At 37.9% G+C, this 144,179-nt stretch overlaps 3 long non-coding RNA genes across 3 annotated transcripts in view; 1 reads left to right on the top strand and 2 right to left on the bottom strand.

Annotated features, from left to right (window-relative positions):
• LOC125180001 (uncharacterized) overlaps positions 1 to 4,409 on the bottom strand; it is a 4,647-nt gene extending 238 nt beyond the window's left edge. Inside the window, exons 1-3 of the long non-coding RNA XR_007158200.2 lie at positions 2,255 to 4,409; positions 1,665 to 1,809; positions 1 to 723 (exon numbers count right to left, since the gene is read on the bottom strand). The exon at positions 1 to 723 is cut by the window's left edge and continues 238 nt beyond it. This is a non-coding gene — a long non-coding RNA (uncharacterized lncRNA). The remainder of the gene's footprint in view (positions 724 to 1,664; positions 1,810 to 2,254) is intronic.
• A 16,111-nt stretch (positions 4,410 to 20,520) lies between these two features.
• Positions 20,521 to 96,782, bottom strand: LOC125180002 (uncharacterized). The gene is made up of 3 exons (XR_007158202.2): positions 93,417 to 96,782; positions 23,224 to 23,272; positions 20,521 to 21,199 (listed from the first exon to the last, which is right to left on the bottom strand). It is a non-coding gene; the product is annotated as an uncharacterized lncRNA (long non-coding RNA).
• Positions 96,783 to 102,410: 5,628 nt separating this feature from the next.
• On the top strand, positions 102,411 to 117,869 carry LOC125180005 (uncharacterized). Its single transcript, XR_007158210.2, has 3 exons — positions 102,411 to 102,522; positions 114,914 to 115,008; positions 116,235 to 117,869. It is a non-coding gene; the product is annotated as an uncharacterized lncRNA (long non-coding RNA).
• Positions 117,870 to 144,179: the final 26,310 nt, after the last annotated feature.

Genomic DNA, 144,179 nt, shown 5'->3' on the forward strand with positions numbered 1-144,179 from the left:
GGCTTCATTGCATGCTGCAGTATTTTGGCTGCAGTATTTTGATCTCTCATGCTCAACTTGCATGCTCCTAAACATCTCTCAATATAATAGACTGTAGTAGTGTCTCTTCCTTATGATACATTTCTGGGACGGCAGTATGTCCTGTTAAACATATAACATCTTTACATGAAAGGTAAACCACTTGGACCTCTTAACTCCCCATGTATTTGCTGAAACACTGATGTGCTCATTCTTACTCTCAAGCATCTAAATCATTGGGCACTATGACTTATTCTACAGACCCAGAAACAATATACAGATAAGACAGTTTACAGGGTTTACAAGAAAGTCTGTCATTCTGTTATATAGCCTAAGAAATACACTTATCCCACCACAACAGTCAGACACTTTATGTCTTCCCTGCATCAATGTTCTCTCCAATCTTGAGTATTTCCTCTTCCTCCCTCCATCGGTCTTCTCCTCTGGAACACAAAACTTCCTATTCTCTTTCACATGTTTGATAAGAGTTTTAATCCTAGTCAGTTTTCAGATTGCATTCTTAGCTAATAGTCTTGATCAACTTCAGCAGATTACCAAAATCACAGAAATGTAGTTCAATGTCTGGATGGGCTCTTTTGCTTGATTTGAACACATTTTTTTGCCTAAGGTATTTCTTTTCTAACAGAAGATCATCAAATTCAACCAGGCTGTTTTATGGGTTGCATCTGTTGTCCAGAACTACACCTGAAGTTGAAAGTTAAAAAAAGTTGAAAAAGTAATCAAGTCTCACGTACTTAAGGAAATGTATAATCTCACACATATTTATAAAATCCTCAGTATCAAACAGAATAGCTAGAATAGCTCATACATAGATTCTGTATGTCAACATAGAATATAACTGAAACAAGTTAGGGAAAAACTTCCTTTAAAGCAAGAGATGGGTAACAGACAAAGGGAGATAAATGCCTGGACTGTGAGATTGTTCTCTCTCATTAAAATGAATGAGAACTGGCAGCACATGATCCATCACAGGAGCAGATATGATGACAAGATAGCCCAAGAGGCACCAGTGTAGCATAGAAATAGTTGTACTTTCATTTGCCCTGTGCAAATTGGAGACAGGCTTCCAGTACAGGATTAGCTTGGATATACATGATGAAAAGTAATGCAATGTTATTTGTATCAGTTGACTCTCACCATTACAGATGATGACAAGTGAGAAAATGAAGTTCTTGTTTCTTCATAACAGGAATGATTTGGATAATGCCCTTTCCAGAACTATCAGGACAGGATGTTAATTGCACAAAACATCCATATATCACAAAAGAGCTGTTTTCAATCTCAGCAGCACACCCTTCATTAATCACTAGGGAGCAGGGGAGAAACTCATTTCCCTGCAAGCGCATGATTCAGTAACAGGATTTTTAGTAGTCTCATGGCATGGCTCTGATAACACTAAGCAGACTACCGTCAGGCATGGCTAGCAGAGAATGCAGAATCTTACTAGAGTTCGTGACCCATACTGAGCCTGTACTTCTGTTAGAAAGATATGAATCGTTGGAGTGAAAAACACCATATCTTACATAAACTATAACATTTCCATTATGTATTATTATTTTTTTCTTTTTTAATGCCAAAACCAAGCTGTTTCTTCCTTTCTGTGGTATTATACTGCCCATAATTACCTTGGCAGGTGAACACAAGTTAATTTTGACCACCATTGCTTTGTGCTCCAAGCTGACTTGACATCATACTGGTTCATTTTAGGGTCATCTCTGCTACCCACAGATATACAGCTTCCATTCATCTTTGGAGACAGACTGAGAGAGTCTGCAAGAGACCAAGGAGACAGTTCCTGAGTGGTTTACAGTCTTAATTTCCTAGTAATTGAGCCATATTAACGAAATTTATTTTGGATGCAGAACGTGCAGACTCTACTCTTTGTTCGAACAAAAAGCAGCAGCATGGGGACAGGGAAAGCTGTGTTGTGGGGCATATTTCTGTGCCCCTGCAACAGCATCATAGGCCTGCAAAGTCCCTCGACTGTTTCTGTGTCTGCACTGTTTCTTCACTCATTTTGGTCTCTCATTCTTCCCTCTTTTCTATCTTTGTCACACTTGCAGACTACCCTGTGCTGCAATGCATACACTCCTCACTTCGAGCATCTTCAAGTTGCAGTAAAGGAAAGGTGACTCTCCACAACCCACCTGGTACAGAGTTCAAAACCTAGAAAACAAACAAACAAACAAAAAACAACAACAACAACAAAACACACCTTTTCTTTGTAACTAAATGCTTCATCTTCCAGCATAACTTTCCATGGCAGACTTTGTGCAAAGACAAATAGAATGTGCCAAACCTCCCCTCTTATAGGAGGACCTGGACAGTCACCATCCTCTGCAGGATAAAAAGAAATCTGTAACAATCTGGACCTGCAAAAGAACCAAGAAATCTCAGTACTGAATACCAGTAATTCCAGGTAGCCCCAGAAAACCACAAAGTGGAGTCTCAAACTCAGATTTTTTTCTGAAACGTGGAAATTACTCTTGCCAGCAGTTTCTAACCAGGACCAAGTTTCATTAGATAGCTTTTGCTACTGTTTCTGGCAGCCTAACTGAATCAACATGTGCAGCATTTAATTTTATGCACACAGGTTTATTGGAATAGTGTCTCCTGTATGAACAAGAGTTAATCTATGCTCCAGGACTTGATGAGTCCAAGATAGTTTTATCACTGCAGACACCATCTTTTTTGCTCTTTAATTACACTACTCTCCATAATATATTTTTTTCATTCCAAACAGTTGGAAGAACATTTACTTTTACAGGTCCCCCCAATATATTCAAGTATTTGGCACCCCTATCCTTTGTGAATGTATTTTCATAAAGTTATTTGATTGCAACAAAGCATTATTTGACTGATTATGGAGTAAAGGGGAAAACAGATGAGCATTTTGTTGTCAGTCAAATAGCAAGACAATTTAGACAGATTTTTATGTACTTTGGCATAGTTTTTGAGCTTTTGATTCTTTTTTTTTTTGATCATATAAAACCTGAAAAATTTCCATGTACCATTCAGAGCAGAAACCCTTCACCCTTCATTTAAGTATGTTTCTCTATTTATCACATCAAGCAAAGAAATAACTACCATAAGAGAACTTTGAAGTTCCATTGTTAACCATTCAAAAACCTTTGACACACTGAAAGACTTTTGTACACAAAACATTTATTCTACCTTTTGTATCCATTTGATTATGGTACCCTGCTTGGCTTTTCATTTCTTGCAACCCAATACTATGTTTTTTTAGAATCTGTGAGCTTTTCAAGTACTTAAATAAATAAATAAATGAATAAACAAACTGCAACTAGTTTTTAGGAGTCTATTAAATCAGTTTTGTTAAAATTCCTGCACATTCATGTGTTTCTGTATGCTCTGTTTCATATGGTCAAATAGCTGGAAAATTTGTTGTTGTTGTTGTTGTTGTTTGTTTGTTTGTCTGTTTGTTTTTGTTGTTTTTTGTTTTGTTGTTTTTTGTTGTTGTTGTTGTTGTTTTTTGCCAAAATGCTCTAAAAATAAAATTAAAGAAAGAATGATGAAAATATTTCCAAAGTGACACAAATTGGCTTAATACCTTTTTTTTTCATTTTTCAGTATCTCACAACAGATCAATTCATATAAGATAAATTCAAATGTTCTCGATAGTCATACTGTTCATTCTTTAAAATAAGGCCACACCTTTCTGAAAATAAGTCTATAGTAATTGTTTACTAAAATATCTTCTGTATTTTTTGAAAATGTTCCCATGTTTTGACTAGATCTAGTTCCCAATTTGGCCACAGGTTGACTGGGTCTGTCTCAGCCTCCCCCTCCTATTTACCCTGTCAGGCAACACCCTTTCTACCACCTCCCAGAAACAGTAGGGCTATGTTTAATGAAGGCTAAAAAGTAAATGGTGCATTCTCACTTCCCACTTAAATTGAGTAATTGTCTGTCACTGCTTATTTTGCAGAGTTCTGAGTGAAACGTCAGGCTCAAAAAAGTTAAATGAGCTTGAACAAAAGACAAGCTTTACTTGTCATTGGCTGGCAAGTAACCTACATGATATTAACCTTCTGAAATTATTCACTCAGAATAGAATCTGAGATGACGCATAATTATAAACAGAATTGTAGATCTACAGCACTGCTTAAAAAAAGAAAATCTTCATAAGAAACTGAAATATTTACTGTAATAGGAAATGTTGTCTCTTCATTCAAAATTCCTTAAATAACAGAAGGTGGCATAAACTTTTTGCATTTTTCCAGTAAGTAGAGCTGCGATGGAATTCCACTGAAGCCATTTTCAAGAGGAAATGTGAGAACATTGGACTGGAAGCTGGCAAATGTTGTGCCAATTTTCAAGAAGGGTAAGAAAGAAGACCTTAGCAATTACAGGCCTGTCAGTCTCACATCAGTGCCTGGTAAAATTATGAAGAAGATTATCCTTGAAGTTATTGAAGCACACCTGGGGGACAATGCAGTCATTGGTCCCAGCCAACATGGGTTCATGAGGGGTAGGTCCTGCCTAACAAATTTGATTTCCTTTTATGATAAGATCACCCATCTAGTTGATCAAGGGAAACCAGCTGATGTGATCTTTTTGGACTTCAGCAAAGCTTTTGACACAGTTTCCCACAGGATCCTACTGGACAAAATATCCAGTATACAACTTAACAAAAACATCATACGATGGGTAAGCAATTGGCTGATGGGCAGGGCTCAAAGGGTTGTGGTAAATGGGGCCACATCTGGCTGGTGGATGGTCACTAGTGGTGTCCCTCAAGGCTCCATTTTAGGGCCAGTCCTCTTCAGTGTTTTTATAAATGATTTGGATGTAGGACTAAAAGTTGTTTTGAGCAAATTTGCCGACAACACCAAACTTGGAGGAGTTGTGGACTCTGATAAGGGTGGAAAGGCCTTGCAGAGAGATCTGGACAGATTGGAGAGCTGGGCGATCACCAACCTCATGAAGTTTAACAAAGGCAAGTGCCAGGTCCTGCACCTGGGAAGGGGCAACCCTGGCTATACATACAGACTGGGCAACGAGATGCTGGAGAGCAGCCCCGCAGAGAGGGATCTGGGGGTTGTGGTTGACAGGAAGTTGAATATGAGCCAGCAGTGTGCCCTGGCAGCCAGGAGGGCCAACCGTCTCCTGGGATGCATCAAGCACGGCATTGGTAGTCGGTCAAGGGAGGTGGTTGTCCCGCTCTACTCTGCGCTGGTGCAGCCTCACCTCGAGTACTGTGTGCAATTCTGGGCACCACAGTACAAGAAGGACATTAAATTATTGGAGAGTGTCCAGAGGAGGGTGATGAAGATGAAGGGCCTAGAGTGGAAGACGTATGAGGAGCAGCTGAGGGCACTCGGCCTGTTCAGCCTGGAGAAGAGGAGGCTGAGGGGGGACCTCATCGCAGTCTACAACTTCCTCACGAGGGGGAGTGGAGAGGCAGGTGACCTATTCTCCATTATCACCAGTGACAGGACCCACAGGAACGGTGTGAAGCTGAGGCAGGGGAAGTTTAGGCTAGACATCAGGAAGAGGTTCTTCACCGAGAGGGTGGTTGCACACTGGAACAGGCTCCCCGGGGACATAGTCACTGCACCAAGCCTGTCTGAATTTAAGAAGAGATTGGACTGTGCACTTAGTCACATGGTCTAAACTTTTGAGCAGCCCTGTGCGGTGCCAGGAGTTGGACTTGATGATCCTTATGGGTCCCTTCCAACTCGAGATATTCTATGATTCTATGAACTAATATTTCATATTTTATCTATAAAAACAAAACCAAAGCCAAACAAAACATAAAAAACAAACCAGAAACTAAACTAGTATTTCCAGTGATATTTATGGTATTAATAGACAAATAATTAATATACGGTTTTCTTAAATCTTATGTAGATAGAGTTTAGAATGATAATCCTGAATATTTCCACATATATATTTAAGCATTTAGCTCCTTAAATGAAATTTACAGTGCTCTTAGATGCTGAGATGCCTATGATACATGTGTAAAAGAAGTGAAGGAAAAGTCCTGAGATTCATATCCATCACCCCACTGAGCAGTAGGACATCTTCTAAACCAGACCACCAAAAAAAAAAAAAAAAAGATGGATGCATCTGAAGTTTGTTTGTTGTTTTTTTCCTAGCCTCCCGACTTTTTAGCTGCAGTCAAGTAGCTGGTTTTATACAGTTCAAAGTGTGATCATACACTGATCTGGAGAAATGGCTTTAGCTCCAATAATTCACAGAGAAAAGGAGCTGTTCCTAAAAAGGGTTGGGGTAGCTCCTTTTTTCTCTCTCAGGCACCATATCCTGAACGGTTGAGGTACTGCTGTTAGCATCCCTCCTGGGCTAGCAGAGTGAGTTCATTATTTCCAGAATTAACACCAGGGAGTAGTTCAAGAAATGGTCCTGAGACTACAGTTTAGATGCAGACACACCAAATTTTATTCTTTTCCCAATGCCTGTCACTATAATAGTGATTTTTTACTTCCTTTTGGAGATAGGAAGGAAAAGAAGTTGAAAATACACAACCAAAGAAATTTTAATCCTTGTTAGACTGAAATGTGATAATGGAGGCCACTTATAAAGGTGCTGCATAGATGCTATCTTATTAAGTACAGGAAAACATGGAAAATATAGACTTCCTCTTCCTATTTTCTGACTTCATCATGATATGGATCCAAGTAATATTTTCCAAAGAGAAAGGAATAATTTTATGCAGTGGCATGAACATATATGAACATATTTTTTTTTTTTGTCATTTTGTTATTCCCTCCCTCTGCAAACACTTAAAAACTCTGTAAAATTAATATCTGAGACTACTTCGCATCTTTGATCAAATTCCAGTTTTCTTACCTATTACAGATTTGAGGTCTAATCTTCAGCTATAATCCTTCTAATAAAGTATGTATTTCTACATATACCTTTCCCAGAAACTACCACGCTACAGTTCTTTCATCTTGAATTCGCTGTGTTGCTTCCATCAGAAACAGTGAAATTTACACTATATGAAGTATTTATATGGGAAGTAAAGAACTCAGACATTTTTAATCACAGAATCACAGAATTGTCTAGGTTGGAAGAAACCTTCAAGATCATCTAATCCAACCTCTGTCCTAACACTAACAAGACCTCCACTAAACCATATCACTAAGGGCTACATCTAAACGTCTTTTAAAGACCTCCAGGGATGGTGACTCAACCACCTCCCTGGGCAGTCCATTCCAATGCCTAACAACCCTTTCAGTAAAGAAGTTCTTCCTAACATCCAACCTAAACCTCCCCTGGCGCAACTTTAGCCCATTCCCCCTCATCCTGTCACCAGGCACATGGGAAAATAGACCAACCCCCACCTCTCTACAGCCTCCTTTAAGGTACCTATAGAGAGCGATGAGGTCTCCCCTGAGCCTCCTCTTCTCCAGGCTAGACAACCCCAGCTCCCTCTGCCACTCCTCGTAAGACTTGTTCTCCAGACCCCTCACCAGCTTCGTTGCCCTTCTCTGGACTCTCTCGAGCACCTCCATGTCCTTCTTGTAGCAAGGGGCCCAAAACTGAACACAGTACTCGAGGTGCGGCCTCACCAGAGCCGAGTAGAGGGGGACAATCACCTCCCTAGACCTGCTGGCCACTGCTTCTTATACAGGCCAGGATGCAGTTGGCCTTCTTGGCCACCTGAGCATACTGCTGGCTCATATTCAGCTGCCTATCAACCGGTACTCCCAGGTCCTTCTCCACCAGGCAGCTTTCCAACCACTCATCTCCCAGCCTGTAGCGCTGCTTGGGGTTGTTATGCCCCAAGTGCAGGACCCGGCACTTGGCCTTGTTGAACTTCATACAGTTGACCTCAGCCCATCGGTCCAGCCTATCCAGATCCTCCTGCAGAGCCTTCCTTCCCTCAAGCAGATCGACACACGCACCTAACTTGGTGTCATCTGCAAACTTACTGAGGGTGCACTCGATCCCCTCATCCAGGTCATCGATAAAGATATTAAAGAGGACCGGCCCCAGCACTGAGCCCTGGGGGACACCACTAGTAACCGGCCTCCAACTGGATTTGGCTCCATTCACCACAACTCTCTTGGCCCGGCCATCCAGCCAGTTTTTAACCCAACAAAGCGTACGCCAGTCCAAGCCACGAGCAGCCAGTTTCTTGAGGAGAATGCTGTGGGAAACGGTGTCAAAAGCCTTACTGAAGTCAAGGTAGATCACATCCACAGCCTTCCCCTCATCCACCAAGCGCGTCACTTGGTCATAGAAGGAGATCAGGTTCGTCAAGCAGGACCTGCCTTTCATAAACCCATGCTGACTGGGCCTGATTGCCTGGTTGCCCTGCAAGTGCCGCGTGATGACACTCAAGATAATCTGCTCCATGAGCTTCCCTCGCACTGAGGTCAAACTAACAGGCCGATAGTTCCCCGGGTCTACCCTCCGGCCCCTTCTTGTAGATGGGCGTCACGTTTGCCAGCCGTCAGTCAACTGGGACCTCCCCTGATAGCCAGGACTGCTGATAAATAATGGAAAGCAGCTTGGCCAGCTCTTCCGCCAGTTCGCTCAGTACCCTCGGGTGGATCCCATCCAGCCCCATCGACTTGTGTACATCCAAGTGCTGTAGTAGGTTGCCAACCATTTCCTTGTGGATTATGAGGGACAAATCCTGTTCCCCATCCCCTTCCACCAGCTCAGGGTACCAGGTATCCAGAGAACAACTGGTCTTGCCGCTAAAGACTGAGGCAAAGAAGGCATTGAGCATCTCAGCCTTTTCCTCATCTTTTGTAACTAAGTTTCCTCCCACATCCAGTAAAGGATGGAGATTGTCCTTAGTCCTCCTTTTGGTGTTGATGTATTTGTAAAAATGTTTTTTGTTATCTTTAATGGCAGTAGCCAGATTGAGCTCCAGATGAGCTTTGGCCTTTCTAATTTTGTCCCTGCACAGCCTCGCAACATCCTTGTAGTCCTCCGCAGTGGCCTGCCCTTTTTTCCAAAGATCACAAACCCTCCTTTTTCTCCTAAGCTCAAGCCACAACTCTCTGTTCAGCCAGGCCAGTCTAGTTCCGTGCCGGCTCGTCTTTGGGCACGTGGGTACAGACCGCTCCTGAGCCATTAAGATTTCCTTCTTGAGGAGTGCCCAGCCTTCCTGGACTCCTTTGCCCTTCAGAACCTCCTCCCAAGGGACTCTGCCAACCAGTTTCCTGAACAGCTCAAAGTCAGCCCTCTGGAAGTCCAAGACAGCGGTTTTACTCGTCCCCTTCCTGACTTCGCCAAGAATAGAGAGATTTTTTTTATTAAGATTATTTTAAGATTAAATTGGTCATGTAACAACACCTTAAAGGTCAGTAAACTAACAAGGCTATTGACCTCCTGAAATGCTTAAGAAAGGTAAAGTGAAATGAGTTTCCCAGGTGTTCAAGAATAATGATCTATATATTATGGGAATTTAAAAAATAGAGTATTTTTGACTTACTGTTTTTATTGTTATTATCTTTGGAGTGACCATTATTCTAAAATATGTCTACAACTGTACTTCGGTATAATTATCTTATAAAATTCTTTTCTTTAAGAATGAAAATTGAGTAAAATCGAGATCCTCGCATAATCAAAAATTCAAGATAAGAGGCTTTTGCAATGAATTCTTGCAGTACTTTATAGCAATTGACAGCCCTGTCGTGTCATTCATTTAGTTAGTTCAGTATTTTGCAATATTATGTGTTCTTTGGATTTACAATTTTACTTGTAATAAGGCAATCAATCCCTTCAGTTGCAACAGATGAACATAGTATTAGCCATATTGGGCCAGAAAACTAAGCCAATCTAGCCTGGTGTCATGTCTCTACAGTGCCAGATAGATGATGTCTAAAAACATGTATAAGCTCAGGCATGACAATTATATAAGTAATTGTGCCAAACTAATAATGGAAATGAATAATCTTCTAGCCTCTGGAGGTAAGAGCCACTAGTGAATTTCTGCTCTGATAACTTCTTCAGTCACTAACAGAACATGTCTAAGTTTTTAGCAATCACAACTTCTCTCATGGCTTCAGTATGTATTATGCAAAGAAATAAACTTTTTTTATTTACTTTCAACCAGACACTAATTTTATTTGACGCTTCGCATATTAGGAAACTCCTTTCTCCATTTTTACCTTTCCTATTATATTCATAGTTTTATACTCTGCCGCACTCTACACATTCAGTTTGCTTTTGCCAAAGTAAAAAGTTCTTAGTGTGTCATACTATAAAGACATGTCCTAGATTTGATCATCCTAGTTTTTCTACCCCATACCTTTTACAGTTCCAATAAATCTTTCTTAGGATAGGCATACTTCCCATTAATATATATATATATTTTTTTAACTGTTATCAAGTTTTCATTAAATTATATACTATAACACTAAGACCTCATTCGTGTGTTCTAATGGTTAGCTCAGGGCACAGAGCACATCGTTACATGTATTAATGTTGGACTATTCGTTTTCAAGTGAATGACATTACTTTTATCAAAGTTGTTAGCAGAACTGCCACTCTGGAGGGCAGACTTCAGCCTGTTAAGGAGAGTGGTTGGCAGAGTCCCTTGGGAGGCAGTCCTGAAGGGCAAAGGAGTACAGGAAGGTTGGACAGTATTCAAGAAATAAATTCTAAAGGACTTACATGATTCAGACATACTTAAATGCTTTGTTGGATTAGGGTCTAAAATTTGAACATTTCCGTATCTTTGATATCATTATGATAACATTATTTTTAGGTAAATTTTCCAAACTCACTCACATGCACAAACCCAAGCCATTATGCTTTCAGCTGTTTACTCACTCTATTTATGCCTAAACCTGCCCATTTTCTCATAAAAGCCTATTAACAAAGTATTCCAATGTCAGCAATATTGAACCTGTTTCTATTATAATGAGTATTACTCTGATATGTTATTAAAGCAGAGAGAGTTAATTCTTATGGACATAATAGAGAAGCAAAATCCTAATTTGGTTTTCATTAGTATAGAATGATGGTGTGGAGCTTTCTGAACTGGGAAAATTTTGTACATATTTCTTGCTTGGAACACTTTTGCGAATCCATGTAGTTTTGTTTCAACTGCTGGTCCTTCTGAGTAGTTATCATAGTTGCAAGATAGTCGAATAGGTTGTCACAATAGCAGCTGGCTTAAAAAAAAAAAAAAAAAAAAAAAGGAAAGAAAGAAAAAGATAAGAAGACATTTGTGAAACAGCTTCTGAAAACACTTTTTTTAAGAACGAAAAAAATTTTCAAGTTAGAAACGTGAGTATGCAGAGGAATATTTATTGTGAGTGATATATAAAGTATATAAAGTAAATCAGTTCAGACGATGTCTGTCTAATTTGAGTGAGATCATTTGCAGCATTCAAAGCCAACACTTCAAGTGCTCAATATAATTCACTGAAACAGTTTTATAAAGAATAAGTCTGTTCAATTAGGAAAACAAATTAGTCTCAATTGTAATCAGCTAAGGATCAAGCAGAGTAATGATCAAAGAGCATCAACTACCTTACATATATTTGTATGGTAAAATTCAAGAAAATCATTAGGTTTCTTTCTGTGTCTCTTCTAATAAGGTCTAGCAAAATTAGAAAGTGTCAATTAATTAACAATGTAGTGTTCACATTCTTTCACTGGTGAAATAAAAGCAGCACTCCAAGAAATGATTGGCATGTGTACAACTGCTGTAACTGCAAATATCTCACTCAAGATTGTCACGGATTTTTTGGATCCTGTTTAAATCATTAATGGTATACAAGGTTGTGATAGACCCCTCCCTGAGTTTCCCAGGGCCTTGAAGCAGAACAAATACTTTCTCCTTTTTGCTGAAATTCTCCAAAGGACATTGACAACTTATAGTCTCTAAAGTTAACTCCTATTAGTACACACACACACACACACACAAGCACACACAAAAGAAGCACTGTAACTCTTAATAAAAGAATCCAGAATTCCCAAATGAAATAGCTGAAAAGTAAAACTTGAAAGTAAATCTCACCTTTGATCACCAATTTCTCCTCTCCTCTCAAATTCTCCTTTCCAGACCAGGCAACTTCAGAGGTTTCTGTGGTTGGAACAACTTCAGCACAGACATCCTAGCCCTGCTCCTGTATCGGATTTGGCTTCTAATCAGCTCAGTCCTGCAGGCAGGTCTCTGCCCTCTCAGGCGTTTTCCAGGTTGTTGAACTGCAAAGTATTGATTAACTCCTATGCACAGGTATTTCTCCTAACACTATCCTACTCCTGAGAAGACCTGATTTACATCTTAGGAACTGCAGGAAGAACAGCCAGTCACAAGTGGAAAAAGGATATCCCATACTACAGCCATTCCCTTATCCCGTTATTGGTATCCCAGAATATAACAGCACTTCAAGTTTCTTCAGTTTGTTCTTTGCCCTTCATGTTCCAATCCGCCCTTCAAAAATATTTTCAAGGTTAAAATATTTCAAGGTTCCTCACCAAAGGCTCTTAAAAACACAGGATACAAGGAAGGGTCAAACTAGGAAAACTGGGTGCAAGATAAGAAATAGGCAGGGCTGTCCTAGCAAAAGGGGATTGTGGCCTAGAACTCTGTTGTGGTCTGTCCTCTTTAAGTTATTTGTAAGTGATACTGTAAGGAAATTGAGTAAGACAACGAAGTTTCCTGACTCCATCTTATTCAAGATGGTAAAGACAACTGCTATATAAAGAATTGCAATAAGAATTTTCAATGTCCTTAAAAGAAAATGACATATTAAATTCATAGAATCATAGAGTCATAGAATCATGAAGGTTTGAAAAGACCTCTAAGATCATCCGGTCCAACCTTCAGAATATGCTAAAATTATGGTCTTGAAAATCATTGCACTAAGTGGTCTGTGTACATCCTTCTAAGCAAGAGGTAGAGACTCATGGTGTTCTCAGTATCCTCATGAAAAATAGTGGCACTTACCATTTGCAAAAGTGTCTTTGCTAACGTACCTTGCAGTGATATTCAGCTATTATTAAAATCAAGCTCAAAATGCCTTCCCAGCTATATTGTAACTTTCTTTCTTATGAAATCAATTCTGAATATGCTTATACCTATATATATATATATATATGAAGCTCTATATGACTAGAAAAGAAATAAATCAAAACAACTGGTAGGACATATTTTACAGGCCCCAAAACAGCGATATTGAACACATGAGCCCCTAAAGGTTGCCTAAAATCCATACACTAGATGGATTTTTTCTCAGAGAGATGTATCTCTAGATACCATGGCTATCAGCATTCAATCTGTGGCTTATGTATCACGAAAAAACTGCTCTCTTACAGAAGCCAGAGAGAGCAGTAACATCAGTAATGAGCTCCTGTGTTCTGGACCGCACAATGGTTTTCACAGTTCTTTTGTTTTCCTCTGCTTCAGAGAATACAATAACTGTTATGATCCCAGGGACAAGGGAGGAAGAGTTCTGTGGAAAGAAATGTATGTAATTTGGAGAACAATATAGCAAAATGAGCACAGAATTTTCCTCCTTTCCTTTCTTTCTCTTTCCCCAGAGTTCTCTCCTAATTTTTATCCCTGGATGAGCTTCATTTTGTAACTGTTACACAGGACCCTGGGCTATGTTTTTTTCAATCTCAATAGGTGGCATCGTTGAGAGAAGTACCTGTCTCAACTGAGATACAAATGATCTCACACAATAATTCCAGTGTAGTATTGTGATTTAGAAAAATTAATCTTGATTCTGTTTTGGACTTAACTGCAAAATGAGAGAGAAGCCAATGTCTTGAATAACCCTTTCTTAACTAGGGAAAAAGAAAAAAAAAAAAAAAGAGAGAGAGGAAAAAAAAAGTGTGATCTTTCCGATAAAAATTTCTGACAGATTCTGATCAAAGTTCAGATTGGCAAATCCTTTTCTACAGTGATCACAACATTCTCTACATTTAAATTTAAAAACAAACAAACACACAAGCAGACAGACAGACAAAACAGCTAGACAAGACATACAGATGTATATACAAATCATAAAAACAAACCTGATATTTTAAATTTTGTTAGTAAGAAGAGTTAATATTGACATACCACCTCTCATTCAAGAAAAAAAAAATCCCACAGAAAGAAGTATAAGAGACAAAGAAGAAAAACAGGGCAGGGAAAAAAAAAAAAAAGTCTTTAAAATAGCAGAAGAAAAAAGAAATATTTAAATGGAAATATAAAATTGATTATTTTATTTATTGTGGAGATATTTACGATGTAAATTATACCTTTCCTTTTTGTTATTAATTCTCTGGAAATTATTATTCTTCCAATACACTGGGCAAGTTGAAGAACTCAAAGGCTCCTGATTCCTGAGGTGGCTGCTGGCTATGCTGAAGCACCTACTTAATCTAGTAGAGGCTCCAGAGGCTCTAGAGGCTCCAGAAATCACCCATTTGACAGTTTCATGAAAGAGCTTGCCAAAATCCCAGACTTATCTTATATTTCTGTTCATTGAAGACATGTGAATGATCTGATGTGCACCACAAGATGACAGAATCACAGAATCACAGAATTGTAGGTGTTGGAAGGGACCTCAAGAGATCGTCGGGTCCAACCCCCCTGCCAAAGCAAGTTCCCTAGAGCCGGCTGCCCAGGTAGGTGTCCAGACAAGCCTTGAATATCTCCAGAGAAGGAGACTCCACAACCTCCCTGGGCAGCCTGTTCCAGTGCTCTGTCACCCTCACTGTGAAGAAGTTCCTTCGCATGTTGGTGTGGAACTTCCTGTGCTCCGTTTTGTGGCCATTACCCCTTGTCCTGTCCCCACAAACCACTGAAAAGAGGTTGGCCAAATCCCACTGTCTCCCACATTTAAGGTATTTATAAACATTGATAAGATCCCCTCTCAGTCTTCTCCAGGCTGAACAGACCCAGGTCTCTCAGCCTTTCTTCATAGGGAAGATGCTCCAGGCCCCATATCATCTTTGTGGCCCTCTGCTGGACTCTTTCCAGGAGATCCCTGTCTTTTTTGTACCGGGGAGCCCAGAACTGGACACAGTACTCCAGGTGAGGCCTGACCATGGCAGAGCAGAGGGGAAGGATCGCCTCCCTTGACCTGCTGGCCACGTTCCTTTTAGTGCACGCCAGGATCCCATTGGCCCTCTTGGCCACGAGGGCACACTGCTGGCTCACGGTCAACCTGTCGTCCACCAGGACCCCCAGGTCCTTCTCCTCAGAGCTCCTCTCCAGCAGGTCACCCCCCAACCTGTACTGATATGTTCAGTTGTTCCTTCCCAAGTGCAGGACTCTATACTTGCTCTTATTAAACCTCATTTGGTTTCTTCCTGCCCATCTCTCCAGCCGGTCCAGGTCTCGCTGAATGGCAGCACAGCCTTCTGGCGTGTCAGCCGCTCCTCCCAGCTTTGTGTCGTCAGTGTACTTGCTGAGGGTGGACACTATTTCCTCATCAAGGTCGTCGATGAAGATGTTGAACAAGACCGGACCCAGCACTGACCCCTGGGGAACACTGCTAGTCACAGGTCTCCAGCTGGACTCTGCACCACCGATCACCACCTGCTGAGCTCGGCCAGTCAGCCAGTTCTCAACACACCTTACTGTCCACTCGTCTACCCCACACTTTCTCAGCTTTGCTAGCAGGGTGTCATGGGAGACAGTATCAAAAGCCTTGCTAAAGTCAAGGTAGATGACATCCACTGATCTGTCCCCATCTACCCTGCTGGTGATGCCATCATAGAAGGTAACGAGGTTGGTCGAGCACGACTTCCCCTTGGTGAATCCATGCTGACTACTCCTCATAACATTCTTCTCTTCCAATTGCTTGGAGATGGCATCCAGAACAAGCTGTTCCAGCACCTTTCCAGGGACAGAGGTGAGACTGGCTTGTAGTTTCCCGGATCCTCCTTCTTGCCCTTCTTGAAGACTGGAATGACATTGGCTATCCTCCAGTCTTCAGGCACCTCTCCTGTTCTTCAGGACCTTTCAAAGATGATAGAGAGTGGTTCGGTGTTCACCTCTGCTAACTCCCTTAGCACACGTGGATGCATCCCATCGGGGCCCATGGATTTGTGTGCATTGAGCCCACTCAGACGCTCCCGAACCACTCTCTCATCAACCAGGGGGGAGCCCTCCATTTCCCAGACCCTTTTTTCTCCCTCCAGGGTCCAGGAGTCCTGGGGGGGAGTCCTTGAAGCAAAAACTGAAGCAAAGAAAGCATTCAGTATCTCCACCTTTATGAATAGACATAAAGCAGCAAAGTTTAATACTCACTCCCAACTGTGTAAAAATGAAAATATAGTCTCTATATCACTGTGGGTACATAAAAGGAAAGAGGCAAACACTGAGTCATTTTAAGTAGATGACCTTACAAAATTTTGATCACATCAGGAAAGAAAATTCCCATTCATTACACACATCACTTCCTGCTTCAACAGTTAAACTTGAATCAGACATGAACAGTTAAACTTGAATCACACATGAATGTTTGCATAATCATAGAATCATAGAATATCCCGAGTTGGAAGGGACCCACAAGGATCATGGAGTCCAACTCCTGGCACCACACAGGTCTACCCCAAAATTCTGACCATATGACTAAGAGCACAGTCCAAATGCTTCTTAAACTCTGACAGGCTTGGTGCCATGACTACATCCCTGGGGAGCTTGTTCCAGTGCACAAAAACCCTCTCGGTAAAGAACCTTAAGTCTGAAGAGGAGCAGAAAGGCAAAAAAAGACAGGAGGCAGGAACTGAGATTACGCATGCAGCTTCATTTAAGAGGCATCTACCCAACTTTAGGCCAGACGCATCTCATTCATAGGATTATGGAGGCCTTTATTGGAGAAACAATCTGAAACAGGTACAGTAGAACTTGAAAGAATGAGGTTAATTTTCATAACTATGACTTCAGGTTGGAACAAGCTGAATCTGAAATGGTGCTCACAGAATCTGGTTATTCTTCCAGAGTTTAGTCAGAATTTACAGTGTATGAACATTGGTCATTGCCATTTGCTGCATGTTACTTTTCCTGAGTTACTGTGAAATTCCAGAACAACTGCAGGAGTCCTTTATATAACTTTTAGTTTTATTCCAATAAACAATGTCTTTACAAGTACATAGAGAACATATTTCTTTGTAGTCCACCATGGATCTCTCCATTTGAAATGTTATTGTACTTTCAATATTATAATTATTAAAGAAATGGAAAATACTTGAGCTTCTGAGCTTCATCACTCTTTAATGGAAGATGAGGTCAAATCCAGCATCACAGGTAAAACTTCCAAGTTTAAGTATTAAATTTAATTCCACATATTTCTGTCTCTTTTTTATGCATTAGATTCTCTAGGAAAACACAATGAACACAAGGTGGAGCCAAAGACTCTTGAAATAAGTTATTTGTTAATTTATTTATTTATTTATTAACTGAGAGCTCTTGAGAGAGGCAAATGAGAATAAACTAAAATCCAGCATTTGAAGCAAGTGGTTCAGGTAACTAGAAGTGGAATCTAACTGTTACTGTCTATAATTAAATCATAATAAATCTAAAGTTCATGCATTTTAACCATGAAAAAATAATTATATTTTTAGTCCATATCTTTTAAGGGCACATCCAAATTTAATAAGATTCTGTATCTTTAAAACTCTTAGACAAATCCAAATGTAAATTACCAATGATTTTTTTTTTCCTAAAAAAAACAGCAACACACAACAACAAAAAAACCATAAAATTTTGATGTCCAAAATGATTTTCATATTGTATGAGATAACTTCTCCTTTATTTTTATTTCACTACATTTTTTGCCTAATTTAATATCTCCCTGTTTGCATTTTTTGGTTTAAGTCAACTTTAATTGCGATATGTGGAAGAAAAGTGAGATATAGTCTATACTGCATATATAATTTGTCTTTGTAGACACTATGGCATTTTTGAACTCCAAGAGTAAAGTGAGAATGAAATTAAAGCTCTTGCCATTTTAATGTGGGATGATTAATCTTTAAAATTCTGGATTGGGTTGTTAAGGATTGTTATTAATGCATGGGGAAAACATATTTTTACATCAATCCTTCTATGGTTTCAATGTCATGGGTCGCATCAAACTGTATTTCATGTACCCTGCTACTTGAGAATATGTATTTTCTCTTCTTTTCCTGACTGTACACTTGACGGATCAGATGACTGATAATATTTCACAGCTGTCATCACCATCTAGTTCCACTTACATAGACACAACTTCATAAAACAAATGAAAGACTTTGGAAATTAGGGTCATACCCCTACTCATGTTAATATTTCCAGAATTTAGTTGGGGAAAAAAAAAAAAAAAAAAAAAAGGAACAGGCCTTCAAAATTAGCTGTGCTGGAACTGAAACTGATGGCTTACATATCTGATTTGTCTTTGTTTTCCTTTTAGTTTTGCAACAAAAACATTCACATGTTTCAGAGGGACCTTGACAGTCGAGAGGTGGGCCCATACAAATGTCACAAAGTTCAACAAGGCCAAGTGCAAGGTGCTGCACCTGGGCCAGGGCAATTCCAAATACAAAACAGGGTTCTGTCTATGCACAACTATGGGCTGGACAATGAGTGGATAGACAGCAGCCCTGCAGAGAAGGATTTGGGGGGTACTGGTGCACCAAAAAGTACTGAACACGAGCCATCAATATATACTTGCAGCCAAGAAAGTCAGTCATATCCTGGGCTGCGTTGCCAGCAGGTAGAGGGAGTTTATTTTCCCCATCTCCTCTGTTCTCATGATACCCCACCTGGAGTACTGTCTTAATTTTTTTTCTCCTGAAAATGGAACTCACTGACTGATACAGCTTATATTTAGAGCTGGGTAGTATTTGTAAGCGTAAAAGAGAATATGCTGAAATACAACCAGCTTAAATACCCTGAACTGAAACACTGAATTTCAGGACTGTAAACTGCCAGTTATTTTCAAAGGCATTCTTTTTGTGGGGAGAAAAACATGAAAGCTGAGTAGTTGGAGGAAGAAAAACACATGCAAAATGCTGTGGCAGATTGTTGCAGTGAAAATAAGTATGACTTCTCATCCACGTTCAAAGTCAAACTGCCACAAAATTCTGAAAGGAATCATACAAGCCAAGAGCTGTAGCAAGCAGAGGAGCATAAAGTAGTTCAAGTATTATAGTCGAATGAAATCATTACATCCAGTCTCTACTCCAGCCCTGTAAGCAAAGGAAAGGACAATATATTCTACAAATTAACTTATTCAGGCTGTACTGTACAAAATAAAAAGAAAATCAACACAAATAATTAATCTTTTACTGTCACCTTAATTGACAGAATTACTTAACACAGAATAAGTATCTGAAAACCATCTCTGACCAAGTTTGCATGAAACTATGAAAGCTAGAAATTTATAGATGAAATCCAGAAATTCAGATTGCTTTTTTCCATACACTAAGCCAACTGTTTTCTTATATGTGTATATTAAATCTCGTGATGACTTTACTTTTGATCATGCATGATAATGAATGTGTTCCTAAAACTGAGTCTATCAAAAGTAGCTTTAGAATTGCTAAAGATACATTATCTTATGGTTTTGTTTGATCTCTCAAGTGTTTTGGATGCTTACCATGCTCCTGTGTTCTCTATACCCATCATTCAGTCTCCTGATTTTTGAACCATTTACAGTAAGCAGTAGGAAAGCCCTCATTTTTTTCAAGGCAGTTTTTACTCATCTACAGTTCTCAGTAAACCAATGGTCCTCAGGATGTTGTTTAACTAAGTGGATTTTTAATTTAATTTAACTCTAGTTCCTAAGTACTGGGGGAAAAGTAGTTAGGGTTCATATTGAGAGTAACTTATTTTATACTAGAATGCACTTGAGAGTCAAAAAAATATACTTTCCTATTAATCTTTGGTTTTATTATTTTTCTAAGTAGCTTATGAAATATTTAAATCAAAATATCTAATTGCAAAAACATCAAAATTAACATTTTTAAAATGAATAATGGAAATCAAATATTTCAAAATGAAAATTAAAGTAACAGTGATATATTTCAGCTAAAAATAGAAAGCATTAATCTGGGGAATGATAAAAAAGATTTTTATTTTGAAATATTTTCTTAAATATTTCAGTTACCAAGTTATTGTATTTTCATAAATATTTAATGAGATGCTTTGTCACAAACTTGTCCAGTTCTAGTTTGTAAGCTCTCCCTTCCCTTCCCTTCCCTTCCCTTCCCTTCCCTTCCCTTCCCTTCCCTTCCCTTCCCTTCCCTTCCCTTCCCTTCCCTTCCCTTCCCTTCCCTTCCCTTCCCTTCCCTTCCCTTCCCTTCCCTTCCCTTCCCTTCCCTTCCCTTCCCTTCCCTTCCCTTCCCTTCCCTTCCCTTCCCTTCCCTTCCCTTCCCTTCCCTTCCCTTCCCTTCCCTTCCCTTCCCTTCCCTTCCCTTCCCTTCCCTTCCCTTCCCTTCCCTTCCCTTCCCTTCCCTTCCCTCCCTCCCTTCCCTTCCCTTCCCTTCCCTTCCCTTCCCTTCCCTTCCCTTCCCTTCCCTTCCCTTCCCCTTCCTCTTCTCCTTCTCCTTCTCCTTCTCCTTCTCCTTCTCCTTCTCCTTCTCCTTCTCCTTCTCCTTCTCCTTCTCCTTCTCCTTCTCCTTCTTCTTCTCCTTTTTTTTCCTGGCTTCTCTAAAATATAAATAAGAACTTTTCCTGTAAATAAATATGGATTTTATTTGCCTCCCTCATTTTTTTTTTCTTGGATAAGACCAAAAAAAATAGGTAAGAATGCAAAATTCTCTTCATCGACTTCAATGGAAGTCATATTTTCTTTTCAGCCATCAAGATACTACATATGACCCTCTTAAAACAGCGCTTACAAAATAAAGGTGTCAGGTTTATGTGTCTATAAGCAAAATCACAGATGAATATGGATATAAAGTTTAATTCCATAGAGATCAGAAATGTTTGAAACACCTCATGCAGTAAAGGAAAGAGTTTGGACTTGAGAATGTTGTCTTGGTGTGATAGAGGTAATCTTGACAGCTACAGAGCTAGGAAAGTGATAATGAAAATTCTTGCGTTGAAGACAAATCAGTTGCAGTTTCTCAGAATAGTGCTTTAATGTTTAGGTTTTATAACTAATGATTCTAAAGATGCTCGCTCTAAGACCTCATCAGTGCTGCTGCTCCTTCTTGCCCCTGGAGGTATTCAGCTGTGTTATGCCTTGCTGAATTGTCCAGTTCTTTTTTTCTGATACTGAACAAGAGATTAAAAAAAAAAAAAAAAAAAAAAAAAGGGAGAGACAGGTTGACATAAGGACAAATAAAAGAAATGTATTTCTGTCCTAGGAACTCTAAAATTCTTCTTGTCTTGCAAAACATTTCCCACTGCATAAGACAAATTACAGTGAATAATCTTCGCCTCCTATTATACAAAATGTTCCCTGTCTCCAAAAAATGATAGAAAATGAAAACTCTGCAAACTGTATGCACAAATGCATCTATATATATATATCTGTAAAAATACAGGTAGAAACCTCACTAACTTGAATCTTGACCAAATAGCCTTTGGATTTAAACTTAGAAACATAGTCCTTTGAAACAACACTCATATCAGTAGAACCTGTGGCCTGCAAGGAATCAATCATTTTAATTATTTATCTTAAACAAAAATATATCAAACAGTCTTTCTTAGTTAAATCACAAAAAATAACGTACATGCTTGCTGTCTGCCTGATCCCATTTTAGCTGAGTGAAAGAAGTTTCAATTAATATTCTAGGTTCTTGAAACCCTTACGTCTTTTGGCAAGGAATTACAAAGGCTGTTAATTTATTACTATGAACACATCTTTCCTTTACATGCATTCTAAAAATTGTTATTTTTTTCAATTAAAATTCTGTTTTTGTTTTTCAAGATAACAAGTATGTATATTTGTTACATCTGTCCAATCACTCAATATTAATTTCTTTGCTAAAAAATAAAATAAAATTAAATTAAATTAAAAAACTTTTTAAAGGCTTCTCACACAAGCTTTTTCATTTGACCAGAAGTAAAAGATTTCAAGACCAAATTGCTACTATTTCTAAATCACACAGAATACTGTTAAGAATTGGTTTTTCAAATCACCCGGTTTTGGAAATAAGTTGTGGGATTCACCTGTCCTTACTGTAGATGTTTGAAGGTTATAACTTTTTATCCCTTTCCATTAATGGATATAAACCCCCTCTAGAGCACAGTTCATTGCTTCCTAAGGTGGTCACATAAGACAAGTTAAATGTTAATTCTTGTTTTGAGATGTCTGCACCTTGCCATTTGAGAATGGAGGGACGCATAAGCCATGGTGACCATCTCACGCTGGTTTCATACATGTGCATGCAAAATTAGGAAATCCCATACAGTATTGCACACTAAATATTCAATATATATTCAGTATATTCAAGAAAGTACTGAAAGACCAGCAGACTTTGATAATAAAATTAAAATGTCTTCCAGAACATATGGATGACTTAGTGTTACTATGTAAAAAGATTTTTCTTTTGTGTGAAATGTCATGTCAAACACTTGTTTGAGTTATTCGGTAGTAACAATGTTCATATTTCGAGTAAGTGCTGAACACTTATTTATGTGATGGATACTGTGCACTCACTACTATCATTGATAACTATCAGCTCAGTGAGGCAGGAATTCACAATCCCGTCAGATAAAAGCAGTCTTTACAACATTCAGCTGTAAAATGTTCTTTTGCATCATACAGCCTACACAACCTGATTTTAAGGATCCTTATAACAGCGGCTGCAGAGCAAATGTGAAAGAGAAACTTACAATATAAACAGCAAATTCTATGAATCTGCTGTCATTTAACTGCACAGAATCCAGCTGAAAAAGAATAGCTGACTAGAACCACAGAATCACAAAATGGTTTAGGTTGGGAGGGACCTCTGGAGGTTATCTTGTCCAACCCCGTGTGGAGAATAGTCAGACTAGTTAGTGTCACTGAAAACTGATAAGCACCAGCCTTGGGAAAGGGGAGTTGAGCAGCTTGCTCCTGCTTATCTCTTACACAAAGTTTGTGGATGGAAGTCCACAAGTTTGGTACAAACGGTTGCTGAAGGAGGGACTCTTGAGGTGGCTGGCTGGCCCTGTTTTTGTGCCACAACAGAATCTTGAAGGCCATGGTGCCCATAGTCAAACATTTTGCTTCAAAATGTTTAAAACTAATATTGAATATGATAATGAGCTTAATGAAGTACATGGTAAACGTAAATTACTACAGTACTCACCTCTTCACCCAAATCATGCTAAACATCACTCCAGGAGGGTGGGGGTGGACTGTGGGGGAACAAATATGGTTAGAATATAAAGGAAAAGAGGAAAGCGTAGAAAGTTAGTGTTAGGAGTTACTGTTATGAGGATGTGTTATACTTAGGAAAAAAAAAGAAGAGCAGGGGTTGCAAAGATAGAACTGGAGACCTAGAAGAGACAGTCGACAGTCTGTGCCCCTTCTCCTCCACCAAGACAGGGATGCCTTCTTGGTAAATTCTGTGCCTTCACCTTTTGGTTAGGAATACCTTATCCAAAACTGTCTCAGTAAAAGCCTTTATCAGGACTCTGAAACAGGCAAATGTTTGATGTTAAAAAGTCCCCTTTAACATGACACCCCATGCTGAAGCAGGGACACCTAGGCTTGCACAGGACTGTGTTGAGGTGTTGAGTCAGGCTTTAAATGTTTCCAAGGAGACTACACAACCTGTCAGGGCAACCTCTTCCAGAGTTTTTGAGATTTATGATTAAGCCCATCCCCCAATCCTTGGAACATTCTGTCTTGTCAGGCTGCTCACAAATTATAACAAACAAGAAACACTGTCTGCAAAAGCTGTTCTCATGCAGTAAGTCATAAATAGTAAAAAAGCATATTCTCATCTCAGATATTCCATCCCGTGTCAATGTAAAAATAACTTCCAACTCTCTGTGTTTTCAATTGACTCATATTCATTATGTTTTACCTTTCAGAAGTAATACATGAGTTTTCATTTAAAGTAATGACATTTAACACAATATAGGAAAAAAAATATTAACTGTTGCCTTTAGAAACTAACTTTCATTTGATGAATTTCTTATAGAAAAGATTTTGGAGTTCTGTGGACCAGTGAATTGCAGACAACTTTTTATTGCTTAAATATATTCAGAATAACTTTTCTGTGGGATAAAAACAAAATAATGATAAAATTGTCCTACAGCTTTACACAGAGAGACATCACAATTATTTTATATTTTGCAAACAAAATAATACTAGATGTGATTTTATTCAAAGGAGTCTAAGGCAGTTAGACATCAAATTACCACTAAAATTTCATAATATATTCCCATTTGCTTGCTTGAAAGTAGCTGTTAGTGTGTGCTTGTATCCCTCTGTGTGAAAATATATGTATTTAAATATAGATACATGTGGGTGTGTGTACCTTTCAATGCCTATGTGTTTGTAATACAAGAGGAAATTAGATGAATAATACAAAATGTGTTATCAGGTATTTCATCTTCATTCTCAGTTGGTGAGGAACATCTTCAGTGGAATACTCTAACACTGTCCTATAAAATCAATTTTTTTCTGTTTCTCCTTATGACTGATAAGAGGATGGATACTTCCTTCTGTTGTACTCATTATCATCCTGCTGCATTTATCAATTACTGTATTCTTTTAACCTCTTCTACTTACACTGTTTTCTTCCATATATGATTATTTCTTTCCTTGATCTGTGACATGCCTTTCTCCCACTGTTGGAAAGGACTTCATGTTGTTTTGTTGTCATAAAGGGCAACAGAAAATAATTAAATTGATTATTTCATATATATATGTAAGCAAACCAAATGATTATTTGACTTGCGGTTGGATGCTGTTGATGGAGTTTTGGAAGCTCTCAAGGAACCAAAGAACTGCATTAACTGCCTGAAATAATTACAGATCCCATAACTCTCATCATCTGTACTGTACTGTCTTTGAACATTCATGGAGTTAATTTGCTCCACTCTTACTCTATAGTTTATCTTAGAATGTGAACATAAATCTCTGTAAATATTCAATGGAACAATCTCCCAGGAAGAAACACTGTAGTTCATGTAGGAACATGAAGGTAGTACAATGAGAAATTAAGCCAAAGAATTAGTTTCCCATAAGGGACACATGCACAGTGACTGAATGATAAGTCAATGATCCAACATAAATTATTTTCCTGGAATATTTCTTACATCTTGACACACCATTATCCTTTATACTTGGCTGTGAATGCTGCCAGGGTACAGTCCAATACGCATAGGCAGGAAAAACAGACCATAACTGTTTCTGATTTAGGGCTATTAAAATTAACCAAGGCTGAATAAGTTGAAAGTGGCACTGCTGATATCACCAAGCAGTATATTAAAAAATATTCCAAAATTATTTACTGAACTAAAGCTTTCATAATCAAAATGTGAAGAAATCTTCAGAAGATAAATCTAGACAGATCCTGTTAGCCCTTTGTAGTGGGTTTACATGGCAAGGTTTTGGTAGCAGGAGGCCATAGGGGTGGCTTCTGTGAGAAGGATCTAGAAGCTGTCCCATGTTTGGTAAGGGTCCCACTGCTGACCAGAGCTGAGCCAATAAGTGATGTTGTTTTGCGCCTCTGTGAGAGCATATTTAAGACAGGGAAAAAAAAAAAAAAAAAAAAAAAAAAAAAAAAAAAACCACACTGCAACACACAGCAGCTGGGAGAGTGAGAGGAGTGAGGAACAGCCTTGCAGGCGCCAAGGTCAGTGAAGAAGGAGGGGGAGAGGTGCTCCAGGTGCCGGGGAAGAAGTCCCCTGCGGCCTGTGGTGAGGACCATGGTGAAGCAGGTTGTCCCCCTGCCGCCCATGGAGTACCACGGTGGAGCAGGATTCCACGCTGCAGCCCGTGGAGGAGACCACGGTAGAGCAGGTGGACCTGCACCAACAGAGACTGCGGCCTGTGGAAGACCCCTGCCGGAGCAGATTCCAGGCCGGACCTGTAGCCCATGGAGAGGAGACCACGCAGGAGCAGGTGACCTGACAGGAGCTGCTGCCTGTGGGGGACCCAGGTTGGAGCAGTTTGCTCCTGAGGGATGGACCCCGTGGTATGGACCCATATCTGGAGCAGTTCTTGAAGAGCTGCTGCCTATGGGCAGCCCACTCAGGATCAGTTCAGCAAGGACTGCATCCCATGGGAGGGACCCCACAGCACAGGGGACGAGAGTGATTGAGAAGGAGCGGCGGCGGCGAAGAAGCACTATAGACTGACCATAACCCCCATTCCCCCGTTCCCCTGAACCGCTCGGGGGGAGGAGGTGGAAGAGGGTGGATGGGGGGGAAGGTGCTTTTGGTTTCTTTCCTTTGTTTCTCGCTTCTCTAGCTTGTTAGTAATAGGCAATAAATCTTACTATCTCCCTATGCTGAGTCTGTTTTACCCATCATAATAATTACTGCGTGATCTCCTCGTCCTTATCTCAACCCTTGAGCCCTTTTCATCATATTTTCTCCCCCTTCCTCTTTGAGGAGGGGGAATGAGAGAGCGGTTGTGGTGGAGCTTGGCCGCCCACCTGAGTAAAACCACTGCACCCTTACACTAAGATAGTTTCCTACTGGAGTATTTTGTCTTGAGAAAAGGTTGCAGACATGCCTATTTAAAGGCCAGTGTGAACAAGAACTGTGTGAGAGTTCACAAAAAGAAATTCCACGCCCCTGAACTGCCTTCATGTGCCAAGTATTGCATCAATATTTACACTCCTTTCTGAGTTGTTGTTTATACTCCTAATTTCCGCAGTTCACTTTTTTCAAAAAGCGCCATGGCCAAAGGCCAAAAGGATAAAAGTTCTGCTTACAAAAGTCATACAACCTAGAGTTAGAAGGCTCTTCAAATCCACCCTCTGTATTTTACAACCAAGTAAGCGACAGGCAGGATCAAACACTGCCAGCACTGGCAGCCTTCTGTTCTCCCTTATTCAAATAATAATATGAAATAATGTCATTATGTTCAGTATGTTTTCTCCATATTTATACCAGTGTCACCACCAGGAGAAAGGAGCCAAAATTCAGTTACTGAAAGTGTGCATTTTGCTGTTTTTAAGGTCTTTTTTATTAAAATGTCTCTTGATAGGTCTGTTCTATCCTAGATTCTTATTCTAGTGAACCTTGTTATATTCACCCATTTCTAAGAGTGCATCATTTTAAACAATACCTCAAAAGAGATTATTCTTACATCAGAACAGAGCTATGCATGCACCAAAAGAGCTTAGCATTCCAGAATTGGTATCTCACAGGGATGAACAAACATTTGACTGATATTGAGAGTCCTAGGATGCATTTATGTTAATGAAGTTTCTAATGCAAAAGTTACAATAATGCAATTCACCTTCAATGTAACCCTCCTGCTCAGTGTGTGTCAGATCAATTAGTTTGTCCAGGACTATGTCCATTCAGGGTTTGAACACATCCACAGAGAAGGACTCCACAGCCTTTTTGAGTAGCCAGTTCCAGTGTTCAGTCACTTTCACAGTAATTTTTTTTCTTATGTTTAGACAGAATTTTCTGCATTTCAGATTGTGCTCATTGCCTCATGTCCTTTCATTAAGCACTGCTGAGAAGAATGCCTATCTATTTCCTACAGTTGACTTCTGCACATTGATAAGATCCCCCTGAGCCTTCACTACTCCAGGCTGAACAATCCCACCTCTCTCTGCCTTTTCATGTATGAGAGATGTTCTGGTCCTTTAATCTTTTGGGCTCTTCACTGGACTCGCTCCATTAACTTATTAATGGAAAGGTTACTCCATTAACCTTTCTTAGAGTGGCGAGCCCAGAACAGGACACAGTACTCTAGATGTGGCCTCACCAGTGCTGAGTAGAGAGGAAGAACCATGTCCCTTGACCTGCTGACAGTTCTCTAGGGAAGAAGCTCCAGGATGCATTTGTTGTTGTTTTTTTTTTTTTTACTGCAAAGGTACATTTTTTTCTCATGGTCAGCCAGGCCTGTCAGGAACACAAAGTCATTCTTGGAAAAGCTACATTCCATCTGATTGGCCCCCAGCCTATACTGGGTTGTGGGGTTAATTTTTGCTAGGTGCAGAACTGTTTCACTTTGTTGAACTCCATGAGACTTCTGTTGGCCCATTTTTCCCCCTTGTCAAAATTCTTATGAATGACAGTGTATCAGCCACTCTTCCCAGATTTGTATCACCAGCAAACCTGAAGAGCTTAAACAGTAAGGGACCCACTATCAACCCTTGGATTACTTTACTAGTACCTAGACTCCTTATGGACTTTGTGCCATTAATCACAGCTATCTGAGCACAACAAGATATCTTGTGGTTCAGGTCACTGTCCACTTACCTAACCCAGAGTTTAACAGTTGAAGTTAAGGATGAGGATGTTATATAGTGTCAAAAGCCTTACTACAGTCAAAATACACAACATTCACTGTTCTCAATGCTTCCACCACCAGGGATGTTTTATGATTACTTGATATGTTGCTTCACCACCCACCCCAGGATTAAAGTGAGGCTGACCAGTCTGTAGTACTGCAGATTGTGGGGAACAATGAAAAAGGGTTTTTTAAGTATGCTATCAGGAAAGAGGACCAGAGTAAACATTGGTCTGATATTTGATGAGGTTGGTCACCTAACAAACAGAGACATAGATAGACAAAGCAGAGATATTTAATGCATTTTTTGACTCTGTCTTCAGCACCGATGATGGGCTCTGGAATCCCAGCTGTCCTGAGTTGGAGGACTGTAACTGCAGGAATGATAAACTCCCAGCCAACCCTGCACTTGTGAGGGATTTGCTGCTCTGGTTGGATGCGTATAAGTCCATGGGGCCTGATTCATCCCAGGGTACTCAGAAAGCTGGCTGATGTCCTTGTGGGACCTCTCTCAATTATTTTTCAATGGTCTTGGGAATCTAGAGAGGTCTCAGTTGACTGGAAGCTGGCAAATGTGGTCTCAGTTTTCAAGAAGGGCAAGAAGGAAGATCCTGGCAATTAAAGGCCTGTCAGTCTCACTTCAGTGCCTGGTAAAATTGTGGAGATTATTCTGAGAGTTCTTGAAACACACCTGAAGGACAACGCACGCGTTGGTAACAGCCAACATGAGTTCATAAGGGGAAGGTGATGTTTAACAAACATAATTTCCTTTTATGACAAGGTGACCCATCTAGTTGACCAAGAGAAGCCAGTTGATATAATCTTTCTGGATTTCAGTAAAGCTTCTGATACTGTCTCTCACAGTATATTTCTGGGAAAAAATAAATATATAAATAAAAATGAATAGAATGCAGCTAGATAAAAGCATAATGAGACGGATGAACAATTGGTTTATGGGTCGGGCTCAAAGGGCTCTTGTAAATGGGGTTACATTGGGATAGTGAACTGTCACAAGCGGGGTCCCCCAGGGCTCCATTTTAGGACCAGTCCTCTTCAATGTTTTCATAAATGATTTGGATGTTGGACTTGAAGGTTTTTTGAGCAAGTTCATGGATGATACTAAATTGGGTAGAGCTGTTGACTCCATCGAGGGTTGTGAGGCTTTGCATAGAGATCTAGACAAATTAGAGAGCTGGACAATCACCAACAATATGAAGTTTAACAAGAGCAAGTGACGGATTCTGCAGCTGGGAAGGGGCAAACCTGGTTTTATATACAGACTGGGGGATGAGATGCTGGAGATCAGACCCACAGAAATGGGTCTCGGGCTTTTGGTCGACAGCAAGCTGAACATGAGCCAGAAGTGTGGCTTGGTAGCCAGGAGGGCCAACCATACTCTGGGGTGCATCAATAATGGCATTGCTAGCTGGTCAAGGGAAGTGATGGCCCTGCTCTACTCTGCACTGGTGTGGCCTCACCTTGAGTACCGTGTGCAGTTTTGGGTGCCACAATATAAGAAAGATATTAAAGTGTTAGAGAGTGTCCTGAGGAGGGCTACCAAGATGGTGAAGGGTCTGGAGGTAAAGACCTATGAGGAGCAGCTGAAGTCACTTGGATTATTCAGCCTGGAGGAGAGAAGACTGAGGGAAGACCTCATTGCAGTCTACAACTTCCTCACAAGGGGGAGTGGAGGGGCAAGCACTGGTCTCTTCTCTCTTGTGACCAGTGATAGGACCCAAGGAAATGGCTTGAAGCTGTGACAGGGGCAGTTCAGGCTGGATATCAGGTAAAGTTTTTTCACCGAGAGGGTGGTCAGGCACTGGAACCGGCTCCCCAGGGAAGCAGTCACAGCACTGAGTCTGCTGGAGTTCAAGAAATGTTTGTGCTCTCAGAAACATGGTCTGATTTTTTGGGTGGTCCTTTGGTGACCCAGGAGTTGGACTTGATGATCATAGAATCATAGAATGGCCTGGGTTAAAAAGGACCTTAAAGGTCATCTAGTTTCAACCCCCCTACTCTGGCAGGGTTGCCAACCACTAGAGTAGTCTGCCCAGAGCCACATCCAGCCTGGCCTTGAATGCCTCCAGGGATAGGGCATCCACAACCTCTCTGGGCAACCTGTTCCAGTGCCCCACCACCCTCTGAGTGAAATCCTTGTGGGTCCCTTCCAACTCAGGATATTCTATTATTCTATGACCTTGCCTTTTTTAAAGATAGGAGTGACATTTATATTCTTCTGGTCCTCAGGAACCTGCCTCAATCACCATGCTCTTTCAAGGATAACCCTGTCCACAAACTCTTTACCTGGTTGTTGATTATTCTGTACGTGTTTCATAGTTTAAAGTTCTTCTTACAAGGTTGGTAGGTTAATAGCAGAATTACCCACTTAGGTGACTCCTTTCACTTCCAGGCAGTCATCAGTTCTCAAAGAAGGTCCCATGGTCATAGAAAACAATACCCTGTTGCTGATACCAGCCACACAGCCACAGGATTTGTCCACTCCTCCTCAACCCCTTTCCCCTCACTGACAGACTTGAGGAAAAGACAGCTTAGTACATTATGGCTTCAATCATCACGTCCAGAGCCATATAGCGAAGCCTGATAATATGCAGTTCTCCACTGGTATTATCATTGGTGCGCATAAGAAACAGCAGCAGGGGACAATCATACAAGGTCAGACAAACCTTGACAGCATCTGTACAACTTCATAAAATGATCCCTGGGTAAGCAGCAAACCTCATTTATTTGTCCATGAGGAAGAGAAAAAATAAAAGTCATTTTTCACTAGAGAAAAAATAAAAGTAATCTGCTCTGTATTTTATCCAAGTTCCCATGTTTGCTGTTAGCCTACATAACTCACACTGGGTAAGTCCTGCCAAAACACTCTTAAGAATATGTATTGGATTTATGTGGCAAGGTTTTGGTAGTGGTGAGGGCTGCAGGGCAACGTCTTTGAAGAAAAGACGAGGCTGTCCTGTGCCAGACACAGACGGTTCCAGCCAGCTCCAAGGGCCCCACTGCTGGGCAGGGCTGGGCCCAGCAGCAACACTGGTGGTGCCTTTGGGAAACGTATTTATGAAAGGGCAAAAATTGCTGTGCAGCATCTGTGATAGAGAAGTAAGAAAAAAAATGTGTGAGAAACAACCCTATAGACACCAAGGGAAATAAAGAAGGAGGGGGATGAAATGATCCAGAGCAGAACTTCCCCTGCAGCCCTTGGAGAAGACCATGGTGGAGCAGGCTGTCCCCCAGCAGCCCAGTAAGGACAATGCCAGAGCAGATATGCACACTACATCCATGAAGGACCCCACACTGGACATGCAGGTGGGCATGACATCAAGGAAGCTGCAGCCCAAGAAAAGTCTATGCAGGAACAGGCTCCTGGCAGGGACTGTGACCAGTTCATGAACAACTATGTCTTCTGGGAGAGACCCCATAATGGATCAGGGGAAAATCATGAGGAGGAAGGAGCATCAGAGATGAAGTGTTGCAGACTGACTGCAAGGCCAATTCCCAATCTTCCCTGTGCATCTTGGGGTGGGGGGCAGAGGAGGTAGAGGTGTTAGGAGTGAAAGCGTGAAGTTGAGCATAGGAAGAAGGAGGATGGAGGGGGAAGTGGGGAGGATGTTTTTAGTTATACATTTTTTTCTCACTACAGAACTTTATTTGGCAATAAATAAAATTAAACTTTCCCCAGTCAAGTGTCCTTTCTGGTGGCCAGTGATAAGACCCAAGGAAATGGCTTGAAGCAGCGACTAGGGTAGTTCAAGCTGGATATCAGGAAAAATTCTTCACCGAGAGCATGGTCAGGCACTGGAACAGGCTCCCCAGGGAAGTGGTCACAGCACTGAGCCTGCTGGAGTTCAAGAAGCATTTGGACAGTGCTCTCGGACACATGGTCTGATTTTTGGGTGGTCCTTTGGTGACCCAGGAGTTGGACTTGATGATTCTTGTGGGTTCGTGTAGTGGGTTTATGTGGCAAAGGAGTATTTTCTTCGAGAAGAATCCAGAAGCTGCCCCAAGTTAGATAAGGGCCCTGCCACTGGCCAAAGCCAAGCCAATAAGCGATGTTGTTTGCACCTCTGTGACAGCAGATTTAAGAAAGGGGAAGAAAAAAAAACTGCTGGGGAACAGCAGCTGGGAGAGAGAGAGGAGTGAGAAACAGCCCTGCAGACTTCAAGGTCTCTAAAGAAGGAGGGGGAGAAGTGCTTCAGGCGCTGGAGCAGAAGTCCCCTGAGACCTGTGGTGAGGTCCCTGGTGGAGTAGGCTGTCCCCCTGCAACCCATGGGTCCCACAGTGGAGCAGATCTCCATGCTGCAGCCTGTGGAGGATACCACGGTGAAGCAGGTGGATGTGGCCTGTTGAGGACCCCTGCAGGAGCATGCCCTGGGCCGGACCTGTAGCCCATGGAAAGGAGCCCATGCAGGAGCAGGGGGTCTGGGGGGAGCTGCCACCCATTGTGTACCCGTGCTGGAGCAATTTGCTCCTGACAGATGGACCCTGTGGTACGGACCCATGTTGGAGCAGTTCTTGAAGAGCTGCTGCCTATGGGAAGCCCATGTAGGATCACTTTGGGAAGGATGGCATCCCGTGGGAGGGACCCCATGTGGAACAGGGGCAGAGAGTGACTGAGAAGGTGCGGCGGAGACAAAGTGCTATAGACTGACTGCAACTCCCATTTTCCCATTCCCCTGTGCCACTTGGCAGGGGCAGGGAGGTAGAAGAGGGCGGATGTAGGGGAAGGCAGTTTTGGTCTCTTTCCTTTGTTTCTCACTTCTCTAACTTGTTAGTAATAGGCAATAAATCTTACCATCTTCCTACATTGAGTCTGTTTTGCCCGTCATGATAACTGTTGAGCGATCTCCCCGTCCTTATCTCAACCCTTGAGCCTTTTGCATTGTATTTTCTCCTCCTTCTTTTTGAGGAGGGGGAGTGAGAGAGCAGTTGTGGTGGAGCTCAGATGTCCACCTGAGTAAATCCACCACAGTTCCTTCCAACTTGGGATATTCTATGATTCTATTAGTCTGTTTTTCCCATAACAGGAACAGCTGGTGTATGATCTCTCCATCCTTATCTCAAGCCACAAGCTATTTCATCTTAATTTATCCCCTTGTCTTGCTGAGGAGAGGGAGTGGGAGAGCAATTTAGTGGTCACCTGGCAGCCAGCCAAGGTTAACCCACCATAGGACAACATAAATGCAATTTATATATGCCTAATTTATATTAAACACTCAAAATAATGAAATATCACTAAGTACTATAGTACTCAATATCTTTACTAGAGAATGCAACATTATGGAGGAGCTTGAAGTTATGAAGATTACTGACACAGATAAGTTCACAAATCTTTAAAGAAAATAAATTGTGTGTAACAAGTTGTCATGCATATAGATTTACTAGTATGTTTTGCTAATTGACTGTGCTTAGGAAAATAAGTGGCCAAAAAAATACCAAAAGCAATGTTATTGTTCTTAGCTGGCAGTACTATTAGCAGGTTAACGTTTGATTTAATTCATCTGAGTAACTAAACTTCATATTGCATAAATCCGTTTAAACTTATTGCTTTTATTTATATTAATTCCATTAGTCCCTAGTACATATAATTGCAATCATAAAACAGAATTGCCAAAGTGATGATAAAAGATTTGTTGACTCTTCTGTGGAACAAGCAGGCTCTGGCTGGTATGAACAATCACTGCAGTCTGATTAGTGTGTAGTGTTCCAGCCCCAGTATTGCTTGCTGCTAGATAATATTTTACTATAAGGATGAATTATATTTGCAAAGTACAGTGATAATATTCAGAGGGCCATGTCTACTGATACTCATTTAGCAACAAGCATTTGCTGATGCTTATATCCTTGCCAGTTTATCCATTACAGGAAAGAATATACAAGCAGGACATTATAAAAATCTTGGAGGCTTTTCCAAGACTGTCAGAAAACATTGTTCATAAACAATAAATGTGAACTGCAAAATGCCTCATTTGCAGAACAACCATAGTGTTTTGCTCAGTTTAGCACAGTGCAGTACTACACTGACAATTTAGCAGTGGTTTTGTGCTGAATTCTAATTGGCTGCTTTGGCTCACTAAGTTGCACCCTTTATTAATCCAGAATTATGGGAGAATGCAGTCAGCTGAGCTAAACTGACACTTCTTGCAATTGCAGGCATTTCTGAATTTGTTCTGAGAGTACAGTAGATTGTCTCTACATCACTGCTTTGTTCCCTTCCAGTGTCCATGGCAATTTCCAATAGAAATAAATAGCCATGTCAGCCATAGGTCAGCAGGCGGATAATTAGAAAAATGAAGGTTGTATTTCATACAGTTCTAAACACTGTGATTTAGAGGCATCAGTTCTGGATATATTACATTTTCCTGCAATGAAATAAATACTTCAAAATTTACATTTTGTTTATGCTATAATATGTGTTTGTGCTTCTGACTCAAGTTTTAATTTAGTATTTGATTGCCTATATTCCTTAAGTCCCAAAAAGTTGGGGAAAGCAGCTGAGGGTTACAGAAAAGAAAGAAAAAGCAGAAGCTATAAGAATTCTGAGTTAAAAGAAAATCTATTTAGGACTTTACAACCTAAATTTATATGAGTAATAGAAGATTTTCCTTTGGTCTATGAGAGCTGTGAATGAAATTTTCTTCTAGTCTTGTTACCCAAGGAATGACCAAGTATGCCTGCACTTGATTATTAAGTATAGGTATTTTTAAAGACCTTCCATTTACAGCAGAAAGAGTACAAAGTCAGATTCTTAGGTGGCACATAAATCAACACTTACTGCCTTCATCTACCTAGTGGGTAGTTGTTGAGAAGAGTCAGACATTGCTCAGAGGTGCACAGTAAAAAGACAAGAGGCAAACAGACTGATTTGCAGACAAATCTCAACTAAATATAAAACAGAAATTTTCACAATAAGAGTGATCCAATATCGAAACAAGTTGCCCAGGGAGTCTGAGCATCTCTGTCCTTAGAGATATTCAAAATTTGACTAGACAAGGATCTGAGAAATCTAGCGGAATAACCTAATGTAAGTGGAAACCAGTAACAAGTGGTATTACTCAAGGATGTGTACAGGGACCAGTATTATTCAATATCTTCTTTAATCACATAGAGAGTGGGATTAAGCGCATTCTCAGCAAGTTTGCAGATGACACCAAGCTAACTTGTGCAGCTGATATGTTGTAGGGAAGGGATACAATCAAGAGGAACCTGGTCAGGCTTTAGAGGTGGGCCCATGCAAACCTAATGAAGTTCAACAGGGCCAAGTGCAAGGTCATGAACCTGGGTCAGGGTAATCCCCAATATTGGTACAGAGTGAGTGCTGAATGGATTGAGTGCAACCCTGAAGAGAAGGATTTGGGTGTATTGGTGGATGAAAAATTGGATATAAGCCAAAACTTGGACATGTACTTGCAACCCAGAAAGCCAACCATATCAAAAGAAGCATGGCTAGCAGATCAAGGGAGGGGATTCTCCCCTTCTGCTCCACTCTTGTGAGACACTACTTGGAGTACTGTATCCAGTTCTGGAGTCTGCTGTACAACAAAGACACAGATCTGTTAGACCAGATCCAGAGGAAGGCCACAAAATGATCAGAGGGCTGGAACAGCTCTCTTATGAAGAAAGGTTGAGCAAATTGGGGTTGTTCAGCCTGGAGAAGACAAGACTCTGGGGAGACCTTATAGTGGCATTCCAGTACTTAATGGGGGCTTTTAAGAGAGATGGAGGGAGACTTCTTACCAGGTCCTGTAGTGTAGGTACAAGGGGTAATGGTTTTAAACTGAAAGAGGGTAGATTTAAATTAGACATTAGGACTTTTTTTATAAGTGTGCTGAGACACTGGAACAAGTTGCCCAGAAAAATTTTTGTTGTCCCATCATTGGAAGTTTTCAATTTTTTCAATCAGTTGAAAGTTTGAGCAACCTGATCTTGTGAAAGATGTCCATGCCTATGGCAGGAGGGCTTGACTAGGTGATCTTTAAGGGTCCTTTCCAACCCAAACCATTATATGATTCTATGAGTTTCAAAGTTTGTTCTGATTTGATATGGGTGTTGAATCAGAATACCTCCAGAAATTGTTTCCCATTTAAATTAGTCTAGGACTCTAACATCATTCTATTGTCTTAACTATTTCAAATCACCTCAACAGATGGCTTAACTTACATAGAAACATAAATACTGCAGCACAATAAATGAAGAATTACCATTCTAGAGGCACTTTTACCAATAATTACTGTAAATCATACTACAGGAATTATTTTTTTTTCTTTTATGTAAGGATATTGCTACATAACTAACTTAATTTTCAGTATCAGGGACACAGGGAAAAGGCACTAAACTGCTATATTACCTATACAAGAAAGGACTAGGTAGGGGGAGTACAGTTTGAAGGCCACCAGATTCTGTCCACCTAAATTTTAAAGTGTTGTTCAGACAAGCTTGCACTTCTGCAGGCATATACTCTGCTTTGGACTTTAATTTGCCCAGAGAATTTAAGATCCTTTAAAAAGAACTTCTTTAATTTTTTAAAATTAATTGTCTAATGTACTGTGCTTCCCGCCCCCCCCCCCCCCCCCCATACTGATTTCATAATGCCATGTATGATGAGGAAATATCTTGTAATGATAGCTTTCAATTTTCTCCATAACAATGACTTCAGCGTAGTTATTAATAAGTTCTAACACACACACACACCCCGACTTAGATCTCTTAGATCTCTTCTGACCTGGTGGAATTTGGGCAGCTGAGTGAAATTTCTCTGGTCAGTCTTTCTTTTTAGTAACTTTAGAAAGATGATCTGACGAATACAATGACACTTCCAATTCTTAGCCTAAATACGTTGATGATAAGGTCAGAAGCATTTTTTTTCTTTTTACATAAGTGTACACAGTTATTCAACATCATAACATAACAACAGTGGATTTTTGTGAGATGACTTAATGACTGAGTGTTTTAACAAACTCTCATGTTAACGTGCCAAGATTTACTTTCCACTTAGGCAGAAGGCATTATACAGCAATAAGCTAACTGCACTGGAAAGCTACAAGGAAATACATTTAACAATGGTTAAAAAAAAAAAAAAAAAAAAAGAGAGAGAGAGAACAATAACAACAACAACAAAAAAGAGAGAGAGAACAACAAAAACAACTAAAGAATAGGGAAAAAAATAAAGAGAGAGAGAGAGAGAAAACAGGCTGAGGATTCAACAGACTCACTGTTGCCTTTATTTGTACTGGATCAATGCCCCAGAAGCTCAGGCTTATAGAAACAAATTCAAAAAGTGGCTTCATTAAGGAATACTAGAAACTGGTAGTATCAGACTGCTTTCTGCAGTACCATTCTGAACAAATTTTCCCTCCTTCTGACATTGACTTTCAACGTTTCCATGATCGTTTTCATAATCTCTACTTCAGCTGCTTAGAAATGTTACCGTGCTTACCTCCTTATTTTGTCTCCTTTCTTCCCCCCTCAAAAGTACTGCCATCACATAGTAATTCCCAAAAAATGAGTTAATATTTTTTTTGTTCTTCGGTGCTACCATGACTCAAATTGCTAGTCTTGTCTAACGCAAAGAGTTCATAAGTGCTGCCTTCAGGCCTGAGAGAAGCACTGGTATTATCATAGTCCATGCAATACTGGAAAGAGCAAGAGCATAAAAATAGAATAGAATTCTTCAATCATTACATTTCATGAAGTGTATGTTCAAAATGCAAACATGGCTGTTTAAAAAAAAAAGTGAGAGAATGCTTCAAATAAGATTATCCTTTCCTCTTACATAGAGCTTACATAGAGATGTTTCATTCAAATTCTGGAAAAGAGCAGCAGAAGTCATCAGATAAAGCAGGAGGTTAAAAAAAATATGGCCCGAGGAAAATATGGACATATTTTTTTTGATGGTGGTGGTTTAGGTTGGGTTTTGGTTGGTCTGTGGTGTTTTTGTTGTTGTAGATGATGATTCTTTTTATTGACTAGGATTTTCATGACGGAAATGTCACACATGCACACACATACAAACACAAAAATAAGCTTATTTTAAAAACTGTCTGCCTTAGGAACTGAGGTATTTTACAAACTAGCATTGATGTTCATCTCTAAAATACCTAGAATAGTATCAACATCATAAAGTTATTCATGCCTCAGTGTAAGTTAAATTTTTACTAATCAATTTCTAGCTCTAGGACTTGGATAAAGGAAATAAATAGAAATAAATAGTAATAATTAGAACAAAACACAACCAAATAATAAGTGTATTAAAATTGCAATTGGTAGATTCATCAGTGTATGCAGAGAAAGACAGGACAAATCTTTATAGTGAGTGTTCCAAGTGGAGTGGGATGTTCACAATTTCACTTATCTATGCTTTCCAAAATAATCATAACAACAATTCTTTAGGCAAATGCCTGAAAAATTGAATGCTTGCAAGAACTCAGTAAGATTCACTATCAGGTACAAAGAGATGCTATTAATTGATACTAACAGCTATCACAGAATGACTGAATAATTGATGATGGGAGGAACATATGGACATTATCTAGTCCAACCCTACTGCTCAAAGCAGGGTTTGCTAGATCAGGTTGCTCAGGGCCATGTCTTGTCACACCCTGAATATCTCAAAGGACAAGAACTTCACAACTTCTCTGGGTAACCTCTTCCAACATTCAATCACCCTCACAGTCAAAACATGTTTTCTTATGTTCAGATGGGATTTCCTGTGTTTCAGCCTGCACCCTTGCCTTTAGTGCTGTTACTGTTTGTTACTGGGCAGCAACATTGCTTGGGAGTCATTGTCTTTTACAGAATAATACCATGCACATTCAGTCGGGAGCTATTCTTTAGCACTCACTAAATCTTAACTTTTTAGGAGACAGCAGTTCTTGATTTTCAGTTTCCCTAGCAAGAGCTTACTGGCTCATAGTTGCAGTTGAGTTTTCCTAGGCAGAATTTTTTGTTTCCCCTTCTTCAGGGACCAAGCTGGCGTCTTGATTCTGCAAGAGAGAGACTTCCAGTCTATGCTGAATTCAGAACCTTAGTGTCCAATTTCATAAATGCACAACATAATTCTTTCTCTTCTTGTAACATCAAAGTAGGGCTACCGTAAGAACTCATTTGGATTCTTAAGCAAATATAGTGCATTTTTTAACCTGAACTAGCTTGACTAGAGCAAGTTTGTAAAACTCTGCAGAGCAATGAAGATGAAGTGGAATGGATGTCAGAATAGGCTTCATAGCAAGTGAATACCTACAGTCCAAGGTACAACATTATGGCCTGCTCCGAAGGTAGCACAGCCCCATCTCCACTCCCTTGCTACCCTAGCTGGTTGCATTATTTCAGATATGCACATCATATACTACAATCACTCTTCCCGAATGCAGTCTAGATGCCTTTGATGCATCTACTAAATGGTGTGATTCTAAAATAGACTATCAAGCAGTGTTTCCATTTTTTTTAACTCTTTCCATGTTAGAAAATCAGTAAAGCACTTTTGAAAGCAAAACTAAAAAATAAAAGTTCAGCTGAAATTTCAAACTCATAGACTTCAGAAACATGACATGCACTGTTTATGATAAGTTAATGAATAAAAATATATGAATATGCACATTCTGGATAAAACAGCCTACTGAGGTGGAAGAAGGTGCCACTTCGGCAAAACTGAATTTCTGCCTAGAGTGGCACATGTATTACTTTTTTTAGCAATGGTAGCTAGGAAATATTTTATATATATGTATATAATCTTTTCAGCATTTTAGGACAACACTGAGGTTACAGTGAGGTGAGTTACAACATTTTCAGTGACATCAGTAATATCTGTAAAATCTATGAGCAGCTTTACTTCCTTCCTAGGTATTAGAACCTACCTCATGAACACACAGAAGAGTTTGTTAAGTACCAGGGAAAAAAATGAATGGTCTCTTATCTCAATGATCCTTGGCATTTGGCTTTGTTGTTTCTGACTACAGGGTCTTTAAGGAATGAGGACTGTCAGAGGAGATACAGAAGCAATCTGATAAAGTGAGCAAAGGACACCTTTGCAAATTTAGGGAGGATGGCTTTAAACAAGGATAGTGGGAAATACTGATAATATACCTGAAGAGAAGTGGAAGCCTGAGGAGATATGAAGAGCCATCCAGAAGACAGAATGATGAGGCAGGTATTCTTATTACCCCTATGAAAACAGCAGAACTGGGGACTTATCTCAAGTGTCTGCACACAGCAATTGGAAACAGGAGAAATTAGAAACTGTTTTTGAACAGTTCCAGAGCTGTGGTCTCATTAGAATCATAGGTATGCAATGGCTATGACTCATGACTGGTGTGACATGTGACTTTCCTCGTGGCAACAGATGGATACAGGGTTTTTAGTAAGGATGAGATAGGAAGACGAGGAGGGGTTGAACTCTATGGAATGAAGCAGTTAAAATGCATGGAACTTTACCCTGGAATAGAGAGAAAGCTGGTGAAGAACAGAACAATATGAGTGATGCCAAGATGTATGTCTACTACAGAGCACTTGAACAACAAGCCTTTAAAAACTTCATGAAGTCTTCTTTAAAAAAGTAAAACAAGCTTCACTACTGCAAGTCCTGTTACTCATGGAGGTCACAAACTACTGCATTTTCTGGAACAGCTTTATGAATAAGTGCACACAACCCTGACTTTTGGAATGAGTTAATAACTTTTTTTTTTTTTTTTTTTTTTTTTAACCTAGGTAATTGACCAGCTGACTAGGTTAAATTCTCTTCTGGACATATCACTTCAAGTTAAGGAAGAGCTCATCAAGAATAAAAAGGTCTATGGAAGCTCGGACAGCAGCGGTGGCCACAAGATACTAGACTTGAAGAACGTGAGAGAAGTGAATAGCAGAACTTCAGCTCCAGACTTCAAGATCAGATTTTGGCTTGTTCAGGAGTCTGATTGGTGAGGACTCAATGGCAGATCCACGTAACTGCAGACCAGTTAGCCTAATCCTGATCCTCAAGAAGACTATAGGACAAATATATTTTAAAAAATAAAAAATAAAATAAAATAAAATAAAATAAAATAAAATAAAATAAAATAAAATAAAATAAAATAAAATAAAATAAAATAAAATAAAATAAAATAAAATAAAATAAAATAAAATAAAATAAAATAAAATAAAATAAAATAAAATAAAATAAAATAAAATAAAATAAAATAAAATAAAATAAAATAAAATAAAACGTGACTCAGTAAAGGGAAGGTCACAGTATCATGTATCACATGCAATTTTACAAGGACATGTAGTGATAGGACAACAAGTAATTGTTTTAAACTGAAAGAGGGTAGATTTAGATTAGATATTAGGAATAAAATCTTTATTATGAGGGTGGTGAGGTGGTAGAATAGGTTGCCCACAGGAGCTGTGGATGCCCTATCCCTGGTGTTTAAAGGTGTTTAAAGCCAGTTTGGATGGGGCTTTGAGCAACCTGGTCTGGTGGAAGGTTCATAGCATATGGCAGGGGTGTTGGAACTAGATGTTCGTTAAGGTCCCTTCCAACTCAAACTATTCTATGATTCTGTGACTCTACAATTCTATGAAATGAAATTGAGGACTTTATATAAAATCTTATCTAAAACTTGTTAAACTCAGCAAAGCAAGGAGTCTGGAAAACTAATCTCAAGATCTGTAAAAGACCTGCTGTTACATCCACTCTGTTTAGAAGAATGAAACTCAAACAAAACCCAGTCCCTCCCTTTGCCTCAGATCTGAGTATCCCCACCTGTAAACCTGATGGTTTGTTCAGCATCAGACTACAGTATGAATCAACACATGAACAATGAAAAGATTTGAACTCAAGTGGGGATTCAAATCCAAGCTGACATTACAGCTCATAATACTCATAATTTAAAAGATTTCCCTGCTTTTCACTGACAGAATCACAGAATCATCTAGGTAGGAACAGACCTCCAAGATCACCGAGTGCAACCTCTGACCTAACACTAACAAGTCCTTCACTAAATCACTAAACCATGTCACTAAGCTCTACACCTAAACGTCTTTTAAAGACCTCCAGGGATGGTGACTCAACCACCTCCCTGGGCAGCCTATTCCAATGCCTAACAACCCTTTCAGTAAAGAAGTTCTTCCTAATATCCAACCTATAACTCCCCTGGCACAATTTTAGCCCATTCCCCCTCGTCCTGTCACCAGGCACGTGGGAGAATGGACCAACCCCCACCTCTCTACAACCTCCTTTAAGGTACCTATAGAGTGTGATAAGGTCACCCCTGAGCATCCTCTTCTCAAGGCTGAACAACCCCAGCTCCCTCTGCCGCTCCTCGTAAGACTTGTTCTACAGACCCCTCACCAGCTTCAATGCCCTTCTCTGGGCTCACTCGAGCACCTCCATGTCCTTCCTGTAGCAAGGGGCCCAAAACTGAACACAGTACTTGAGGTGCAGCCTCACCAGAGCCGAGTACAGGGGGACAATCACTTCCCTAGTCCTGCTGGCCACACTGCTTCTTATACAAGCCAGGATGTTGTTGGCCTTCTTGGCCACCTGAGCACACTGCTGGCTCATATTCAGCCGACTATCAACCAATACTCCCAGGTCTGTCTATGCCAGAGACAAGAAAAAGAGAAAAGAAAAAAGAAAAAGAAAAAAAGAAAAAGAAAAAGAAAAAGAAAAAGAAAAAGAAAAAGAAAAAGAAAAAGAAAAAGAAAAAGAAAAAGAAAAAGAAAAAGAAAAAGAAAAAGAAAAAGAAAAAGAAAAAGAAAAAGAAAAAGAAAAAGAAAAAGAAAAAGAAAAAGAAAAAGAAAAAGAAAAAGAAAAAGAAAAAGAAAAAGAAAAAGAAAAAGAAAAAGAAAAAGAAAAGAAAAGAAAAAGAAAAAGAGAAAGAAAAGAAAAGAAAAAGAAAGAAAAAGAAAAAGAAAAAGAAAAAGAAAAAGAAAAAGAAAAAGAAAAAGAAAAAGAAAAAGAAAAAGAAAAAGAAAAAGAAAAAGAAAAAGAAAAAGAAAAAGAAAAAGAAAAAGAAAAAGAAAAAGAAAAAGAAAAAGAAAAAGAAAAAGAAAAAGAAAAAGAAAAAGAAAAAGAAAAAGAAAAAAAAAGAAAAAGAAAAAGAAAAAGAAAGAAAAAGAAAAAGAAAAAGAAAAAAAAGAAAAAGAAAAAGAAAAAGAAAAAGAAAAAGAAAAAGAAAAAGAAAAAGAAAAAGAAAAAGAAAAAGAAAAAGAAAAAGAAAAAGAAAAAGAAAAAGAAAAAGAAAAAGAAAAAGAAAAAGAAAAAGAAAAAGAAAAAGAAAAAGAAAAAGAAAAAGAAAAAGAAAAAGAAAAAGAAAAAGAAAAAGAAAAAGGAAAGTTTGTCATTGGGTATAGTTTCCTAAAGCATCAGCATAATTTTTGTCCTTGTGATCACATGGTCTGAGAAAATATTTGGACTCCTCTTAGGTTTAAGCACAGTACAACAACAGATCCCCCAGATTCTTCTTGAGATCTGAACCTGTTTATGTAGATCTATGCTCAAACAAGCTTGTTATATTTAGTTACTGAAATACAGTGGAGACATCCTTTTTAAAAAATAAAGAATTGTCTATCAAAAGCCTTAGAAGTTCACTTCTGTTTTCTGTAGGGAATAGTACTATTCCTTGTCTCAACTTCAGAACCAAGAGTAACAGCATTACAATGAGTTCTTTTTTTCATCTCTTATGTTACAATATCATGAAAGTGATAGCATATAGGTAATGTACTGATGTATTGATGTATAGGTAATGTATTGATTGTAATGTATTGATTAACATAAAACAGGAATGAAATTTCAGTGATCTCTCTGTCCACTGATGAAATTGTCAAGAAATAAAGGATACAGGAACATTGCTTAGTTAGATCATATGATTATTTCCTAAAGCCACTCTACCATGAAAGCAGTCAGCTTTCTGGCGTTTGTGGATAGCAGGCTTGATTTCTTATTCAGTAATTCAGCCAGGCTGCAGGCCTGCCAATTCAGAGCTACATTACACAATCAAGCTCAGATTAGCCTGTACAAGGTGAAGAAAACATTAACAATATGTGACAAATAAACAAGTGGAACTTGGATTTTAAATACTGCCCTTTTTTTCCTTTCTCTCCTTAAGGAAGAGAAAATGATTTTACAAGATTTAGGCAACAATAATCTATTGCAATGAGAGCTAGCAAGTGCTTTTCAGTTCAGGAACAAGGCATTTTCAAGTACGTATTACACAAAAAAAAAAAAAAAATTGCTGCATGACACTGGCTTTATGCAGAGAAATTCTACAAGTTCGGTTCTCTTAGTCAAGACATTCATTCAGAATTCTTTGTTTCTTTCTCATCCATTTCATTGATTTAGGACTATAGTGGGAGTACCCCAACTGTTTAAAACAGTAGTAACATTGCATTATCAGCTGCAGGGAGTGGATCCAGAAAACTTTGAATCTGAGAGCTGGAAAATAATTTAATATACATATGTGTATATATATATATATATACATACATATATATATACATATATATAACTTTTTTATTTTGTGGCTATATTTTTTGTCAGTTATAAAAATCTTGACAAGGTGATCAGCTCCAGTGCAGGTGTGTTCTGCAGTGCAGCAGGGGATTGTGGTGTGCAGGGGATTCCTGAACATATGCAACCCCAAGGAGAGGAGGGATCTGCCAGCACCAGGCAGCCCTCGCAACAGTGGCTGACAGGGCTTGGGCATGGCCAGGAGTAGTTGCAGACACCCCAAAAAGCTTCCCGTAGGGAGTATAAGAGACCAGGAGAGTGGGGAACAGGGAGTGGTGGGCAGCTGGGGCAGGGTGTGACAATTTGTGTGGGAAGACCTGCAGGGAGGACAGCTGTTCTCTTCTGGTAGCAACAAGAAGCAGCCCCCTACTGAAACAAAAATGGTGGCCACCCACTGCAACTGTCGGGCTGAGGCTTAAACCCAGATGGAGGGGACTACAACACCCCCAGGCAGAAGCCTACACCCACACAGATCTCCCAACGACCTCCCAAGGACCAAAATTTTCTTACATTGGTAAGAAAATAAAGTCCAAGGAGGGTGTACACCTTCTGAAAAACGGGAAGGGAGAACTGGTAACAACAGGCATGGAAAAGGCTGAGGTACTCAACAACTTCTTTGCCTCGCTCTTCACTGGCAGTTAGACTACCCACGTCTCTAGAGTCCCTCAACCTCTAGGTGTGGCTTGGGGGATCAAAGTCCCTCTCACTGTAAGCAAAGAGCAGGTTTGAGACCATCTGATTAAACTGAACAGGTCTATGGGGCCTAACGACATGGATCCCAGTGTCCTGAGGGAATTGGCTGATGGAGTTACCAAGCCTCCATCATATCTGAAAAGTCCTGGCAGTCAGGTGAAGTCCCTGGTGACTGGAAAAAAGGGAAACTTCACTCCCATTTTTAAAAATGGGTCAAAAGGAGGACCCAGGGTACTACACACCTGTGAGCCTCACCTCTGTGCCTCAAAAGGTCATGGAACAGATCCTTCTGGAAGCAATGTCAAGGCACATGCAGGACAAGGAGGGGATCCGAAACAGCTAGCACAGCTTCACCAATGGCAAATCATGCCTGAACAATCTGGTGGCCTTCTATGATGCAGTGACTGCACCAGACAACAAAGGTAAACCAACCAATGTCATCCACCAGGACTTAGGTAAGGCCTTTGATATGGTCCCACATGACATCCTGATCTCCAAATTGGTGAGATACAGATTTGAAGGGTGGACAAGGAATTGGCTCGATGGCCACACCCAGAGCGTTGTGCTCAACATCTCTATGTCCAGGTGGAGGCTGGTGACGGGTTGTGTCCCTCAGAAGCCTCTTTTGGGACTGATACTGTTTATAGGTGACATAGACAATGGGATCAAGTGTGCCTTCAGTAAGTTTGCACAAAGCACTCAGCTGAGTGGTATAGTCGATACAACAGAAAGAAGGGGTGCCATCCAAAGGGACATGGGCAAGCTAGATAAGTGGGCCTTGTGAACCTAATGAGGTTCAAAAAGTTTAAGTTCAAGGTGCTACACCTGTGTTGGGGCAATCCCAGACATAGCAGAACTCATTGAGAGTTCTTTATAATTGAGAGTTCTTTCTAATATACTATTATTTATCATTCTGTCCTACTTGATGCTTCTCTAATGAGGAGATAACTATTTTCCTGCTGATCCCCTTGAACAAGGTAAAATGAGAGCTGAGTGTCAAAAAATCTTACTCAAATCACTGTAAATATCAGTGCTTACTGGAACAGAAAGAAGCCTTTGTCAGCATCAACTTCAGAGTCCCTAGAAGGGCTACCATATGAAAAAAAAAAAAAAAGGAAGAAAAAAACTTTTTTTTCTTCTGACAGAAGAGAAGAATAATTACTATCCATTTGTACTACGTTCTAAAAGTTCAGAGAAGCAGCAGCATCTTTGATCTCAAAGTGACATGAATGCCTGACTTTTAATGACTTAATAACAATTATTAATTTGACAGAGTGGAATTTTAGTGTTGACTGTACTTTTAAACAACCTAACAACTGTCATAAGAACTATTAGATTTAAAACACTGCATTTTAAAAGGAAATTTAATATATTTTCTCCAAAGTAGGAATCAAATTGCAAATTGTCAGCTAGCTTGTCTTGTCTAAGATAGGATTTTTAACCATATAACATAGACCTTGGCAAATAGCAGTACAATGACATGCAGAGATGTAGTTTATAGTGAATATAGGGGAAAAAAAAAAAAAAAAGTTAAAATTTAACTCCAACAATGTACCAAGCAAAATAATATATTTACTGGTTCTTCAGGCTATCTAAGTTTAGCTATCAAACTTATTAAATTAGAATATCTAACAATATATTACAGTAAGATATTATATATATATATAAACTAATTCTAAACAAGGTCTATTGTTGGATTATAGCAGATACATAAGCAGATATATTAAGCGTAATTCTCATAAATTAATATCATCTAAGAAAATTTCAGTGCACTTATTTGTATTAGATGCCTAGGAACTAAATAGAATATATCAAGTGGAATTTTTCACTGCAATCATATCACACAACTAGCTTGATTTAATTTGTGAAGATCTGTAATTTGAAACCTTATTTCTCTGTAAGGCAAACCATAATAATCCATACCTCTGGATCATGATGCAGGCACTACAGGAAAACTCAAAATTTCTACTGTGTCCCCAAAACAGAATTTAAAGTGTTCAGAAAAAAATACTTTAAAATCAATGAAAGGAAGAAAGTAAATAAAAATAAGATAATAATCTGAAAAAATATATATGCAGAACTCATTTAATATAGCCTACCTTTAAAGCATTTTATTTATATACACCCATATATCTAGTAAACCAGCTAACTGAGATTTTTGTCACCACCTAATTCATAGAAGCATAGAATATCCTGAGTTGGAAGGGACCCACAAGGATAATCAAGTCCAATTCCTGTCCCCATACAGGACCACACAAAAATTAAACTATGCCTGAGAGCTTTGTCCAAACACTTCTTGAAGTCTGTTAGGCTCAGTGCCATGACCACTTCCCTGGGGAGCCTGTTCCACTGCCCGACCACCCCCTCAGTGAAGAATCATTTCCTCCCCTGTCACATCTTCATGCCATTACTTTGGGTCCTGTCGCTGTCAGTAGAGATTAGCACCTGCCCCTCCATTCCCCCACATGAGGAAGCTGTAGGCCGCCTCAGAGTCAACCCTCAGTCTCCTCTTCTCTAGACTGAACAAACCAAGTGAACTCAATCATTCTTCATACGTCTTCCCCTGCAGACACTTCTCCATCTTTGTAGACACTTGGGACACTCTCTAATACCTTTATGTCCTTCTTATATTGTGGCACCTAAAACTGCACACAGTACTCAAGATGAGACCACACCAGCACAGAGTAGAGAAGGGCAATTTGATTGTGTTTGAAGAACTCCTTGTCAGAATTATATTTTCGTTGTGGAGATAATTGTCATCGTCAACAAGCTACTGTTTACACTTTCAACAGCTTTATGTTTTTAAAACATAGACTGTATACCCAAGGCTGAAAAATGTGAATAGGAACTGAATTGCTTTTGAGAAGGAATTACCGGATGCATCTGAGCCAGAGACACCCCCAGCCAGGTGGTGTATTGTGGTTTTCACCCACCCTTCCTAGGGATGCTGCCTTCTACCGCAGTAGGTTTTCCATGTAACGTGCTTTTCCCTGGTCTCCTCTGACATCATATGACCTCCCTGAGGCTCTAAGACAGGGCTAGAGGACACAAGGGATCTTAACTGGACCATTTCAACCCTTCTTCATCGTGAGAAAAGTTCCGGGATAAGGTTATTCAAGAGCCTGCAGGTGACAGCTTTTTTTTTTTTTTTTTTTTTTTTTTTTACTCCAGAAAAAGTCCTTGTAGTTTCTTGTTTCTGTTTCAAAACAATCTATGCACACTTTTGACACAGGATATGTATGGACATATTTTTTTAAACAAATACAGATAATTTCACTGAACAAAAACTATACACAATCTAAATATTAGTATTTTGCCACAAGCACTGATAGGATTTGTCTATGTTTAAGCCATTTTTTCCTACTATGTCATTCAGTAACAGCTACAATTATCAAGTGCATCCATGCAGGAAAGCTCTTATACTTGTAGTCGAGCCTTTAGAATATCTACAGTAAAGAATAAATACATTTTCTTGGCCAAACTCTACATTTCTTTTATCAGAAGGCATTACTGTGAATCCATTGTATTATACAGACACAAAAGTGGTGGAAAAGAATCAATCTATAAACTTGTGACAAAAACAGAACATTACAAACCACTTTCTTTAAAAGCATTCTCTACGTTTACAGCCATTAAACAAAACAAAAAGTGACTCGGTCAAGATGACCTTTTTTTCCCTCCATGAAATATTTATTGCCTCATTTTACTTGCAGAATATGAACATACTTAGCTGTTCTTTTTCAGCTTCAGAAAATAAAATAACATTTTCTGCCTGTTTGGAAAGTAAATTTATTTTGCATTACTACAGTCTGGATCGCCAGCAAAATATCCAAGAGTGATGAAAGAAATTTAATAGCTTTAAAACCAACTTTCATAAAGCAGAATCACAACATGAAGCACCTTGAATCAGATTCAGGAAAAATGTACCTGAAGAATTTGCATAGTAATCCAGAAATGAATATAGTTGCACAATGTGTTAATGAAAGACAGACAGATCCTGAAATTGCACTCAGATGAGATCCAGATATGCGCTATCCTTCCTACTTGTAGTACCCATTCCAGAGCAGCTTGAGTCTCTATCCAAGACAGGATAGTATTTTAAGTTCTACTGATGCTACCCAATTTCACCCAGTAAATAGAGATGAGGGTTTTATGCTTCATTGGACATAATCAGTTCTGTTCTCTGTCTTCTATTTCACACCAAAATGTCCCATTAGAGATTAAAGCAGAGAGAGGGAGCAAATATTTTCCTTACCACTCTTATAACCACTCTATTGTGTAGCCAAGAACAGAGAGTTCACAAGAATAGGAAAGCAAAGCAGTGTATATGGGTCTCTCTAATCCAGAGTAAGGTATTCCTGTGATTGAGGGAAGACTCCTGTTTACAAAATAGATATAAGTCAAATGCTATTAGGAAAACAAGGCATTGAGAGAAGAACCATGACCCAGAAGTGAAGACTGAAATCACTGGGCTATAAAAATCATCCTTCACTGCTACACATACCAGCATTAACTTAAAAGATTCAGCTAAGGGCCTGAGAATAACTTTTCATGAAAGTGATTCATTTTATCCATGACAACGAAAAGGAGAAAGGAGATTTGTGGATTGTCTGAAGGGAGGAATAAATTACAGTTTCTTCTTTGAAGCTTAGTTTGGAATCCTTAGAGTATTTTTGTTACTTTAAAAAAAAATCAATTAAAAAATATAAATGTTGGAATGCCAGCTGATAAAAGGAGGCTTTAAAAGGAGATTGAAATGAAAGTTGCTTAGGTGGCCAAAAGTAAAGAGGAAACTATGCCAACTGTCATGTGATACCTGGGTAAAGATATTGAGTAGCAACTTGGAGAAGATATTCTGAAATTAAAAACACTGGGATATATTTGTCAGAACATGTAACGTTTACCTCTCTGTGCAACAGTAGACAATGCATTTCTTTTAATGAATCTTTAAGTCCTAAATAGATTGTGAATCAAAGTGTGCAACAAACACCTTGTCAAATGTTGCTGTGTAAAGATAAATACACAGGATAAGGGTATATAGATAAATACATAGATAGATACATAGAATAAGGAAATAAGAATACATGTGTTCAGTCTGTTTTCCAAGAACTGGGAGTGGGGAGTGGGTGAATTTGGTTTTTGTTTGTTTGTTTGTTTGTTTGTTTTTCATTAATAACTATTCCTACTGCAAATACATGAAAATATACAAAATCAGTGAGGAGGGAATTTTAGTACAACGTTAGTACATTTCCACCTACATTTCCATTATTAAAGGTGTCTTTAGTACAGGAATTCTGAGATATGTAATTATTGAAATATATTTCAATTAATTAGGCAAGACCCTATATAGCAGTATTATATATCACAGTGCTAGGGCTATGGTGGAAGACTTATGCATAAAACAGAAGCTGAACAGATCTCACAGTGCTGTGTTCTTTCTTGCAGTAGCAGAGGGTCTCAAGATTCAAAAGCAAATCGTGCCATATTGATTTCCCTTTGATAGTGCTGATCTCATTTGGAAAATTCCACTGGTGCCACAGTGAGGATCTTCTAGTGATTTGAATAATAGTGCAGCATCTGTAGACCTTTACTAGAGGAGATATTTAGTGATAGAAGAAGAAAGAGACAATCCAAGAGATGGGGTTGGAACTAGATGATCTTGAAGGTCCTTTCCAACCCAAGCTGTTCTGTGTTTCTATGATTCTATGATTATTTGCACCCCTCCTCCTCTATAAAAGAACATTTTCTCTGCCTGCAGTCAGGCATATTGATTTATTTCTCCGTTCTTTTACTTTATAGGTTAAAGAGCAAGTACAGACTTCTATGGGTAAGTGGGACTCACTTAACTTTAGATATTTAAAAATTAGGCACACAAATTTTACTTTAATAGTAGAAAGAGGAAGAAACATATCAAAATGGAGATTCATCTAAATTTCTTTGGGCACATATTTCAACATAAAATGATCCTCTAGAAATTTTCTTTCTAATGAGTAATGATAAATTGAAACTCAAGTTCTTAAATGTTACAGACAAATTTTAACAACTATGATAGGAAAAACAAACAAACAAACAAACAAACTCCTTCAATAACTTCTATACTAACTTACACTGACTTTCTGCCTCCTAATACATAGCTGATAAAACCTTCAGATCATTTCCCAATGGAGATACTATCTTTAGAGCTATCCTTTCAGTAGAAAGGAAGAAGATGTGAGAATGAGAGCAATCTGTAAGCTGCACAGAGTTTGAACCACCAAACTGATAGAAGACCAGGAGTAGTGAAATCAGCATGATTAGGTAGTCACTTCAGAAGGAAAGCTGGTTATCTGTATTATTAATAGACTTCATATGCTCTTTGTGGGAATGTAGGTAATGAAAATATGACAATAAATAAATTATACTTCCTTATAAAGAATAGGTTATGATCTTTTTTTTTGTTGTTGTTGTTGATATTAAAATTAAGTCTTGCTGTCTGTTGTAAATGCAGTCAAAAAGATCTCAATATATACAGTACAACTGATTTCGTAATCAGGAAGGTGAACTTAGCAGGAGAAGAAATTAGGAAAGTACATTCATATACTTATTTTTCAGCTTCAGAGAAGTTTTGGCCATCCTTCCCTTGTATTCTCAAGAAAGACAATTAAAAATCAAAACTACAAATCTACCACAGTCAAACTGCATCTTAAATTGACTAGTAAGGAGAAACAAAAACTGAAGGTCCTTGGAAATATGCTGAAGGTTATACATTCTGATAACTATCAATATAACCAAAACAGGAGTGACAAAGAGAAGTTTCCTCTTTGTAAAACAGCACAATCTAGACAAGATGCAACTAAGTAGATTCTGAAATTGGGCTATCATACACAACATTGACAAGTAGCAAAAATTTAGTTTTAAATCTCAAAACTTTGAGATTGCATTTTACTATTTTAGCACATTAAGACTGTGTTTTATGAGTTCTTCCGTAACCTTATTTCCAATGTTATAATCAATAAGTCAACTTTGTATTTTACTGTACAGCTGTTTGTTTGTTTCATTTTAAACTAGTCTGTTTTTTGAAGTGAACCTGGAAATGACTAATAACTCTGGCATCCTTTTTACATCCACAGAGGTGAGCAATGTAGACTTTTTTTCTTTCTTTTTTTTTTTTTCCTGGGTACCTGAAAACCAAGTAAGGTGAGGTATATTTCCTACAAAGCCTCATTTTGCTTCAGATAGTTCATAATACTTGCTCTAGGTATAGAAGAGAAGTTTTCTATAGTGCATATATTGACAAGCCATGCAGATACAGCCTGTGATGTCCTGAAATATCCATAGGCTTTTAAGGAAGGTAAAAAACAGATTGAGAGCTAGCTAAGAGATTAAAAGTGTCTAGAAGGACAGAATTCTGGATTGCATGTATGAAATTGAAGAAATATTATAAAAAGAAGATCAAAGCCAAGGTTAAAAAAAACAAACAAAAAAAAACTTGAAAAAACAAAAAGAAAAAAGCATAAATTTTATAAAGTTAAAACATATGGAACAAGCAGCTTGACAATAAACATAAAACAACCACATAGGTATCGAGAATAACTGTAGAATCTGATTATTAGAAGATACTATAAAAAGAAGATTCATTGCAAGTAGCTTAGCACAAATGGCTTCCTTTGGAAAACAAAACAAACAAAAAAAACAAACAAACAAAAATCCACAAAGCTTAGGAGGTGTTTTGTTTTTCATTCTTATCAACTTTTCCTAAACAGTTAAGAAAGAGATTGAAGCATTAAATGGTTATTTCATGACACTGATTTTTAGATTTAGTAAAAACAAGTACCCATTCTTCGTGAAATCAAAAATGTTATATTTTTAAAACTGAATTATGGTACTAGCCAGGATTAACATGTAAGGAATCTTAACATATATATATATATATATATAAATAAATAAAAAATCAGGCAGAAAGAGGCTTTTGTACAGATTTTCCAGGTGGCAGTTCTAGCCAGAACTGATATCTCTACTGTAAGTGGTAAGTTAGTTTTCACCAGAAATGACATCACTCTTAGAATCATAAGATCATAGATTAATTTAGATTCGAGAAAAATCTTTGGAGGCTGTCTAGCCCACTTCCTGCTCAAAATACATCTAATTAGATCAAGTTACTCCAGCCCATGCAAATTGAGTCTTGAACACATTCAAGGACATAGATGTTATGATCTCTCTGAATAACCTACTCCAGTATTTGGGTATTTGATAAATATCAAATATAATTTGATATTTATCATTTGCTCTTTTTTTTTTTTTTAACATCTAATTGGAATTTCCATTTTTCAACTTGTGTTCATTTTTTTTTCTCATCCTACCACTGGATGATTACAATAGGAGGAGTACCAAAAGTTGACTCCATCCCAGCATATTTTTAATCATTGCAATATAGCAACACATAAGAGTGACAGAAGTAGGGGATTCTTTTTAGATAAGAAATAAGCTTTTACTACTTCCAAGGAAAGGTTTAATGTTGAGAAAACGATATTTTCTAGGGAAATATATATATATATATTGAAAGATTAATGAATGAATCTAATCAGCATTCAGTGTATCTCTCTTTGGTTAGCATATGAACAAGAAGTTTTCTGGCTGAGCACAATTAATGATTTGACATTTTAAATATCCAACAATTTTTATATTGCTGATTTTTTTTTAGTTGATTTTTGTGCCACAAATATCTGTAGAGGGAGAATGAAACTGCTAGCAACTCACTCAGTTTGGACTATTAGCAGAAGGATTTTAGTGACAGAAGTTGGATTTTCTATACTGATTTTTCACCAGTATACTGGCAATTCTTATCATATATCTCTTTCAGTCATATATATTAATTTTTTGAAGAAAGTTTCTCCTTAACACCTCTTTTGGTAAGCATAAATTAGAAGAATCATACATTAAAAAAATGTCAAATCAAAGAACAATAAAGGGAAAAATATTATACAATAACAACTACCAAATGCAAATATTTGCATATCTGAGTATTTCATAATGAAAACAATATTTATTTTTATTTTATTTTTATTTTAAAATGTGAGCTACACTTGAAAGGTGTTTTGTAATATTTCATGAATATTAAGAGATTTTTATTTGATTAGTGTGAGAAGAAGCTAAAATTAGCTCACATTCTCAGCCTTTTAGCATTTGTTTGGGGATTTTCTAGATTAAAGCACTTTAGGATCTCTAACAGCAATGACAGTAGTTTGATGGTGTTGGCGATACTTTTGAACAACCTGCTGTACAGATTTTAGATTCACTAGAATATTGCATTTTAGGTGTGTTTAGACCAAAGGATCAGAGGTTTTTGTTTTCATGTGGAGATTGGCAGAAACTTTCAACACACTACTTTACAAAAAACAATTTGCTGTATTGTCTGAAGGCATACCTGCATTCCTGATACAGTAGTTCAGTATTAATTTTGAACACTAATACATATTATTGTCACTGAATTACAAAGACAAAAAGTTAACTTGAGAAAAGTTTACTTCATCCCTAATCAGTTGTCTGGAAGCAGTAAGGGCCAGCTGCTCCCTAAGAGCATCCTCAGTCTAGAGCTGAACGTGATCCACAAGGGGTTTGGAAGAGCGGTTACTTGTCAGCCAGAGCCATCCCTATAGTACATAGCAAGGACACAAGGTAGACCTTTAAATAATAGCCAAGTCCAGACAGGAGTATGGTCATGAATACATTAAACAGTGGTGTGACAGGGTCAAAGTCAAGCCAAGAAACCAGTCCATAGGTCAGGGTTGGGCTTGAACCCAACCTGCACTTGACACCCAGCACTAGTCAGCAAGGCCTAACATAGCACCAGACCAAGATCAGACCAGGAAGTCTGTCTATGGGTTGGAATCCACGTCAAAGTGCTACATAGCTAGTCAGGGCATGTGGCGGAGCTAGAGACGAATATTTCTCCTAAGCAGCTTAGCGAGGGATTGACACCTCTGGTTGGAGCTGAAATGGAGCCATAGGTGTGGCTGGAGGCCTAAGGTGAGGCTGGCTAGGACCCTGAAGTCTGATTAATGCACTCAGGGCCATGATATCAGCTTGGAAATGCTAATGCATTGTGGTGATAACTTTGAAACTATAAATCAGGTTCCACTCAAAGTATGAGATACTCTGAAGTCTGGAGACCTCTGAATTACCCAAGAAAGTCAAATGCATCATTACTGTTCGCTAGCCAAGCATAAAGCCATTATAAGTCCCCTTATTATAAAGAAGGTTAAAAATACATCTTATCAAATACTTACTGTATGCTTATTAAATTTGATAACACATATAGAAATAGATTTTATGTAAGTAGACAACTATAATAGTATTCCATGAACTCCCTGCAATAAAGTATCAAGAAAATTCTGAATAAAATATAGGGTAGATACTCGACTTAATTTCTCTTCCCTCTGCCTGTTTGTAATAGTAATCTCCAAGGTTCAGGATAAGCACAGTTTATTTTATATAGGGAAATATATCTTTGAAAAAATCTTTGAAAATTCAGAGAGGATTAAGGTAATTGATCTGTTTTAACTGGGAGACTCTTTAAATGGGAGAATCATTAAATGGGAGTAAAAAGTTCAGGCTTTTTTGAACCATGTGTGTACTTTACTTTCTCTTTGTCCATAATTCTCATCATTGTGACTAGAATCTCAACGTTATGTTCATAAGCCTTCACAAAAATATCATTGAATAGAATAAATGTTTCTGCAGTAGAGAATTTAGATAGAAGCTAGCTCATATATTCTACAATATTTATACAAAGTAGAATCAAGTGGCTCCAGTAGGGGGAGGAAAAAAAAAAAAAAGTTTTTTCTCATTATAAAAGCACTTTAATTTGATGCAGCAAATATAGCCATTTTCTTTTCTTTATGTCATGCAACTAATGTAAATAACTTATATCAGTGCCCTATAAAAATCCAAATGACTCAATGCATTCAATGCAAATTAGATCATCCATGAAAGTACCCAAAACATGCCTACTTTGCAGCCTTCTGCTATGAACTGCTTCAGCAAGCATTCATTTTCTCAGAAGAGTATGCAACAAAATGGCCTCGTAAATTATTTTGTAGATTAATTTTCCTAGATGCCATAGTTTGGGGAAAAGCTAGTTAGACTAGGGGGCGGATTCCTTTTTTTGTTTTGTTTTGTTTTCACAGAAAATGTGTCTATGTGATTCAGGCTACTTTTAATGACAGTATCACAGATAGGATGTGGGGGAGGAAAATAACTGATGAGAATAATTGAACTGGCTTTAAACAGTTTTGTATGCTGTCAAAATTGGAATGTGTTCAGAAGAAAAAGGATAAAAGAAAGAATGGCATGAAATATGGAATATTTCCATGAAGGAAGACAAACTGATATCTGGCAGGATGTGGGTTAATAGCGACAGCTTGTCAGACTTACCAAAAATGATGTGGAAGCTGTTTGAACCCAAAGGTGCTCTAAGAAGAGGACAATAATAAAATACATAATTTTGCTGAATTCAGGAAAGAGAGAAATGCAGAGGCAGACCTTTTAACTGTTATCCTTTGGGTTCATTCTCTCCCCTAGCACTGTGGCATGTAATAGCTTCTTAAACTTTTCTGTGTTAAAATATCAAACGTTTATATTTTAAAATATTTAGGAAAGCTGTACAATTCAAAAGCTACCATGAATCACTAGTAGTAATAGTGATAATTACATGGCAACTACCATGGTAAAAATGGAATCCTAAGGAGCTTTACAATTTCCATCAGGAGCTTCTGAAGTAAATGGTACTTTTTTGGACCTTAAAGAAAAGGGAATTGAGTCATGGAGAAAGTAAAACTGGGATTCATTTCAATCAGTGCTTAGCTTTGTTAATGATAAAAGGAGAAATGCAAGCACCTCCAGATGGTAATATTGTCGTTGCTATCTTAGATATCTGAAGAAGAAAGAAATTAGCTCTGGAACTATCTATACCTTGCAACTGACTAAGCAACTACCAAGGATAAGGTACTTAACATTAAATGAAATAAATTTGATCATAGAATTATAGAATATCCCTAGTTGGTAGGGACCCATAAGGATCATCGAGTCCAACTCCTGGCAACACACAGGTCTACTCAAAAACTCAGACCATATGACTACGTGCACAGTCTAAACCCTTCTTAAACTCTGACAGGCTTGATGTTGTGACTACGTCCCTAGGGAGCCTGTTCCAGTGCACGACAACCCTCTCAGTGAAGAACCTTTTCCTGATATCTGGCCTGAACCTCCCCTGTGGCAGCTTGACACCATTCCCATGGGTCCTATCACTGGTCACTAAAGAGAATAGATCGGCACCTGCCCCTCCACTCCCCCTCGTGAGGAAGCTGTAGACCACGATGAGGTCTCCCCTCAGCCTCCTCTTCTCCAGGCTGAACACGCCAGGTGACCTCAGCCGCTCTTCATACGTATGCCCCTCTAGGTCTTTCATCACCTTTGTAGATCTTCTCTGTACACTCTCCAAGAGTTTCACATCCTTTTTGTACTGTGGTGCCCAGAACTGCACACAGTGCTTGAGGTGAGGCTGCACCAGCGCAGAGTAGAGCGGGAAAATCACTTCTCTTGACCAGCTAGCAATGCTGTGCTTGATGCACCCCAGGGTACGGCTGGCCCTCCTGGGCTGCCAGGGCACACTTCTGGCTCATATTCAGCTTGTTATTAACCACAACCCCCAGATCCCTCTCTGCAGAGCTGCTCTCCAGCGTCTCGTTGCCCAGTCTGTACGTATAGCCAGGGTTGGCCCTTCCTAGGTGCAGGACCTGGCACTTGCTCTTGTTAAATTTCACGCTGTTGGTGATTGCCCAGCTCTCCAATCTGTCCAGACCTCTCTGAAAGGCCTTTCCACCCTCAACAGAGTCAACAACTCCTCCCAGCTTAGTATCGTCAGCAAATTTGCTCAGAACACCTTCTAGTCCTACATCTAAATTGTTCATAAAAATACTGAAGAGAACTGGCCCTAAAATGGAGCCCTGGGGGACCCCACTAGTGACCATCTGCCAGCCTGATGTAGCACCATTTAACATAACCTTCTGAGCCCTACACATCAGCCAATTATTCACCCATCGTATGATGTTCTTGTCTAGCTGTATGTTGGACATTTTGTCCAGTACTATCCTATGGGAAACTGTGTCAAAAGCTTTACTGAAATCCAAAAAGATTACATCAATTGGTTTCCCTTGATTGACTAGGTGGGTGATCTTATCATAAAAGGAAATAAAATTTGTTAAACAGGACCTACCCCTCATGAACCCATGTTGGCTGGGACCAATGACTGCATTGTCCCCTAGGTGTGCTTCAATAACTTCAAGGATAATCTTCATAATTTTACCAGGCACTGACATGAGACTGACAGGCCTGTAGTTTCTGGGGTCTTCTTTCTTGCCCTTCTTGAAAACTGGTACATTTGCCAGCTTCCAGTCAGCTAGGACCTCTCCAGATTCCCAAGACTGTTGGGAATGTTGGGATCTGTTGGGATCTGTTGGGATCCCTCATTCTGTAAGATCAGTTCAGAAGACAGATGATATGAGGATGATTATTTCTGAATCCTAGATCGATATATTGTGATACACAAATTAAAATTATAATTAATTAATTATAATAATTAATTTTAATATCTTGCAATTTCATTCTCAATTCTGTTTCTCATTAAGAGATTCCTTGTGACAAATTTTCATACAAAAAATACCTAAACATTGATAATTGGGTGCAGTTACATTTGGTTGCTTTTTTCGTTAAAGGCAATGTTCAACCTAATTCATTATATGTTTAAGAAACATAAAACCTCAAAATAAATTACAAGCCTGAAATCATTGTGATAATCCCTGTCTTTTGGCCATAAATCTGTATTAAACACTTCCACTTCTTACTCCATAAGCTGGATCACATATCTTGAGAACTACTTTATTTAAATTTATGCTTAGTTTTAAAATTATATTAAAATAATATTTATTTTTCAGTGTTTCAATTATTTAAATCGATCTTAAATTTTCTAAATGTATATGAAACACAAAATATGTTTGACAGCAATTTTCATTGTGATTTGAAAATAGCTACTATAAACTTTGATCAGTTTTTTAGGAAAGCAGTCAACCTGTAGGAATATACTATAGAATATTAGTAATCATTATTCCAGACTTTTGCAGTGAAATGCTGTGTGCTGGCATAGTGAGGCCAAAAAGTTTATGGCTTGATTCCCATCCTTATCTTTAAATGCATTATTGAAATTTCTAGGTTGCTCTTGGCTTCTTAAATAGTTAACGTAAAGGGACAGGTACTCTGAAAGATGGTGAAGCACAGATAAGAGCTAAATCTTTTTCCAAATGGACTTAATCTATTGGTAGCTTATGGCCAGATACTCAGTTCCAATGATACAGCTATTTGATGTCTTGTTATAAACTGGATGATTTTAGATAACAATAATATCAAAAGATAATGATTAGTTAGTAATATAAGCGTCTGTTTGAATGTTATTTGAATTAGATGAGGAATTAATTACTCTTCTGGGAAGTCTCAGGTGGCAAAGTAAACTCAGAAAGATACAAACAAACAAAAACAAACAAAAAACCCACACACTTTTCCTAGGGTAATTAAGAAGAAACAATCTCTATTCAATGACAAAGAAACTTCACAGTAATTTTGTAGAAGGCAGACAGGATAATAGTGAAATTTAAGAAGCCCTAGAATGCCTGTGCTGTATTTCATCTGATACTGCAAAAGAACACACATCTCTCTTAGTCCTTTACTATGTTTGCTAAGCTAGTGGGGTTGATAGCTTGGACAATTAACAGCAAATGGTATGAGTTACCTGTGCGTGGGTGAGTGACCCAAGCTGCCCTGGGGCAAGAACCTAATGTGGAAGAAATGACCATCTTTGGTGTAGATATCTGGTTTTGGCCTGTCTGCAACGACTTTAAAAATATTCACACAAAAAAAAAAAAAAATCTTCACACACCTTCACACAGGTGTCTAAATTAAGGTATCACAGTTAACCACATCTATGGTTATCCACCTGTCACATGTTCCCGAATTCAAGCACCTAAGTTGTTCATACACTTCCATTTGAGTCAACTGGAGGTTCATATACTTCCATTGAGTCAAATTAAAACATTTGTTATCCTGAAAAGAATATAAGAAGGCAAAACAGCTTCAAATGTAGACAAGGAAGACTCAGCAGCAGGCACATTCAGGAGTGTCTTTATCCTCCCTGATCACCATAGATAAGAAAATAGTAAGCTGAATACACAGAAAAGATATCCATCTTGTACTGACACTTGCTGTCAGACTGCCCTCCTTCATTTCCTTGTAGCTCTGATCATCTCCTCATTTGCCCTTTTGCTGCTCTCACTACATCTGCCACATGAGGCAGCCCTTCTCCTGAAACTGTCTATTCCAGCTTGAGACACTAGCATGATACATCAGCTCTATGTATTGCTTCACCATGCTGAATGTATCTGGTGGCATATATTCTGTTATGTCAGAGGTCAGAAATGAGTAGCACAGTTGAAGATATAGGCCAATGCACACCATAGCATTTTTTTGTGTCCAGGGAACTGGAAAAAAAAAATATATATATATATATATGATTAGCTAAACTGTCTCAGTGGGTATACTAACATGGTTCTATTTATTCAGGTGGTTTCCTGCCAGTGGACTGCACCCTGCCCCATGAGAAGTGGACAATGGTAAAGTCCTGGCTAAAGAGTCAGAGGTATGGGGAATGTGAACGATGAGATGATAGTTATCCTGAAGGTAACCTGAAAAAGGGTAAGAATCACTGCTCTAAAAATCTGCAAATAACTTATTGTGTGGTACTAACTCACATGGCACTGAACTGACATTGAGAGACCATTATTGAATTTAGCCTTTCATTTCTTGTTTCTCTGGACTATGAATTTTTAATAATATTGGGAAAAAAATTATTGATGTTTGACATTTAATGCATCTGATTCTTTTCCACAGCAACAATTGTTCAAAGAACCTAAAAATATTCCATATTCTCAAGTGAACTTTGTGAGGATAAATTTATTAATATCTATGAGACACTCAGAATCTACTGAGATGGGAACCATAAAAATAACTTGTAGGAGAAACAGTATTTGTTTTACTTCTCTGCTTTGATAGTGTGGTTGTAAAGATTATGGCTCTGATTCTGATCTCACTTATATGCTTGTAAATCAGGCCTATCTTCACAGCCATGCAGTTACTGGTATAAATGAAGATGAGAATTAAGTGTTACCAGATAAATATTCATCTATTAGTTGTGGATCAATTCCACACCTCAGACTTAAATGAGACATAACAGTTAATACCAAATCAAAATCTGCCTTTATTCACCTTTCCACCTAAGTTGCAGACAGTGAAAACTTCTGTTGATGTCCTTTCTTTTCCTATACTTACCATCAATTTTACTACTATAAAACTTACAGCCTGTGTCATATAGTGGGAAGAAGCTGTACCACCACACATTTTTTTCCTTTTTGTATTATCCCTCTGGTTACCTACACAGGTAAAAAACATATATATATATGCATATATATTCACTGTGAACACAAGATTGTCTGAGGTGTCAGTTAAGGTGACAAATCTTGATCCAAAGTTATTTGAAGTCAGTGAGAGTATTGCATTGATTTTAGATGAATTTTACATCATACCATAATGTGACAAATCTAAGAGCTCACTCTGATTGCACAGTCTGAATAGCCAATAAAGGGTAGAATAATATTTATCCTGAAGAGAGAGAGTTTATTATGTATGTGGCGACAGCAAGGAGCGACAGCAGCTTTGATAGGATCTTGGAATTGGTATCAACAAAATATGAAATGAAAATGATTGCTTTCTGCAATTGCCCCTTAGAATTGTACCTCTGTATTGATTAGTTTCTTGTTGCTTAATAACAAACTCAACACTTGAGACATGAAAAGTATACTCAATTGATTTTAGAAAAGTATAACATCATTCTATCTTGAATTTTCCTATTCTACAACATGATAAGAAGTCAATTGTAAAAGTTATAATTTGCATTGACTGTGATCCTCATAGATAATACTTTCCGTGGCACCTTTCCCCCCCCCGCCCCCCCCCCCCCCAGTTAGACCGTTACACCTTGTTGTCTGTAAAGAGCACTTTGGTGGCACTTCAGAAAACAAAAAATTAAATAAATCAGTGAACTAACACCAACATGCTAGTGGGAAGGAATGCTAATACACTCAGAATGGTAGCAATATTGCTGCACAATTAGACTAAGTATTTCATACTCCCAACTCTATCTCTAAGTGTATTATTATTTTTTATTCACATTGTTTTGCTTTAGTTCTTTGACAGTTCATATTGACGTATTAGAATGCCTTAAACATAAGAAACTTTGAGTTAGGAATACCAAAGAAGCCTAAGTTCATTATATTCACAATATTGTTTAACTATTATTTTCCTTTAAATGGGTGTTTGATCAGAGTGAAATATGTAGAGAATGAGCTTCAAGATTGCCTTGCCTGTAAAATTTTCTTTAAGTATCTTTCTGTCCTGAGTATGGAAAAAGTAGATTACGCCTCCCTTTTCTCAATCTCATTCCTTTACTTTTTTCTCAACAGCATGCACATATGTACACATCTCTCATAATAGACTAGAGCCCAACATTTCACATACTACTAGAAACTGGTTTCTTTCAAGCAAAGGAGGATATTGAATCCGCACTTGTGCAAAAGTAGAAGAGAGAAGAGAGGGCTGTATTCACAAGAAAACTTTACTAAAAATAAAGCTCGTGCTTCATCTGAGTTTTGAAAGTGAGTTTTTTCAGATCTCTAAAACTGCCAGTAGTTCACATTTATACCTGACATGCATACGTCCCTATGAATTAACACAAGCAATGGGCAGGTAAAAATAAAATCACTGTTTTGTCCTTCCTGTTGAAAGAATCATCTTTCACAGGGCAGTTTTTCAGTGAATACCAAGATGATAAACAGGTTAAAAAAAAAAAAAAAAAAAGCTTTTAGAAAGTGGGAAAGGTCAAAAATATAGGCTTAAGATTGTATACATCTGAAAATGGTAATGTTTGTGTTGGGATCCTTTGTATACAAATTGTCAGTTTCTGTTATTTGATTATATTTTTGAAAGGTAGATCATGAGAACAGACATATTCAACTAAGTTAATAGTACTATACAGTCAACACTTTGGTGCTTCTTAATCTTTACTTGTCCCCTCTGTCAGAAGAAAAACAAAAAGGTGAAAATCATAGTAGAAAATCCTCTGGCTCTCTTGGAAAATGTCTCAGCTCAGAAGTTTTAAACTGAATTACAAAATGTAGAGCTGAGACATGTATGTGAATTACAAAATGCAGAGCTGCTCAAACAACAAGAAAAGCAGTGATTGTTTAGTGATCTTTTAAATTCACAGAGGGTAAAATGTCTTTTCAAGTGTTTTTTAAGAACAAGATAGAATGAAACCATTTGGGAAAGACAGAGACACATAAGCTATGTGTGGCTGTTCCCTGTCTGTTTTTCACTGTTGGTTCCATTCACAAAAGAAGTGAGCCTTGAGGCATCTGAATGCTTTGCAGTAATTATCCCCAAATGTTCAGTATTTATGAAAAATGCAATTTACTGTAGGGGTTACTTCACTAACTTCACTACAAAGGCATTTCACAACAGTACATTCTAACATTGCTATAATTATCAGCCTATCACTGAATGCTTTCTTGTAGTCAAGTCTTTTCTTATAAAAACTTGCTCAAGGCTGAAATTTAGCATCAGGACCAAAATGGGAAATTTCCTCCACATCTAAGAAAGTCAATGCCATTTGGAAGTCCAAGGATCAGATAAAAATTGCCTTTTTGAATAGATACAGCCCATGCTGTTTTAGAATGACATCACTTTAATATACCAATTCTGAAACAATGCCTAACAGTAAGAGTCAAAGTGCTGGTGTAGCTGCTTCAGAAAATGACACCGAAAAATGGGTTTCATCATTAATACAAGTCTAGACAGTAGGCAGCCTTCTTTTGGAAAGAGTCCTGAAGCCTGCTCAAGAATTGCATAAGCTATAGCTGCTGCCACAAATATGTGAAAGGAAGCAAACAGATCCATGGCTGCATGCTACAAGTATGACAACTTTGGTGTGGTCCTGTGTGCCTTTGTGTATGCTCCAAACTCCACTGAGGAGCTCCATGGACATAAAAAAGTATCACACACTTCTGTGGGGAGACCTCAGTTTAAAGCTACACATAAATGCCAGGTTTACAAATATTTTGCTTGAGAGGTTTTTTCACAAATACAATTTTGTCTAAAGACTAAACTAGCCCTGTTTATAAACAAAAAGGCCTTTTAATTCAATTTTATTTTATTTTATTTTATTTTATTTTATTTTATTTTATTTTATTTTATTTTATTTATTTTATTTTTATTTTTTATGTTTTTTTTTTACCTGGCTGAGAATAAAGAAAGTTGTTAAAGTTTTTTTCTCGCATAATATTGTGAACATTGGCCACATGAGGATTTCTATTTGTGGGGGGGAGAGAGGTGTCATTTAACATATCAATTATTTTACATAGAAGTTTATTTCAACATCTGGAAATAATCTAGTCTCATGGGCCAGAACTGAAAGTCTTAAGAATAGAGAGAAAATACTATTTAGTAGGAACATTTTGTTAATTCCTGGGAATTTAGAGGTGGGAGATGGAATCTAATCCTCCTGCTGATTTTGTGTGGTTTGCCCCTTTGAAATTCATGCCCTGGAACATTAAAGGTCAAACATTCACACCTATTGATCTAGCTGATATGCTTTGCTAAAGGAATCATCTTTTGAAGCCTCCTCATTAGACAGAGATAAACACCACATGACGATCATTCAGATTATAGGTGATGGTCTAAAGATAGATGAAGAATCTGGACTTCACTGTATTTCCTACTCACTCAGTGGCACATATACTAAGAGAATACGTACCCTAAAAGAATATAATTTAGTATTGTGAGTTACTTTTTTTTGATAACTGAAGATTAAATGTTTATAGGGCACTGAAAGACCTAATTTGGACCACAAAATCAGGTAATGTAGGTAAGTCTGAAAAAAACGTGAGCCTAAAAGTGACTCCCATTCCTGAATTCTTCTCAGTAAGCACAGGACTGAAGAGAACTAATTTTTTTTTCCTGTATCTGTCACTAGCACACTAGGTGGTAGTGATTGACTGACATAGGTTTTATACTAAGAAACCAGGTGTGGGAATAAAAATGTTGTTTTTGCAGAGTTACATTGTTTAAAGGTAAGGAATGGGGTATTGAGATATGCTTGCAGTGATAAGAAAATTTAGCAGGCGACCTTGTAAAATTCAGACAACCAGACTCCTTAGAACAATTAGGTGAAAATCACGGTATTAAGTCAAGTCAGATATGTGAAGAAGCATTACCCCTTCAAACAGTAAAAAAGTCAAAAGAAATTTGAAATTTAACAGGCCAGCAACTGAAGGCCATGCATTGTCTGTGAAGCATCAGATAGATTGTGAACCTGGGTTACCCACTCACTGGGGAAACAGGGGAGGGTCCTGTCATCAAAAAGTATATAAACTGTGTTTTGGAACCAGTAGGTGCGCTCCTGCTTGTGGGATGCCCGCCATTGCAATTGTGAATAAATTACTACTTCACTGAGATCCTCGCCTGGGCCTAAGTTATTGGCTACAGAGTGTTTCTCACAATTTGGGGGCTCGTCCGGGAGGCAGTCACCTACCGGGGAACCCCACTGCCACAGCAGCAGGAAGGCATGCCCCGCTGATTTCAGCGGTCCTGTGCACCAATGGTGGCGGTTCTGCGGAGAGCTGACAGAGGGCCCGAGACTGATTAAAGAGGCAGGATCCATGAAGTAGTGAGGAAGGGAAGAAGGTAGGCACTCCGGGTTTAAGAATTGATCCGGTAACTGTGCACAGACCAAGGTAAGAAATATTAAATATTGCCTTGGGGGTCTGGTGAGTCTCTGTGACGTGTGATTGAGACGTACTTTTGTACGAAGCGAGTGTGGTGTCCTGATCTGTGGTTCCGTAGCTCCGCGAGGGGCGCGGCCAGAGACGGACGAAGCGTGAGATAAGAGAGAGAAAGGAAGTGTCTCGGGAAATTTGGTGTGCGGTAGCCCTTGCACGGGGAAGTGCTTGGCAGTACACCCCCATTTTCCAGAATTGGAACATTAGTGTGTGGTACCCTGCAGGAGGGAAATTTCTGTAGCAGCACACTGACAAAAAAATGGGAAATATGAGTTCCAGGGGACAGGGAGATATCCCTGGGGGCGTGCCTACCGACAGTTCTTCCAGAAGAATGATAAGAAATTGGAAAAATAATCTCAAAATTAGAGGAGATGATAAAAGAAAAAAAAATGGTTAAATATTGTGTATCAGTCTGGACAAAAGAACCAATTAAGGAAACAGCAGTATTTTGGCCAAAATACGGGCCTGATGAAAATTCAGGCTTTAAATTTATGTGTAAACAATAAGATTCCTTTTTTTTTCGGAGGAGGAGCCAAGTTATGCTCCCTATAATCCTAATATTGCACTGGTGGCAGCAGCAGTCGCTCCAGGAAGGGAGACAGGGATCACAATTAACACTGTCCCTAGAGAAGAGTGTACTCTAGGCTCTGGCAAGAATTAGAACAAGGTAGAAGAGGTACTGAGAATTTTGCCTTCCCTGATACTAACAGTACTAACACTAACCGTGTATCCTTTTAGGTGAACTTCCCCCCCTCCTTACCAGCAGAGAGGTTAGGAGTTTTAAGGAGATGAAGTCTTTAATTGAGGACCCCAACAGGCTAACTGAACTATTAGACCAGTTCCTAGGACCTAACTTATGCTCTTGGGGTGGGGGGGTGGGGGGGGGGGTGGGGAATTATGTATATAATATGTTGTTTACAGGGAAAGAAATGGGAATAATCGGGAGGAGAGCTGCTATACAAAAATGGGAAAGAGCTCATCCTCCAGGACCAGGGGTAATACCGGCAGGGCAGAAATAACCACTTGCCGATCCTGGCTGGAATAATAATAGTGTGCAACACAGATATCGTATGAGAGACTTGGAGTCAGAATGAGAAAGTACTTGGGGATGAATCCTGAGGACCCGGTATCCCAAGGGCTCTTGAAAGTTCATTTTGTGATTAAAGCCTGGCAAGATGCACAGAAAATGCTCCAGAAGGTGGGGGGATGTAGTGAACAGTCACTGAGGGGCCCTCCTGCAGGAGGCCCTGAAGGTGTGTATCAGGAGGGGAGATGAGAAGGAAAAGCTGAGAGTGAAACTAATGGCATTGACAGTGTAGCAGGTAGTCAGGCAGAGAGTTAGAGAAAGAGGAAGAAAATCTTCAGGGGTAGTCAGGACCAGGATGGAAAGGAGAGGAAGAGAGATGTAGGAATGGCGGGCAAGGAAAGCTACCCGTGTTGTGGCCTGAATCTTAGCAGGGACAGGTTTTGATGGGATGTTTTAAGTGTGGCCAGGCTGGCCACTTCAGGTAGGAATATCTGTAGTGGAAGAAGGAGGAGAGAAGGAAAACGGAATGAAATGTTATACTGATATGTTGTTTCAGCATCCTGGAGGGAGAAAGGTATGGAATTAAGATGGCCAATGACTGAGACTTTGGTGAAAGTACAGACTGGAGGAAGATAGAAAGTGTTAAAAAGGGTTATTGAAGGTGTTAAAGGTGTGGTATGTAGTGTTTAACAGAGCTGTTTGAAGTTGAATGAGCAGGGAAAGAGGATGTAGGCATTATCTAAGTAACAGTCTAGAAGTTTTGGAATATTTGCTGTGGTGTTTGGTCAGTTTCCCAAGTATCGGGGAGGGACGGGTGGGGGCGTGGGGGGGGACAGCCTGATCCACCAGGGGCCACTCCACAGGCTGCAGGGGGGCTTCGGCTCCGGCGCCTGGAGCACCTCCTCCCCATCCTTCTGCACTGACTTTGGTGTCTGCGGGGAGGTTTCTCGCTCCTCGGAAGCTGCTGTTGAGCAGCAGGTTTTTGTTCGTTTGTTTGTTTTCGTTTTCTTGGATGTGCTCTCACAGAGGCATGGACTTTGTTGCTTATGGCTGGGCTCTGGGCAGCGGTGGGCCCCTTTGGGGCTGGCTGAAATTGTCCCTTATCTGCCACGGGGAGGCTTCTGGATTTTTCTCGCAGGGGCTGCCACTGCAGCACCCCCACCCCCCACCCCCCCACGCCCCCAAACTTTGCCATCGAACCCAATACACTGGGGCAGCTAGGTCATTACTGGCCTGTAAAGTATCAGGGATTAAATTAACTAATGAAACCCTAGAAGTGATGGGGGTAGAAGGGGCTGGGATAACAGTGCCACTTTGGGGGGATACCAAGCTAAGAATAGGGGATAAAATGATCACTGGGCAATTACTGTATATACCCAAGGCAGGGACTAACTTGTTGGGAAGGGATTTGATGATTAAATTGGGCATTCAAATAGTAAATTGTTAGACTGGAATAACAATGTTATTAATGGAGTGCTCTCAGGCCCTGGGAGTAAAGATATATTCACCTCTGACTGGAAAGACTCTGAAATGTGGTGGAAGCAACAATACAGATGGACAGTTTTACCTCAGGGGCTTACAGGGCCACCGATTTATTTGGGCAAGTTCTAGAACAGATTTTGGGCAATTCCAGCCTCCCGAGGAGGTATTACTGTTACAAATATGTGGATGATCTTTTATTGTCAGGACAGGAGAAAACAGTTGTGAAGGAAGCTACTAACAAGCTACTCAACTTTCTGGGAAAGCAGGGCTTGGGAGTATTGAAAAATAAATTACAATATGTAGAAAAAGAAGTCAGTTATATAAGGCATCTAATATCTGAGGGAAAACAAAGAATAAATCCAAAGAGGATTCAGGGAATTGTTGAAAACTAAGAAAGAACTAAAAAGTTTTAAGAGAAATGGTTTTTGTTTTTTTTAAGGAATCAGGAGCCACGAAGTCTGAAGGAAAATGGATACTCCCTGATGGGAGAGAAATGCTGAATAAAGCACCTATGAGGCAAATATTAATCGTTTTACATTAAGAGAGTCATTGGGAGGTGCAAGCAATGTGTGATGTGCTAAGAAAGTATGTCTGTGTAGGAATATACACTTTAGTGAAGCAAATATGCAGAGGATGTACCATATGTCAAAGGGTAAATAAAAAGGTCATCCATAACCCACCTAGAGTGGGATGGGAGCCAGGGATTTGACCTTTCCAAAGTATATAGGTAGACTTTACTGAGTTAGCTAAAGCAGGGAGACTTAAGTACTTGTTTGTCCTAAATGACCACGTGACTGGATGGGTGTAAGGTTTCCCCTCAGTATCTGCCACTGCGAACATGGTGGCTAAGGTATCACTGGAGCAAATAGTCCCTAGATATGGGATAGTTGAAAACAGTGATTCAGATCAAGGAAGTCATTTCACTTCACAAGTACTGCAAGGGTTAATGCAGGCCTTAGAGACTGAGTGGGATTTTTACACCCCCTGGCACCCCTCCTCTTCTGGGAAGATAAAGCAAATGAACCAGACATTAAAGAAGCAATTAACTAAATTAGTGTTAGAAACCCAACTTCCTTGGGTAAAATGCTTACCTTTAGCACTCCTGCAGGTTCAAACAGCACCAAGAAACGATATTAGAATTTCACCGTATGAGATGCTGTTCGGATTACCCTATCTGGGCAGAAGGGACGAGATACTACAATTCGAAACAAGTGAGTTTTCTTAACAACTGTATTCTGGGGTTGTCCTCTTCTTTGTCATCTGTCAGGACCTGTGGGAAATTGGGTCCTGATTCGGACCGGGAAAGGATCAACTCCAGCCTGAATGGGAAGGACACTTCTAAGTACTACTAGCCACTGAAACAGCCATAGGAACTGCGGAAAAAGGTTGGACTCACTATACTCGAGTGAAGGCATCCGTTGACCCTAGTACCTGGGAAGCTGTTCCTACAGAAGACTTGTTGGAAGTTGAAATCGAAGAGAAAAATCTCACAGTGGACTCTGAGGGGGATAAATGCTTACAATTGTAAACTAACCTTTTATTTTCACAGGTAACTAATGAGTGTGACTTGTGGTTGAGAGGATGGACAGACCTATAGTGAATTGAAGTGCTCCCAAGGGGGGTTTGTTATAGTAGTAGTGTACATCTTATTCTTTGTGTTGATGATTATTTTGAAACCTAAGGGTTAAAAATAATGACAGGGAAAAATCAATTATTGATTTTGTTTTTAGTGATTGTAGGCCTCAGAGAAAGCCTTGGTCAATTGGCAACTTGGAAAAGGCATGACCAGATAACAGTAAGACAGGATACCCCATAAAAATATGGGTGAATGTGACAGAGGGTTCTGTACCACAATCTGTCATGTTTGATGCTTGTGAGGTGTTAGCTTGTGGAGATTTAAATGCCCAACGACAATGAGCAGAGAGAACAAATAACTGGGAGAGACCCAACAGCCAGACTGAGAATAGCTGTATGGAAACTATCCTCTATTGCCATCAGAGAAAGGGAGAAACTCAAGGAGAAAACAGGAGAGAAAACAGGAGGCCCTCTTTGAAATGCAGCAGTTCAAACATTTAAGATTGAAACAGGGTATGGGGATGTGAATGTCTGGATAGAATGGGTCAAAATATACTGTCCAGAGTCTCAACCATAGCAATTGCTATGCTTGTGCCTCAGGATGACCGATTGCCCAGATAGTGCCCTGCCCATTGGGGTGGACCGAGGATTCCCAGGGGATGCGATGTATGATTGCATTGTACCAAGAAAAGACTGCCTGGGGAAATGAGGCCTGTAAGTCTCTCTCTTTGCTGTTCCCTTCCTTGCGTGATAGCAATATCAGGGTTCCCCCTGCGTTCTCTACAGCTATAGGTAACCATACAGCTTGCCTCTCACGGTAGGGTGTGAGTGCTACCCGGCATCTGGGAGAATTTGCCTTGTGCAAGAGGACCTTGAATGCTACCAAGGACTTGATGGGAAACTGCTCAAGACTTGAGATCCCCAGGGCAGATCTCTGGTGGTACTGTGGAGGGAAGATCTTACGGTCCATCCTGCCATCTAACTGGGGAGGCACCTGTGCACTTGTTCAATTAGCTATACCCTTCACCCTGGTATTTGAAAGAGAAACATCACAAATACCCAGAAGAAGTAAAAGAAGCTTAGGAGTATCATTTGATGATAGAGTGTACACAGATTCTATTGGTGTACCTAGAGGAGTTCCTGATGAACATAAAGCCAGGAATCAAATTACTGCAGGGTTTGAGTCACTGTTCTGGTGGGTAACAATCAATAAGAATGTGGATTGGATTAATTATATTTATTATAATCAGCAGAGATTCATAAATTATACAAGGGATGTGATAATAGGAATCGCTGAACAACTAGATGCCACCAGCAAAATGGCTTGGGAAAAAAGACTAGCATTAGATATGATGCTCGCAGAGAAAGGAGGTGTGTGTGTGTGATACTGAGCAACCATTGTTGCATTTTTATACCCAACATTACTGCCCCGGATGGCATAGTAATTAGAGCATTGCAAGGGTTTATCACCCTTGCCAGTGAATTGGTAGAAAAATTAGGCATAATTACATCCTTGATTGTAGTAGCAGGAGTTTTGACAGCCATTGGTTGTTGCATTATCCCCTCTGTAAAAGGACTAGTACAGGGATTAACTGAAACTGCACTATTGAAACAAATGACCATGAGGCCACCACCTTACTCAGATAACGTGATGATATTAGAGGAGATGGAAAGCAAAGAAGGTGAAGAAGAGGAAGATATCTACCAAATTACACCTTACAAAAAAGTTTTGCAAAAATCAACAATTTATGAAAAAAGAAAAGGGGGGAATTGTGGGAATAAAAATGTTGTTTTTGCAGAGTTACATTGTTTAAAGGTAAGGAATGGGGTATTGAGATATGCTTGCAGTGATAAGAAAATTTAGCAGGCGACCTTGTAAAATTCAGACAACCAGACTCCTTAGAACAATTAGGTGAAAATCACGGTGTTAAGTCAAGTCAGATATGTGAAGAAGCATTACCCCTTCAAACAGTAAAAAAGTCAAAAGAAATTTGAAGTTTAACAGGCCAGCAACTGAAGGCCATGCACTGTCTGTGAAGCATCAGATAGATTGTGAACCTGGGTTACCCACTCACTGGGGAAACAGGGGAGGGTCCTGTCATCAAAAAGTATATAAACTGTGTTTTGGAACCAGTAGGTGCGCTCCTGCTTGTGGGATGCCCGCCATTGCAATTGTGAATAAATTACTACTTCACTGAGATCCTCGCCTGGGCCTAAGTTATTGGCTACAGAGTGTTTCTCACATAGGTGATGCCCACACTGCATTGTGCTTGGATATGTCCATCTCAGTACACACATCAGAACAGAAGCAGTAAAAATGTAATAAAATAAAGTTCAACCCTCCAAATCAATTTAAATTGAGCATGATGTGTAGGGAATAAATCTGGCCAACAGTTAGATACCTAATTTTAGTAATAGTGAAAGTTCTTTGGGGTTTTCAGACCATTTCTAAAACAACTATAAATACTTCACTCATATATATATTTTAAAGCTCATTATTTTAATAGCTGAAAAGGTCTTTTGTCCTTAAATGAAAAGTATTACAGAAGTAAGGTTTTTATAGACTTCCAAAACAGAGATGTGAAAGAAGTTTATGTCATCTTTGCTTTTATCCTACCTGCTAGAACTGGACTCCTTCCTCCTGACCACTGTTACAGACAAAATAGACTGTTTTGCAGTGTCAGATGGGTGAATTAAGGACAGACCATGAACTTAGTCTTTCAGCTGTAATTCTTTCTTTAGACTTCATTCAAGACCCTTGGGGGCTATTTGTTAGGCAGCCATGCACAGAATTTTAGACCGCCAGTGCACACTAGTTTTAATAGACATTGTCTCTTTTTACACATGGCTTTTAAATCTCTTGTTTGCAGTCACCTATTATAATAACAAAAGTAAAACAGTTTTATGATTTTTGTCAAACACTAAAAAAAAAATAATATGAAAATCATGCAAAACTCCTTTTGTATGGATGTAAAAAATGTATATGGTTTAAATAGAGATACTCACATAAAAAACCTGCTAAAGTAGAAGTAGCCCTAATTTTTGTTTGTTTGGTTTTGGTTTTGTTTTTAAATATGTTATTATTTGACAGAGGTTCCCTCGGTTACTGTACTGGGTCTGGCTGGGATGGAGTTAATTTTCTTCATAGCAGCCAATATGGTGCTGTGTTTTGGATTTGTGACTAAAACATTGTTTATAGCACACCAGTGTTTTGGCACACTAATTCACAGTGCTTGCACAGTGTCATGGTTTTCTTTTTCCCACTCTGTCCCTGCAGCAAGTAGGCTGGGGAAGGGCAAGACACAGGGAGGGGACACAGCCAGTACAGCTGACCCCAACTGACCAAAGGAATATTGCATACCATGTGACATCATGCTCAGCAATAAAGGTTCACGTAGAGGAGGATGAACAGGGGACATTTGTCATTATAGCACCGGTCTTCCCAAATAACCATTAACCCATACTGAGGCTCTGTTTTTCAGGTGGTAGTTAAAGATTTGCCTGCCAATGGCAAGTAGTGGGTAAATTTCTTATTCTGCTTCTCCTTTGGTGTGCAGCTTTGTTTCACTTTTTAATCTGTCTTTACCTCAACCCATGAGTTCTCTGACTTTCTTTCTTCATACTCTCTCACCCATCCTGTTGCTGGGGAGTGAGAGAGTGACTGAGCAGGTACTTAGCTGCCGGCTGAGGTCAACCCAGAACAGTCAGCCTATAAATCTTCGTAATTATTATTAATCACAGAAAGTTAATGTTGAAGAACACTGTTTCAGTAAGTTACTGATGCCTGAAAACAAGCCAGGTGATCAGAATGTATAGTATTTTCATTGTGTTTAACCTATCCAGACAGTTTCCTAATTTTGATCTGGTGTTTATTTCAAAAATATATTGACATTGCATTGCATCAGTTCAGCAAGTTTTAAAAATAAGCAGAAATATAACCAAAAAAATAATAATAATTCCTATGGTTCAATATGATTTATTATGTAATTTAGTAGTTTACTAATTTACAGTTGTGTTATTTAAGCATTCATTTGATATTTTCTCAAACCTCTTCCATTGCTGTCTCATCAGTAAGAGAAATATATTTGTTCATATATTCTTTAGGGGTCTGAAAATTCCCAAATACTTCATCTGTAAATTCAGTGTTTAAATGAGCATTTTTCTCAGACTGTCTTTGGTGAAAATAATGTGTAATATTTACAACAGTAGCGGATGTGGACAGGAAATGTTTTTCTACTCTTAAAATAATTTTCTCATACTAAATTAGAAGTTTGAAGCTGTCAGAACAATACAATTCAACAGCCTGACATTTTTGAGTGATATTTTTATAATTCAAAATACAATATGAGTTGAAATTAGCCCTTTCTCTTCCCCCTTTTCTCTTCTTGTCCCTTCTCTCTCTCTCAAAAAAAAATATTTTCAGAATAACAGATTTGTATCAAAGATGTTTGAAACACTGTATGCAGCATTCCTCTTGCCCTGCTCTTCAAGTTCAGGTATAAAAAATAAAAAATAATCAGTTTTGCTTTGATGTTATGAAATTAATTATAGGTAGGGTCATCATCCTGAAGCCACTGTTCCATTAAATATCAGAAGCAAAGAAAGCCATCTCCTTGCTTATTCCCAACTCAATGGCAAAAACATCTCAAAGGATCAGATATGAGCTCTATTCAGCTTCCTTGAACTCCAAGCATGCAAAACATGGTCCACCTTTGTCAATTTATAAGTAAACATTTTCTTAGTGGGAGATGAACTTTTTGTTCTTTCTATTCAACATAAATAAATAAACAAACAAACAAATAAATAAAAAAAAGTTCTTTAAAAAAGTTTGCTAACGCATTTTAAACTAGTAGGACATAAAAAGCTGTGGTAGCTGCCAGGGGTGATTCCATCTGTTTCTACACATCAGTCATATATGTCCACATCCAAGATGGACATTCCAGGCTCTTCTTTATTGATTGTGGAGAATAAAGCATATTGAGGAGCAATTCTGATTAGGATTATAAATAAATAATTACAAGGCAAAAACTGTTATTTTTCTCCTCTGATCAAACAGGGAGTTTAGTTGACTGGCTCATATGTAAACATTATTAACATCTACAGGTGGTCTTAAATTTAGTAACCATTGCATTTGCTGGGAAGTTGCTATCCACACTTCAGATAAACTATGCCAGAGGGGCAAAAGGATCTGCCTTATTCCAGGCAGACCAGTTCAGACAATGCACAGGTTACTGGACCGAGTGTAGAGCCTCAGGAGAGCAATGACATCCCTTTTTTGTCCAGTTTTATTACTGCTTCCTTGCTGTGTTGAGGCCTTGCTGGTGATCTCAGGTTGCCTCAGCTGTCTTTGCGCTGTGCAGTACCGCATATCTATAAAGTTTATAGGTTTAGATGCTGTACAACAGGAACACAGCTTCAGACCGAAACTGGCTCTATGCATTTGAATAGCATAATATATTTTTTGTGGAGCCAACTTGCCTGTGTATGGGACTGGTCATGAGCAAGTTAGCTCAGTATCGAAAGGATGTTTTCTAATCTGCCAACCTCCAATAAGCAATAGTGGAGGCTATTGTGATTATATGATTAGAATGAATAAACTCATGCTTAACTCAGTGCTGCTGGGACTTCATCACTTCTGGCATGTGTGCTGGGTCAGGTGTCTCTTCACTCTGCTGTAGGCTATTCCACTAACAGACTCAATGGGAGTATAGATGTCAGTAGCCGCAAAACAGTGTTTGAAATGGCTGTCCAAAATCTTAGTGAAAAGCATATGAAATGCAATATTTAATTCTCACGTGAATCTCATGCTACTATGAGGCATATTTCTTATTTCAATGTTGCCTAAAATCACCTTGGATAGAGTGAATGATTAGTTTATCAAAAGAGGAGATGTCTGCCCATCATCATATTTTTACCAGTCTTTATACCTGATATATTTAAATATATCCCTTTAATATGCATTTCTCACTTTTTCTCACTTTATGGATTATATGCTCTGAGAGAAGGTGGATCTTTTCATCCATCTTTCACTACATTTTTGTTTCTGTCGGTCAAAAAAAAAAAAAAGATTTTATTTATCTCAAAAATAATAGAAATGTTACAGTGCTTATGAAAACAACCGTTTTAGTAAATTACCTGTTCAGAAATGTATATGTAACTCAATCCATAAAGAAAGGCCTACAATTTCTGTGGGTGCTCATCTATTCTGATAAATGGGTTAGGACTTCTCTACTTTGTTGTTGTTATTGTTGACGCTGTTTCTGTTTTTATTTTTATTTTACTTTCCTTTTAATTTATTTGTAAATCAAAGAATATATGACAGGTTATATTAAAAAGATTCCAACTTAATAGTTAAGATCCTAAAAAAAAAATCCTATCTTTATGATATTACCAAAGTAGCAGTAAAATAAATAAAAACAATGGGTCCTCCTAAAGAGGAAAAACAAATAGATGAAATGAATGATTTTTACATTACATAAATAAGATCTTAGAAGCAGAAAAAAAAGAAAAAAGAAAAAAAAAGAAAAAAAAAAAGCAATCAAGTAAAGAAATGATTTGCCAGACTAATCCCAAAGCTTGCTTATCTAGTTTCTAACAGAATAGTTAACATATTGAAGGTACTGTACTAGAATTAAATTATACTAAAAAAAAAAAAAAAAAAAGCTCCCTAAAAATGCAGAATTTTGCAAGTAGGTCAAGCAAACAAATTTAAAGCTAGCAAAAAAAAAAAAAAAGAGTTTTGAAAAAAAAATAGAAATTGGAAAAATATGCAAAACTTTCTAAGAAAATATCATATAAAAACAATGACTTTATGACTGAATTCTACACATCAAAATGTCAAATTTAAATGTTAAAAAAAAATAAATTGTTGTATGACTTTTTTAGCAGTACACAAAGCTAGTGACTAGACAACCCTTGACATGACAGACTTTACATCTTTTTTTCATTATACCACTGAGAAAAAACTATTCTGAATTATCATAGTCTGTAAGATGCTCTTGTAAATATGTATAAGATTAAGTACTCTCCTGAAGGTACCCTTTTTTAGTTTAAAGCCGTTACTCCTTGTCCTATCATTGTGCTCCCTGACAAAGAGTCCCTCCCCAGCTTTTCTGTAGGCCCATTTAAGGTACTGAAAGGACACTATAAGGTCTCCCTGTAACCTTTTCTTCTCCGGGATGAACAATCCCAGGTCTCTCAGCATGTCATCATAGGAGAGGTGCTCCAGCCCCTTGATCATCTTTGTGGCCTTCCTCTGGACTCATTCTAGTATGTCTATGTTCTTCACGTGTTGGGGGGCCCAGAGCTGAATGCAGCACTCCACGTAGATCAGAGTAGAGATAGACAATCACCTCCCTCGACCTACTGGTGACGCTTCTGATGCAGCCAAGGATACAGTTGTCTGTGGTCTGCAAATGCACATTGCTGGCTCATGTTTAGTTTCTCATCAACCAACACCCCCAGGTCCTTCTCCTGAGGGCTGCTCTAAGTCCATTCACTGCCCAGCCTGTATCTGTGCTTGGGATTGAACTCAATCCCACTGTCCATGTCAAAGTGAAAGATGTTAAATAATATCAATGCTAGTACTGACCCCTGCAGAACACGAGTCTTCACTGATCTAAATCTGAACATCAAGCCATGGGACTGGAGAACCTATCCTACGAAGGCAGGCTGAAAAAGTTGTTGTTGTTCATCCTGGAGAAGAGAAGGCTCTGGGGAGAACACATTGCGGCCTTCCAGTACCTAAACATGGACCACAAGAAAGCTGGAGAGGAACTATTTATCAGAGAGTATAGTGAAAGAACAAAGAGTAATGGTTTAAAAATAGAAGAAAAGCAATTCGTATTAGATATTAGAAATTCTTCACACAGAGGGTGGTGAGGCACAAGCAAAGGTTGCCCAGAGACGTTGAGGATGCCTCATCCCTGGAAGTGCTTGAGGCCTGATTGGATGGGGCTTTGAGCAACCTGGTTTAGTGGGAGGTGTTCCTGCCCATGACAGGGGTGTTGGAATTAGATAATCTTTCAGGTCCCTTCCAACCCAAACCTTTCTGTGATTCTCTGATTCCTGAGGAGTCCATGAGTGGACACAGTACTCCACATGGACTCTCAAAAGTGCTGAACCAAAGTCAAGAATAACTTTTTTGCTCTTTTTTGGATCCAGTTCTGCAAAGTTGTATTTGACCTTGCTGGGACTGAACAACTACGTCTGCTGGCCATGCTAGCAATGCAGATATTGTCAGCTGAAGATTCAGTCACTGGTGAGGCAAACCTTATTTACATGATCATTTGTTTCACACTTATGAGACATCTAAAAATGTTCAAATGATAAATCTCTTTTATTATGAATCAGTGTTCTATCTTAAGCAGTTCTGTAGGAACACTGCTTCGTTTATGTATTGCACAGTGAAAAACAAGATAGGAAAATAGCAGGAAAAGAACGTGGCCTTATTCTTCCTGCATTTGATTGCTTTCCTGACAAACTAAATTCTTTCTCACCCTTGGCCACATGCCTTTATGTAATGCTTGCTAATCACTTAAAAGAAATTGTTCTTAAAGGGTTGTTAGGTATGCGTTTTCCATTTTTTTGTTTGATAATCTAAGTTTTGGTATGTAGGAGGGTTTAACGTTATCAGCAACACAAACCACTTTAAATATATAATTTCCTGAATTTTGTGTTTGGTGTATTTGCAGCTTTTCATCATTGTGTTCTCTCTCATATGTCTCTTGTTCTTTCTATTGCTTTCTATACACATACACATATACCCATGACATGCAGTTGAATTCAGGTGTCCAAGAGTGTCCCAGATTCAGATAATTAAAACATTTGAAAGAGTCATCATCATGAAGATGAAATATGCCTTCCTTTTTATTCAGTAAGAATAGCACATTTATCACTTGGAGAGTAAAATTTATTCAGATTTTAATAATTTTCTTTATTTACAAATGCTTGCGTTTATTACGGGATTCAGTAAGCAAATATACTGATGGTAATTAGCAACTTTAATTGTTTTTACAATCTTGGAATAAAATATATTTAAAATGAATCTGTTAAAACCTCACAAGTCAACAAGATGAAGAAAACTGGTACAATAGCCCTGGAAAAATAAATCAGTTTCCATTCATATTTAAAGGGTATTAAAAATCCAGCCATATTGTGTGCTGTATCAAAAGAAGCGTGACCAGTATGTTGAGGGAGGTGATTTTCCCCCTCTACTCTGCCCTTGCAAGGCCCCACTTGGAGTACTGCGTTCAGCTCTGGGGTTCCCAGCACAAGAAAGATGTCGACCTGTCAGATCAGAGGTCTGGAACACCTCTCCTATGAGGACAGGTTGAGAGAGTTGGGGTTGTTCAGCCTGGAGCAGAAAAGGTTACAGAGAGTAACCTTATAGTGGCCTTACAGTACTTAGAGGGAGCCTATAAGAAAGCTGGGGAGAGACTCTTTACCAGGGACTGTAGTGATAGTACAGTGGCTAATGGTCTTAAATTAAAAGAGGGTAGGTTTTGATTAGATGTAAGGAAGATCTTTACTCTGAGGGTGGTGAGGCACTGGAACAGGTTGCCCAGAGAAGTTGTGCATGCCCCATCCTTGGAGGCATATAAGACCAGGTTGGATGGGGTTTTGAGCAACCTGTTCTGGTGGAAGGTGTCCCTGCCCAGGGCACGGGAGGTGGAAGAAGATTATCTTTAATGTCCTTTCCAAGCCAAACCATTACTGTGAAGAAAAAAATCCTTCTCTTCTTTAAGAGGACCTTTTCTCCATTTTACAACACTATTTTATTTGGTGTAAACAGGCTGATCTGGAAAAGGCACTACTGGCATGTACATCTAATCCTAAATTAAAGAATAAGTTCAAAACTGTTGTAATCCCCATATATGGTTTGAGACCTGAGGGGTGATGCAGAGATATCTGAAGGTTTGAAAAAGTTAACTCAGTTACTGGATTCGTTCCACCTGTGGTACTGTGAAGCATCTTGATGAGGTAATTTAGCCTGTATTCTGGTATGGATATGCTACTGCTAATAACCATGTTTTAGTTAACATGGATATCTTATGCTGTATTCCAAGCTAAAGGAATCCAGAATTTTCAGTTTCAGTTTCAGCATCCTCCTTAAAAATGGGAAATAGAATATGTTATTTTCCAAAAAGAAATCACTCATCATTTGAAGTCAAACCTGAATCAGTGATTATATTTTTTTGTGTGTTTCAAAATTTTTTACATAGCTTAATTTTCCAACACCTTTTTCTCTCTTTTCATGCATCTCTGTATCTTTGAGCTCTGCTGCAAAAAGAGCTGGAAGTTCTGAAATATCAAAACAAAAGCTGTTCACACAAGATTTCCAGCAGAATGTTACACACGACAGAGGGGACTGACAGTCAACATCAATACAGAATCTTTTGAAGTTTCTCCATCCTTGGTGGTGCTATAGTGACTCTCTTGTTCCTGGTCTTCTCTTTCTAAATTCCATTTCCTTTTTTTTTTTTTTTTTTTTTTTTCCTTTGGGACATTTAATGCAAGCTACTGTATTTGCATTTCTGACTCATCCTCAGTCTGCTGGTTCCAAGTACTGAAAAGTATCATTATATTCAAACATTTGGTAACTGAAAGGAGTAACCTTTCAAACACTGTCATTATATAGGCTGTCAATGTTCTTTTTCAGACTCCTTCTGCATTAGGATTCTACATAGCTCTGCATACTGCATATTAGCTGAAGTTTTCTTTTTTCTTTTTTTCACAATTCCTTGTTATCTAATAAGTGTATAGAAATGTTAATAGACATATGACTAGACAAGTCAATATTCATAAACCCTGTGTGTATCTCTCACTTATTCAATGTCAGTGAAGTAATATAGTGGAAATTTAACATATTTAATAACATTCAAATGAGAAACATTTTCCAACTCCAGGTAAAATAAATAAATAAATAAAATCTAAAGTTATTTTCTGCACTTAAAAATTCATCAAGTTTATAGAGTAATTTATGGTGAGACAGCCCCTAAGCCGTATAACTCAAGTTTCAAACACTTGCTTATCATATGGGTTCCCTGATCCAGATCTGCTTTATTCTGTTAGAAAACTTACAGTGAAATTTCTTCTCCCACATAAATGGCATAACTTCTATCACAGAGGGTTTTTTTTTTTTTCATTTTCTGTTCCTACAAATATTTAATTAGTAACACAAAATGAAACTATTCCAACAAGGATGATAAATTCACACTTACAATAGCATGCAACTGAAAGCTTTTGTATATACTGTAAAAGAAATTTTCCGAACCCATTTATCCTGTATTTGAAGTACGATCTGTGGCAGTCTAGCTTCTTAACTATTAAAAGGAGAGCTATGCTTTGTCTCGCACCTATGATTGCACTGATAATGGTTTCTTTGATGTCTGCATATTGCTCCCCAGAAGGCATACCCCCAAATTCAATATTTCATCAGAAAAGTCCCATTCATGTCAAGTGTTTAGTAAGCATTACCTTCCCGTCTCTTATGCATGACCTAGTCTCACATGGCTGCCAGGAATAGGATTTAGTAGTCAATATAATCTTGCTGGATCACTCTAAGCAGCGCAAGAACACATGATGAATCTGTTTACTTTTGTCTGGTTCAGATTTACATGTAAAAATGTAGGAACTGGTGAAAAAAGTCCAGCATGCTACCATCTGACACTTAAACTCATCTTGAGTTGAGGAACATTCAGTCCTCTGTTACAGTCCAAATGCCTCCCTTATTTACCAGGCCAGCTCCTTGGAATACTTGCCATTTTCTCCTTTTCTTTGTATAGTGTGTTCAAAATCTTCATGCACAAGGAAGAAATATACACTTTAAACCTGAATGACTTTGTTCTTGAAAAGCAAAAAGCAATAACGGAGACCCTGCAAGAGTGTGTTGCATATTCTGCTTTAGTTCTAGAGACACATTCTGCAACTTTAAAGGATGGTACTGAATAAATAAACGTATCATAATTATAAAAAGTTGCATAAGCTACTTCTTTATATTTTACAAAGTGACTATAGATTAAATCTCTTTCAAAATTGACTTTTTAATGTAAAATATTTTCTTACGTCTTACTTCCATTATATAAAATTCCCTCTTTAAGATCATATAAACAAGTAACTGCAGTGTACTTCACTGAATAAATACAGCTACCATGGGTTAGTTTAGGTATATATAAGATGAATGTTCCTAAGCTAATCAACACCATATTCCTAGATAATTTGTTTATTGCACCATCTACCTTAAAGTGATCATGATAGATTACTTTATACTCTAATACAAGGAAGGAGATTAATGGAGTATTTCGATGCAGTAGCTGAATATTTATGAATTTATGTCTGAATGTCTGAATTCAGTATGTCTGAATATGATCAGACAGATCATTGTGCTGGGTCTGGCTGGGATGTTAACTTTCCATGCAGCAGCCCATACAGTGCTGTGCTCTGCACTTGTAGCTAGAGCAGGACTGGTATCACACCAGTGTTGTGTCTATTGCTGCATAGTACTGGCACAGCATCAGGATTCCCTCCAAGCCCCCAAGAGACAGCAGGCTGGGGGTGGGCAAGTGATGGGAAGGGGACATCACCAGAGCAGCTGACCTAAACTGACCAAAGGGATATTCCATACCACATGATGTCATGCTCAGCAATAAAAGGTGGAAAAGGGGAAAGGGGGGGGGGGGGGGGGGGGAGGAGATTTCATGGTGGAAGCATCTGTCCTCCCAAACAACCACTATGCGTATTGAGGCCCCGCTTCCCAGGATGTGGCTGAACATCGCTCATTGATGCAAAGTAGAGAGTAACTGTTTTTTTTCTCTGTCTGCTTCCATGCAGCCTTTGCTTTTTTTTTTTTTTTCTCTTTCTTTTTTTTCCCCTCTCCCTTTTCCCTTTAATTAAATCATCCTTATCTCAAACATTGAGCTCTTTGTGTCATATTTTCTCCCCCTTCCTCTTTGAGGAAGGGGAGTGAGAGAGCAGCCATGGTGGAACTCAGCTCTCCACCTGAGTAAAACCACCACAATCACAAAATCAGAGAATGGTTGAGGTTGGAAGGGACCTCCAGAGATCACCTAGAGTGCGTTGCACAGGATCACATCCAGATGGGCTCTGAATATCTCCAGAGGAGACTCCTCAGCCCCTCTGGGCAACCTGTTCCAGCTGTCACCCTCACAGTAAAGAAGTGTTTTCTCATATTCAGCTGGAACTTCCCATGTTTCAGTTTGCGCCCATTGCCTCTTGTCTTGTTGCTGCAAAATGAAAAGACAAACATGATCAAACATGACTCTTCCCTTCATGTCTTTTTTTTTTCTTTTCTCTAAGAGTAGTTGCATGCATTTTCTGTAGGTTTTGGGATTGTTTTTATTTTATTTTTCAATTAAGAAGTGTAACAGATATTTGAAATGAACACCTTTCCTGAAACATTTTGGAAAATAATTATGCCATTTTACTGTAATGGACATGGAACTAAAAAGACATGGATAGTTCCACAGGTTCTGGGACAGATCCCCAGAACCCAGTTTCTCCAATCTTTTCTCCTATACAAATAAATATATATATATATATATATAAAGCTCTGACTGTCCCAGTAAACCACAAAGAAGAGTTATAAAATCTGAGAACAAGAACTAATTTATAACATAGAAAAAGCAAAATAAAATATTTAGTGCCACTAGACTCTGAGCTTCGTCTTCTAGAGTGTTTTGTGCCTTATGTCACTACAGCTACATGATTTACTTTTACCTGTGTCCAGTTGCTTAAGTATATGTTTGTATTGAAATATTTGTTCACTAAGAAGTAAATATGCCTATTCCATTGACTACTCTATACCACATAATAGTAGTTGCGTGGAAATCTTTGAAGACTAGATGGATAATGAAAAGCCATTAACTGTTCCTTCAGATGAAGAGGTTTTTTCCCAAAGCCGGGGGTATAGTGTTCCCCTGGTATATTCCTAACTTAGATTTACATTTATTCAGATCACTTCTAGAAAGTAGATACATTAAGGTGGCTATAAAACATCTGCTATTGTAAATGAGATTCAAAAAAACTGTGACTACAGATACATTAGTATAAAAAAAAAATAACCTTGTCATATACACCGTTAGGTATCCACCCTAGGACAGTAAATGTAATTTATACTCCACATTTTAGTAATCACACCATTCAGAAATAGAATAACCTTGAGAAACAGACATTTGAACTTGAAGGAAGGAAGGAAGGAAGGAAGGAAGGAAGGAAGGAAGGAAGGAAGGAAGGAAGGAAGGAAGGAAGGAAGGAAGGAAGGAAGGAAGGAAGGAAGGAAGGAAGTTGATATGTATTCAAAGAATCATGGATTATCCTGAGTAGGAAGGAGCCTACAATGATCACTGAGTCTAACTCCTGGCTCCACACAGGACCACCCAAATACCAAACCATATTTCTGAGAGCATTGTCCAAACACTTGAACTCCATCAGGTACATTTTGTTTGTGTTTTTCTAAGACTATACACATCTTTATGATTAAAATGCCCCCCGTCCTTTTTTTTTTTTTTCCTGATAACAGTTTGTGCAGCATATGCCTACATTTTACAGTAGTTATTATTACCATTATTTATTAAAATTACCCAATTTGGATTTAAGTCCACATACACCATACTAAAAATTTGCTCCATAGAAATCCAGCCAGCTTTTTATAGCTCCAAAGAGTATTTCTAACTGTTACTAATGGGTTTTCAATAATATTTAAATCCTTTCCTCAACAACAAAAGCATAGGCTGTGTCCAAGGCTGCAAAAATCCAAATGGATTGGAAAATTGAATAGGTGAAAATCCATTGTATCTCTTCCTCTCAACATTCTCTGTCCAGTTATATCTTCTTAGTTTTGAAATGAGGATAATCTGAAATATTGAAGGAAAGTTTTAGAATCTGACACCCCAGAAAAGAAATAATAATATAAAAAATCATCTACTGTCAAGGTTTTCTACTTAATAACTGAAGTTTTGAGCATCACGTTTTCAAGAATTGACATCTGTTCTATTTATAAGAGAAGATCTATGATGCTGAAGCAGACAAAGCAAGAAATGGCCTTTGAGAAGCTGAGGCATTTAATCAACTGCAAAAGTTATTTACTGCAATATACTCCCATGTCACACATATTATTGCTATCAACAGGACAGTTTCAGAGAACAGTATCTTACAGAAAATGTATTTTTTTTTCCCTTTGTGAGTGTTTAGAAGAAATGTGATGTATTTCCGTCACTGTCTTTCTGAAACTCTGAAATGATTGTGACAATGGGAATGGGGCTCACTTTGTATAAATGAGAAGCCTCGTAGTCTATAAACTACAATGATGGTAACTGTCTGAAAGCAGAAGAGGAAAAGGTATCCTGCAACAGTGTTACATTCAGTGAATAGACACTGGGTTGGCAAATGGTAATTATACAATGATTATTCAGTATCTACTACGTGTTTTAATTCTAAATTATTGTATAACCTAAAGCTTACCTAGAAAGTTTTTTTTTTTTCCTTCTTCCACTCTTACAATTTGTCCTTCTTGCCTCTTTGAGCTCTAATCCCTTAAAATGCCTAAAACCACACTACTGAATATCTCTGAAAATTACAATTTCTGTTAATATTAATAGGAGTGAAACTCTCTAGAGAGGTCAAAGTAGAACCCCTTTATACAGAAGATCTTTTGAAGGTTAAATCTGACATCTGTAAAAAGTGCTGTAGGAGGACAGAAGCTTGTTTGCTCACATCAGTTAAACTGTGATAGACAGTTTAACTTTTACTCACACACATTAATATTGAGGAAAGATAAATACAAACACTATCTCTTTTTTTTTTCTTAAAGTTATATTTAATTTCCCTTCCTTGCAATGTAGGCCGCGGACCTTATTTAACCTCTACCTCAGATTGGAAAAGCTTCTGACATCTTTCAAAGACTTCTTACACATTGTGTGTGTATATCCGCATTGCTGAACAAAAGAGGGACACAGGCGGGCATCCAGACCAGAGTTCAAGTGGCACAGGATAGTATGAGCCTATCCTGCTGATAATTAACTCACTCTACATGATTTGTAAGACAAAGTTCTTCAGTATACACCAAAACTGAGACAGAAATAGAGATTACAATTTAATTATGCACAAGATCGAGGTCCAGAGATCAAGTTCACTGCTGAACCTTTTGTTTAATAGTAGACATATACTCTGAGAACCATCCGAACTTTTCAGAAATATTACTTTTTATTTAATAATAACTATTTTGTAGCATTCCACCTAACTCTATTAAGGAAAATGGGAAATATTGGGGAAATCACAGAATCACAGAATTATGCGAAATATTTCACCCAAGATCTTCCTGAGAAAACAGGAACAAAGGTAGTTTCAGGTTTGGGTCGCTCCATTCTTCTGGGCCTTACAACACATCCCAGAAGTGTGTGGTCCCACATATGCTGTCCTATATTCTTATGCCACATCTCAGAAGCAGAGCTTCTGATACCCCAAATTTATTGATACACACTTGTGGGCTGTGGGTGATACTGCAGGTATACTTTTTCAGATGAGGTAAGTGTTAGGTTTACCTGCTGGTGGGATTTTGGTAGTGCTGTGCTACAGGCATGGCATCTGTGAGAAGAACATGGGAGCTGCTCCATATTAGGTAAGAACCAGTTTCAGCTGGCTCCAAAGGGAACTGCCACTGGCCAGAGCTGAGCCAATGAGCTATGTTGTTTGCACTTCTGTGAGACCATATTTAAAAGAGAAAAAATGTGGCACAACAACACCTGAGAGAGAGCAGTGAGAAAAGGTAGAGAGAAACAATCCTGCAGACACCAAGGTCAGTGAAGGAGGGACAGGAAGTGCTCCTGGAGATGGAGCTGAAGTTCCCCTGCAGCCCATGGTGTACCATGGCAGAGCGGATCACCACACTGCAGCCCATGGAGTATCCCATGGTGAAGCAGATGGTCTTGCAGGAGCTGTCACCCATGAGGGACCCATGCTGGAGCAGTCCATTCCCAAAGCACTGCACTCCATGGTACAGACCCATATTAGACCAATATTAGAACAGTTCTTAGAATCATAGAATCGTTAAGGTTGGAAAAGACTTCAAGATCAGCTGGTCCAACCACCACACTACCACCAATGTCACCCACTAAACCACGTCCCTAAGCACCAGCTCCAACCTTTCCTTGAACACCCCTGGGGATGGTGACACCACCACCTCCCTGGGCAACCTGTTCCAATGCCTGACTGCTCTTTCTGAGAAGAAATGTCTCCTGATTTCTAACCTAAACTTCCTCTGGTGCAACTTGAGGCCATTCCCTCTAGTCCTATCACTAGTTATCTGCAAGAAGAGGCCGACCCCCAGGTCTACACAGCTTCCTTTCAGGTAGTAGTAATTCTTGAAGAACTGCAGCCTGTGGGAAGCCTATGTTGAATCAGATCAGTAAAGACGTCATCTGGTTGGAGGGATCCCAAACTGAAGCAGGGGAAGAGAATGAAGCTGCGGCAGAGACAAAGCATTATGGACTGACTGTATACTCTATTCCCGCTTCCCCTGTACCAATAAAAGTCTGTTTTTCCTGTAGTGGTAATTGGTGAGTGATCTCCCTCTCCTTATCTCAACCAGTGAGCTTTTTTACATCCTATTTTCTCCCCCTGTCTTTTTGCATGGGGGAAGTGAAAGAGCAGTGTGGTGCCGCCTTGGTGTTAAACTACCACAAATTTGAAATGTCCATCTAGTATGGACATTGCCTATCTACCCTCCACTGACATAATTTGAAGAAACAAACATGAACCTTTTTGGACTACATGGCCTTAAATTCAGTGAGTCACTCCCTGAGCAATATGGGAGTATTGTATTCTCCCATATAAAATGAAATGAGAAAATGTATTCTAATTAGCACAAGACAGCTCTTTTAACTAATGCCATAGCTAAACACCTATCTTTGTATCCCAAGATATTCACTACGCAGGAGTAGGTCAGATCTTTACATTAAAAATGCTGGATCTTTGCAAAGTTCAGGAAAGACCTGGAATGAGCATGCTTGGAAACGCAAAACATCTTTTGTGGATTTATCTGAATAAATGCCTTCACAGCAGGTATCTTCTGAGTTAGTCACCTTCAAACCCATTATTGTCAATAGACATAAATAAGCAGTTCAATTTTGTCTGAAGAGGTGTACTTTAGGATGTCATGAATCACATTCTAGAAGAGGATTTTTTCTCCATGTAGTATAAATAGATCCCACACAGGCAAATTTGGCTTTCAGCTAAGAAAATACTAAGTCATGTAGTGAAAATAGAATAAACTTAGGCACAGTTTTGGGGTGTTTAAAGGCAAAAATTGATTTTTTTTCCTGCGAGCTCAAGGAGGCCAGAAACCTTCCATGAAGCAGAAGGGCAAAAGCTCACTTGATCTTGATTTTCAGTACAAATAAAGACCATTAAAGTGGGGCCTCACAATCCTGCTGACTTTTTGGGTTTTAAGCAGGAGGTGTCAGAAAGTTACCACAGGAATAACTGGCTTGTGGTGGCAAAGCATTCATAGCGACGTCACTTTTTAATCTTTCAATGTCAGCTCTTCCTATCATTGTGAAGCAGAATTCACCAAGCGTTGGATTGTTCACCCATTATTTTTCTATATGCATTTCTGCTTAAATTATTGTGTTTATTTCATCATTTTCCTAAGCCTAGGAAAGTTTTGTCACATAGTTGTGGCATCTGTAGGCTGAATCTAGTAAAGTGCGCGTTGCTGTGTGAGGGCAATAAGTTTGTTCAATTCACGCTTTAAGTTCTGACCTGCTCTTTTCAGTATTGTCAACTTAAGCTTTTTATTAAGGTAAGATATGTTTTTGTTCTTTTGTTATATTTTTCAGGCCATTTTCAAAGATTATGTCTTACTGTTCACAGTGAATATTGTACTTTAGAGGACATTTCTTAATCTGAAGAGTCTTTTGAATGGGATATTTATTTATTTATTTATGGTTACTCTTTTAATTATTAATATGTGGAGATAACAGTACTTATTAAAGTGAATCAACATTTTTTTTTAATTGTTTGTTTGTTTTTAACTTTGCTGACGTTTATTCTTCACACTGAAATAGTCCATGCCAAGCATTTGCCTTAGGCTGAATTATTTTGTAACACCTGTGCCAAGAGGGATACAGAAAAGAAAATTGATTGTTTCAAAAATTTCTTACATCTACTTCATTGAGAAGCTCTCAGCAAAGAGGCTGATGTAGGGAAGACCATGGGACGAAACACACAGCTCAGGAGAAATCAGGTCCAAATAGACTGAAACATTAGTATTGAGACTATATTTCTGGGAATTCAAGAAATGTTGCTTTATTTTTCTGACTTCCTGAAATATGTTTTCAGGTATATTCAAATTTTTAGGGTTTGGGGTTTTGCTTGTTTGTTGCTTCATTTTTGTTTGTTTGTTTGTTTGCTTGTTTTTTCTAAAAATAGATGAAGAGTTGTATTTACAGGAGTAAGAAATTGCTTGAGAGAGTAGGATTGGTTCTTTTAAGTAGTTACTCTTCTGATACAATGCTTTGTTTTGTCAGAGGACACGAGTGAAACACTAATTTAACATTTTATATTCCTAAGTCAATACATAACCTTAAAACAACAATTGAACCTGGAGTGTCAATTATTGTTCTGGGCAGAGTGATCTGCAGTTGGCTTATATGGCAGATTGTTGCAGGTAAACACATTGTATGTTACTATTCTAATATTATCACAACACATTTTATTATGCTGGTATGTATTGTTATGTAAAACATCTCTGAAGCAGCCCTGAGAATGCTTTTAAACTCAGCAAAGGTGAAAGAAACCGTGAATTACCAAGATACAGTTCCAGGATAATTCCCCATGGATCGTGATCATATGTTATGTTCCAGAGGCAGTTAAATCTATCTATCTATCTATCTATCTATCTATCTATCTATCTATCTATCTATCTATCTATCCATCCATCTATCTATATCTAAATAAATAAGTAAATAAATAAATAAAATAGTTAATGTGGTTTCATAAAACACTGATACCAAGCACATTATCAAAATTGGATAGTAGGGACTGGATTTCAGTAAATGAAGTTATAATATCTTCTTAAGTTAGCATTATGATTCAAAAATATCTTCAGAGGATTTTCACTGTTCATTATAATGCCTCAGTATAGGAAACTGACTACATTGCAGTATTTATGTTTCCCATATATGACATGGCAACCAAACACAAAAATCTAATCTTACTCTTTTCAGATATAGTACTAAAATTACACTCTTTCTTTCATGTTTTATTGCAGTTCATTGTTACAGCTGAAGGCATTCACTACCCATTCAGTATGAGAATTACATGTGCTTTGAAATTAATGAGCCAAAATGAATGTCAGACCTTACAAGGTTAATTTAAGCTTTTCCTGCCCTGTGTTTTCCTGGAGTTTTACATTATGCAAATTGCAGGTGATGATGTGAAGCTGAAGGAAAACCCACAAGTCATGAAGCCAGGTTACGGTTGTGGAACAGAAATTAGACTAGCTGATGATCTGAAGAAATGACCCTACTTTGTCTTTCTCAGCAAGTTGTGCAACTTTTCTTCCCCCTAATGCAGGCTCTTTCAGAGCTGCTTTATCTCTTCAACGAGATTATTTGGGACATAAGATCCTTAGAGCTGAAAAGAAGAAAAAAAAATCTTAGGGGTTGAGAATTTTTGCCAGAAAGATAAAAAAAAAAAAAAAAAAAAGGAAAAAGAGGAAACTTTATGGTTATTTAAACTCTCAATTGGATTCCTGACAACTGAAGTGAAGTGCCTTAATATACTTTATTCTCTGTATAGAAGATTCATTGCATAATCACATTCCATTTGGAAAAAAAAAAGAAAAGAAAGAGAAGATATTTTAACAGCAATTATTCTGTCATTCTGCATTACTATTAACTTCATAAACAGAAGACCTATGAGAAAAATAATAATACAGCTCTCAAGATTTGACAGTTCAAGCAGAAGGCCTTTCATTTCACTAGAACTGCTTCTGCTTGTACCAGTAAAGAACTGACCCTCTATTCCCAGTACACTTGTCATATATTCCACAGAACATTGAAGACATATTTTCTTCATTATGTACATGCTTTAAAGCTGTGACACAGTATTTTTAATGTTATTTTAAAATAATGTTTCTCATGTTTTAACCACACTATGGTGGCATTATGTATACATGTTAAATGCATAGAGGTAACTATTAGTTCAATATGATTAGTGACATGTTAAATATAAAGTATTATTTCAAGGTCCATCCTGAATTGTTCTCATGACAGAAAACTTAATAACTGTACATTCATAAACAATGTTAAAGAAGGTGAAGAAAAACTGACATTCTTTAAGTTAATAAACCATTCAGAGCATAAGAATAAAGGCTTGGCTACATTAATCGTCATTAAACATTACTTTCAAATTGTATGCATTTCTGTGAAAAGTGGTATAGAGACAAGGATGGAGTTGATGAACCTTTTCCACAGTATTTCTCTACCCCCATCTGCTCCTTATTCAACTTTATCTCCTCCTGCTCCTTACAGCCTCTAAGCCATTTCCTTATCTTATAGCTGATGCTTTGAACTCTTCCTGTAGCCAGGCAGTGCTTGCTGAATAGTGTGAGTAGCAAAAGCTCTACAGCAGCCAAAAGAAAGCAGATATCTCAAACCTTACTTGCACACCATTTGCAATAGCAACACACATTATGAGTTCACCATCCCTGTCCTCTGATCAGTTCTAGAAAATTTCTGCCACTGAACATCTAAAAACCCTAAGGCCCTGCCTTCTGTTTTACAGGCACATAATTATCGGTGTGAAAGATTAAATCTTCTTGTGTATGTTTCTCTTCCTGCAAGTATTTTTAAATAACAGTTACATAAACAAGGCTCATGCAACTAACCATGTATAGGTAGGAATAGTTAGATGAAAATGAAATGACAAGCCATAAACTATATCATGTCCATAGCTTTCCTACATATGCCCTGCAAACACTTCTTACTTTCGGGACTGCCTATTTCAAACTCAAAGTCTGTATCTTCATCATCCATTTTCATGTTTTCTTTTTGTAGTATGTGTGGGAATAAAAATATTGTTTTTGCATAGTTACATTGTTCAGAGGGAAGGAATGTGGTATTAAGATATGCTTGCAGTGATAAGAAAGTCTAACAGACGACCTTGTAAAATGCAGACAATCAGAATCCTTAGAGCAATTAGGTGGAAATCACTGTGTAAGAAACATTACCACCTCAAAGAGTATAAAAGTCAAAATAAATTTGACTTATAACAGGCTGGCAACTGGAAGCCATGTATTGTATGTGAAGCACCAGATAGATTGTGAACCTGGATTACCCAGTCAATGAGGAAACAGGGGAGGGTCCCGGTCATCAAGAAAAAAGTATATAAACTGTGTTATGGAACTAGTAGGTGTGCTCCTGCTTATGGGATGCCCGCCATTGCAATCGCAAATAAAAATGCTACTTCACCAAGATCCTCGCCAGAGCCTATGTTATTGGCTACAGAGTGTTTCACACAGTATGGTATTCAGTTCACTACATGCCGGGGCTGTTTTATACATCCCACAACCGATCTCTGTAGCAAGAGAGGCCAGCTCTCTGTTTTGCACAGATAAAATAATTTCCCAGAGCAAGCCAGGATGTACTTGTAAGACCTGCTCTAAAAGCTAGATCCCTTCTTCCTCTCTGTCTGCTCCCTTCAGACTGGAAATTCTGATCATCAGAATGATTCAAGGGTATAGTATGTTATTATTTGTTATTAATTATTGAAGCATAAGGCTAGAAGCAATTTTGTCTTACCTTCCTTCTTTCTCCCACTGGAGTTGCTTGTCTGAGCTGTGTTACATGCTGTAAGCCCACAAGAGTTTTATAGCTGTTTTGGCACAGGAAAGAGAAGACAGAAATCCATGGATCTGCAGAGAGAAGGCAGCAGACATGCTACATGACCTCCTTGTGCAGCCATAGCACATTTATCATGAATGTATTCATGTGCTGTGTTGTGCATGGGGCTGACCTGTAAGAACCAATCAATGCATCTTTAATAGCTACGTCCCAGAAGACACTGTGTTATGTAGCCAGTTCTTATGTACTGTTTGCAGCTAATTTTCTATTTTATATTCTATGAATGATATATATATAACCTGCCAGGGTAGGTGAAACTTTTGGAAGTGATCTCCTGAAGGCCTGGTAGCTCTGCAACTCCTGTCCACTAGCAAATGCATTGTTGTGGGCTTTTTTCTTTTATTAAAAACTTTTGTTTCGGTTTTGTTTTGTTTCTGTTACTCCCAGAAGGATTGTACAGCTATTCCTTGCATTGGTCATCTCATTTCATAACGAGAACATAGGGTTTCCATGTCCCTAAAGATTTCCTATAATCAAGTCACAGCCTTTACTCAGTGCACCAGTTTGTGTTTTGACATAGTGCTTGATATTCCCTGTGCACACAAAAGATTTTCTTACATATCCCTCTGCGCAAAAGATTTAAGTGCTTTCTGTTGCTGTTGTTCTGGTGTTCATGCAGAGAATTTTTTTTTTTTTCATTTCTAATATATATCACAGCAAGATCAAATTGATATATTTGTGCCAAAAGACATTACATTTCCTATGAGCAACTATTAAAGCAATAAAATTTAAGACAAAGATCTGTTAGAGTAAAAAACATATATAAATAAATAAAAGACAGTTATGTCAGTGATGTTGCCTTTTAAAGAAAAAAATAGAAAATTACAAAAATTACAGTGCTAATCATTCCACTAGATGAAAGAGGGGAAAAAAAAAAAGAAAAAAAAAAAAAGCTTTATTTAAAGCAATATATCTGGATTAGACATGGCACAGTCTATGGACTGTAATGACTGTATGAAGTATATGAAAGTCCTGGAATGCTCCTCCTGTTGCAGAAATTAATTACTAAGCAAATATTTGTCCAAATTCTAGCCTCAGACATATCTTCTGCCATTTAAAGAGAAATGAAGACCAGAGGTATATATGAAAAAAATAAAAATAAAAATAAAAAATCAGCCTTATTATGCTCATTGACTTAATCTGAAACCGTAGATATCTGTTTCTGTTGTTGGTGGTGTTTTTTTGTTTTGTTTTGTTTTTTGTTTGTTTGTTTTACTCTTCTATACTTAACAATTATTTCTCCATGGTAGTAACACATCACATTTCTTAAAGGAACCCACATCCTGCATGAGGATCTGTGTGCTCTCACACATCTTCAAGGACAGATTTCACTACTTTTTACTTTTATAAATTCCCCTATGAAAGGTGCATCCCCACATATTCCTTTGGACTCAGAAATAGTTTCCATCTACTCTCTCTTTCTCAGTCCCAGTAACATTAATCAATTTTGTTATGGAGTCTACCTGCAGACTAACTCTGAATCTGGGGTTTACTTACCTGTCTTCAATGCATGTTTCTCTATTTCTGGATGTACAGAAACAGTGAATGAAACACTGCAGCATGTAGAATCCTTCCTTAAAAGATACGATATCAAATTAATAGTAAATATTTTTATCGTTGTATTTAAAATCATTTATCCCTTCCTAAAATTCTCTCTTTCACTGATATAAGATGGAAAAAATTGAGTAAAATTGGAGCTCTTAATTAAGATTATTTTTTTTCACCACTGAGGCATCACATTTCACTGAAGGTATCACATTTCACTGAAACCTATTTAATCACATGGTGGTTTGTTATGGAAGTGAAAAAAAAAATCCTCTTTGCATTATCCACCTCGAAATTTGTCTTAATAAATATCCATTAGAGTCTGTTAACTTTTATTCTTCATTTTGTTTAAAATAATTGAACTGCACTAAAAATAATTCACTGTATTCAATCAGCTTTATGAGGTTGTGCTGTTATTCCACCAGCAGGTTCCACTAAGAACAACAAAAAAAAATCACTTTATGTCATATTCCTTCTTCCCTTCTTCAAACTCAGTTATAATTACAGGCTCATATCTGGGTAAAATTACATGCATACTAAAGCTTACAATAGTATAACTGAGTGGTGTGAGGATTTTGCTACTGACTGAAGAGCAGAAGCAAGAAAAATAAATAAATAAATAAACTTCCAGATTTGGCAAAATCAAAATTACTTTGCTTCATAACTAAACACTAGACAACTAGATTTAAATATTTGGTCAAAACGCTATGTATGTCTTCATTAGTAAATATAAGGAGTAAAACCTTAGAAAATCCCCTAACTTCTAACACCAAAGTGTGGTGGCACTGGCCATATCAATTTTTGGTGAAAATAATTTGATATGACTTCTGTGCTAAAGCAGCTTTGAGTGTATTTGTCATTAGCTGACTTCAGCATCATGACTGTACTCCCTTAAGAAAGAGATAGAAGTATCAAAGTGCACATTGTATGTTTTTCTTACCTCTAGGAAAAGTCGAGGCTCAGAAATATGGAGCATAGTGTCTTCATAGAACAAAGAAATAATAAGCAACATCCCAATTCTCTACATTGATTTTAAAAGACATTCCGAATTGTTAATTTAATTCTGTTTTTAAACCCAAACTTTCTGAGTTAGTAACATTTTTCTCATAACATACATGTGTGTAAATTTTTATACCGGGGCCTAAGTACAAGAGAATAGTGCTGCTAAATTCATTAAGTTACTACAAGTAGCTAGGAGTGAATTAAAGTTTTTGTCCTTTTCCTTCTACTTTCACAAACTGAAGCAAAATTGGCTTTAAACCAATATTCCCTCATGTACAGCAATAGCTTCAATGTAAGTGATGGAAATAAATAGTTACAAAAGAGAATGTTTTCACATCTCAGGAGAAAAAACAGCAGTTCACTTTTCTCTGTGCTGATGAACCCTGGCAAAAAGGTCAAAATAAGTCATCAGAACTCATAAGCTGACTGGAGCTTCACCACAAATTCACTTTGCATTAAAAATTTGATTGTGCTCTCTACAGCTTGCACAAAAACATCAGCTAAACAACTGTGGAAACAGTATACCAGAAACTGATGGAAAATTAAAACTTAGAGTCACCATGGGAACTTTAAGATCTGCAGAAAAAAAAATAAATAAATATAAAAAATAAAAATAAATGTCAACTTTAGAACTCCATGCCCCCATCGCTTCTTGAATTGGTTTATACAGGGTGAGAGTGTCTGTAAGATGTACTTTCATAATATGGTGAGATGTGTGAAGTTATTAGGAGGAAGAAATCACTGAATACAGAACTGAACACTGTATACAGTGGTCTGAAAAAACTTTTCAAGTAAGATGGGTAGGGAGAAAAAAAAATGCAACACCAATATTCTATATTGTTCCCCAGAAATACAGACAATCTTTTCTCCTTTTAACATGCTGTCATTTTACCAGTGGTATAGAGAGCTACAGAAGGAGAAAGGCATTTGGATGTTTCATCTGAATTAACTGCACAATGCTAGACAGATTTTCTGGAAATCTGTTGATAATAGGACAAGCAAGACCTTTTATGGTAGCTCAGTTCAGGTGACTTAAGTTATCAGTAAGATATCCAGAAAATTGTCCTGTAATATAATCTTTTATGCAGACAGTATGTTGTCTAAATGTCGTCTCTAGTGCTTCAAACAAGATTTCTATCCTTTTCAGGTAGCTAAGTGTTCTATCAATAGAAAGAGTAAATAATCAACAGCATAAGAGTTAGAAATAAAAACCTAGAATTATTGACATTTATTTTAATTTCAGGGAAAATAGGTGTTTTGCAAATGAAGAGATTTGTAGAAATAATGAGAAGAAAAATTAACGAGTGGTCCTGTATTCCCACTAATCAAAAAAAATCTCCTATGGCATATGCCTATGATATTCAGGGGATAATTGTCCCAAAGACCACTCTGAAACTAGACTTGTTTTCCAGTAGTGATTACAGTACCTAAATCTAAATGTCTACATGTGAGCAAACAGTGGAATTCAGGTGCCTAAACATAGACATAAGGTGCAATTTTAAATGCCTGATCTAAGGTATCTGATATAACATCAGTCTTTTCTCCAGAAGATCACAAGATCTTACAAAGTATTTCAGCTGATAAATAGTATTCATCAGGAGTAGCATTTATGCCTAATCATAGATGTCTTGTACTGTTTGAGATTTCCTTGGGTATATAAGACTTCCACTTCAGTTGACAGATACAGCACAGATTCTACAGTGGACACAGGGTTTTCTGAAGCAGCCTCTGGATACTGGGCAAGATATACTATGGCATATCAAATGTCCATGCTTATGCAAGTGAACCTCACTCATCATAGCTGCCAATCACTCTAAGCTCTAATGAGGTTATTGATTAACTCTTCATTAACTGTAATGAGAGATTTTACTGCTAGCTACCGTAAACAACCACTTTCTGGAAACAAACTCAATGTCCTAAGCTAATTTCAGCAACCTAAGAATAATTGCCTACTGTCATTTTAGGTACTACAGTGTTCTTCTAGCATACCTGCAGATCCAAAAAGAAACAAATATTCAAGACATGCTTTGTTATATCTCCCAGCCCAGAGAAGGTCAACAAAATAGCAGCAGGCACCTATGTTTAAATAACCGATGGCAGCATTTAATCTCAAACTGATTTACACCCTTTGTTCTGTGGCTAAAAGCCATACCTAGACATCACAGCCAGATGCTTCTCTCAGGTGGTTTCCAAACTTTGTGGTGCGGAGCCAAACAGATGTGAACCAGGCAGGTATTCTCGGCTGCTCTGAGACCATTCTTTTTTTTCTACTAGAGTGTAGACTAATCTCCTTACTTCCTATTGTGTCTCAACAGCTTAAGGTCTGTTCCCTTACTTACAGAAGAATTATCAGGTCTGATGTGTGTCACAGAGTATAGTCTCGAGACAGTCTTGTACAGGGCAGTCGACTTTAAAGTCCAACTTTAAAATTTTACAATCACAATTTATAGGACACTAACTTCGAAGGATTAGTTCTTTTTTCTTAGTTGTGGGGTTGGTTTCTTGTTGTTGTATTATGTTTTGTTTTGTTTTTCCTTTGCTATGTTAAGTTTAAAATTGGGCAAGAAGTGCAAGCTCTTGTGATCTGACTAATGGGCTCAAGTTTCATTTGTGCAGAAGAAAGCTGTCATTAATAAAGAGCTTTATTCATTTATTCTTTTCCATCATATTGGTTTCTATTATCCCCTTTTCTGTGAATCCAACTCAGTGACTCAGTCATAACTAAGCATATGTCACGAAAAAGAACAAGTCATAAACCAGTAGGCTGGACAAAAAGCCACCCATCTCTCAAATGCACTATCCCAACATTTTTTCAGTCTTCATAGGTTATTTTGGTTCATGAAGCTAACCTTAGTTAGAGAAGCATAAAAACATCATAAATTGACCTCTTCTGTAATTTTTGTCCTTACTAGGGAGTTTCAGGAACAAAAAAGTTTCAGGAACAAAAGACTTTGCAGTTTTAAGTTCTGCTCAAATTATTTTGAAAGAGTGATGAGCCCACACAAAAATCAGACACCTGTAAAACTACAAAACCTTCTCAGACTTCTTGAAGATTCAGTCCTAGGAAAAACTTATCAAACAGCAGAAGTAGAGACTTTTTTTTTTTTTTTGGTTCATTTCACCCTGAAAAGCAGATTTTTTTCTGAATAAAAACAATCTTTTGAGAGACAATAACAACAAAGTCTTTTACGTAAGTTAAGTAAGGACTATTTTCAAAATAGTACACTTTATGTGTGCTTTTTATTTACAGATGATACTCAAGAAAAACTTTAGAGATTCATAACTAAATGTACTTCCATTTTAATTTTGACAAATTTCCAAAGACTTCTCTCTAAAATTATCTATTCCTCATCAGTATTCCAAGGAATTTTAACTGAAAAATAATGAACTTGGCAACTGGATCCAATCAGAACTGATTGCAACACAGAACTACCACTGAACTAATGTTATTGCATCACATGAAAATTATTGATATGAGATAATGAACTAGAGATTTATCTCCAAAGAAATAAAACCTGCAGATTATGGTAGTTCTTCATTCACTTTAACAATAACAAGGTAATGTTCCTGGACTACAAAAGGATCAAAAAGTTTCCATTATTGTTAATAGACATGAAAGTAAAACGTATAATTTTATGTTTCTTAAAAATGACATCTTGATACATATGTTGGTAGTATTGTCTATAACACAATATAGCAAAGCATTTTTGAATTTGCAGTATAGAGATAATATAAAAGAGATTACAGTTATGATACTTTATTCAAAATTTAGACATAGCATGGAAACTGCAAAAGTGGTTTTTTTGTTTATTTTGTTTTGTTTTTTGAAAACTCATGATAATTATGTCAATTGTTAAAGAAGGAGAAAAATTTTAAATAAAATTTCATTTCTGTAATAGATATTGGAAAGGCAATAAGTACTTAAGTCTTTGTGGCAACACCTAATGTTCTCTTTTAATAGTGACTATGAGTTTGAGGAAAACTTCGTAAGTAAGAAATAGATTTGCATATTCCAGCTGAGTCATCTTTTTGTTATTACATACAGTGCTGTTTTTCTTTTAATGACAAAACACATCGTCATGAAGAAGAGCATAATAAATTTGGATGAGTCAGTGGTACTGCTGTATTTGAAGTACAGAACTTTTTTTTTAATTTGTTTTTAATGTTTTAATGTTTTAATGTTTTTAACGAAATAATTGAGCTGATTAATCTTTACGGGCATTAATTGGTTTTCAATGAAAAGATCGAAATAAAAATAGGAAGGTCAATGATTAGTTACTCAATTTATTTCCATATTTTTATACAGTATTTATTCAAATTATTTTATTTATATAGTCCTTGTTTCATTTGCTACTACATAGTGGTATCTAAATATACATGGGAGAACTCTTCAACCCCAAACACCAGAACCAAATAGAGCAAGAAAGAATTGTGTGAACTATTGTGTGAATAGTGCTTTACTTCATAGTTACTTCAGAAGAAAGTAAATTGATAAATAAATAAAGGTAAATATATATAAGGGAATATATATGTAAGGGAATATATATATAAGGTAATATATATATAACATATAAGGTAATATACATAATATATAAGGTAGTATATAGGTAAATGTATAGCAAATAAATAAGGAATTAAATAAATACAGCAGATAAAAGGAAATAAGACTGTGAAAAGAATAATGATTATCCCTTCATATGCATAGCTTTTATATGTAGTGTTAAGGAAGTGCAGGTTGTTGTCAGGTGTCAAGTGTCAACTAATACAGAGAGAACAACTGTGTGTATGAACATAAGATAAACGGTTCATCTTCCCTGCACAACAAGTTTAGTAATTGTCACTAGTGACTATGGTAAAACACAATAGTAACTACTGACAGCATTAATCTGCTGGGTAAATCGTTTTCAATGCACGTTCCCCAAGGAAAATGTTGTCTGTGATTTGTTTAATGATTTTCTGTATGTGTGTTTCTTTTAGTGATGAAACATCATATTAAAAACAATAATAATAACACTGTATTTGAAATTTAGCTAAGGAAAAAAAAAAGAGGCATCAGATAATGTAAAATATAATCAGTAAAATTTTACATTCACTAAATTGTTTAGTTATGTGAACCTAGTATGAGCACGCACAAACCAGAGTGTTTTAAAGGTAATTCTTAAAATAATTATTAATATATTATTATTACTATTATTATTATTTACTCCAAGAATCAGTCTTGATAATTTCAGTGGGGACTAATGAACTATTTAATATTAACAGGACTACTTGAATTGATTGTTCATGTATATCGCACTGACTATATAAAAATGACAGCGCATATTCTGTTTTGCTACTTTCAAATGTATTTATGTACTTTAATGCTTATTTTTATTGACATTTTTGCTAACTTTACATATGAATAAAGTTATCATTTGACTTGCAAATCTTCTCTAATCTTTTTATTCCCTAAAGGAGACTCATTGGAAGATGGATAAGCTAACAAATATAATCAAGGAAAATGCTTTTGCATCATGCAGTGCACACAACACAGATCTTCCTATCTTCTGCAACACACTAAGAAATTAAACAAAATTATTTGATCAGAATATGAAAATACCCAGAGATACTCTTTGTTTTCTTCTCTGTCTCTTTTCCACTTGTTCAGAGCTGGTAAGTACATTTTTATTTATTAGTAGTAGTAGTAGTAAGTAAAGTTCGGTCTGCCTGATTACTTTGCCTGGAAATTTAGAGGACTTAAGTGCATAGACTTTTTGCTAAGTCTGTTCCCAGTAGTGAATTTCACTCTTTCCACCTGAGAAATAAATATGAGAATTAAAACCTGAAGTTAGTAAGTATAATTTGATAAAGTTCAATGCATCACTAAGGCTCAGAATACAACCACTAAATGTAAGTAATGATGGCATTAAGACTGTTTATCCCACTGGTGAATTTGGCACATGGAGTATTAATACATTTTGAATCTTAATTCTGAGAATTTAATTTCATGTTTCTATTTAAAAAGACTTTTTAATCATTTTTGAATGTTTAAGTAATATTCAAAATCTCCAGATGGCATTAGCATCTATGTGTCTGCCAAAAATCATGCCTATCTAAACAAAGCATAAATCTACAGCTCCAGTACTGCTAGCTCCATTTCTTTTGAAAGCTCTTTCTAGAGGTAAAAACTATTGCATTTACTATTGAAAAAAATATGCTTTTAGTCTTTAAAAATCAGTATGCTTTTGCCTATCTTCTTTGAAGTCAGAATGGGAAAAAAAAAGTATTTTTTCTTCTCTTTTCTTATGAAATATATATATATATATATATTTTTTTTTTTCCCTATGTGTCTCCTTCTAAAACTAAGAGATCCCATATCAGCCAGTCTGCTGCAGGAAAGTTACAGTAAATGAAAACTTGTCTACTTTGACTGAAACCATCGGCACTGTTCCATGGAGAAGAAGGGAATCCCCATGAGGTGATGAGATCTTATTGCTGTATTTATTTTCTGTCACACACTAAGAGGATACATATAAGATGGTATTAAGAGGTTTGAGGACAGGTATTCTGCGTGTCTTTTTTCTGAGGCTCTGCTGTTAGCTAGAGATTTTGCTTTTTACTTGACAGCAGCCCAATTTACTTTGTATTAAAGTTAATGAAATACTTCAATTTCACTGAATGAGAGATGAAGTTAACCATCTGCTAGTTTAAGTTACATCTCCACCAAGGAGTTAGCTTCTGTTGTATAAATACTGTTGTTAATTCCTACCAAGTTTTTCTAACTTGATTGAGGTTAGTCACTCTGCAGAATAACACAGCTGTAGCCTGCAGACCATGGTCTACTAATACACAGCTGTAGTCTGCAGCTAGAGATAACAAACAGCAGTGTTAGTGTTAGTAGTTATTAAAGTTCATATTTATCACTCACCCCAGTCATTACCCAGACCCTAGAAAAGGCCTGCTAAGTTTTAAACACAAGGTTTTAAACACAATTCAATAAGAAAAAATGACGGTATAGCTTGTACTTGCAGTACAATGTGCCTGGTCTCCACAGCAGAAATCATGAAAAGTACTTAAATGCTCTATTTTTATTTTATATGTCTGAGGTGGGCAGCATGGAAGACAGCTGATATTTTTTGATTAAGCTTTATGACTATAGTACTCAAGGTAGAAGGTAGATAGGGGTTCAGGTGCCTGCTTGGCTTTGTCTGAAGAAGATCCTGAAATCTCCAGCAGCCCTGGAGAAGGATCTAAGTGGGCTGTGGTTGGTTTCTGTGGCAGCTCTCACATGTGTCTAAACATGTAAGTAAAACTGCACCGAAATTTCACTCCTGGGTGGTACAGATAGTTCCCTACCCCTTACCTTAAGTAGATCAGGAATCTACTTCTATCTATGCACAGTATGGTGTCTAGCAGTGTGATTCTGGGAAACAGGACATTTATAACAAAGGGTTTGCCTGGAGAAATGCTATGCGTCTATGTGGAAATCAGGCTAGTTTCTCATAATGGTCCTGTTTGGTTTCAGAAACCATCAAACCAGCGTTCTGTAAAAGGATCTGCAGTTCTATTTAGTTAGTTAGTTTTTATTTTTAATAACAGTTCTCAATGTAAAAACTATGAAAAGAAACCATATATTCTAAAGAGAGAAATAACCATTAAAATATATTTTTTCTCAAAAATAATGTAGTAGACATAATAATAACCTAAAAGTTATTTATCCAGAATTTTATTGTTATAGGAAGTGAGTTCAAAATAGTCTCACAGATGTGATATTCTACACATCCCTGTTAAAGAAAACAGAATGAACATTATTCCCAGATTTTTCTTAGCTTTTTTTTTTTTCTATAGCAGAAATGCCATGCATTATACTTTCTTCAGAATAACAGATCTGTGATATAGATCATACTTAACAGTTTACTTTTTGTTCTAATTATTTGTTTCAAGTTAATGAAACATCAATAAATGCTTCAGTGAATGAGTTCTTTCTGTTGCCATCAAGCAAGGAATTTGATAGTCCAATTTCCTGGGAACATTTTATCTCTTTATCATTTGATGTTGCCTTGGAGGTACAAAAAAATATTATCAGATAAAACTGAAAAATGAAAAGTGTTAACAGTTAGGTAAACAGAATAAGATACTATGATGATCTTGTTTTGTTTGCTTTAGCCCTAAGGATGCCCTTACCAACAACAGTGAAATCTTGCTCCCTAAAAGCATTCTGAAAAGGAAGTTAAGCATTCAGATAATGCCTAACTATCCATTGTACTCAGTAGTGTTTGGATTAGTAAAGGAAATAAGCTAACAATGCAACTTGAAAACAAAAACACAAACATAAAATTCAGTTTATCATAAGTGTTTGGAGAGTTAGGCAGAAACTGGGTAATAATTTTGTTTCAGAGCTTTGTTTGTTCTGCATAATGTGTTAGAGTATAAGTTCTCTCTGGAAAATAAGACTTTGAAATTATACTTTACAGTTCTAACCACATTTTTCTTCTTATCTCAACTTGAAATAGACAAGTATTTTGACTATTCCAGTTATACATTATTAGAATATGATGAAATATCAAGGAGTATTTCAAAAATTACTATGTAGTGTCTCTTTCCATTGCATTCATTGACAGTGTGGCAGAGAGGATAAACTGAACTATCTCAGATTAGGAAACTAAATGTTTATGTGATGTACATCCAGAGCTAGCTGTTGTAAATCTGCTTCAGTTTTGGTGCTTAAAATTTCTTACTGTCAGTTCTCAATCCCATTCCTCATGCTGAGTACTACCTGACATCACTGATAGCTATTTTTAGGTGAAACGTGAATTTTGTACTCTAGTCTTTGTGATGCTGCTCTCATAGATGCATGTATAATTTTCAGAATCAGTTTACAAAAAAAAAAAAAAATTAAAAAAAAATAATAGAATCATTAAGGTTGGAAAATACCTTCAAGATCATCTGGTCCAACCATTCCTCTACCACCACTATCACCCACTAAACCATGTTCCAAAGTAACATGCCTAACTTTTCCTTAAACATCCTCAGGGATGGTGATGCCACATCCTCCCTAGGCAACCCATTCCAATGCCTGACCACTGTTTCTGAGAAGAAATGTCTCCCAATTTCCAACCCGAACTTTCCCGGTACAAATTGAGGCCATTCCCTCTAGTCCTATCACTAGTTATCTGTGAAAAGGGGCCAACCTCCAGCTTTCCACAACTTCCTTTCAGGTAGCTGTAGGGAGCAGTAAGGTCTCCCTTGAGCCTTCTCTTCTCCAAACAAAACAAACCCAGCTCCCTCAACCGCTCCTCATAGGACTTGTGTTCCAGACCATTCACCAGCTTCGTAGCCCTTCTCTGGACACATTCCAGGGCCTCAATGTCTTTCTTGTAGTGAGAGGCCCAAAACTGAACACAGTACTCAAGGTGCAGCCTCACCAGAGCTGAGTACAGAGTACAGATCACCTCACTGGTCCTGCTGGCTACACTATTCCTGATACAAGCCAGGATGTTGTTGGCCTTGGCCACCTGGGCACACTGCCGGCTCATGTTCCAGCAAGCCTTGACAAACACCCCCAGATCCTTTTCCTCTGCACAGCTTTCCAGCCACTCGCCCTCAAGCCTGTAGCATTCTATGGGGTTGTTGTGGTCAAAGTGCAGGACCCGGCACTTAGCCATGTGGAACCTCATCCCATTGGCCTCTGCCAACCAATCCAACCAGTCCAAGTCCCTTTTCAGGGCCTTCCTGCCCTTCGGCAGATTGACACTTCCCCCCAGTTTGGTGTCATCTGCAAACTTACTGAAGGTGCATTCAATACCATCATCCAAATCATCAATAAAGATATTAAAGAGGATGGGCCCCAACACTGATCCCTGGGGAACGCCACTGTTGACAGGTCACCACTGGATTTCACTCCGTTCACCACCACTCTCTGGGCCTGGCTGTACAGACAGTTTTTAACCCAGCAAAGAGTGTACCTGCCCAAGCCATGGGCTGCCAGCTTCTGCAGGAGAAAAGTGTGAGAGACCTTGTCAAAGACTTTGCTGAAGTCAACAGCCTTTCCTTCATCCACCAGTTGGGTCACCTGGTCATAGAAGGAGATGAGGTTGATCAAGCAGAACTTGCCTTTCATGCACACGTTCTGACTGGGCCTTATCCCCAGGTTGTCCTGCATATGCTGTGTGATTGCATTCAAGATGACCTGTTCCATAAGACAGATCAGACAGCAAGCAAGATATAGTGAAACTCTCTGCAGAAGTTTTTCTATCTCAAGAGAACTCCCTGAGAACTAGGGAAACTTGGTGGAGATTATATATGGCCAAAACAACAACAACAAAAGTCAAGCCAAAACAGGAGGTTATGCAAGTGCAACCTGATTCCTAGCCGTTTCCAAGCCATAAAATTCCTAAGGAAACAGAGATACATATCTGTGGGCTTATACTTTGGTAAGAAAATTAAGGGTGAAACACACCTGTGACAATTCCCCGTCCTTGAAGGTTACAATTTAGAGTTATCTTGTAGAAATTAGATTTAATATATATAGCAAATAGTACAGCTTGTTCTGGCTCTGTCAGTAACTTTTTGCACAATTCTACAGAACTGGAGGCAGTAGTGAAACCTTAATGTTAAAAAATGTATGTTTTGGACAGAACATCCTAAGCTGAGCTGTTGATATATATATTGCTAGAAGGTCTGTTTTTATCAAGAGGTTCTTCATAACTTTTAAGTTAGTCATCATCTCAGCTCTTAGGCATAAAAATGTATCTGAAAATATCTTTTCATTTTAAGTAAAAATGCCAAGATTTTTCCAGACACATATTTGCAGACATATCTGAAAATGGAAACCAAATATATCTCAAGGGTTCAAGCAACAGAAGGAAGACAGAGTAAGTACCAGATACTCTAAATGTGAAATCTAATGATTTTTCAGCCAGTATGACTAACCCTTGTTTATTTATTTAGCATCTGTAAGGATATGAAGCATTTTAAACTTAGTTTGAAACTTATGAAGAACCAAAAGATAAATTTATTTTCAGTAGCACCGAGTCTTCTCTGTCTTTTTGCAATATGTCTAGCACTTGTAAATCTCTTGACCAACTGAGGGGTTTTTTGTTTGTTTGATTGTTTGTTTGTTTGTTTGTTTTTAGATCCTGTAAATTTGCCAAATAAGTTGACAGCTTGAGATTTTGAAAAACACATGATCTTGCTGTAATATGATATTTAGTTAGGTTGTTGTGACACTGACTGTTAAACTAGATCAGCACTGAGATCTCAACCCTCTATGTAATATAAAAAGACAAAAAATATTTTTCTTCAGTGATCAGTTTTAATAATAATTCAAAACACATTTAGCCATATTTGGCTATGTAAAAGGTCTGATAATTTTTACTTTGTTATTGAAGTTCTTCCCTCTAAGAGCTCAAAGTCTTCAAAACCCAGTTAGCATTATTTTAGTTTCTAAAACAAATGTTGAATGTATAGAAACTTGAGAGTAGAAACCCAATATAACAGTTTTGTAATTAAAGTAATTTTGATATCTTCAATGTTCGATGTAGCTTTTTTTTTTTCAAGCACAAATGTTAGAAGATATGCTAATGGATTAAAAACTACTCTAGCAGAAACCAATAAGTATTCTCTAAGAATAAGATGAATTGAATGAATTGAGAAGGTTAATCACAGAATCACAGAATTGTAGGGGTTGGAAGGGACCTCAAGAGATCATCAGCTCCAACCCCCCTGCCAAAGCAGGTTTCCTAGAGCAGGTTGCCCAGGTAGGCATCCAGATGGGCCTTGAATATCTCCAGAGAAGGAGACTCCACAACCTCCCTGGGCAGCCTGTTCCAGTGCTCCATCACCCTCACTGTGAAGAAGTTCCTTCGCGTGTTGGTGCGGAACTTCCTGTGATCCATTTTGTGGCCATTGCCCCTCGTCCTGTCCCCACAAACCACTGAAAAGAGGTTGGCCAAATCCCACTGTCTTCCACACTTAAGATATTTGTAAACATTAATAAGATCCCCTCTCAGTCTTCTTTTCTCCAGGCTGAACAGACCCAGGTCTCTCAGCCTTTCCTCATAGGGAAGGTGCTCCAGGCCCCATATCATCTTTGTGGCCCTCTGCTGGACTCTTTCCAGGAGATCCCTGTCTTTTTTGTACCGGGGAGCCCAGAACTGGACACAGTACTCCAGGTGAAGCCTGACCATGGCAGAGCAGAGGGGGAAGATCACCTCCCTTGTCCTGCTGGCCACACTCCTTTTAATTCACACCATTTAATCCCATTGGCCTTCTTGGCCACCAGGGCACGCTGCTGGCTCACGGTCAACCTGTCGTCCACTACATGAAAGATGACAGCTTTCTAAAAAGTGTTGATATAATAATTGTTTTGTCACTTAAGCTGTCCAGATAGTTCAGAGAAACACTAAGAAAGTCAATAGCATTTTTGAATATATGACTATAATAATAAAATATAATTATAACGGAATATAATGGCATTCTAATATTATACAGTAAGTTTCAAATGTTTATAACTTCTGGTCAGTAGATTATTATAAAGATGTAGAACTTGAAAACTTGAAGAAATACAGGTGAGAGTGATGCAGAATATAATAGGTGAGCTATAACATGACCTATGCTTAAAAAGAATATATAAATATATAATAAGCCACTACTGTTCACCTAGACCTCAATACTGACCTAGCTTACAGAATAGATTTTGGATGTCTCTGAACTACATGACAGTTTGCAAAAAACTATGCTTCCGTTCTTCTGGGAAAAGAATTGTAAACTGTATGATTTGTATTACAGCAGGTCCACAAGATGCAGGAAATTTCAGGACCCGATTGGCTGGATTCTCTACATGTAAAGAAGGAAGCATCATATTCCAAAATGTTTATGTTAGGAAGATATAGAACTCAAGGAAATAAGCAATATCTATTTGAACATGTTCAACTAAAGATGACTAGAAATCAAAAAATGAGGGAGCAAGAAAAACAAGGTGCTGGGGAAAGAGCAGAATGTTTTTCATCTCAGAACAGAAAATGTATTTCCAAACTCGCTTAAATAGTAATAGCAAAAGATATCTTGAACTGAAAAAAACAACCAACTTTTCTCCTGGCATCATTCTAATATGTCAGTTCATAGAATGACACACTGAATACAGCTAAGCCCAAATGTTTTTTTGTGAACCATGGTGGTGAAGGAATTGACAACTAGGGCTAACTGCCTGTGGCTGTGAATGTCAGAGGAGATTGTACTCATTCAATGACTTTGATATGCACATCTGAATTCAGTATTTGGCCTTAACAGAATAGATGCTTCCACAACTGCACTACTAGAGAATTTGTTTACTTTTAGATTAATAAATATGAAATGAAAAAGAAGAGGAAAGAATATATCAAACTGAGAATAAGTAATTAAAAAACAAAACAAACAAACAAACAAAAATATCGTTAGGTACTTAGCTTCTTTTTTGTCTACAATGAGACAAAAATTACTTGAAAAATTTTAGAGATCGATTGGAAAATGTAGGATTTTTTTTTTTCCAGATGTAAGGAGCTGTGCTCAATAAAAGCTGTTTCTGACTTTGACTAGCTTCTGAGTGTAATATCTCATAGTTACCATTACTCTGAGTAGAGACTAAGAAAATCATCCTTTGTCAATGGCATCAGAAAAAAAAGCTAGTCTCCCAATGGTCCTCTTTGCTTTTGTGTTTCTGTTTATTCTTTTTTTTTTTTCCCTTAAGTTGTATAAGAGGTGTTAGATCCTGACTGTTCTGACTTTCTTTTCTGAAAGAAAATAGAAGATTTATGGGGAAAAAAAAAAAAGAGAACTAAATCCTCAGCTCTCTGCTATTTCTAAATATATATATATTTAGAATTCTTGTCATTATCCATAATTTTTAAGTCCATGAAGTGTCTATAGGCTTATTCTGCAGACCTTTGGAACTCAAGAAGCTCAGAGGGAGACCCTTGATATCTGTAACATTGCATTTAAATCAGCTAATCCCTTCCTACAAAACTCTGACAGGTTACACAGGTAATTTTAATTTGATAAAATACTGGGATCCACACAGATTATAGCCAGAGTATGTTCTACTCTTTAAAACAAAATTCTATTATAAACACTGCTGCAAGGTCAGGTTTGCCTCAAGACCTTACCCCTTCTGCTCCATTTCATGTTGCACATGCATGATCAAATGTACAGAATGCTGCTCATTCATGAGAACGACTCTACCCAATGTCAGAAAACTAACAAATACACCATATCTGCATCATCACTAAGATGAAACTTTCCAAGACACATGACTGTGTTATTTCTTGTACCTGATCTTTCAGTATGATGAGAAGGCTCACTAAATATGTTCCTCTTTTATGAAGACTGTTCGACTGTTCCCTTAGTTGTTTGAGAAATTCTGTGGCTAGCACAGCGATTTCAAGAATAAAATGTGCCCTTTCATAGTACTCTGTGGCTTTTCAAAAATCACTGCCTACATATTAAAGTAAGGCTCTTCAGGTTTTCAAAACTATAAAGATTTTATTCTTCCCTTGCCATGATAGGGAAGCTGCTCCATGCTATATGGCTGATGCTTTGTTTTTCATAAAAACACTACAAGACATAAATCTAAATTTTGCAGTGTGCAGAACACTGAGTTTTCTAACAAAGCAACAGCTGTAACTATTACTTTGTTTCTTCTGACAGAATTGAGGTGGTTTTTTTTCGGGTTGTTCTTTTGTGGTGTAAGCTTTTTTTTATTTTATTTTTTTGTAAGGATATAATTTCCTTCTGGGAAATGTTCATTTTTTGTGTTTGTTCTTAATGAGAAATAAAAATATTTTTTAATCTTGATATTTTATACAAACTTATCTAAATAAGCCTACTATCAACAAAGATCCTTCAGCAAACAGACTTCTCTACCAAACAAGGAGCCTGGTCACTATGACATAAATAGACTCATTATTCACTGTAAAATCATTACAGCAAATGCCAAAGAAACAATATCTGAGTATCTCACTTGTGGTTATTTATGGCTCTGTGAAGCTTTTTATTTATTTATTTATTTATTTTCTTCAAAGCAATCTTCCCTCCTCTGTTCCAAATCTTTTTGAACTTAGAGGCATTTCCATTCCATTGGCACTGCAATTTTACTGTAATACCCTTTAAAAATGAATGGAAAATGATTCATTTTTCCAGGGCTATTGTATCATCAACCTTATACTGATAGTCAGTTTTCTTCATCTTGTTGACTTGTGAGGTTTTAACAGATTCATTTTAAATATATTTTATTCCAAGATTGTAAAAACAATTAAAGTTGCTAATTACCATCAGTATATTTGCTTACTGAATCCCGTAATAAACGCAAGCATTTGTAAATAAAGAAAATTATTAAAATCTGAATAAATTTTACTCTCTAAGTGATAAATGTGCTATTCTTACTGAATAAAAAGGAAGGCATATTTCATCTTCATGATGATGACTCTTTCAAATGTTTTAATTATCTGAATCTGGGACACTCTTGGACACCTGAATTCAACTGCATGTCATGGGTATATGTGTATGTGTATAGAAAGCAATAGAAAGAACAAGACATATGAGAGAGAACACAATGATGAAAAGCTGCAAATACACCAAACACAAAATTCAGGAAATTATATATTTAAAGTGGTTTGTGTTGCTGATAACGTTAAACCCTCCTACATACCAAAACTTAGATTATCAAACAAAAAAATGGAAAACGCATACCTAACAACCCTTTGAGAACAATTTCTTTTAAGTGATTAGCAAGCATTACATAAAGACATGTGGCCAAGGGTGAGAAAGAATTTAGTTTGTCAGGAAAGCAATCAAATGCAGGAAGAATAAGGCCACGTTCTTTTCCTGCTATTTTCCTATCTTGTTGTTCACTGTGCAATACATAAATGAAGCAGTGTTCCTACAGAACTGCTTAAGATAGAACACTGATTCATAATAAAAGAGATTTATCATTTGAACATTTTTAGATGTCTCATAAGTGTGAAACAAATGATCATGTAAATAAGGTTTGCCTCACCAGTGACTGAATCTTCAGCTGACAATATCTGCATTGCTAGCATGGCCAGCAGACGTAGTTGTTCAGTCCCAGCAAATACAACTTTGCAGAACTGGATCCAAAAAAGAGCAAAAAAGTTATTCTTGACTTTGGTTCAGCACTTTTGAGAGTCCATGTGGAGTACTGTGTCCACTCATGGACTCCCCAGGAATCAGAGAATCACAGAAAGGTTTGGGTTGGAAGGGACCTGAAAGATTATCTAATTCCAACACCCCTGTCATGGGCAGGAACACCTCCCACTAAACCAGGTTGCTCAAAGCCCCATCCAATCAGGCCTCAAGCACTTCCAGGGATGAGGCATCCTCAACGTCTCTGGGCAACCTTTGCTTGTGCCTCACCACCCTCTGTGTGAAGAATTTCTAATATCTAATATGAATTGCTTTTCTTCTATTTTTAAACCATTACTCTTTGTTCTTTCACTACACTCTCTGATAAATAGTTCCTCTCCAGCTTTCTTGTGGTCCATGTTTAGGTACTGGAAGGCCGCAATGTGTTCTCCCCAGAGCCTTCTCTTCTCCAGGATGAACAACAACAACTTTTTCAGCCTGCCTTCGTAGGATAGGTTCTCCAGCCCCTTGATCATCTTTGTGGCCCTCCTCTGGATTTGTTCTAATAGAGCCATCTCCTTCTTGTGCTGCGGGCCCCAGGCTGAAAGCAGTACTCCAGCTGGGGACTCACGAGAGCAGAGTAGAGGGGGACAACCACCTCTGTCAGCCTGCTGGCCACATTTCCTTTGATGCAGCCAAGGATACGGTTGGCTTTCTGTGCTGCAAACACACATTGTCATCTCATGTTGAGCTTCCCATCAACCAACACCCCCAGGTCCTTCTCGTCAGGGCTGCTTTCAATCCATTCTTTGCCCAGCCTGTATTTATGCTTGGGATTGCCCCTGCCCAGATTCAGGACCTTGCACCTGGCCTTGTTAAGCCTCTTGAGGTTTGCACAGGCCCACCTCTCAAGCCTGCCCAGGTTCCTCTGGATGTCATCCCTTTGGTCCAGCATGTTAGCTGCACCACACAGCTTGGTGTCATCAGTAAATTTGTTGATGGTGCACTCAATTTCATTGTCCATGTCACAGACAAAGACTTTAAACAGTGCTGGTTGCAATACTGAGCCCTGGGGTACATCACTCATCACTGATCTCCACTTGGAAATTTAGCTGTTGACCACCACTCTTTGAATGTGACCATCCAGCCAGCAACTTTCACATGCTGTAGCAAGTACTGGAAAAAAACAGTCACATGCTAGAGCTAGTCCTATAGAAAGATACCAAAATGCTTATGTGGTTGGAGCAGATGACATATAGAGGGAGGCTGAGAGAATTTTTTGTCGTTGTTATTGTGTTGTTTCATTTTTTGTTTTGTTTGTTTGTTTTGCAGTCTTAGGAAGAGAAAGCCAAGGGGAAGTTCTTACTGTTGTCTTCAATTAACTAACAGGAGCTTACAAAATAAACAAATAAACAAACAAATAAATAAATAAACTAGATCTTTTTTGGAGGTGCAAAGTGAAAGGCTAATAGGCAACAGGTGCATGTAGCAACACTTAAAATCAGGTATTAGATAGAATATTATCCACAATGAGGGGCAGACACCCTCTGAAGTCTCCATCCTTGAAGATACTCAAATTAAACAGAGCCCTAAGGAGCCTGCTTTAACTAGCTCCCTTTTTGCTATGTCATTGTACCACATTATTTCCAAAATTATTTTCTGATCTAAATCATTTTAAGATTTCTAACTGTGATTTTGGCTTTCTAACCTAACGTATTTTTTATCTGTTTGTATGTGGCATCAAGGAGTGTTTAGCTACAGTTAGTATTGTCAAGAGAACCTTCTGTAGGTTTGGCTTTTTTTCCTGTGTACCATATGTAGGCCTATGATAGCAGATCTCACAGAGAAGAAGGAACATCTGTTTCAGACCTTAATGATAAACCTTCAAAACTTGCAACTACATGAAGTTCACCAGTCCTTAGGCGTGAAAGTTATTTTGGCTAAAATAGATGTAAAAGAAGGAAAAGATGACTTACAAGGGAGAAGACAGGCAAGAGAAGGGGGAGGAACACCATTCCCCGGGAAGGATCTAAATTATCTTTATGGTTGTGAATTCTCCAAATAATTAATTATTTACTTTCAGCACAGAGTGAAGTTCCAACATATCTTTGAGGAACAAGATAGGGACATCACAGATATTTTCTACAGACTAATTTCTAACCAACAGTCAAATATTTTTACACTAGCTTAGAGTGTTAACTCACACATATAACATTAGAGAATGCTATTTTGGACATTAACTCTAAAGCTGGATTTACAACAGAAAGTGAGCAATGATGGAGATTTTTCTGTAGAGTGATTCATTTGCTTTCAAAGTTAAAAGGGCTTTCTACTGACCATTGATGTTCATTTAATTGATGTTCAAACTAGAAACCTCACAAATGAATGTCATTGTTATACGCACTTGAAGCTCTCGTCTAAGTCTATTTAGAGCTTCTAGAAGAAGGAGAAATTATTCTTCTCCATTTCCCTGAAAACTCCTAAATTATCAATGTCATATTCTGATACTCAGTTTAAAGTGTTATAAATCAAGACTGCAATTGAAATAAAAGATGTGCCATACCCACCTTATATAACTGATCTGAATAGAAATTCTCTCTCCTAGCTCTATGTGTATATGCACCAGCTGAAAGGAGAGGTCAGTAATATATACATGGAGATAGAGGAACAGAAGGACTGTTTGGCTGCTGGTTGATTGGTTGGTGTGGTTTGTTTGTTTTCTGTTTGTTTCTTTCTTTCTTTTCCCAACACAGTGGTGTCTCACGCTGGCATAAACTGAGCAACAAGTACAGGGCCAGAGAAGAGGGGAAAAAAGACAGCAAGGTTTAGCAAAGGATCTCAGATCAAGGTAACATATAAGAAATTTAAGAACTGACATTTCTTTTCAGCTAACTAACTCTTTCTCCATTCACCAGACTGGAGGAAATAAGTGTGGAAATAATATTTCCACAACTGGTGGAAATAAGAGCAGCTTTCTCCACTAGCAGCTCTTCCCTCTGGAAAAAGGAAAATGGCACCTTCACAAGAGATATCTGATGTCTTCAGGGAAGTCTTGGAGGGTCAAGTATCAAAGGGAGCATACATAATGATCTGTGACAAAGGAGGAACAGGACATTGGGAACACAGATCTGAATTAAAAACTAAGTGTGTAGAGAGAAGGAGTCTCTCTTGCAAAGTTGGAAAGATTTATGACTTTCGACTTCCTGCAGTCCAGGAAGCCATTGACCAAAACCACTTGTTAGACTGGGAATAGATGGGATGCAAAATACTTCCCTAGAACATAGTGGCTGGTACTGGGAAAGGGTAAACTGTCTCCTCCTCCCCTGGGTGGTTTTCTCTACTTAGGAAGGTCCAGTATACTGTTTTGCATTCTGGCATAATGTAGCTTTACAACTATTGCAGTCTTTTGACTATCACATTTCAGTAAAGAGACAAAAGGGTAACAGGGATAACAGTTGCACCACAAGGATCCAACTAGTTCAATGTCCTACCACAATTTATGGAAGACGGTGGGGGGAATAAAAGATACACACAACATTTTTACCTCTTTCAAAGTATGTTTACTAGATAAGTTGTGGGAGAACTAATTTAAGGCATTTTATGCTTAGAAACTTTTCATAGGATTCTTTATTCTCACAGTAATTTCTCTATTATGGGTCACTTTAACATATAGCTAATTTATCTCCAGAAAGAGACTATATTTGATAGGGTTTTTTTAATCAATATATAGCTACCCAGATTTTCACTGTTCCTTAAATGTTCTTCAAATATAAACAGACACATGTGTAAGTATATTTAATATTGAAAATAATGTTTTGTACCTTGTCCTTATTTATGATTAAAAATAAGGAAATACTAAAAATTATTATTATTCATGGATTTTATTATTATTATTAATTAAAATAAACATTTGCAGTTCTGATAGATTAAAAAAAAAAAAAACACAACTTTCCTTTAGAAAATTATACATTTGAAGTCAAAAGCAAAAGTGCTAAGAAAATGAAACACTCACAAGAAAAAAAATGTGGTAGAACAAACATAACTTTCTGACAAATACTGACTTTTTTGTTATAGCTTCGATGGAAGATTTTCAGTCAGCCCTATGGACAACTCACTGTTGATGACTGCTGTCCTTGTATATTTTCAGAGGAAAGAAATGAAGACAAAAGCATATATCATCTACAATTAGATGAGTTTGTGGGGAGGCACACAGGGAATTATAGAGTTTTTCCAGAGACACGCAGAAGTAGCGGTTACATATTTCAATTTGTGCTTTAGATTTGTCAGTCTTTGCTATACTCAAAGAGCAGTATTTCTCACAAAATTTTAAAATTTCATTCAGTTAGCATTAACTGTAGTAAATCAGCTTTGAAACATACTCTTGGTATAATTTTCTATGGAAGAAAACAATGCTTACAAAGAACAGACTGCAATACATGGTAACAGGTAATGGATTTGAATTGCAGAAAGAAGATTCAGTCCTGATGCTAGGAAAACCTTTCTGATAGTAAAAATAGTGAGGTTCTAAAATAGATTGCCTCAAGAGAGGCCATATATAATATTTTTGTAAAAACAAACAAACAAAAAAAAAACAAACAAAAAACATATCCTCTTTGGCTTTTAAGACTAGATTACACAAACATTTGTCATGAATTAAACCTATATGTATGCTAGTTTTGCTTTAAGAACAGTAATTAGAGCTAGGGATCAAGCCAACTATTAAGCAGTATGAAAGATCAGAATATAGGTCCTGGCTGTGGTTTAATTAGCATCAGTTGTGTGCCTTGGCCTTGAAATTCTGTTAAAAAAAAGTTCATAGAAAAATTATCTCATATATACTATGAGAAAGTATTTTAAATTTTGCTTTATTAGTTATATGTGACATAAGATATAAAGTGTGTGTGTATGTGTGTGTGTTGTTACAATATAGTGATTAAATTGCTACACATGATTAATCATGTTTGGTAAAATTATAAATTGAAACTTGCAATTGGATGACCAAAGGTATCAGCATGTGCATTCAGCTATGCAAAAGTGTTCATAAATTTAGAAGCACAGGATTATTAGATTTGCCTGTGTTTCAGCAAAGAAAAGGATTCCAAAAAAGATGTGATGATTTTCTCTCCCCCAAGGACAGAAAGAACAAGGACAGAAACAATTAAACTGTTGACTGATAGCATGATCAGCTGGATAATTATACCCAAATTGCTTGCATGTTTTGTTAAATAAATCTTTGCTTTGATACGCAATTGTAGTTTGGTTTCCTATGTGCTGCATCGAAACTCCTACTTGAGGCTATGAAGAGGTTCAGTTTGTGAGCTCACTGCCTGGCCTTCTTTCCATAAGTAGCATAGCAGTAACCTTGAGGTGTGTTCCATGCTTGTTATTTGTGACTACATTTTGAACAGAAGAAAAGGCTTTGGTTACTAAGGCAGGAACAGCGACGGATGACTGCCTTATGAAAATAATCTGCCTGTTTTCCCAGAAGGTTGCTAACAGCTTTTATATTGCTCCATACGTGTGTCATCTCTAAAACAGCAATTCATTTACTTTTCTCTCAAGAATGAATGCACTGTAGCAGGAAATATGTAAGGAAAATCTGAAGGGAAAGTAAATCAATCTTATCTTCAGCCTACAAGCAATATTATACACTAACTGGGGGCAGACAGGACTTGTCCAACATTACTGCTTGCTAAAGAGGAAGGTATTGATTTGTGTTTGCCTTTTAAAACAGTAAAGAGTCTATAGCACTTTCATACATCATAGGATAAGACCTATGGGGAATCAAAAAGCAATATACAAACCTCAAAAGGCTGGTAGCTCTGATTTGTGCAAGCTTTGAGCATTATGAGTGCTTATTTAAATTTTTTTTTCTGCATCATCCATCTTCCTTCAAACCAACAGAAATTTTTTTCTGTCATTGTCCTTCTAAAAACCTCTTCTCAACTGATATATTTTCACTATCTAACCAGTCTCTTTCATCCTTGCTGCTCTATGAGATTAGACTATATTGAAAATGATCCTGGTAAACATTCCTACAACGTGAGCAAAGTTTTTATGCTGCAAGAAAACATTTGTTAATTAACAACTTAGCTATGGGATAACCATGCCATAGCTGAGAAGCTAACATACTAGAGAAAATAGAAATTTTGCAATCTTTGTTCTTATTCATTTTCCAAAACTACTTTTTGGAAAATCACTATATATATTTTAGCAAAATTTAGCTTTGAAGTAGGAAGAAGTAGAACAAAGTAGTTCTAGTAGTAGAAAGAAGTGGAACAAAGGAATATGGGTAATACTGGGTCATATCAGCCACAAAAGCAAATAAAATTATTTGTATCTGAGAAACATTAACAGTGATATCAATTTGCATTTTATTCTTTGGATCAATTAATGGAAAAGAAATGTCAGGTTTATTTTCCTCATTTCCCTAAAGATTGACAAGCATTGACTGATATTCTAGATGTCTTAAAGCATCCTGTCCATACTTCAGCTGGCCAGGCTGCCACATTTTCCTATAAAATCCAGAATTTGAAAGATGTCATAGAATTTAAGGGAAACCCACCTCCCGTTCTGCAGCTGCTGAATGCCAGATGGCATACTCTAAGGCACCTAACACGACACTGAAGACCTATGTTTAAGAATTGAATTCTACCTAAGGTAACTAATTAAGGGTGAGCTGAATTTTTCTCTGAGCTTGAGGCAAAATTCATTTGTCCCATGTCCTAGGAACATGTTATTTTAGGCATTGTGGGGTGTCCCACACGGTCTCTAGTGGTCACTCCAGGAAACTGAAGGTTTTATCAAAGTCTTGAGTCACACGTGATAGCCTAAATAGGTACATGTCTCATAGTATCCCCTGAATGTATTATATGACACTATTCACCTACATTAAGATAATGGAATCCTACCCTTACTGTTCTGAACCGGCAGCTAAAAGTCAGGCATATTCCTCCGGGTGTCCCAAGTAGCAATAGATTCCTGTTCAGCCAACTGAATTGAATTTCTGTATACCTTCTTCTATTTATTCTGCTTTTGCTATCAGGAAACTACAGCACTGATCTCATGGGTTTCATGGGATAATACCATAGCTGACTACATGTGTAACATAACAACTGAAAGTCAAGGCTCAGAAAACTAATGTATGGATGAATGGGTGTACATGTGTAAACAGAAACACAAAAGCAGCAAATTGAACTTGCTTGCCATGAATCCCATTAGCATGTGATTTACTGCAACAAATATTTACCTTTCTGTCCATAAGGGATGCTATTATTGATATTTACAGACAGACAGCTTAAGTGAGTCACCCACAGATAGTATTCCAGGAAAGTTTTCCAGGCTCACATTGGAATCACACTACACAAGTCCAAAGTCAATAAGAACATATATATATATATATATATATACACATATATATACGTGAAGTTTGCAGGTCATAAAACTACCGTAATTCAATTAATATCAGCTCATCTTTACATCTGAAGTGTGGGCCCTACCAATGCATGACACTGACTTGAGTAATCAGATGTAGCCAACATCCCTGGAGGTATTTAAGAGATGTGTAGATATGGCACTAAGGAACATGGTTCAGTGATGGGACTTGGTAGGTCAAGCTGATGGTTGGACTTGATGACCGTAAGGCTCTTTTCCAGCCTAAATGGCTCTATGATTTTCTGGTTCTATACATGCATGGTATAAGTCTGAGTGGAATGAGGCACAGAATTCAGAATTTTAGATATAGTTTCTCCTAAGTGAGAAAGTAGCTGAAAGCAAATTATCCCCTCATTACACTCAGTTATACACCCAAAGAACATCTAGGCATATGCAAACATTTCCTTGTAGGTTGTTTCATGGAAGATAAGGAGATTAGACTAAAATCTGTATTTCTTTACTTGTTTATAGGATTCATACCATCTATTAAACATAATCCTTTGCTAACTCTGAGGTACAGAGCACTTCACTGTATTCTCAAGGCTCAGAAGTTCTGTGTACTTCAAATCAAGAACAATTGTCTTTGGTTTGTCTACATTTCTGAAAAGATGACTGGTAAAATACATTTTGATCTTGCAATTTTGATAAAGTGAACTGGTCTTCTATTTGACTGATACTTCATGTAAAAACACTAGGGTAAGTCACAGTTCTTTCAGTCTGTGATGGTATTGCAACAGTTGCTACTGCTAACAGCTAATTTTGTGTTCCATGATTCTTATAAAAAACAGACTTACTTTACAGTAACACATACACACACAAACACACACATAAGAATTTGAAAAACACTTTGATTTGTTGTGTTGATGCATTTGGATTATAACAGGGGAAATGCTTTTTTTTTTTTTTTTTAGTAATGTTCATTTAAAATTGAGAGTTTTAATGTCTCTTTTGATATTCCTGTTGTAAACAAACCATCTTATAAGGCTGTGATTTTAGGTTTCTAAGCATCTTGTAAAAGAGGGTACTATTATTCTCCCCATTTTACAGATTTGTAGACAGCAGCAACAATTGGTGCAGTGACTTGCCAAGTGTAGGGTCAGCTCTCTCTGTATTGCTACTATAACCCATTTTGAAAAATTAGTAATTTTCTGTGTTGGAGTTTTCTGCAACTATTATACATAGAAACTGCTCACTAACAGAGTTTTCACCAGCTTGAGACAACCAAAGAGCTCACTTTGCCAGTGTTCTGGAAGCAATTTAGTGGATGACGTCTCATGACTATGACAGTCACGAGTAAATCTCATGTGGGAGTTCTGTTTTCCTTACTTCCTGCAGCAGTTTAAATACAAGTAATCAAAAAAAGGCTAGGAAACATTACCAAAGGTTCAGAAAGTATCTTCTAGTGTCCTTCATTATTAGATGTGTCACTAGCAGGCTGCATACCCATTAAATTTCCATTGTAAAACACAACTCTAAACATGTCAGAGGAAATTTGCCATACTAAATCTAAAATGCACACCGTTTGTTACTTTCTCTGAATGCTAACTAGGTATTTCCACGCTATTCCATGTTGATATAATGCCATAGTTGAATTCTAAGCATTACATCCCCTAAAACAACCATATCTATTTATAGAGGTCGACTAACCATATGATAATTAATATGAAGTATGTTCTTTTCTAGTGTAAGTTTAAGAATATGTAGTGACTGTAGTGTTTGTGCAGCATCTTTAAGAGAACTAATAATGTTTCCTATCAGGATCAAAAATAAAATTTTGAATCCAAATGTCTTCAAAATAATGGAAACATTTGCCACCCAATTCAAAACTACAGAATTGAATAATACCTTACAGCATTAGTTGAGGTTTGGCTCCAGTTTCTTTTAAATCTTAATAAAAATCATGAGGTTAGCTGTCTTCCTGGGTTTTTGACCAAAAAGAAACATGACGTCTTTGAACTTTCACATTGTGACATATACAGCACTGCTAATTTCCCAAACATCAATATCTTTCTGAGTTCATCTAATCTGTAGATAAAGATGTCTGTGTGTCTAATTATAACTTTAAGTGATTTTTTGACTTACTGAGGAAGTTTCTCCTAAATGCACTACTTCAATGCAGGGTACAATTTCTCACAGAATCATAGAATCATATAATCATATAATCATATACCATAGAATCATAGAATCATAGAATCATATATTCTGAATCATATTCTGAACGATTCTCCAAGAGAAACGGAAAAACAGCTGTTGATTGACAGCAGTTTTTTTTTCCCTTTGTTAATGAGTCGAATCAAATCAGTTCCCAGTTTCATTATAAATATTTTTAAATAAGCATATACCATATATTTTGAAACAATAATAACATTAAAAAATAATGAACTGCATCACAAGTGTCAGATTTCATAGGTAAAATACATGGAAACAAAAAAACTGAAGACATAAATCTTTATCCAAATAGATCATTTTGTGTACAAATGAGTAAAGATTTTTTTTAAACAAAAAATGCTGTAAAGATTATAACTTTGTACAACTCAGTGCTGCAGATTTCCACTTCAGTGTCAATGAAGTGACAGTGATGTGTACAATTTATTTTTTTCTTGTTGTTGTTACTTCCTCCTGCACATTATCGACTATAATAAAAGAACTGAACTTTTCTTTATATCTGTATAAGCTCTTCAAGTACTGTAACTTAATGTCATTAACAGTTGCAATTGCTGAGGTAAATACAACTAGATTTCAACTTTTTTTTTTTTTTTTCCAGAAATGAAGTTTAACTAACATGCTATTCAAAGAGCCAGAATCAGTGTTCAGATTCTTATTTTATGATTTCTTAAGTGATTTGACTTGTTAAAGTAATAAGTGTTATTATATTTATGGCTACTTTCTCTTCTGCTTTATACTGGTTTAAACATGGAGTAACTACAGAATAACAGGAATAAATTTTGCTGGAGTAAACTATACATTCTTACCTCCACACTCTATTATTGTATTTCAGTATGTCTGGGAATGAAGCCAAACAGGCACTAAAGAAGAAGTTTCAGAATATATCAACCCATCTTCTCTGTAACACATAGGTCTCTGAACACATCACTCTACACACTTCTGTGTACCCTGCCTTCCTGCTGAATACAGGATACAATTTATGGTTTATCTCAATATTCAGAGCATTCCATAGAAAAGGACCAAGCTTTTCTTTCCAGAAATCATTATCTCCCTTGACAGCTGTTACAACCCAATGAAACTATCATTTTCTCTTAAGAAGCAAAGGCTTGCAAGCATGAAACAGAAAAGATACATATACATATTATCTATCTATTTATTTATTTATTTATATTTTTGCAAGAGCTGCCCCACGATCAGGGTACTCTTTGACAGCTGATATGAGCTTATGAAATTGAGCTCAAGTTTCATAGCTTTCAGATTTAAATGCAAAATTCATTTCTTCCACTCTAGTTTTCTCTAAAAAGTCCCTTCACACAGTGCTGTTTCCTGACCTAGGTTAGTTTTCTTATTGTTGTAGTGGGAGTTTAGGGGACAAACAAGTACCCAAACAGACCCTTGGCTCAGTCTTTCATCTCTTTTTCTCATCCCATCCACTCTCATTGAGATTTTCTAAGCATGGTGGTATGGAAGCTTTGTGTTACTTTTCCTCTACTCTTCTCATTTCAATGGGAAATTGCAGAGACATGTCCATGCTGGCCTATTTATTTAGTTACATCTCTTTTTGCTAGTCCTAGATCCTTAAAGCATATGGATCCTGGTAGACTAGATAGCTGGAGATTACCTTGGCCATGTTCACATGAAATGGCTGCAAAAAATTATAAAGCAGGATCTATTACCTTCCGTACAGATCTACGTAACTAGTACTTCTTGATCCAAGCCTGGTTTATCTGTTACTTTGCTGAACCAAAAAGGATGAGTGACTGCTAATTCATTGATCATTACCCTAGATTCAATGTTGGCTGACAGGTCAGGCTCAAAGGTTTATAGTACATGGGGCTACATCAGGCTGGTGACCAGTCACTAGCTGGGTTTCATAGGGCTCCATTTTGGTGCCAGTTCTCTTCAACATTTTTATAAATGATCTGGATGCAGGACTTGAATGCATACTAAGTTTGCATGTGATACTAAATTAGGCAGGGCCATTGACTCCCTTGAGGGTGGAGAGGCTTTGCATGGAGATCTTTACAGATCCCTGCTAGAGGGCAGCTACTAATTTCATGGAGTTTAACAAGAATAAGTGTTGGATACTGCACGTAGGATGGGGCAACACTGGATAAATGTACAGACTGTGGGATGAGAGGATGGAGAGCAGCCCCATGAAAAGGGATCTGGGGGTTCTGGTTTACAGCAGGCTGAATATGAGTCAACAGTGTGCCCTGGCAGCCAAAAGGTCCAATTGCATCCTGGGGTGCATCAAGCATATCTTTTGTCTCTTTCTACAGACAGTACACCAGCTGGTGTACCAGCGCTCACTGGATGTCCTGGTTTGGTTGGGACAGAGTCAATTTACTTCATAGTAGCTCATATGGTGCTGTTTTGGATTTGTAACAAAAATAGTGCTGATAACACAACAATAGTTGTGGCTGAGCAGTGCTTGCATTAAGTCAAGGTCTTTTCTGTTTTGCGAGCTGTCTGCTAGTGAGTAGGCTAGAGGTGTACAAGAAGTTGGGGAGGACTTATCCAGGACAGCTGACCAGACAGCTGACCCAGTCTGACCAAGGGGATATTCCACACCATATGAAATCATGCTGAACAATAAAACTGGGGAGTTGGCCAATGGGGTTGCTGTTTCCTGTGGACTGTCCGGGCACCAGTCAGCTGGTGGTGAGCAATTGCATTGTGCATCACACACATAAAAAGCACCCTACATCTTCATCAGAACAGTTTTTACTCTTGCTGCTATGGATCTGGGGATCTGAGGTCAGGGGAGTTTGTGTTCCTATTTTTCACTTTTTTTGGCTTTTTCTAGTGTATTGTAAAGCACAACCATATTTTATTTCTCAAATTCATTATCTCCCAGTAGTTAATACAAAAAAAAAAAATCAAATTATTTGTAATAATATGAGCTACAAATGATTATTCTGAATCATGAACAATATTTATTACAAACATGAAATTGTTAATCAAGTCAGCACAGTTTAAATTTGGACTGACAGAATCAGTATAATGTAAACAAAGCTATTTTTTTTCCTCTGATTTGGACAGGCTTACTGCTAGGGTGTTTGTTTGTTTGTTTGTTTGATTGTTTGAGATCAGAAAAACAAACAAACAAACAAACAAACAAACGAAAGAACACATTTTATAAAGATATTCCTGGCTTGTTTGATTAGTATTGACTTTAAACTGCTAAAGGATCTCCAACAATCACAGTCGTTTATTTAACAGATAGGTCATGATTTAGATTAATTGTTATTCTTGGATAATTCAAAGTTTATCTTATATTAATAGATAAAATGGATGTTACCTAAAAATTCTTCATCATCACAAAATGCGTCTTCGTAAGGTTCCAGTTTTTGTTTGTTTGTTTGGGGGAGGGAGGGGGCTAGGTCATAAAACTCAGTAATCTTTTCCTGTGTTATTTTCCAGCCATCCACATCATGAGATCCACAGAAGCTGATGTTGGGCAATCAATATGGTGTAGTGAAAATAAGCAACTATTTCATTTGTTAAATATAACCAAAAAAATATTTCCTGTAAGAGTCAAACTGTCATTTAAGAGACTTGTTTGAATATATGCAGGTAAGGCCGTGATGTGAGTTCAAAAGACATCAAGGTTGCTGGCAACATGTTATTTATGGGACTAGTATCCTGCAATATACACTGATGCTAGAAAATCACAGCTCTGTGATTAGTCAAAACTGCTTTTAATCATCTTTAATCATTTAATTATCTATAGCTCTGAATGATAATTAACCAAGACATTCCAATATTATAGGATCCCCATATATGAGAACGGAGGGTTTATATTTAGATTCTCTGTATGAAAGAGTATGGCAGTAAATTGCTTACAGAGTATTTCTCTAAGAGTATTACATTACAGAGGGACAAAAATGAAAAACTGTTACTCCATTTTATAAGTGCTTAATAACCTATTGTTTCCTCTGGTATTTACAGCCATGCTCCATGATACCAGTTGGTCATATAAACAGAACTGTAGAGGACTAAGGTTTGATTTTCTAGCACTTCACCCCACTCTACATCAAAAACAAGTCACACCAGGCATAAAAGGTAGCCTATGAAGGAAACAGTTAAAATGTTTTTTTTTTAATTTTTTTGTTTTGTTTTGTTTTGTTTTTTTCTTTTCTTTTTCTGCATTACATTTTCACTAGAATGAAAATAAATAAATAAATAAATAAATAAATGTAATTCTACCTCTGTTCACAAAAATTATCACAAGGAACAGGATTCTCCCCCCTTTAGGAAAGAGGCAGCATAAGACGGTAACATGTAGAATATTATGTGTACATTGTGTGTACTCTTTTTCTTACTTGGCAGAATATTTTATTTTACTAGATATGAAAGGAAACATAACTGAATGATTATACTGAAATGAATTTTCCTCTGTCTATCAACATTACACTCCCCTGGGAGGCACAGTTAGTTCTATAGGTTTTTCAAATGGAGCTCATCTTTGTAGCCAAGACATAGCTTCAAAGAAAAATTCCTCCCTAAATTTGAGAGGTCCCAACAGAGAACCTACATACCTAAGCTCCTTTCCAGAGTCAGAGGTTTGACCATAAATGTGGTGAATAGGAAAAATCTAATATGAGGTTGTGGTGGTTTCACACTGCAGGGCAGCTGAACTCCACTCTCTCACTCCCCCTCCACAAAGTAAGAGGGGGAGAAAACATGGTAAAAATGGGCTCAAGGGTTGAGGTAAGGACAGGAAGATTACTTACCAGTTCCTGTCATAAGGAAAACAGACTCAGCATAGGGAAATTAGCATAATTTATTTCCTATTACTAACAGGCTAGAGCAGTGTGAACTAAAACCAAACTAAAAACAACTTCACACCCATCCACCATCTTGTACGTCCTCCTTGAGTGGTGTGGAGGAAGGAATGGGGAATGAGGGCTGCAGTCCAGAACACTTTGTCATCTGCTGCTCCTTCACAGTCACTCTTTTCCCCTGCTTCAGCATGGGGTCCCTCCCACAGGATGCCATCCTTCCTAAACTGATCCTGTGTGGGTTTCCCACAGGCAGCAGGTCTTCAAGAACTGCTCCAAGTGTCCCCCACAGGCGGCAGCTCCCCGCAGATCACTGCTCCTTCGTGGGCTCCTCTCCGCAGGCTGCAGCTCCGGCCAGGGGCCTGCGCCTGTGGGGGCTCTCCATGGGCCGCAGCCTCCTCCAGGCCACATCCACCTGCTCCACCGGGGGCTCCTCCACGGGCTGCAGCGTGGAGATCTGCTCCATGTGGGACCCATGGGCTGCAGGGGGACAGCCTGCTCCACCAGGGGCCTCTCCACAGACCACAGGGTAACTTCTGCTGCGTGTCTGGAGCACCTCCTGCCCTCCTTCTGCATTGACCTTGGTGTTTGCAGGGCTGATTCTCACTCCTCACTCTCCCAGCTGCTGTTCTGCAGCAGTTAATTTTTTTCCTTCCTTCAATCTTCTCTCCTGGAGGCCCAACCAGCATTGCTCCTTGTCGTGGTTCTGACCAGCAACTAGTCCCTTTTGGAGCCAGCTGGAGCTGACTCTGATCTGACATGGGACAGTTTCAGGGCTCTGCTCACAGAGGCCATCTCTGCAGTCCCCTATAGCAGGTTTATGTGGCAAGGTTTTGGTACTGGGAGGCCATAGGGGTGGCGTCTGCAAGAATGTTGTGGTTTAACCTGGCCGACAGCTAAACACCACACAGCCGTTCGCTCACCCTCCCCCCTCCCTCTATGGGATGGGGGAGCGAAATGGGAAAGTGAAGCCTGTGAGTTGAGATAAAGACAGTTATTAAGACAGGAAAATAATAATAACAGTAATAATAATAATGATGATGATGATGATAATGGTATTACTAATAATAATGTGTACAAAACAAGTGATGCACAATGCAATTGCTTACCACCCGTTGACCGAAGCCCAGCCTATCCCCGAGCAGCTGGCCCCCCACCCCGGCTAGCTACCCCCTACATATTGTTTAGCATGACGTCAGATGGCATGGAATACCCCTTTGGCCAGTTTGGATCAGCTGTCCCGGGTCTGACCCCTCCCAGCTCCTGCTGCACCCCTAGCCTGCCCGCTGGCAGGACAGAGCAAGAAGCTGAAAAGTCCTTTTCTTGGTGTAAGCACTGCTCTGCAACAATTAAAACATCAGCATGTTATCAGCACTCCTCCCATGCTATTCCAAAACATAGCACCCTACCAGCTACTAGAAGGAAAATTAACTCTGTCCTAACTGAAACCAGGACAAAGAAGAATCTAGAAGCTGCCCCATGTTAGATAAGGGCCCTGCCACTGGTCAAAGCTGAGCCAATAAGCGATGCTGTTTGCGCCTCTGTGAGAGCAGATTTAAGAAAGTAGAAAAAAAAAAAAAAGGAAAAGAAAAGAAGAAAAGAAACAAACAAAAAAAAACCTGCTGCAGAACAGCTGCTGGGAAAGAGAGAAGAGTGAGAAACAGCCTTGCAGACACCAACATCAGTGAAGAACAAGGCGGAGAGGTGGAGGAGGTGCTCCAGGCACTGGAGTACAGGTTCCCCAGAGGCCTGTGGAAAGGACCATGGTGAAGCAGGCTGTCCCTCCACTGTGTACCACAGTGGAGCAAAACTTCACACTGCAGCCCGTGGAGGAGACCACGGTGGAGCAGGTACACCTGCACTGAAGGAGGCTGTGGACTGTGGAGGACCCCCTCTGGAGCAGATTCTGGGCTGGACCTGTAGCCCGTGGAAAGGAGCCCACACAGGAGCAGGGGGGGTCCGGGGGGGAGCTGTCACCTGTGGGGGACTTCTGTTGGAGCAGTTTGCTCCTGATGGATGGACACCATGGTACGGACCCATATTTGGAGCAGTTCTTGAAGAGCTGCTGCCTGTAGGAAGCCCCCGCAGGATCACTTTGGGAAGGATGGCATCCTGTGGGAGGGACCCCACATGGAGCAGGGGAAGAGAGTGACCAAGAAGGAGCGGCGGAGACAAAGTGCTATAGTGTGGTGGTTTTACTATGCTAGGCAGCTGAACACCACAACCTCTCTCTCAGTCCCCCTCCTTAGATGGGGAGGGGAAGAAGTAAAGGAAAGAACAACTCACGGGTTGAGATAAGGATGATTTAATTAAATGTAATAAAATAATAATTATTAAGGAAATATTATTATGAATTAAACAATTTAACTAAACAATTAACAATTTAACTAAAGGGGGAAAAAGAAGGAAAGGGGAAAAGGGAGGGGGAAAGAGAAAAACTAAACAAAACAATTAAAGGCTATGTGAAAGTGCAGAGGAAAGAAATTACTCTCTACTTCCCACAAATGAGCAATGCTTGACCACGTCCTTAAAGCAGGGCCTCAACGCACATAGCCGGTGTTCGGGAGGAGGACAGACGTTTTCACAATGAGAGCCCACCCCTCCCCTCTTCCTCCTTTTTCCACCTTTTATTGCTGAGTGTGACATCATATAGTATGGAATATCCCTTTGGTTGGTTTAGGTCAGCTGCCCTGGTGATGTTTCTTTTCTCACATCTTTACCCACCCTTAGGGGGGTTAGAGAGAGTCCTGATGCTGTGCCAGCACTGCTCAGCAGCAGACACAACACTGGTGTGATACCATTGCTGTTTTAGCTACGAGTGCAGAGCACAGCACTGTATGGGCTGCTGCAGAGAAAGTTAACATTCCAGCCCGACCCAGTACATATAGACTGATTGCAATTCCCATTCCCCTTTCCTCTCTGCCACTCGGGGGGAGGAGGTGGAAGAGGGCGGATGGGGGGGAAGGTGCTTTTGGTTTCTTTCCTTTGTTTCTCACTTCCCTAGCCTGCTAGTAATACACAATAAATTTTACTATCTCCCTACTCTGAGTCTGTTTTGCCCATCACAATAATTGTTGAGCAATCTCCCTGCCCTTTGCATCATATTTTCTCCCCCCTTCCCTTTGAGGAAGGGGAGTGAGAGAGCAGCTGTGGTGGAGCTCGTCTGCCCACTTGAGTAAATCCACCACACCCCCCTACAACCAAAACTATGCCACATAAACCCAATACAGAGGCATACTTGAGTGTTCTTTCATGTTCATTCCTCTGAACTGCGAAAAAATTGGAAAGATGAAATATTATCATTTTTAGCATTACATTTTTAGTTGTTCACAGTCCTACTATTCTCATTTTGAATTTGTTCATTGTATGTAAAAAGGGCAGTACTTAGTAACAAACTCATCAAACATCCAGAAATCAGCCAGGAATCCTTTTTTTTTATTATGTTTTTTCCCCTAAATATTATTAATATTAAGCTTTTGACTTTATTTATTTGTGTGTGTGCATGAGCGTGGAGGGGATTTTTCGTGTTCTAATACTCTAGGAAACACAAAATATGCTGAGATAGCGTATTAAACTATTTAACTTTGAGGATGTGCCTTGACTGAAAGTGAAAACAAAACTATTAATTCATTTCTTTCAAGAATTTCAGGTATGATTCAGCTGCAGACCTATATATCTAAATGTGTCTACTTGTAAGCATCTACCAGTGAAACAGGTGAATAAGGTTCTATTATAGCTAATGGACTTCTAGTGACTCTGTAGTCCATACTGTTTTAAGAGTCTAAAAAACAAACTAGATCATTTTAATATGGGCTCCCAAGCCAATATTCTGTTGCCTAAACATAGGTACTCAACATATAGAGACATATACAAAAGGTTAATAGACATGAATCAGAGCATGCAGAGTCTATAGGAGATGTACACTTTTCTGGAGTGGCACAGAAAGGTGTGGTAAGATACTCTATGTCATCACAGATAGCAACTTTTGCTTACATTTAGTCAAATGAATTCTATGCTTCACATCTAAATTAGTTGTATAGGCTCAATTTTGGGAAAAAAAAAAAAAAAAAAAAAAAAACCACCATTCAGCATGTCCAAGGGAATAATACTCTGTATGAGTTTAATCGGAATGGGAATAATGCTTTGTATGGGTTTATTTCCTCCCATTGAAAATGCTAAGCAACATTGATCTATGTTGATTATTTTGATCTACATGGGTAGATCTACATTGATTATTTTTTTAATTTTGTCTGTTTATAGGAGATATGGATAGAATAACTTCAAAGGCAAACCCCAGTGACTAATTTTAAATATTTATTTTTGATGTTTTACCTTTCACAGAGGTGACAGGTTTTATATCTGTGATAGGACTTACACATAATGTAACAGGAAATTACACCTCATACTCTTACTACACAATGTATAACAGTCTTCCAGTTAACCTCACTACAGGTGATTAGAAAAATCATGAAAAAGAGTACAGGAGCAACAATACCACATCCTGTAAGAGCTCTTAAAAATAATAATAATAATAAAAAGTAATAATAATAATTAAAAAAATGGCAGTAAACCTTTCCATGGACAGGATCTAAATGGTGTGGCGTTCACTGCTTGGAGGTCTGTCTGATGCTGCACTACTACTTCATCTGAAGAGAAGTAAGATTATTTATACTGTCCTCCTTTTCCTTCTGGTGTTAGTGCCAATATATGTTATTTTAAGAAATACCTTGCAGAGTCAGAATGCCTTTATTACTGGGATCATAATGAGCACTAGTCCCAGTGCATTAAATTGTCTTTTGAAATAATGGTAACTTGTGGCATCTACAAAGTCTACAGCAAAGAATTCAGTGATTTTAGTGTACGGTAATGGTTTAACGATATAGCTGGCAGAATCTCTTTCAGCAATGAAAGGAAATTTAAGGCTAGTCTGGGTTCAGATGATGCAGTCATCTTGGAACAGTTTCAGTTTTCTTTCTGATGATGACAGTGATTTTTCTTCATGTGATAGAATTGTGGGTGTGTGCTTTTTTTTCCTCTTTAATGAAACAAGTAAATATATACATATATATAGAACACTACAAGAACTAGGTAGTACAATCTTTCATATTAATAAGCATGACACATGGAATAATTTCTGTGAGGTAGTCAGCTCTAAGAAGAATGGGCATAGTGAGAAATAAAGGATAACCATACAGTACGAACACCTCATGAGTTTAAATGCAGTAAAGTTAACTACAGCTTATCAGTTAAACAGAGGGTGTAGAGGGTAGGAAAGATGTCACTTAGACTAACCAACAAAGTAATCTGCAACATCAAGCCTGATGGAAAACTATGCTGCATATGAGATAAAAAAGGAACTTTGGTAACATGTTGAAATCACTTCCTGTGATGGCTCCTTTGAACAAGCATTTTTTATTCTTGTCCACACACATCTTTGAAGTCTACCTTTAACTTGTTAATGAGTGACTCTTAAAGAATTATCCAAGATTTCTGGTCATATGGATATATAGGGTCTCACCCCTGTGGAACGGGGAGGAGTTCAACATAGCAATTGCATAAATATGTGTTTTTTTCCAAGATTTAGTAAACAAGTTCCAATAAAGAGGGAGAAAGAAATTAGTGTTTTGAAAACAAGTAGAATACAGAAATTCTAGCAGATAAATGCTTGAAAATCCAAATATGTGAAACCCAGAGCCTCAAAATATGAGGCTTTTTTAATTATTATTCCGAAATAATAGCACTTATTGATATTTGCCCAAACAGTATGATCCACGTAAATACAAGAGCACCAACATTAATAACATTAAATATTTTTTTTTAGTCTGCATTATAAAAGGAAGCTTTCGTTCATACGTTTCCCTTCCTCCCCTCCTCAGGATTTTGCCGCCCTTTTTCTGTTCTCCCTGCCACAAGAAGTTATCCTGGAAGGCAGTAGCAATTGTGAAGTTGAGTTTATCTACATGTGAACTCTCAAAGAGACCATAAGGATGGGTATCCCTTGGTCCTATTTGGAGTTCTAGTTTTAAGTTCCCTAAAGTTTTAAGTCATATGCATGCTCCTGATTAATACATGTAGGAATTCATTATAGTCACTTAAGTTGATGCAGATGATAGTTGTACAGCTAATTAACCACCATTTTGAAGTTTGCAGTCCTTTTGCCTCTAGAAAAAAGGTAAAATAAGAATCCTCTAGATAGAAAAACGGTTGCGTCAGATGTGTGCTGTCAAAGCTTCAGCTGTGTGGTTGATAGATATTTGACCACAGTGAACAAGAAAACTCTGACTTCAGGTATCTATATCTGTATCTATACCTCCATGTGGATCTAACTGCTCTCACTAAAATAGTACAGAAATGATAAAGAATAGTGGACTGAGCACTGAGCTCCAGGGCAGTCTGAGGCAGCTGTATGCTTTCATTATAATAAAGCTTGGTCAGTATGGCTTTACTAGCACACGTGGTACTGTACATTATTCTTCCTAGAAAAAAGTTATTATATTGTATTATATTCATCAGTCAGAATTACAGCATTCTTCAGTTCAAAGCAGGCAGTCAAGATGAGGTTTGTAACTTGAACTGGGAAGGTGTATGCCGTTAACTGGAAGATGATTAAGAGTAATTTGATGCAACATGCTACATTTGCAAAAGTGAGGATAATAAAATCAGTGAGGCGAACAAATGAGCCATATGTTTAGTTATCTATCAGCTACAATTTGTACTAGGAAAAGTATACTAGTGATCTGACAGAACATTTGCAAACTTATATTCTACCAATTTAAGACTAGGATCTTTATATAAGACAATCTCTTGTGGTTAGCTTATATAATCATTTTGAGAATAAAACTTTTTAAAAAAATCTTATCATTTGTACGGAGGAATGTGAGCCTTCCTCAGTAGCCTATAAACATTATTAATAACAAGAGGAAATTAGATTTACATAAAATAAAATTTTACTTTAATGTTCAAGAGTTTGGTTTATCTCAAGGGGATTACATTCATGTTTTACTGTAGTTACAAATAGCTGTGTCACCAGTTACAAAGCAATTGAAAATATGCAAAAGCAAAGTCTGAAAAAAATTCCTGTTTGATTTTCTAGTGTTGACCCTTGAAACAAGCAGCAACTAAAGTATCCATCATTGAATGCTTCATGCTTATCATAGCAGAATTGCAAATACAATTGTAAAAATATTTTTTATATTTGCCAAATCTAAACAATTTGAGCTTGTCATAATGCTTAGCTAGAGAGAATTGTCAGATTTTTTATTTCATTTTCCTATGTCATTCTGTGATCTCCTTTTCTCTGTAAAAAATATACTTTAGAGTAGTTATGTTTTGTTCTTTTTTCCTTTTATTACTATACAAATACAAACACTTTTGTATAAATAATAAAACATCAAATAAACACTAAAATTTGGCTGTTGTCAACTCTTTCCCACCTCATAAAGATTTTACATGATCTGTCAGAAATTTATTCACTTTATCTACAAATATGATATTTCTTCTAATATATCAAAAAAATGTAGCAGAACTTATCACTTTGAATCTGTAAGCACTAACTAATAAAAGTATACAAATTTCAAGCTTTCTTTTTTCAATAGGTACTTATGGAGTTTGCAGATTTAATGGAGGAAAGCGCAGCTTTCATTTTATAACATTTATAGAATCATAGAATGATTTGGTTTGGAAGGGACCTTAAAGATCACCTAGTTCCAAACCCCCTGCCATGGGCAGGGATACCTCCCATTAGATCAGATTGCTCAAAGCCACATCCAGTCTGGCTTTGAACACTCCCAGGGATGAGGCAACTTCTCCACAACTTCTCTGGGCAAGCTGTTCCAGTGCCTCGCCATCCCCAGAGTAAAGAATTTCTCTCTAGTATCTAATGTGAATTGATTCTCTTTTAGTCTAAAATCATTACCCTTTGTTATATCATTATATCGCTATACTATCATTCTATCACTATACTGCCTGAAAAAGAGTCCCTCTACAGCTTTCTTTTGGTCACTGTTTAGGTACTGGAAGGCCGTAAGGAGGTCTCCCCTGAGCCTTCTCTTCTCCAGGCTGAATAACCCCAGCTCTCTCAGCCTGTCTTTGTAGGCAAGGTGTTCCAGCCCCTTGATCATCTTTGTGGCCCTCCTCTGTACTTGATCTAACAAATCCACATCTTTCTTACACTGGTGGCCCCAGAGCTGAAGGCAGCACTCCAGGTGGGGTCTCACGAGAGCAGAGTAGAGGGGGACAATCACCTCCTTTTGGACACACAATAACCTTTTGGCCACGTTTCTTTTGGTGCAGCCTAGGATACAATTGGCTTTCTAGGCTGCTAGTGCATATTGCCAGCTCATGTTGAGTTTTTCATCAACCAACATTCCCAAGTCCTTCTCCTCAGGGCATCTCTCAATACACTCATTACCCAGCCTGCATTCATGCTTGGGATTGCCCTGATCCTGAGGTGCAAGACCTAGCACTTGGCCTTTTTGAACTTCATGAGGTTTGCACAGGCCCACCTCTCAAGCCTGTCAAGGTCCCTCTGGATGGCATCCCCCCTGCATCTGCATGTAGCTCATGAAAAAGATCAATCCCCCTGTTGTCTCTGAAAAAGATGTTAAATAAAACCAGTCCTGAAACTGACTCTAGAGGCATACCACTCATCACGGGTCTCCACCTGGACATCAAACCATTGACCTCAACTCTTTGAATGTGATGATACTGCTAATTCCTTATCCACCAAGTGGTACATCTGTCAAATCCATGTCTCTCTAATTTAGAGACAAGGGTGTTGTGCAGGACAGTGTCAAATAAATACTTTGCATAAATCCAGGTAGATGATGTCAGTTGCTCTTCCCTTATCCACCAACACTGTAACCCTGTTGTAAAGGCCACCATATTTGTCAACCATGCTTTGACCTTAATGCAACCATGTTGGCTGCCACCAATTTTTGTGGTTTAGCCTCAGTAGGCAGCTAAGTACCACACAGCTGCTCGTCAATCACCTACCTTTTCTCTAAGTGCCTTAGCATGGTTTCCAGGACGATCTGCTCCATGATCTTGCTGGGCACAAAGGTGAGACTGACTGGCCTGTAGTTCCCTGGGTCTTCCTTTTTTCCCTTTTAAAAAGGGGGTTATGCAGACTGGGCTGCCATGACTTTTCAAATATGATAAATAGTGGCTTAGCAATTGCATCTGACAGTTCCCTTGGGACTTTATCCATCCCATGGACTTTTTCCTTAGATTGGCTTGAACCTCATCTTCTCCTACAGAGGGCAGTACTTTGTTCTCTCAGTCCCTGCCTTTGGGTGCTGTGAATTGGTCAGTGTGGCTATAAACTGCTTATATATTGATTGCTTTTTATGTATGCGGTGACTTTTCACTTAGGGAAATATCAATTATAAAGCTTGTAACTCTCAATCTCTGCAAACACTTCTGCAAACACTTCTTCCATTGGGCTCTGCACCCTGTTACAAAGGGTCTAAGGACCAGCTCTGACCTGCCCAGCAGCAAAAACTTGCCTTCAATTACTGAGAAAATCATTAAGTTATGAGAGAGAGCAGTGAGAAAATATTCAGAAAGAATAAAAGAAAAAAATACTGCCAGACATAACACTATCGAGACAAGATCATTAGTATCTCAAGCATTCAAGGAGAAAATCACCAGCATGGAAACATTTAAAATACTAAACAAAAAACTGTGAAGGTTAACTCTGTAGCTGGTGATCACTGGTGCTTTTGGTCAAGCCAACAGTGTCACCAGGGATGGCAGTGTGGTTGGGAATTGGCAACTCATTGATACTGAGGACCCATTCAAGGAACAATGAAAGCCACCCCTGCCCCTCCTGACTGATGTTCCTGTGGTCAGCAGAGGTGTGCTTTGTTTTTTTATGTTCTTTAAGAGCACTAGTGAGCAAACTAATACTTGCATAATAGATAATTAAATCTTAGCTACATTTTGTGTGCACTGAAATAAAAAATTGCTTTTTATTTTTTATGTTGTGCATACACCACTTGCAGAGTCGCTTTGCACCCATCTAAAGATAGCTTAATAAACTGACCCTTAAAGAGAAAAAGGAGCAGGGTTCAGTGGAAAACTATCCCACCCTATGTCTTCTTCTGTTAGCATTGCATAAGGAAATCAACACATGAAATTAAGGTTAATCGTGTGTATTAGCAAAAATATTAGAGATTCAGCCTGTTTTGACAGACTTTTTGTCCTTTCTAGTATCTGTTCTCTATGTATAGCTTTGAGGGGGATTTTTACTTTCTTTTCCAGATGAGAGATAAAAACAGGAGACCTAAAAAAGCTTAATATGACCTACATTTTTCAAGGAAAGACTGGCGTATGGTAAACAAAGACATAATTTAAAACTCCTGAGTGTTTTCTCCCTGTGTGTGACGTTCCCCGGGGTTTCTTAAAGCTACTGGTTTAGCAGAAATGCTGGCAGCTGAAAGCTGCATGAACTTTAGCTTTGTTTCTAAAACTGGATGAATTGTAAAGAAAATAGAAATGGAGTTCTTTCTTGAGATTCTAGACCAGAGTTCAGTTCAGGCAGACTTTACACCTTTTCATGTTTATTTTCCATGAATGTTTGAGTAGCTGAGATTTACTCGATCAAACAGGCAGAAAAGCAAAATTTCATACAGAAGCTTATCAACGAATTTTGATAGGATTACAATATTTGTAATTCATGACCAATTTATTGGTTACTATGGTGAAAACACATGAAGTGACCCATGAAGTTTAGTTTTGTGCTGTACCTCTGAAATTGTAATACCGTACTCCTGTGCTCAAGGGAGCAGGAACAGTGCAGATATAACCTTGCTTTAACCTGAATAGGCTATACAGCCATGCAGAAATGCTCATACAGGAGCAAAAAGCCACAGCCACTAAAAGGAGGGAATTAACCTTTCTTCCCTACACATTCATATTGGTAAATCTTTGCATGGAATACAGGAGTGCATTCTGGAGGCTTTCAGCTACCTCTTCTCTCCCAGTTCTTATCTCTTGTCTATCACATTATATAGAGAAAGTCAGAATGCATATAACAGATATAGACAAGGCCATTTTTTTGCAGGCCAACAAATCCCCAGGAAGGGTGAGAATGTTCTCAAGGGCCCTTGTACTTGCTAGTTATATTTAAAGGTTATTTCTTGCAAGACAAAAACAATGAAAATGAACTTCTGAGTTCATTTTCCCATTTTGATCATTCGGAGCATATAGAAAAACAAAAAAAAAAAAACAAAAAAAAAATATGTTCTGCAATCTTGACAAAAGGATACACGAAGGTCACTGGTCAGAAACTCCCCTCTACTTAGTATTTTTTACCTATTAATGGATAATTTATGGAGCTATCTGACACACACCAGTTAAGAACTCTAAATTAGTCTCACACAAAACCTTTGATATTAATACTGTGACAGTTAGCCCAGTACTTGATAATAACTGTACAAAAAACTAGTTCATTCATGAACAACATGAAAGAATAAGATATAACCTGTTCATGATGCTTATGGACAAGAAAAAATATGATTACTACTGAATTTCTGCTGTAAGTACTCCATTCATATACTTTGAAATTAGGAAAACTTCTCTTCCTGAACTGTTTTTAATCCAAATAAATGTGACAATTTATATATGTACTACTGGTAAAGTACTACAAATGACTAGGAGACAGAATAACAAATGACGTTGTAAAATAAGTGTTCAACTTAAGGAAGAAGATGAAAACTATTTTATACATTACTGGAAAAAAGAATTGTCATAAGTAAATTGATGCATGTATGTGGGCATTCATGTACAGACATGTACACAGGCCAACAATGTCTGCATGATTCTAGGCATTTTTTTTTTTAATAAAAATAAAAAATAAAAATAGAGAAATGGAAAAGCTACATGTGTATTGCTACATGCTTATTGCTCCAAGACAGACAGAAACTGACTGAATGAGTGGTTTCTTTTCTTTAGATTAAATAGTTCATTTTCTATGCATCTACAGTGCATAGAAAACAGTTGTGTTTATGAGAAGCCAGAAATTAATACATTCTTACAAATACAATAGTCCCTTGGTTATTAGTTCACACATTGATACGGTGAAACCATGAAACAAATAATATTTTTGACATTGTTTAAGTTCATGAACTGACAAAGAAAAAAGACATACTTGCATAATATTTTTGATAAGTTCTGAACTGACAAAGAAAAAAGACATACTTGCAGATAACTGATAATTATGTTTGTGAAACGGATTTTTTTCTCCCCCTTCCCCCCCCCGCCTTTTTTTTTGATTTTACCTAAGTCATTGCCACCCTGGCATATATGTAATTTAAAAATTCAACAATCATTTAATAAAATTCCTGTCACCTTAACAATGCAAACAGTGCTACTAGCTTCATTTCAGATTACTGTGATGATTAAGCAAAAAGATCATTCAGCTTTCCAAGTAATTTAAAACTATTCTCTGTTCATTTGTATCAGTTCAATAGAACAAATCAATTTAACCAAAAATTAATGTCAAATGACATTTTTCATCACAAAATCCCTGGAATGGATAACATTTTCTAAACCATACTGAGAGAAACAGCAGATATATAAAGCAATATCATCTTATTATAAGCTCTCTTCTGATTTCACAACTCACAGCTTTTTAGTCAGTGCACTTTAGACCTGCAGTAAGTATCAGCCAACATGGATTAGTCAAGAGCAAATCATGTCAAAACAATCTAATTCTTCCTAGGATAATGTAATAGGCCTTACAGTCAAAAAGGAAGTGACATATTAGAACAGTATATTTGGCTTCAGTAAAGCTTTTGACATTCTCATGACAGCATCACATGCAGGCTAAAAAAAATATTTATATATGTATTATATTATATATATACTATATATATTTATATACATATATACTATGTATGTATTATATATATACAATATATAAATATATTAGCTAAATGTGTGTGTGAAAATATGATTTCAAAACTAATTTGAAATATACAGGAAGAGAATACTATTTTTTTGCTGTTAAAACTGAAGGATTTATCAAATGAAGTTCTCCAGGCCAGATGCTATACAGTACCTGACTTAATGACCTTAAATAGTGCATATGACAACTAGTTTTGCAGATAATTTCAAGTTAGGATAAGCTGCAAGCATACTGGAGGACAGGAATAAAATTCAAAATGATTTTGAAATATTAAAAAACCTGAGTAATAAGGTGACATTTTACATGATTTTATAACTTACCTGAAATATGTTACTTTTAGGCAGAAATAACTGTGTAGGTATGGAGAGCAAAAAACTAGCTAGAAGTTCTGCAGAACAAGAGATAAGAATGCAGAAGATCATAGTCTTGAGTCATCAGTGTCATTGGAAAAAGAAAAAAAAAAAGACAAGATGATAAAGCTCTGAAATCATGTCTAGGGAGGTTATGGAGGCACTAAGAAATCAACTGCTCAATTCTCAGACAACATTCACCAACAATGATATATTGATATATTTCTTTGGGAAAAACAAACAAACAAAAAGAACTAACAACTATTTTAGGTCTTTTACAGATCTATGATTCTATGAAAGCTAATTTTAATATATTCTAGTGTGTCTGTGAAAGAGAGAGAGATGGAGACCATGCTGATGCGTGTTCATCTGTATTTAATGTTATACTTGATTTCATGAGAACAACTGAGACTGACACCAGTTGAGATTCTTGCCCCAGAGCTGGAAAAATACGTTGATTGAAAAAGCATATCTATTTCTCAAAGCAACACTAATTTCATTCAGAGGCAAATACCAAAAAGCAACAAATAAATAAAAAGATAAATAAATACACCAGCATCTTAAGAAGCACCAGCATAGAACTATGCAAATATGCTATCATACTTCATTTGAAGAGAATATACTGGTGATTTTATCAACTCATTATAACTGTATAGATGTTTTTAGATTTCTTTTTAATTAATATTTTGCCTTCCCAAATAAATTGTAAACTATGATTTTACCTCAGGTTTTAGGATGTTGAAAATCAGATTTTTTCTCTCTCTTTTTTAAGACCAACTTTCCAGCTTTAAAGCACACCTCTCCACCATTGCTTCTTTTTCACTCTGGATGGTTTACAAATATTGTGTGTAAAAGTGAAAAATAAGTATTTTGATTCATTTTAATTTTTAGTTCCATTAAGTCATATTTGAATTTTCTTTTATCTAAAAATTCACAGACCAAATCAGTTTTTAGTATCCTAATAACATTCCATTGCAACACAATTTCTCAACCTACTGATTCAGTTCTACAAATGTGGTGAATACAGCTCCTTCAATTTGTAAGTAGCACTAAATAAAACAAACAAGTGTGAAGGAAAATCAAAGATATTTTATAAACAGAACCATTATTTACTACTGTATGCAGTTAGTGGGAGATTTAAATTAACTACTCATATCTACGGTTCACTTTTTGCAATATTTTATAGTATAGATTATATATTGTGTTTGTTTGTTTTCCAAAAAAATTAACAACTTTTAAGTTCCAACTTAGCTTTTAAGTTAAGTTGACAACCTTTCTCAAGATAGAGGAAATATACATAATACAGGCATAACAAATAGGATTTGGCACATGCTTAGGAGTCTTACCTGTGTAAGCAGTGTACATAAGATAACTAACAATCTATAAATTCCCTTTTATAGCACTGATATTACGTAGAGTTATTCAACTGAGGCAGATACAGATACCTATGGTTTGATTTCAGTAATCTAAGTATACATATCTAATGATGACTGAGATGTACCCAACATCCACATGAGCTGTCAGATATTACATGGAACTGAAGGAACAGTTCTTTCCTTCTTGGAATGGAACCTGGAGAGCCAATGGGAACCCATACGACATCTCACATTTCACTAAACACCTTTGTTAAGACAAATTAATCAAACCCTTTGCAGCTTATCATCTAAAATGTTTTCAGCGTATGTCACTGACTTGGGCCATGGTTTTCTCCACATAGGCTATTTCAGATGCATGAGCTTGAGTAAACCATTTGGAAGCCCATGACTTCCCTGCTTTGTGAATTTACTTTATCTGTAATACTAGAAAATGTTTCAAGTGTCGTTGGCCATTTACATTTAGGACATTTAGGAGAATGAAAGAAGCTTTTTCATTTGGATTATTTATTTATTTATTTATTTATTTATTTATTTATTTTTTTTATTCTTATATTTTTTGTTTCCATGATCTGATTTATTTTTTTTGGGGGGGGAGGGTGGGGTGGGGGGAAGTGGTCCTTTGGGGACCCAGGAGTTGGACTCAATGAACTTTGATTTACTAGCTCATATAAAGATGCTTGCATACAGTCAGCTATGTTTCAACATCTTAACTTCAAAGTGAATGCCACCAGAGGTGCTATTTTCAAAACAAAACATACTGTCTAGACTTTTGGGAAACTACAGCCATATGAATGAACTTAAAGGGAGGCAAAGTCACCTGAATATATAGTTAGATGTAATGTCTTCTGCTGGTGAGGATGAAAACGGAAGAAGAATCTAATATGTGGATGGTCATTATACAGATACAAACATCATTTTAACTGCTCCCTCTTTCACTTGCAACTATTTGAATAAAAGATGTCCAGTAAATGTGAGCACTGAAACTTTGATCATCACACAAAAAAACTTGTAGTATGATTCTTGTCTGTTTTGGACTACTCCAAATGTCTTAAAAACAAAACCTTAGCATAATCATAAAATCATTTAGATTGGAAAACTACTACACGTCCTCCACTAAGTCATATCCCTAAGTGCCACGTCCACATGTCTCTTACATGCCTCCAGGGATGGTGACTACCACTTCCATGGACAGCCTGTTCCAATGCCTAACCACCCTTCCCATGAATAAATTATTCTTAATATCTAATCTAGATGTCCTCTGGGGTTACTTGAAGCCATTTTCTTGCATCTTGTCACTTGTCACCTGAGAAAAGACACTGGCATCCTCCTGGCTGCAATCTCCTTTCAGGTGATGAAGTCTCCTCTCAGCCTCCTTTCTCTAGACTAAACAGACCCAGTTCCCCCAGTCACTCCTCATGTGTCTTGCTTTCTATTCCCTTCACCAGCTTTGTTGCTCTTGTCTGCACATGATAGAGCAACTCAATATCCTTCTTGTAATGAGGGTTCCCAAAATGAACACACTGCTCAAGGTGTGGTCTCACCAGTGCCAAGCACAGAGGGACAATAACTCCCCTAGTCCTGATGGCCACACTAGTTCTGATACAAGCCAGGATGCCTTTGGCCTTCTTGGCCACCTGGGCACACCACCGGTTCATGTTTGTCTGGCTGTTGACAGACACATCCAGGTCCTTTTCTTCTGGGCAACTTTCCAGCCACTCTTCCCCTAGCCTATACCACTGCATGGGGTTGTTATGACTCAAGTGAATCACCTGGCATTTAGCCTTGCTGAATGTCATGCAATTTCTCAAGACTAAACAACCCTAGTTCTGTCAGCCACTCCTCATAACTCTTGTTTTGTGGTCCCTTCACCAGCTTTCTACCTGTTCTCTGAATGCATTCCAGCAACACAATATTCTTCTTGTAGTAAGGGGCCCGAAAGTGAACACAGTTTTTAAGATTTCATCTCACCAGCGCTGAGTACAGAGGGACAGTCACTTCTCTAGTCCTGCTGGCCACACTATTTCTGATGCAAGCCAGGATGCCATTTTTCTTCTTGGTTACCTGGGCACACTGCTGCCTCAGGTTTAGCCAGCTCTTGACTAGCACCTCCAGGTCCTGTCCTGTTGGGCAACAATGCAACAGATGTGCACACTAAGGACTCCTCCCACAAGACAGGAAGAATATGACCTCAGCAGATTTGGTCTTCTACACCCTACACAATCTTGTGACACTCCACCATCGACTTTTGCCCTGTTGGCTCCCTGAAAGGCATTTTCTGCCAGAAATCTAGTTGTGCAACATCTCTATATTATTCAAGCTATAAACAAAAACATTCTTCTGAGTTTCAGCTGGCAGAGTGTCTCAGATTGTTCAGCGAGATGTTCTAATCTAGGTGCTGCCCTGAGTACTTTATCAGTGGTATGTAATTTGGATTTAAAAATAAAATAAAATAAAATAAAATAAATAAAATAAAATAAATAAAATAAAATAAAATAAATAAAATAAAATAAAATAAAATAAAATAAAATAAAATAAAATAAAATAAAATAAAATAAAATAAAATAAAATAAAATAAAATAAAATAAAATAATAAAATAAAATAAAATAAAATAAAATAAAATAAAATAAAATAAAATAATAAAATAATAAAATAAAATAAAATAAAAAATGGGCTTGTCGTTAGGAAAGGGAAAAAAAGAAAAAGACCTGGAATATATTCCTCTTAATGCTTTTCCTACTCAGCAGAATGTCTTAGCCACTGAGCTATTTTAACCATGGTGCTTCAAGTTATTTGTGGTGATGGCATGCTTTAAATTTCACCATTATAAGATTTTGCATTTGATCTAATATTCACTGCAGCAAAGCAAAAATGACTTAATAACTTGCTGGTTAGCATGCTCCTTTAGGAGACTGAGGTCTTATTCTAATTCATACTATAAGCAAACTTAGATGGGATGGCAGTAAGATAGTGTTTTCAGCCTTTTTTGTGTTAATTA

Source organism: Anser cygnoides, chromosome 1 (assembly GCF_040182565.1).
Source record: "Anser cygnoides isolate HZ-2024a breed goose chromosome 1, Taihu_goose_T2T_genome, whole genome shotgun sequence".
NCBI lineage: Eukaryota > Metazoa > Chordata > Aves > Anseriformes > Anatidae > Anser > Anser cygnoides.